We start from the raw sequence: 144,179 nt of genomic DNA, 5'->3' as shown, positions 1-144,179 counted from the left end.
CACTTGTGGATTCAGATCCTGTGGAGACTCCTGATTAATGATTGAGAGCAGCTTGGGGGGGGTCCCCTCCTGGCTAATCAGGGTGACGGCATAAGAGAAGGTGTGGATCCGCTAAATTGGGTCATTCTGATTCTCTACACCACTTTGTCAGCCCGAAACTCTGGACGGTTGAGATTTGCTTTACTGTCTTTTGTTCTTTCTGGTTGAGGAAAATTGTGTGCGTTTGGCAGCCTGGTTGTGTGACTATTTAAAAAAAAGTCACCTCTCAATTAAGCGACCTGAATCAAGGCTGTGCTTTGTGCACGAGACGAGCAAAAGCAGGATTCTTTTGTTTATCTTCCTTGAACCCCTTTAAACCCAAGTCCCTTTGTACACATTTCAGTTTTTCCATTCTGTCTCATTTGGGAAACGTCAGTGGGTCAAGGGAAGAAATATATTTGTTTCATTATCAGACAAAGAGGCTTTGTGAGATTTGTGATTCCCAGTAAATGTTTTTAAATGTGCCCTGACCGTTTCAAAAAAGTAATAGTTTGAAACATTCATAATAAATTCGACTTAGTTTGGTTCTCTAGAAGTCTGCAACAGGTCCCCTTCAGAGCCCTTGTGGACTGGATACATTGTGGGTGCGGACTGCCCTCAAGACTCGCGGACTTCCTGCGAACGTGCCCACAAAGTCTGCTAGTGCGGTGAAGTCTGGACACATGGATGCAGCCATGGTTTTTCAGCAGCCTTCAGTTTGTACAGAAAGTCACTCAATCACTTATATCTCTGGTTTATTAGACCCTTATATCAGTTGGCACGCAGGCTTCTATTGTCGTTAATTATGACACCATAGCCTATTAAAATGCTACACAGGCGATTTATTCCAATCATCACGAGGATCCTTTTTAAAAGCCAGAAGTCAATTCTTTGCTGTTTGTGCATTCATTTGTTTTCTTTTACAGTCAGTGTTTTTTTAATAGACATCAGGCTGACTTGCGGTCTAGAAACACGACATCCATTTATTTTAATTAACACCCATTATCTCTGGTCAGCTGGCACCTTACCTGGCAACCTAAATAAGCCATGAGTCATTCACCGTGCCTCCGCTGTAGAGCTGGCTGATGGCAGCCATGTGTTGCTCCAACGGAGAAAGATATGCAGATAAAGCCGTTGCTGTTATCTTTAGACTCATCCGACTATCTGAAATCACACAAGAATCCCAAACATCCATAAAAGCAAACACTCTACAACACAAAAAACACAGCAAAGCATTTCCCCCCCTCCTGAGTGAATTACTCAGATGTGTCCTGGCAATCCCTCATTTTGTTAATCAGTGCTCGCCAGATGATGGTTGTCTTGCCGCTTCATCTATCCGCTTGTTTTTATTTCAATTTAAAGTGACATGTTTGTTTCCATCCTTATCTGCCGGGCCGTTCTTTAGCGTCTACCTCACCATTATGTCAATGACGTTATCAGTCCGCCCACAGAATTGCAGATATGAAGATTAACGGCCGCTGATTGTGTAAAGATTTTTTCTGCTATCATTATTAGCCGGTTCTCCTGTAAACAATCTGACTGTGATCATTTAGATGGAAAGCCTCTGGCGGCCGTGAGTGTAATAATGTGATATTTATTGCAAAAAGTAAATTAGAGCTGTGTGTCTGTACAGAGCAAACATTGATTTGACGAAAAGCACTTCAGGTGTTTTTGGAGTTGCTTTTTTGAGAATCCGTTTTTACTGTAGTCCCATAACTGAGAATGACAGACAAGATTAAAGTCAACGCCTGTGAGAAATATCTGAGATCACAGCTCGCCGTGTCTCCAGAGGAGGGAAGGTCCATTGTCAGTGAAACGTCCAGCGTAGAGGAAAAACTGAGGTCAGGCAACCCGAGGATGGAAGGAAGGAAGAAAGGAAGGAAGAGATCAGCTGGCAGGAGCAGAAAGATAAATGGCTGTGGTTTGGGAGGAAAGAATGGAAATCTCCTCGACATTTTAAATACCAGGCATGCTCGGAAGGAACCGTGAAGTGCAGCGCTGTGTAACATCTGGGCCGACGGAGTACTAAAGTTCAGGAATTAAAGTGGAGAAGCTTCCAACACAAGACGACAATGGTGCAGAAGACTAACAGGGTCAAAACTCATCCTATCAAATAAGAAGCTGAAACACAAACTTCTGATCTGATGTACATTAGATCTTTGATTTGGACACAAAAGCCATGTTTGAATTGTAATTCAAGGTCAGACATTGACCTGATGTTTGTTTCTGTTGAGGACGAGCTGGTATTGTCATATCCAAACTTTGCAGCTTGCTGCATTATTGACCTACAGGTGTTTAGTGTAGCATCTTACACTACGCCCAGAGGAAAAATGTGCTGCTCAGAAGTCTTTTATTTGCTTTATCCAAAATCATCTTTTTTTTTTGGAGATAGCTGAATTTTGACATTTTTCTTACTAATTTAATGTAAGAAATGATCCATCCAAGTTTGAGAATAACGGTACGAACACAAGAAAAGCACATTTCTATTAAATGCACTCACTGCCTTCTTCAAATGTTCACTTTTACAGTGAATCACTCTGAGGTCGTGCAAGTGAGTGTTTGTCTTTCTACAAAGTGCTTTCAAGTGCTGGTTAGAAAAATATGGTTATTAACTGAGGTATGAGTCTTTTAACGCATGAGTCACGGTCAGGAGCAACTCTCTTTTGCAAGTAAGCTGCAGGAGAATTGCCAGTGGCAAAAGCAGAATTATTATTTCTTTTCTTTATATGGGTTACAAAACCTCAAAACTGACAAACCCCACTCCTTCCGGCATCTCTACAAAGCAGTCAACAGCGTACTGTCAGCGTTTTAGAGAATGAAAGTCAGCCGATCAGTTGGGTAGCGCGGTTCTTGAGCTCTTTGTAGTGTACACTGGACTCCACATCTTCCCCCTCAATGCACAGTGATGTGGTAAATAATGGACAACGGTAAGCGTCAATACTGACTGCCCAAGGCTGGTTCGGAGCAGCAGGGGGTCTCAGGCTGGCAGGAGGCTTTAAATCAGAGAGCAGTGTAGACTCCAGCTCCAATGTGCTGCTGATTCTGCTTTGTGGTTGTGATAAAAAGCCTCCAGCCCGTCCAACAGCACCCAGGAAGATACAGAACAGAACTGACAACAGTGATGTGAGCGGGGTAAGATTTTCCTTCCCTGAACCTGTTCACCAACTTCACTGAATCACTCATCACTCGCCTGCATGCTGCACTGTGGGCTTTTCCTTTCAGTCAGCTGTAACACCTGGAACAAGAGGGTAATCAGGAGGTTATTCAAGTCATTTGGTGCTTTGTTTTTTTTTTTTTATTGTGCATTTTATTACTTCGTTGCTAGTTTTTGTACGGTTGAGTCTTGCCTGTCTTCTATTATTGATGCTTGATGTTAGTAGTTTGATTTGTATCTCATGAAGAAATTCATGTATTTTGTACTATCATATGCCCACTGAGGGAGTTCACTTTCCGTTAAACCAGATCTTACCGCGACCTCTGTGAGCCAATTGTGGTGTCAGAGTTTAAAAAATGTTCCTTTTTCTGCTGCTGTCAGCTGTCGTTTCAGTGTCAGACCCCACTCACCTCTGGCTTTTCATCACAACCAGTCTTCCCAGTTGGTCCTCCCAGTGATCCCATTATAAGTCCCGCTCCACATCTCATCCATCCAGATTTTCAGCATCAATCTTTTCCCTTCATCACCACCACCACTCGTGTCTGGACTCTATCGGGAGATATTCCTGTACAGCTCACAGCATCACTACCTCCTTTTTAAAATATGACGTCATGGTGAGGGTCTAATCACCAAAGATGTTTCACTTCAAGATTCATTTTCTGGGCCTCCCATTCATTTTAATAAGGGTAATGTGTTTGGGCTGTCGCGGCGTGGACCACAGGAGGTGCTGAAAAAACTGGAACACTCGACTTTTGGGGAAACGCAACCCGACATCACGCTGTGGTGGCCGAACGCGTAAGCTGGCGATCAGACTGGCTTCATGAATCTCCGAAAACATGCACCTAACTGGTCCTGGACCGGCACGCTGGTAGCAGAGCAACATAGCAGCTTCTGCTTTTGGCAAACTTATCGGCAAACAACGGTATTTGTTGTGTATCCACTTGTGTTCGTTGGACCTGCTGTTGGTCCGGACCATGGCCTGAGGGACGTGACACATGCGTAATTTTGGTTCGGACCAAACAAAGCTGGAGTCAAAGGGCCCTAAAATTCTACTATATTTTCCTGTATATGAAAGTAGAAAATGCTAGAACACAACGTACACAACCACTAGGTATTTTTTCGAGGGTTGCTTTTTTGGATTGCATAACGCATTGCATCAGCGGCCCCTATAATCGCGTCCACCCCCTTAATTTTTGTGCTGACATGTACACAGGTGTATGCAGCGTCCTTGCATGCCTATCAGCTGATGCTGACAGAAGTATAAACAGTTTGCTTTATGACCCAAGAATTTGACAGATGTTTTCCAATTGCAAGACAAGGCAAGCTTCATTGAGCTTATCAGGAAAGCGTGGGGGAAAGTCCCCCGTTGCATGGTTACACTCCTGGCTCGGCATCAGTATGGATGTAGTCTGCGAGCTGGTGACAAGGGAAATTGCCGGTAAACAAACAAACCGAATCTTCGCCTGATAACACATGAAAGAGAGGGGGCCCTGGCTGTGTGTGTGTGTGTGTGTGTGTGTGTGTGTGTGTGTGTGTGTGTGGGCAGACAGTATGTGTTCATACCTCTCTGCACTGCGGTTTGCTTCCTTATCTCCCATCGGCACATGAGAGGATCCCCGGCGAGCAGCCGTCCCTTTGAAATCCTCCCAGCATGTTTGTTTATGTCAAGCACTCGCGTGTTTCAGGGATTACATCTTTTCTTTTCCTTTCCTGAATTCCCCTTCTCGTTCGCCTCAGAGGAATTCGGCAATGACTCCCCTCCGCCTCCTGAGACACGCACACAAACGCACACATTTACTTTGGCCCTGTGGCGAGGGATTATCTGAGGTTATTAGGACAATTTTGTGCATTACAATAAACGTGGTTTGGCATTGAAAACAGCACGCAACATGATAAAACATAATCGAGATAATTCATTAAACTAGAATAAAATCTGAGTGTTGATATCCAGTGAGATGACTCCAAACTACTTCCTCTCCCTTGCCAGTAAACAACATGTCTAATATTTGTTGCACTGCAGCTTCTTTCCACTCTTTCAATCACCCTTTGGACTAAATGGTCAGGCTAATTAGGTCTTCAGAGAATACTGTTGTCAGACCAGTCAGACTTGTCACTAGAAAGGAACCCAGAGAGACCATTAGAGCCTCGATTGATGTCCACTAGACAATTGCTGCAAGGGTTGTTCATTTTAGACTAAATGAACCCCGGTAGCTATTCTAGCTATAAGACAGAATGCTCCAATCACTGCTGCTTCATATCATATTTATTACTGGTCTGCGAGTTCCCTCATGGCCAAGCAACCCGGGGTCCAACATATACAGCTAATTTGCATCAGCAAATGCATTTTGAAGGAAACGTGATGCAAACCGGATTACAGTTTTTCATCAGCATGATGAGAAAACAACTACATTAAAAATATCTTCAAACCCTGAGATGTTAAAGCAAAATGTTCATGTTGAAAGTATTTGCAATAGATTACTGTTAATATATTTAATGTTTTCATCTTCACCTGGCAACTACAATAGGTGAGTTACAGCCATGCTAGCCGCTCTGTGAGGCTTTACTCTGCATTTTTGGCTAAATGCTAATGCCTACATACTAAAATGCTGATGTTTAGGGAAGGTACCATGTTCACCATCTTAGTTTAGCTTGTTAGTATGCAAACATTTGCTAATTGGCACCAAAGGTATATCGACCATGACATGACCCATTTGTTTGTGGACTACCGCTGTGAAACCTCGAGTTTGGCATTAAACGGTGGTCACCATCTTAGTTCTTTTGGACTCAGAAGTGACCTCTATTTAGGACAAGTGCATCATCTGGGAAACATAAATATCTGTACTAAATTTCATACGAGTCCATCTGATCTTTGAGATATTCCAGTTTGAACCAAAGCACTGGACCAACTTCAACCTCCTCCCTATGACTTGTGAGTTGTATAGGGATATAACACTTCCTACACTTAAATAGATGCCAGTGAAAGTAATCCAGGACCTAATTATGTTTCCTCCAAAAAGAATTTGGCAAAGCAAATTAGTGGGATAGAAACATATGTTTTCGGAGATAGGCTGCCCGAAGGGATGGACAGAAACATATTGCAAGAATACTGCAGCTCGGTCACTAATGACAACTTCTAATGTGACTTTTTTTCTTTTTTTTACATAATGCAGTCATCTCAGAAAAGTCTGCCCAGGTCCAACAAGCTGGTCTGGGCAGAAATTAAACTGTTAAGACAAGTATGCAGAGTAAATGCACACAAATGTGTCCCTCCGACTCGAAACACAGCCTTATGTCTTAGTTTGCTAATGGATCTGTGAAATTATCAACATTTAGGAACAACCTTGATCACACGGTGAAATCTCTCCCCTGCCTGTCATTACCGGGGTCATGAATATGCATGACGAATACATTATATCAGAAGACACGAAACCGGCTGACTTCAATATAACGTGCTTTTCAGGGAGCGGACCTTCGGCTCGAACAGAGGCGGTTTACATCATCATGTAAACACACACTTATCTGCTAAGTAATTGCTAGTTTCTGATTCAACAAAGACAGGTGCACATCAGCACAAACACCTCTCCTCACATTGAGCCTCGTAAATATTTCACACGGTGACGGTATCAAAATTTCCCTCGATGTCACGAGGAAAGAATGTCACTGAAAAGTCAAGTCTCAACATGCGCATGCTGTCAAATTCCTCCTCTGAAGCAGGACATGCTGGAGACAGTCAGGGTTATATCAGAGTTAGCCCGGGCTTGAACCCTTTTTAATGAAAACAGTCAGATATTATTGATATGATATTCAACAGACTCTGTTTATCCAATGAGCTGCTCTGCTAATGACTCACTGTGAGTCATGCAGCATATGGTCATACTGTAGAGGTGACGTTTGGGAGGTCTGAAGTCCCTACTACACTGTGAAATAATTCCTTCTCTGCCTGCTGTTAGACAGGGTTATTATCCATGATGTAAGGTGATGAATGCTCGATGAAGACATATCAAATGGATCAACATTTAGAAAACAAACTTTCCTGCTGACTCTGTGCTGCAGAAAGTGAGTGAGAGTCCTCATCGATGGCATGCGTTTTCTTTTCCTCTCTGCAGCACACGGACTGAACTATCTTTCAGAATAACAGCAATAACAATGATTTATATTGTTTGATCTTGAAAGCATATATCAACAGCAGATATTATCTTGGAAATTCAGAGAATGGTAATAGGTTTGTTTCATTTTATGAACCAAGATCAGGCCATGTTGAGAGCATCTTCTCTTCCCATCATTTTACTCATTATCTAATCGATCACTGGAGACTTCAAGTCTGTTTTTTTTTTCTTCAATTTTATTCGCATGACTACAATAACTGAATGTTGGGCTCTGAGCCATAATAACAGAGATGATCTACATTCGGTACCGTACCTGAATGCATCCATGCGGCCACTCAGATGAAGCACTGAAGCTAACGATAACGTGCTGCTAACATTACGCCTCCTGTGTCAACACGTGAGATTGAATGTGATAAATTGAATGTTTGTCTTTTAAGTTTGACATGGTGGCTTGCAAGCAAACTTACAAAATTGCAATAGGCCTTGACTGAGTAAAGTATGTTACAGCCCTCATCACTGTCAAGTTTCTACCTGAACATTCATCATCTTGATAAACCGTCTTCTTGGGAAATCCTCAAGTAACATCCAACCCACAGTGTCGAAGCAGCAGAAGAATTTAATAAGTAAAGTAAACTTATCCGATTGTTAAATAATTGTGTTACTGCTGTAAGTTAAGTAAATCGTTATTTTGTATAGTGTATATTATAGGGGTTAGACAGCTTGGCCAGTGGACGTTTGTTGTGCACATGCTCTATGGGCCCCACAATATGAAGGATGCAGTAATTCTATGAGCGGGAAGTTGAGCGTCTTCTGGCTTCATGGACCAACGAGTGTCTCTCGTATGTTTACAGTTCTCATCACAGGTTCATGGCCGACATGCACGCCTTCCAGATCTTAAGAAAAGTACTCAACTGGTGGATCAATCCATTGGTTGATTCCAACACTGGACTGGAAAAAGACATTTAAACGTTGTGCTCAAAATCTGTTTCAGTATTTTTCAATTTCAGTCTTTTTTTCATGCAGAGAGGCATGTTTTCCACACATCAGAGGCGAAAGCTAACAGCTGGTTAGCTTAAAGCACAAAGACTGGTATGAAGAGAAACAGTTAGCCTGACTCTGTCTGATGGTGACAAAACCCACCAACCTGTCCGTCGTTTTAGAGGAGGTGATGTGTCGGACGAGTTCTTGGCTATGAGTTACAACCACAGAGACTCCAGGAAGATACTAGTCACATCCTTCCGTACAAATTTAATTTTTAACTTATATTTCAAAGACACGTTTCTACTTTCAGGATAAGTAAGGCCGATATACAAAACTAGCAAATAAGTTTTGAATGTGCACACATGATTTGTCTTCCTCTGAAGCGATCAAAAGTAAATATTTCATTTCTTTCTTCTCTTGACATTAAGTATGAGCTGTAGTGCTTCCAGCGTCTTTCTGTCCTTTTCTTTCTTTCTTTAATTCAGCAGAATTAGAAGTAGAGGCTTCTGTAATGGCCCCCTGGAGGCATGAAATTATGAGAGTCAGAGAGAGCAAGGTAATTACCATCAAGACTTTGGGCCTCAACCAAAAGCACATTACCCACTTCAAACGCTGAGAGAGAAATGCAAACACAGGACTAAGATACAGCTACTTCACTGCTGAACTGAACCCTCTGACCACTTTTTTTTTATTTTTATCATACCTGGGGGCTGTGTTTATGGGGCAACACTGTTTAAAGAGCTATTCTATTTCTGTTGAAAGACTCATCGCTGCTTCCTTTTTAATATATTGCAATTATTTTTTTTAACCTGCTCATGAAAAATGTTCTATGTAGGCAAAAAACTGTACTGTATGCGGTGTTACGACAAAAAAGCAGTCAAGTTATTGTCATTCTTGGTTTTTTCATTAATGGCATCGACATCAAGAAGAAACTTGCGCTCATGATTGCAACACATCAGTGGTTTTGGCCTCAAAACAAGAAGTGAGTCAACATTAGTAGCTTTCTTTCAAAGAGTTTCCCCAGATTCCTCTGTAACGTTACATAATTCAGTGTATACTCAGCAAAGCTCATCAATGTAATGACACAACTTTACACTGTTGTGTTGGTGGTGCATTTGAGCAAGGCATTGGACCCCAAAACTGCTCTTGGTGCGCCCAATGGGGCAGCCCCCTCGTGCACAGGTCCTGTTTTCGCATTTGTGTGTATTTCAGGCCTCTGTTTCAATCTGTTATTTCTTTTCCGTACAAACTGAATTTCTCAATTTCTCCTTTTCTTCTTCGTCTTCTTCTGCTTCATGTTATTTGTATGCAGATTAAATTGACTGGGCTGGCTCTCCAGTCTGTGCACCCTGAGGGCAAACATGGCATCTCTATTTATTTGCAAAACACACTTTTTCTCTTCTTGTGCACACAAAGCGAATTCTCTTCCCACTGTATCTGAAGCATACTTGCAAAGTTAAGAATGGAAAAACTAATGGTGTCCTCCATCTTTCCCTCTGACTGTTTAATGGTTTATGTATTTTGTTTTTATTAGTTTTTCTTCAACTATCTCAGCGACTCATTTGTACACTTCACAGTCAGCATTGATTCTGTGATGCAACCATCAGGCTCTCACCAATCAATAGTTCTTAAGAAGGCATCAACTAGATGCAGTATATATGGAGATGATCTCACAGAGCTCCCTGCTGTACTGTAGGCTACAACTGGCTCCGACTCCCAGCACAGGCAGCAAGAAAAAATCCATAAACAATACAAACATGCCCACGAATGATTATGCGAAGACTACTCAATCCTGACCCCAAAGGTAACTATTAAAAATGAAATAGTGCTTTGCTACTCTTAGTAAAACTGCTTTCACAAGGGAGCAGTGACTGTAGTAGTAAATAAAATGGTGGTGGGCGCCTGGAGAATACACACTGTGGTTATTAGTTTGTTTCCCAGACTGTCTGTGAACGAAGACACTTCCTCCCTTTACTCCCTCACCAATAACTGCAGGTCTCTGTGCGCGCTGAGAAGCTCATTACTGTGCTGAGCTGCCTCTAAATTTGAATAAATGTAAATACGGCACTGTGAAGCCTGCAAATGGTCAAAACGAGCAAAGCTACTCAGCCAAGTGAAGGGAAAAATCTGCATTATAAGCACTAAAAAGCCTCTAAAAATGATGTGTAAAATTCACATAAATGGCTGATGTGTTGTTAATTATGAATAATGAAGCGGTCATACCCATGAGCACCTCCTTTATATTACACTCAATGAAAACTAGCTTTTATTACAGTTGGAGGCAGAGTCTCTCCTCTGTCTCGTTTCCTCTCTCAGGGGTTTAGAGCCGTTCTGCTTCGAAGATTTAATTTTCACAAGCATGAAATTGGACCTCTGTCCGGCCTTACTTGCTGCAGCGGCGTGTCTTGACCTAGAGTTTTAGTCGGTGAGCCCAGCAAGAACAGAAATGTGAGCCAGGGTCACCCAGCACGGTATAAACAACACTGAGCAGCCCCAGAGTGCTCCTAAAGGGGCAGCCAAGTGACCCCAGTAAACCCAGCGGCTGCTTATTGGGATATTGATCTGTTTCTAATATACTTTATTTAAGATCTAGATGGAAAATTCTTTTCCAGCGTCCGTGCTGAAGCGTATTTGAACAGAGGTTATAGGAAGATGCAATTACAGAAATGCACCAATTGGAATAATTGTGCTCCTGATTGTTGGAGCTTTTAAGGAACCTATTGTACATATTGTTACATTCCACCTTGTTGATTGCTTAACTGCAGTACTATCATATGAGAAACAAGCGCCTGTATCATCATCATCATCTGTATCATCATGTTTATGTCACAAAAATATCTGTATTCGGATCATAGTCTGTATAAAACATCCCACACCTGTTGATATGCTGCACCCCTGGCTGTTTGGCTGAAATGGGCCGTCTTGGACCTGGGGAAGAAAGGCATGGTCAGTCTCTGCTGTCTGGATCCAGATCCACGACCTGAATACTTCCTGTCAGAAAGGTTAATATCTTCCGAAGCATGCAGTTCAGCTAGTCTATCCCTCCGACTCCAGGCTAATCCAAAAACAGTTGGACCTTGGGTGGGTTAGGGTCTCATTTGCTTCATTTTCTGCATTCAGTAGTTGTTTTTTTTTACTGCCATTTATAGTCCTCATATATCTAAGTTTAGATACCAAGAAAATAACGCAGTATTTGAACCATGTACATGAATTAAAACATGATTTTGTATTTTAAACTCCACTTTCGAAATAGAGGGAAAAAAGTTAGTTGAACAGCTTTTATGTATTCAGTTTACACTGTTATGGTCTCTTCTGGATATTAAAAGTTGGAAATGGAACAAGATATTCATGGAAATACACAAGTCAGATTAATTGGGCCATTTCATGATAATGGGAGGAAGCCATTAACTGTCTGATTTAAAAGAAACACAAAAAAAAAAACAATCTATTGAGGACATAACGGGTCATTGGGTCATTTTGCTAAATTCTTTCAAAATGGAGTTGCATGTGCAGTGTGAGGAGATGGAGATGTAAATCAAAGTAGAGTTCAAGAGTTTATCACAAAATAATAATAAAACGATTAACTACTGGGTGTGAGGTAGTGGTGTTACTATTACATTTGGCTGTTCATATGTGTTCACAGCACATTATCTGTGCATATCTGAATAACGTCATATTGATTTATTACTTCTGGAGCGAACTTGAAAGAGTGTTACACAACCTAGAGATTTATAGCAGCATGAATCAGTGCATCAGGTACAGCACTTGTCTAAAGAAGAAATGTTTCTTTGAATTTCTGCGGAAACTTGGATAAAGATTTCCACTGACTGGCATTGATAGTCAAGGTGACACGAAGGTTTTATTTTATAGACATCAATGTGAAAGGCAAGAAAAACATTTGAAAGCAGTGAGGACAGATGGATCAGCACGCAGCAAAGGCAGCTGCCAAATGAAGGAAGAAAATTGAGAGGCGATAGTGGCTTCTTTTACGAACTGCACCATGTATATTTTATTTGGACCTTTTTGTTCGTGTATTATATTTGAGTGTTATATGGTGAGAACTGCTTTGACAAACCGGTCTTAATATCGTGACCGGCCTCATTCCGAGGTCATCAAATACTCATCTCATACAGACACAAAAAGTTACCTTAAGCACTGTGTGAGATGCACCTGGCTTCCAACTAACTCCAACATAAACCCATCCGCTGCAATTTTAGATGCTCAGAGCCAGTCAATAGGGAAAGCGACAAAGTCTGTGTAGAGGGGAGGTCAGGCGGAAAGACTTTAGCCCAGAAGATGGCTGCTTGTGAAACCAAAAATCGACACCGACTTATTTTAACTTGCATTGATACGTAACATACTCCACTTATGTCCCATACCTAACTTGTGGCATAATGTTGGTTAACGTAATGTAACGAGATTTAACATAAGACGTACTGCAACGAGAGGAGACTTGCATATGGACACTTTGCGTAAGGAGACTTTTTCTAAACCTAATGGACTTGTTTTAGTGCCTAAACTTAACCAAATTGCAAGAGTTTTATATAATAATAATAATAATAATAATAATAATAATAATAATAATAATAATAATAATAATAATAAAAACTTTATTTATATAGCACTTTTTTTGTTTTCAAATAAATAATAAATATAGCAACTTCTGCTAAAAAGATACCAATTTCAGGCTTGAATGCACAACTTCAGAGTTGGCTTAACAGATACAGATAAAGATAATGGTGTTCACGCTCATCCTTCATAATTTAAATCACAAACTTGGCATATCTCATAGTCCCTTAATATCAAGACCACGCTGATTTATTCTTCCATTAATTTAAGTAACCTTTTGGCCATCATTGAGCTTGGCTGTGATAATGTAATTTGCGGAGAATTCCAGTAAAATAACTCGTATGCATCTCAATAATTGAAGGCACTAAGCCCTTAGAGGTTTTAGCTAAATTATAGTGTTTTATTTGCAAAATACACTCCCATAAGTTGGTATCGGTCTCAAAACAAAATAAATTGCTTTTGCTGAACACAGCGATTAAACATTTTAAAACTCCTCGCTAGTTCTCAAAGTAATTGGCCTGAGGGAGCGAGGACTCTTTGTTTTAATAAAGTAATGCTCCTCCTGAATAATTTGTACAGATGGGAGTTTTGCTTTTCATTAATAAAAGTCTGGCTGTATTGCTGCTGGACATTTCATATTAGAAAAGTTTGTAATACTAGGAGGCAAGTGTTTTTACTTCAATTTTCAAATCTCATTCCTATTTCCCCTTTAATAAACGGTTTCGGCTGTTTCAATCACTTCCACCGCTGTGAGTCAAGATGTGGTGAGCATGCTAAGAGAAAATCATTCAAGAAAAGGCTGCGGAAAAGTAGTTGGACATATGTGTGGGGAGATAATTTATTTGTCCGCTGTCACACCACATTTATAAGAACATGAAAGTAGGAAATGACAGGTCCTCAACTCATTTCCATGGTGCTTTCGCGAAGATTATGAACTGAGACGGACAGATTTTCTGATTTATCTTTTGAAAACACTTCACTGGCACAGCACGACATTCAGCTGAAGAGAGCGTATTCAGGTCTTTCCCCTCAAGTAATACGAAAAGTGTCAATCAAAAAGTGAAACGGCAGCTAATGGAGTTACGCGCAGGTTGTTTTCCTGAGGATCCTATGATTCATGGAACAAAAAAGTGCAAACACTTGTATGTCTGGACAGAATTAGCGTATATGGATACTGTGGGGATAAAGCCAAACCCTATGTTTGTTTCTGTTAGCGCACACTGGTTCCATATGGGGATGTTCGTGATGCTTTTAAATTATGTTGAGGAAAAATGGGCTCAAATTCCTCCACCGGTAATCTCACAGTAATAAACAGCTGCTAGCGGTGACCTGTGCTGCTTGGGGGGTCAGAGAGAGATCCTTGATTTTTTTTTTTTGCCTTTTCCACTTTCAGTTCCCACCCAGCGTAGAGCAACGTGTCCACATGTGTGAGCATTAAGCTTATCTGTACCTCCTACAGCTACTGTGGTGGGAAAAAGTGATGACATTGGAGTGATTACATGTGGATAAAATGACATCATAATATGTGCTTTTTATTATGTTTTTGTCTCTCTTTGTGTTGTGAGGGATTATTTTCTTCCAGTGAGCGTGAGGTGATTGACAGCAAACAGAGCGTAACGTATTTGCGTGCAGTGATATGAAAACAGTTCAGGTACAATGAAATGACAAAAACCGAAATAGAAAACCCAATTATGGTTCTGTGTTTATTGTGAGGGATTATCTCGCTCTGTGGATGTTGTTTTTCTTTACTGTACAGCGGCAACCCATAAGCCATGTCCACACTAATGCGGATAAGGGTTCTGCCCACACTCCAGGGCCTTCAGATGGATTTCTTAAAGTTCAACATCCACATGAAAATGCCAAAAGCCTTCTCCTTCCTCTTCTACTCCTTCTTCTTTGTGTTCCAACAACATTGTACATTGGCCTAGGATTGCAGCCAGCCTCGGGCTAGCTCTGTGATCTCTTATTTTCTGTTTTAATAAAGCTGAACACAACCCAATCACCGGTATATGTTGAATATGAGGTTCAATATTCAGTTTTATGTTGTGACACCAGTTTCTGGTCTGGTTAGGGACAGGCACACAAACCATACCTAAATGATTGAATAGGTTAATAGCCAGTGGCTCCCAAACATCTTGTAAAAATATTCAGTGGTTTCATGCTTACAAATGTTTAAACACAGACTCTAACAGTGGTCTCTGGCTTCCCAGCCTTCTCGCCCAGCTCTTAAACCACCCCCCTGACTTGGAAGTCATCAAAACGTGTCGACTTACATTCACTTTACATTCGTATGAGCTGTGTTTGAGACGTACAAATTTAACGTTTCTCTGTTTTGCAGAAACGTACAATGCCAACATTTCATTCTGAAGCCTGGGCTGGAACATAAATGCCGTCACTGACACAATATTGTGCTTGTGTTTTCAAAACGCCTCCACAAGCATTAAATAATCATTTGAGTGAGGGTCGTAAACGCTTCCTGCTAACCGAGGCTAACCGTAACTCTGCACCAAGCGCCTCGATCGATAAATGTGCTGTCGTCTGACAGCATGGACATAAAGATATGATAGAAAATTGGGTTTTTAATGTCGCTGCTACAGCCACACTGTCTGCGAAGATTGGCAATCATAAGTCAGTGTTTTCAAAAATGCAACACCGGTTTGTGAGACCAGCAATTTCAAATTGATTCTTGGAGTATCATCAAAAAGCTTCCTCTTCACGGATGGAAAATGCCTGCTTTGTTGGCCTGAAAGATCAAAATGAAGAGAGAGAACATGTGCTTTTTAAATATACCCCAGACAATTGGCACAAATGTATAAAAACACGGGTATTATGGTTTTAATCATGATCCTCAGCGTTCAAACACAGACTCGTGATCCTGTTGTAATCACAAAGATGTTAAAAACAAAGTAGTTGAAGCACGTAGGTCAACATAAGCCTCGTGACTAGTTATTATAGTAATTAAATAGGTGCTCAACCTTATTTACACTATGCATTTAGTTTATTCCTTATTGCAGCACCCTGCAATTTACTCCCTCATTAGAAAACACATCCAGCTCCGAGCTAATTCCCTCCCTGAGTAGCAGAGAGTAAGATGCACAGCGGCAGAGAGCGGAGAGATTGAGACTCTTGTTCGTATGTTGCATATTGAGTCATAAAATGCAGCTTGGCATTTGCAATTCAAACACAATGATGCCTCCCCTGGTTTATTTCTAAATCAATACTTCCTTTCAGCAGCGCTTTTTGCTGACGAGTCAGAGGGCTGATCGCGCCGAACCACAGCATCAGATGATGATAAATATCATGACGGATACATATCTGTGCATCTACCTGATTAGCATAAGCGTTTATTCCTTTTTTTACTAATAACATTCATTGACATCATTTCCCCCTCAGTTACTGGAGGAAAGAGAGTGTTTGTTCCCATGGCAACAGCAGCTTAAACATCAGCTCTTCTTGGTGGTCAGATGATGAGAGTTTTCATCATTCCAGCACAGACACTCCCCTGTTTACATCGGGCAAACGTCACACAACACGTCTGAAGTAATGACAGGGGAGGCCACTCTGCTCCCTTTATGGGCTGCAGCAACAGGCCCGTAACACAGAGCGGCATTAAATGGAACATGAAAATACTTTTTTATGGTTTCCTGGCACAAAGCAGAAAATGCCTGACTAGTTGGACTGACCGCATCGCAGCTTGAATGAGTTACAGAAAATGAACAAAAGACGAAGGAGCATTGCTGACGGTTGGTTCTGTATATGTTTCTGTAATTTAAAAAAACGAGCTGGCGCTACCTGACAACACAGCAAACCCAAGACAAAATGCAGGACAACAAGTACAGGTGTGGAGACAGAGCATCGAGGGATGCATTAGAGATCTGATCACACAGACCACATTCGGAGGTGGTCTTGGCCCGATTGACCACATTCTTTAAGCCGTGTGTGTCCCGGGCCACACTGAAGGACCGCCTGCTCAAGTGACGTCCTCCATGAAACAGCACGAAAAAGCCACAACAGGCAGAGTGGATTACACACTGTCTGGTTTTCATGTGGTTCACTGTAATGTCAATTATGTGTTTAGGGTCTCTTAACCTGCAGATGTTAGCAGCAGATGTTTGTGAACACACTGTCCGTTTTAAACCGATCAAACCACTGAGCTAGTAACCACAACATCCCAGACTCCCTCAACAGATTGCATCATTCTAGGAGTTATCTTAGCAGAAACTTTAAGTGGCTGTTTCTAAATCATTCATGCTGTCCTGTTAATATGACACTTTTTACAAAGACAGAAACAACTTAATGTATTGTATTTAATGTCGGATTGTCGCTGTACTAGCCTGTCTGCTTCTGTGTCTAAAATGTTTCTTACCTGCCAACATTAAGCAGCTGTTTGAACACAGTTTCAATTGATTTCACCATTCACCACTAAATTTATAAAGGTAGAAGACGTTTTATCGACAGTAAACCTGTCAAATTTAAGGAGTAACCAATAAAGACAACTTCTTTGACGCCCCTTCGTTGGGACGGCTGTAGCTCAGGCGGTAGAGCGGGTCGTCTAGTAATTGCAAGGTCGCTGGCTTGTATCCCAGCTCCCCCCAGCCGCATGTCCTTGAGCAAGATACTAAACTCCAAGTTGCTCCTGATGAGCAGTTGGCACCTTGCATGGCCAAGGTGCCAACTGCCATCAGTGTATGAATGTGTGTGTGAATGGGTGAACGTGACAAGTGTTGTAAAGCGCTTTGAGCTGTCGGTAGACTGGAGAAGCGCTTTAGAAATGCAAGTCCATTTCAAAGTCCCCAGACTCCCTCAAAAAAAGGCAGACTTTATACATGAAAATACTTTGTTCTTTGTGTGAAAAACATTGTGTACATGTGTCCCAGTGATGTACATATTTATTTGAGTATAGAGCAGGAAATGTTAATGCCTTGTGATCAGATCACTCAGGAGGGATGTTATTATCAGATCTGAATTGTGTGAATGTGGAAGACAGACTGTCAGAAACTGATGCAAAATGTAGGGAAGAGGTGTCAAACCCCACAAGTCTGAGACATTCCTGAGGACCCAAGTGTGAGAGTGTGTGTCTGTGTGTGTTTGCATGTTTATACACATGTTGTTACAAGTGTCTTTGACTGTTTGTGTTGAGTGAATCTCTTCTATTGAGTTTACCCCTGTCTCTGTTGTGGCATCCTGGGTTGTGTTTGTCTGTGTGTGATGGGAAGAGACAGAAGAAGAGAGTGAATGCAGTGTGTTGTGTTTGTGGGTTCGATGGAGGCGTTGAACCACCCAGGGCTAATGGCGACACAGCTGCAGCAATCTACCCAAACACCTCTCAGGAATTCTCAGGGTGGATTACGAGGAAGGATGAAAGAAGAGGAGAACAACACCATCGAAAGCAGCGGGGGTGATATATTCCTGACTTCCTCAGCAATTTTGTACAAAAGTGCTGGCTTTGTGTTCACTTCATTTTCAGTCGCGCTGCAAGTCTGCGGTGTTTGTACCTCTGTCTGTGCTGGATCATTATCATGTGCCTCTAACTCGTTTCAGGATGAAGTTAAGGAATTCAGAACCATGATGTGATATTTAGCCGGGCTGTGTTAAACCAGCACAAAGTGGTTCCCGTAACAGCTACGAGAGGGTGTGTTTGATTGAACAAAACAGGTGGTATGTCCGGACAAATGTTCAAAAATAAGATCTTTTGAAAATGTTGTCTATAGTGCACAAAAAAGAAACATGGCTATATATGCCCATATCATAAAAACAGATATTTATTTTAGGCTTATCAATTATTTTCGAATGTAAAGCTGGGCTGAAATGTTTAAAAAATACTTTTCTTGACCCTTAACTCTTGGGAAGGCCAACATTCAGAGAAAAATCCTTTTTAGTGAACTTAATCTAAAAGGTTAGTTTAATAAAAGTTAAGTAAGTGATTGCTTCCTTGCTCGTAGTATGGTGGTATCAATCTTTTTAACATTTTTACAAAACCTTACATTTTGATTTAGACATTTGTGTTTGTGGAAAAATTAAACAAACGAGACAAAAGACAGGAACTTTGGAGTGAGGCTTACTGTTTCCCCCTGTTTCTTCTTAACTTAAGCTAATAGCCTCCTGGATCTATAGCTGCAGTCTTAATGCAAAATCAATCATCTGACCCAACTCTCGGCATGATGGCGAATCCAAGCTTCCTAAATGTGTCTAAACTATTCTTTTACCCTAACTTTATTAGACTCTGCCTCCTTGTTTTTGGATTTTTCCCCATTTTACCATCAGCAACACAGAAGCACAGCCAAAAGCACGTATGATAACACAACATAATATATTAGTACAAGAATTAAAAAACAAAAACACAACAGATTAATATAAAAAACGTGTAAAAAGGAGTAAATGCTGACATCATGGCCAAATAGAATAACAATAAAGACGAGATACATTTGGGGAAATGAGCAAACTAGAACAGAACAAACAAAAAGGTAACCTCATATATACAATGATATTCAGAAGTAATAATAGATAATATTATACATGATATTGGAAATATTGCACCTTGTGCACATCGATGGTCTCAGTCGCCGGCTGACGGTGCTCTGATACGACTCTAGTGTGGCATGCAGGGAATGAATGGCAGTTTCCTCAGCATCTCGTTCTGATTTCAGAGTGAAAACCAAGTCTCACACCAGGTGTTACGAATCCTTGACTCAAACTCAGTCAGTGTATCTCACAAATAAAACACATTTTTCCATACATGTGTGTGTCTGTGCATAGTAGTGAGGGACTGACTGCAATAATCATGTGGCATTCCTCCTCTAACCCCATATTGGCTGCTGGAAGTTTATTATTCACCAAATGTACCACTTGAAGGTAAAATATAGCCACAGGTATATTTGTGGCTGATCAATGATGGATTACTGTGTGTGTGCACGTTGTTGGGATAGTGTGCAAGCGAATAAGAGACGGAGACTTTTACACCAAGCTGTAGACGGACAAAATTGTGCATATAGAATTAATTTGAGGTCAGTCCTGAACATGACAATGTACTGCAAGATCTGTGATGTCACTTCCTCTGTGGTCAGCTAGTGAAAGGGTCCCTCATGGGTCAGCTTTGTGCTGGGAAACGCAGGTCTTCAGTGTAGAAAAGGGCATTATGTCTGCTCTCCTGCTCGGTAAAACTGTTTACTGGATTTGTAGCGAAACCAGCTCCCACTCTCATTTGTCCTCATTTATTTAGTTTTATTTTCCAATCACATAATTGATTGATTTAAGAACAATTCCCACTGCCCGGGCTACCTCCCAGGCAGCTGCTGTGCCGCAGGCTTCACTAATGAATGTAATTTAAGCGTTATAGAGGATGGGGTTTCATATTGGTGATGGATGGTGGTGTTTGGAGTCCTATTTTGTGTTACGCTGGAGGTGTATTAATCATTATTAAAGACGGCTTAAATGGTTTCCCTATATGCCCAGGTGATTTAGACTCTGGGCTGGACAGTGTGCGTAACACTGAGGGACCTGCTGCTGCTGGTTTTCATAATGAAGCACTCACTCAACCTGCTGCCAAGAGACTGCAAGGTCACGATAAGCTGTTATAGTCAGGCTGACGCAGTTTACGGGCACACTGAAGGGCAAACACAAGTGTGTGCACGGCTATAAGCACATGCAAAATACCTATGACAACACCATGATAATGCACAATCACACAGTGGTCAGTAACATGAATAACACAATGATTATTTATATTTGGGAAATACAGAGTTTGAAAAGCATAGACTGTTCAATAAATTGTGGACAGGGCTACTGTGATATTACCCATTGGTTTGTGGACTGCCATTTTGAACCCTCAAGTTCATTAAGGGCATTATGGCCGTCGCCATCTTGTGTTTTTGGAGCCAGAAGTGACCATATTTAGATGTGAGGGTGGAGCTGAGGACGGTATTCTGATTTGATCTGAGGAAACGCCGTGGTTGGACCATAATTTACAAAATGAACCTCATGCTGGATTCAAGAATACATGAAACAAGCAACTGAGACAATAAACTCATTAGGAAACTGATTCCTGAGGTAATGAATCAAGTGAGAAGTAGGGTCATTTTCTCATAAGCTTACATACAAATGGGCTTGAGTCCAGTTGAGTCGCCCCCCTGCTGGCCATTACAAAAAACACAGGTGTGAGGCATTTCCACATTTTCAGATCCGGAAGCTCTGTCCACTTATTATACTGTTTATATTTCAGAGGAGCCTCCAGCCAATCACACTCCAGGAAGCTACTGCCAAGAAATAGTCTGGCACATAACTCATTGTGAAATATCTCATTGTCTTTGGTGTTTGTATGGTTTTAACAAATAATATATAACATGGTTGGTGAGCTACAGATGTGCTGGTAGGTGGATTTTGTTACCCTTAGCCTTTTCCTCCTGTTAAGCAAAGCTAACCATCTGCTGGCGGACTTCTCATAACTTTTTTAAACTCAAGTTTATTTACTTAGTGTTACGCAACAAAAACTCTCGGTTAATGTGGGGACGTTCTTGTGATTAGGTTAAAAAGAAACCAATGCTGACTGCTAGGAAACAAGAGGTGAGCAGCAGCTCACTTGTCTTTCCAGAGTGCCTTGAAAGCTGATATACTCAATATTTGTTATCATAGCATTAGCAATGTATCAAATGATGATGTGAGAGCAATATGATGAACATACAGAGAATAATTACCCAGCTTACTACAGCGTAATGGAGCTTTATAGCACCTCCAAAGTACCTTTTATAAAGAACAACTTTATTATGGGTATGTTTGTTTCACTCTCACTACTCTCATAGCTTCATTTAAGGCTGCAGCAGTTCTCAGGAAACCTGCTGTACTCAGCATGAAACAGCAGATAAAGAAAGTTAGCGACTAGCATGGGAATACAGTGGAGCATTTAGCAGCTAAAGAGCCAGATGTTTTCCTCATTTCATTACATGCTAATGTTTCTTTGCATGTACTGAATGTGAGAATAAGGAACTATTTGCAAACAAGTTCTCCGCTGATGATATGCCGTTGTGTTCACAGCAATTTACCAATCATGGTAAGTAAATATTTACCAGTTTGGCCAATAAAATTGTTTGTCATTGTGAATTCTTGTGGATTTAAGTATTGTTGAGAAACCAAGTTGGATATAAGAGCTCTCAGGAAAATCTGAGTTTCTGAGGTAACTGTGGTCACCTCAACCTGACATGAATGTCTGCCAATTTCCAGACGTACTGTTTTTAAGTATCTAATCTGTATTCCCATTTCGATCGGACCTCTGAATCCATTTCCTTCCATCTAAAATGAATAAGGCACACTGTGATGTTCCAGCACCGGATGCAGTCAGTGTTAACGAGGGTCTCAGCCCCGTGACCTCCAAGGTCACAGAGGAGTGCTTGTACGTGCAACAGCTATTTTTCAGTCTCCCCTCTTGCCCCGTTGCTAAGCAGTCACAGGCTGTTTCCATCCATGGCGCTGGGACTCTTTGTTTATCAGGAAATGTAATTCATTTGAGGAGGCAGACGGTGGTCCGATGTGTGGGGGCGAGGCAGCTTAGTGGGCCTGATGGATGGAGGGCCACAGGGACGCTGACAGGGTGGCACTATGAACAGATAAAACCTCCAAAGGTCTCATATGGAGATCCGATTTATAAGAACTCTCACTCGATTATTTCCATTTTTACAGTTTTTCAAGTTGAGCGGTGAGAGATTTTAACCTCACACTGATTTCATGTTCATAAATTCAGTATAAGTCTACAAAAATACAAATCACTGTGTTGTGGCTGTTCTGCTCAACACTCGCACCATGTTTACAAGAGAGCATCCACTTAGCTCTCTTTGTTTGCTTTCAGAGAACAGTTTTCTGTGTGGTGAATGAGCTGCAGTGCACTAAGAGGGAAATAATGAAGGAGGCACACTGAGCAGTGAACACAAGGTACACTTGGCAGCGTTAATGTATTTTAAATCCCGTCTCTTCTCCCTCAATGCATTAATCATCCACTCTATGATGTTTTTTTGAATCAGCTTCTTACCTTCCTGATGGGATCCAACATGAAATCACTTTTCTACAGTTTTGTTTACTTCACATTTCACTCTTTTTCCCCCTTTTCGCTGTCTTGCTCCTGTCAGAAGGTTTGAAGTGGACTTTGTTGGGAACAGGCGATGTTACATACTTAATCCACCAGCACAGTCCAAATTAAACAGATTCATTTAGTTTCTTTGTGTTAAAATCTTAATAGAAAATACCTGAAAGTGTTTTTCTACTTGTATTGCTTATTGAGCCATCATTATTTAAAGTTATAGAGACATTTTCAGGGGTTGTAAATGATTTAGTTTTTTGTGTGACTTGATGGCCGGCTATTTACTACTGTGAAAAGTGGCTCCCATCTTCACTGCAGCATGAAGCAGCCTGCTGTTACAGCCTGGGCCTATTTTCAAATGAATAGTCACAGGATAGATAGATATGAGGAACCCCACGATCTGAGTTACAATATCCATTTTGGACCTCTCTCATTATGTTTCCATCGGTTCCTGGAAAAAGTTTTTGTGGTGGAAAATGGCCGTAAGGCTGCAGGTTATACTCTCAAAGGTCAGAGCATGAAAGAACAACAAACTAGGACTTGTAAACAGGAAGTAGTAGATGTTATCGCAGCTACAGCGTGTGTTGTCCTGACTTTAATGATACAGCATCACTGTTTGTCTGATCTGGCTTGCAAAGCTAATTACAGATTTCAGGCAGCTTAATTGTGTAGAATTATGTTTGTAATGTGTTTTTTTTATATTTATCTTTAACACTTTATTACTTTGCAAATACTTAGTTACTAAAGTACAGATACCTTTTAAAAATCTACTTTTATAACAAATATCTGTACTTTCTACTCCTTTCATTTTCATTCATTGCTGCTCGGGACGCTTTACCAACCCAAAATGTGGCTGTTTGACGTCCTGGGAATGAGACTCAACAATCAACTATTGTGGTGCATTCAGGAACAGTTCGGACAAATCCTACTGATTCTACCTTTTCAGTTTAATAGTCATTGAATTATATCAACAAGATGTGAGGTTCAGTTAGCTTTGCACAGAAACGGCCGGTAGAAATGTCCTTCTGGGGGGCACTTTTTAATTTTATACTTTGCACAAGTATCTGTACCTTCTACTTGAGAAGAGAAAGTGTGTGTTTTTGCCGCCTCGTCTTTGCAACGCTTAACAACACACAGGTGGCATCAGTCTGCAGTCACCTACAGTCTAATTATGCAAATGTTAGTTTTACTGTGTCTGCTGATACGATCACAGTATTGGAAATTGATTACAGATACAAATCTGGTGCCAAACTACAATTTGAAGTGTATAGCTAATGGATATAGCTAATCATCAACCTTGGGAAACTTTAATCATTGCCTTCAATTAATTTCAAACCTTGGAATCTGTCTCTTTTTTTCTTTCTTCCGTGGTATATATCTCTGTGAAATCAAAAAAATCAAATGATATTTTGGAGAGGTGCTGCAGTGTTTTTTTTTTTTTTTTGGCATTTCAAACCAAAACCCATACGGCTCCTTGCGAGAGGACAGATTGATGGCGCCTTTCAAGTCGAGGTAATTACATTTTTTGCACCATTCTCTCACTTAGCATTAACGACAGAGGAAGTCGCTGATGTGTCTGTTGATTGGGTTCAAATCAAACAGTCTTTCATGACGCTTCTAGCTGTGTTTGGGTCCACCGCTTGTATCTGCGTGAATAAAATTGTGCGCCTCATTGACTTGAGGGAAGCTAATAAAGTGACACTCTGTGTGAATGCTCACTTTGAAGATGCCACTATCTTCTTATTATGGGAACTGCCTCACTTTCTCTGTGTGTGTTACGCCCCGTCTGCACATGTGTGACTGTATGTGACTATATGTGCCATCTGTGACTTTGAGAACATTGTTCAGAGAGTGTGTGACGGCTTTGTGCGTGCGTCTCTGTAATCCTCATGACAAAAATATGCACAATACATTAAAACAACTGCAATCTGCGCATGTAGCATGTCAAGAACAAACAATACTGACTTAACTCCAGCATAATATCCTCAGACTTAAGTTTATATGACTCATACATGTTTTTTATTAGCTATAACCATGATCTGTCTTTAACCTTAACCAAAGAGTTATTGCTGCCACTTTGATAAGTCATACTGTGTGAATTAATTTTGAAATTCTGAGTAAATATACTCACTGTGCGGTGCTCCTTTGTTCGGTGAGATGTTAATACCTCTGAGTAAAAATAGCTCCTGGTCCCTGAGGCCTTGCCCTCAGGGTTTGAGTGGGAAGGTTTCTCCAGCGCATGTATTTATTCATCTTATACCTGCCAAACAGAGAAGGTGACCTGCCCCACTGAACCAACCTCGGCGAAGACAAAGAAAGCGATAAAGAAAGATGAACAAAGCAGGGCGCGGCTTGAAGGTCACTCGGAACCGGCAGACTCTGGACTTCAGCTCTGAAAGAAAGGTCATCGTTTTTCTCTGTGTATCTGAGCTCCCTAATCTGTGGGTCTCACCCCGCCGCTCTGCTCTCGCCTTTTCTGAATGACAATCCATTCCCACTCCTCTCTGCCGTGTTATAAGAAGCTCAACCTCTGACCCCGGATTTCACAAGTTCACCTGACACCAGAGCCAGTGGCCACCGGTGTGGAGAATACTTTCATTCATCCATATTTCATGAGAGATTTTTAAAGTATGAAATAAGCTCAGAGAATGATTCATTCGGTGATGCAGCTTCGACTACCGGCAGGTTTGACTGAGTCACCCAGCGAGAGCTGACAGATCTTGGTGACATCATCATGGGCTGACCTGACCTTTCAAACTCTACTGTATCTGCTTCACTTTCTTGCAGTCTCACTGGGAACGGTTGACGTTGCTCTGTTAATAATTCAGCAGCAAATAATAACCATATTGCAGCAAATTACCTCACTGCACCATCCAGCCTTATTACTGGAATCCTGATAATGAAGTCATGGGTTAGATCACGAGAGCGTGACTGTAAATAAAAAAAACATTACATCACCAATTAAAGGGCTTGCAGTTATACACATTTTCCATATAAATGTGTTTGACTGGCTTCTGGCACGTAGAGTAAACACGACAGCTGCAACACTTTGCATCAAAGTTAGCTCGTTTGATGCGATCGCAAACTGGATTTCTAAGCATGAAAACTGGATTCCTTCAAAGCCGTAAATGTAGCTGGCTGGGAGAATTTATATATGTTATTCCAGTGGAGCTTAATTCGGGCAGTTTCATAGCACTCATTTTGAAATCCATCCCTTGTGTGAACCGCACACGAGCTGTTTTATTAGCGAACCGCAGTGACAAGCGTGATAAATAAAAGGAACCACACTGCGGCAGCCAATCGCATGTGGAACAACCTTCAGGAGAAAATGAGAGGATCATTTCTCGGTGCTGTATTAGACCTCTGGCCAGATGGCAGAATGGAGTTGTCAGGAGCCGATTCAAAAGTAGAATTAAATAGATAAATCTCTCGTCTCTGCCATTACGGAGAGTCTCAGATGCTCCGAGCTGTGCCACGGAGGTCGATAATAGCTTGAACTACTGTCGCGGCACCTCTGCTTCTGTAGTGATAGCTGTCTCTTTGAGAGCCACGGCTGTAGATTTTCGTAAAAAAGCATCATCTCGTCCATTTAACCTCCCCTCTGCTGAACGTAGCATAAATGCACAGGCTCTACTTTCTCTCTCAGAAGGGATTATAATACCAAAAAAAATAAATAATAAGATTTCACAAAAGCCCAAAGCAAACGCACATCCTCCCTGCCTTTTCTGTCCATCCTTGTAGCTACAGCGCAGACATGTGTGGGTGGTTATTGTTGTTTGATGGAGCTAATTTGAATTTGTGGCTGCTGTGCATTTATGGGATTTTTCTCCAAACAATAACATTTGTTTGTGCCGGAGCCAGCGTGACTTTTGTTGCAGTCACACTGACAGGTGACTGTTTTTAATTTTCATTTCACAGCAGAAAATGAACATTCAAGCTCTGACAATAACAGAACCTGCTTCTGCTGAATGCCCACTAATTATCTGCTCTACCTCGCCTTCTGTAATTACACTTCTTTGCTTTTGTGTGGCGTTCGAGAGGCTGCCGAGCCGCTGCATCTGGTAGGGTGTAACATTTTGCAGTAGCCTATTGTACTCTCCTGGTTTTAATACATGTGAGGAATCTAACGGCATTGTTTGTTCAAATTCTGTTGAACAGTGCGATGACCTTGTTGTTCAGGTGATTACTTTGTGAAGCACTGTTTTGTACTTGTTGCCTCCTTCCTGAGTCACATCTTTTATACTTTTATGAGGTAAATTGAAAAGTAGAAAAGCAGAGCACACTCTCCTGGACTGCTTATATTTGCTGTTTTGATGCAATTTACTGAATAAAACTGCCAATATCTGTGACTCAGAGCCTCAAAATATCTGAAATGCAGAAACATAAACATCTTATGTAAATGAAACATTTCATTTCAAGCTTGTTTCTTTTTGGCTGTACTTTCATTCCTGCTCACCACGTAGATATCAGACAACCATCACTTTGTCACTTCCAGCTGTCGAGTCGATCGACAGTATATTCATTGATTTGCATTGCTGCAGTGTTATACATGCATGGAGACTACCTCTCTGAGGGGCACTATAGGCAGACCCGGCGGTTGAAGCGTATTGGTGTGTGGCATTACATTTTCACTAATGTACCATTAGTAGCTACAGAGTTTTTGGACCGAGTGCAATCTTTTTTTAAAACACTGTCCTTCCACTCATCCCTGAACTTTTTCATCAAGTCCTCATCAGTCTGGCCCAAACTGAAACATGAGCCTTCAGCACTGCCCGTTTCCTCTCTGATGACCAAGGCCCAGCAGTTTTTTTTTAAAGAAACGTCTAATATCCATTATTATTACATAAGTCTGACTTCAGGGTTCAGGGGGCGCCGATTTAGGCACCAAAACTACTTGGTTAGGTTTAGGAAAAACCCTAACCCAACATAAATCACTGTTAGAGGGCTCATACCCGGCTCATGCAGTAAAAGAGAATATACTTCATCTAATCCGGACAGAGAATCCCACAAAGAGGTGGTCCTGTCTGAGAGCAGGTTCCTCCTTTCTTACCTGCAGTGGCGCAACAGGGTAAGCTACCACTTCCAGCATTCCCGTTGACGGCTTATACAACCATAAACCCTTGAAGAAAAGCAGCCTGCTCGCCCGACAGCTTTGACTTTCCTTACAGAGAAAGTTAGAGCACCCAAGTGTACCATCCAGTTTCTTCTGCAAAACTTCTCCCGAGAGCCATCTTTCTGCAGGACTTAATACGAAAGCCTTGTGTTTTATTCAACAGTCAGGTGTATATTGTTGCAAACTTACAGAAGGAAAAAACAGCATTACAGTAAACCACTGAGAGCCGTCGTGTTATTTGATATAGAGTTAAAGCCCTCATGCGCTCTTCTCAAGAGCAGTGTTTTACCCGATCAGTTGCAGATCAGCGGAGCTCCGGTGAGCTTAGTGCGACGGCGTTACACAGAACAAATCCAGCTCGCCGTGTATTGACTCCGAACCTCAAACTTGTTTTAGTGTGGATTTAAATTCAGATTGTGTTCGCTTCGACACAAAACAAAAGGCATCCTTTGAAAGATAAGCCTACGGTATACTCTATGGGTTTGAGTGTGTATGTGTGTCATCAGTGTGTGCTGATTTGCACATGAGTATGCAGCTGCAGTCACATGTTTCAGCTTTGAAAAGGCTAAATGAGTAAGCGGCGCCTTTCAGAGCGAGGCAGCCAGGGATTTCATTGACCTTTGACCCCGTAGCAGGGAGTGTGTGTTGCAGTTAATGTATTACACGGCGTTCACCTGGAGAGGAGGCTTGTCAGTGACGATGCCTCACTCGTTTGGGGTTTAAAACGAGCGTGACAGTGAAATATCGAAAGCTTCACATTAATTTCCCACAGTGTACATTAATGCATACGCAAACAAGATAAAGACCCTCTCTGGCAAGCACATACACACACAATCACACACACTCAGATTGAAGGTTATCCAAGGACTGGAAGCTATCTGATGCTGTGCTGTGATTTTTCTAACCTCCTTGTTGATTTACAGCAGCTGAAGTGGGCACAAACGCTCCGCCGCGAAAGCAGCGCGATAAACTTATGACCATATCTCATCTTGTCGCCAGGGCTCGGCAAATGAAATGGATTTATCTCTAAATCAGTGACTTATACTTCTAATGCATCATTGTATCCAGCTGAGGCCAAAGTATCTCCATCTCATCACTCATACATTTATGCAACCTCTCCCGAAGGGCAATGATGTGAGAGGAAAGCTGCAGGATGCAGTGACAAGATTAGTCTCTTTGGTCTCAACTTTTTTCAAGGAGTTGTTCGACATTTTTGAGATGCACTTTTTCTCCCTCTTGTTGGGAGGATGCCTAGCTAGCTTGGCTCACTTGTAATGTAGCTTAAAGGACATCTTTTCTGGGAAAATCCAAACAATGTGACGTTTCTGTGTGCTCCCAAGTGCCTTGCCTCAACACTTGGCGGACTTCATTTTAAGCTAACGTCAGCTAATGCAAACAAACATCCAGTACCCACAACAAAGTCCAAAGCTAATATACTGCAAAGCATAATTGTGATACTGTGGTTTCAGCAGGCTGTGTAGGCTAACATTAGCTTGATAGCTAACACATAGGTATTGCAGGCTAGATAACGTAGCAAAATACTATCTTGAGTGGAAAATATCAGCTAATACTTGCTGTTAGGCTTATTTTTGATAGTCATGTGAGCCAGGCTAGCTGTTTCTGCCCTATTTACTGTCTTTATGCTAAGCGAATTGACTCTTAAAATAGAGTCCGCTAATGCAAACAAACATCTGGCACCCACCACAATACAAGACTAGCCTGACACATAGGCTAGTCCAAAGCTAACATACTGTAAAGCATGTGAAATATATTATATTGTGATTTTAGCAGGCTAATGCTAGCACACATTGATTGCTAAAAAGGAAGAATTGCTAGCAAGCTAATATAGCAAACAATCTTAAGTGGATTTATAACATTAGCTAATATAAAGGCGCTGTAAGGCAAGTCGATTTCCCTCCTTACTTCCTGTCTTTATGCTAAGCTAAGCTAATTGACTCTTGGCTCTAGTTCCTGTGTTGCCATCAATCTTCATCTAAAATTCAGCCACAAAACTACATATTCTGTACAACTATTCCTTAAATGTTCTTCAAGGCCTAATTGAAAATCTATACACAGATGGCATGAAGAGAAAATAGAAATTAGAAGTTTGATGTTTCACTGTTTCAACAAAGGAAGGCAGGTAGCCAAACTTTGCTTTAACTGAGATTAGTTTCCCAAACTGTGTTCCCTTCACTACTTTCAGCAGCGTAAGAAAAGATAGAAATTCCGAAATATGAAACCATTCGTCTTTGTCCACATCGATCCCGACTTTTTTTTATCTTCATAAATCTATAATAGAGTTTTTTTCTCAAACAAAAAAACACTCCCCAAAGAAAATCCCAGAATAAACAGACCACTTTTTAGCATACAGCAGATTTCTAGCAACCAATCTGAATTGCTTGCAATCAAGACCGCGACTGCAGCAGATGGAGAAGGATGGGTGATGGGAGGTTACGAAGAAGAGAGAGGGGCCTTTTTCTACGTGGGTGCATGTGTGACAGCTCTAACCCCCTGGAGGGAGAGGTTTGTTTCTGCAGGACTAAATTGGCTGTCAGAGCTGCCACAGACGACCCCTCACAAGCGGCCCTCTCATATTTCTCCTGTAATATGAACTGGAGGAGAGAGAGTAAGAGAGAAGGGAAAAAAATGCAATTACCACCCTCTTTTCGTATGTCATCTCTGTCATGTATGAAGGCAAAAACACAGAGCAGCTCTTGTTCTAATGACTCCCCCCCCAAAAAACTAATTTTCCACTTTCACAACAGACACAGGTGTGCAGGATCCTATTACCCTGAACCACACAGAGATTGTCAAAAACCGCTGGACATTATATGCTATTACTCTTCATTCTCCCTCCGTTTTAATAAAACCTCTTCGATATACTGACTCGCCTGAGGCCGCAGAGCTCGAATTACATCACGTCTCTCTTGTCCACTGGCTTTTTGTATTTCTCTCGGCAGTAATAGTCTTTCACTCGGCTTAAAAAGGAGTTCAACAAAGGCGAAGCGTACTCCCCTGACATCCTCATTAAAATCATTTAGCCCGATTTAAAGCGACAGAAACGTTCTATAGACACGAACAGGCCATCAGATGTTAAATATAACTCTTTCTTTTAATGCACAGTAACATAATGTGAGCTGTTAGAGTAAAGCTCTAGGGCCTGTAAACGGCTGATCCCTGCAAAAATGAAGAAGCTGAATAGCATCTGACTTTCATAAAGGATGAATCTTCGTGAAAATTACATGAAAAACACAATGAAACATAGGCTATAACCTGACAGCTAAATTATAACAATGTGTCTGAAATCAAATTATGGACAAAGCTCTGAAAAATAACTCCCAAGTTGTGGTAAAAAGGGACCTTTTTAATGTCCTGCAACCAAAAGCCTTGTTTCCAACCAAGTTCTTTCGGTGTAGTACCCTTAATTAATGTACCTGAACCCTAGATGTGCTTTTCGTTTCCACTGCAGACACTACTCTACACTTTTCAAGCAGTTGAGGAACCACAAACTTCACCAGTAATAACTCATGGTCAGTCTCCTTGTAGCAGTGAAAGTCTCGTCCGATGATGACTCTGAAATGTTCAGTATATCTGCTTTGATTTCACGATCCTGTATGAATCGCTTTGGATAAGAGCGTCTGCTAAATGCTTGAATGCGAGGTAGATTGACAGCCGCCCACAGTGACAGACTGCCGTCTCCGCCCCTTTACGGCCCAGATTTTCTCATTAAATTCACCGCTATGACACGGCGGAGGTGATCGATGGCACCGCTCTCTCGTTCTCGTGTGCCCCTGACATGATTTATCATGCAACCTACCCCCATCTCCCTCCATCTCCATCTCCATCTCCATCAGAACACTTCTACCACCTCGAGTGTGGAGAGCAGAGGTAGGTCACAACGTGTAAATAAAAATGAATGACGCAAATCTTATTTTAAAAAGTTTTGGGTAAACGTCTTCAGAGGGTTGAAAGGTCACGGCTGAGGACATTCCCAGACATGACGCCCCCTTTGCAGTGAGTCACTCTTGTGTTTCTCTCTGACATTATGACTCCACTCTCAGAAAGACATTCCCACCAGCAGATAGATCACAGGCAACGCTCTCGCCCACAGATTAAATAGGAGGGTCTTTCTTCTACTGCTTTTCCTTCTCCCTCGACACAGGAGGAGGTGATTCACCAGCCCAGGGGAGGTCGCACAGGAGCTGATGACTTGTATGACACATGAACTTCTCACACTGTCATTACCCATGATCCATCATCAGCACCCAGCTCTCTAATAGCAGCAGTGTTGATGAGTGACCAACAGATGAATCACAATTAAACACTTCTCCCCTCTCCTCTGTCGCCACCCCGCCGCAGCTATATCACCGAGGTTATCAGTGCCAGACAGCCCGGCGTGTAAATTAAACGTAGACAGATACAGGAGCTGTCAGTCACCCCCCGATCAGAGCGAGTGCATCCATCTGTGTCTCTCCACCTCCAAGCCAACGGAGGCACCAAGGACGTGCAGCAGCCCATCACCGTTTCGGGAATAGTTCCCATTTCACCACCTCCTCTCCTCCTCTACTGTATGATTATCATGTTCTTCATGAATAAATTTGGTTTCCCACCGCACCACTGTGCTGCATTCTTCTGTCCTGGGTAAAGACAAAAAAGCAGCCGTTATTAGGGGGATGCAGGAATGCAGAGCACACACACACGCATGTTCTTCCGCACTGCAAAACAACTGTCTGTTTGCTGTTTTTCTTAACAAGCTCAAACAGCTGAAATATGTAATGTGTGCCAGGTGGGGATGTACACAACACACACTGAGAGGCACAACTGCTATTGGATTTCCATACCTTCTTTTTGGTCTAATGAAATGCAGATGCCCTTTGTGCTCCAGACAACACGGCTCGTCTCTGCTCTCTAGCATGCAATCACAGGATTACCATGTGCTGCATGGTGATGCCGGTGCATAGCTGGGTCGTCTGGGTTGAAGGAGTTCAGAGGAAACATTCGACACAAATCAGAACTAATGCATAACTCATTTAACACAATTCATAGCTCTGAGAAAGACATTTATATCTTTTGTTTCAGGCAATAACAAAAAAACATATATATTCCAATCCAAAGACACCCACGCACACCGTCACCCACCGGTTTGTGCTTTGAAGCCTTGAGTTTGCCATTATGGCCGCTGCCATCTTGTTTATTTTCAGCCCAGATGTGCCTGTGCCATCTAAATCTACTCTTATTCCTTTAAATCTTGAATTAATTGGATAAAATACAGAAATAGACAAACATCACGTGCACAAGCTGCCTTTACATTATGCAGTTGGAGGTCTGTGACCGAGCATTATGGCACAGATATCAAAACAAATCTCTCTGGACAAGTTTCTTAAGAGGCCATGCAGTAGTGATAAAATATAGTGAAGTACATATACTCAAGTATTGTACAGTTTTGAGGTATTTGTACTTAACTTGTGTATTTCCATTTTCTGGTACTCTATACTTCCACTCCACTCAGTCTGCAGGCAAATATTGCAAATTAACATGACCACTGCAGTTGCCACAACTCAAGGTTTGACATTTAATGAAAAAAATAAAGTCTCAGCTCGCCTCTGCCACCTTATTTCTTATTACCTGCCCTGCTACCGATGCAATGTATACAACTTTGACAAAACAGTAGAAAATAGTACTCTAAATACTGTTGCAATCAGATTTTAAAATAAAGAGTAGAGGAACATTTAGGGTTAATCTGAAAATCACTTTTTGTTTTGGCTCTTGCACACCTTATACCCCACAGGCCAACCAAAATAGCTATGTTATTGGCCAGAAGTGAGAATATTTGGACAAAAGGGTGGAGCTTCAGAGGCTATCCTGATTGGTTACGACTGAGAACCTGAGCACACGCCGAGGTTGCCACTTGTCGATCACAAAGTAGCGACGCCCTAAATTTACAAAATGAACATCATGCTGTGTTGAAGAAGACTAGAAACTAGTGATTGAGACCATAAAGTTATTAGGAAACTGTTTTCTGAGATAATAAACCAAGTGAGAATTGGGGTCATTTTCTCATAAGCTTACATACAATTGGTTTTCTTTAGGAACCAGTGGAGTCTCCACCTGGTGGCCATCAGAAACAATACAGTTGTGAGGCACGTTCAGTTCCATGTTTTATTCAGTCAGTGAGAATTTTTTTTGTAATATGGGTGAACCACTCTAATAAAATGAAGCTCAAACAGCCTGAGGTAAGTCATCCGTGACCAATTGTGTGTCCATTTGTTATTAAATGAGACTCAGCAAGAAGAGCTTTAACAGCCTTTAACTTCAAAGTTTCTTTCGGGGTGTTTTAAGGGCATCCAGTGAGTGTTAAATGCTTTTCCCTCATTAAATGCCACCAAGTTGAGCGTATACATGAGTCACGCCGGGAGGGTTTTTTACATCATGTGGTAGCTTACAGCGTGTCGGTCCTCCTCGTGGTAAACATGTATTTAGACTCTGAGCTCATTGCCATTAAATTCATTACAACGGCTACCACTGGAAAAAAACATTTTTTACTGTTTCACACATTTTTTAAACAGTCAGATTAATTAACCAAAGAGAGTCTATAGCGAGATCTTTGACCTTTTGTCACACGCCTCTCGTCAGCAAAAACAAGGCCTAACGGGACTCCTCCGCTGATCTTTCTGCCACTAATTGGGCTCCTGAAACCGCCGCTGGCCTGGTAATTGTGGCGTTGTCTGAATTTCCACTTCACTGCTTTACCCTTCTGCAATTAAAATTCATACGAGGCTCAGGGGTTAATAGTGTGTCATGGCTCTATGTGAGAGTGTACGTGAGGAGAGGCTTGGGCTTTTCTTTCTCATTATCCCGGTTTACACCTGTTTGTGGTGAAGGCAGTGCGTTCAGATCCCATCCAACAGGACCCGCTGACCACTTATAATGGAGCGAACCATGTAAATAGCTTAAAGTTCACCTCCTCTTTGGTCTTTTTACTGTAAATAATTGATAGTGAGTTTATGTGTTATGTAAGCAGAGCTTAAATCAAACATAATATTATAGAAAATGAACATTTGTCATACATGGCCGGCTACCTGATGTGCTTGTTTACTTGATTATTAGGAATCTCACCTGTGGAAGGTATAACACCATTTCTTCTAGATATAATATGCAACATTTCCACATTAAAAATGATGAGAGCTTTGTTATACATTTTATTTTTGAGTTGTATTAACATTAACTTAAAACTTACATGATCCCAAAGGTTTCCAACAACTTTCCAACCTGGATTTAGTCACTTGTCATTATAGCTTCAGATGATACGTCAGAGAGTGAGGAAGGAAGTCGGCGAACGTGACTGATGTAAAGTGTTTTCTGCCCTTGGTTTCTTGCATTCGTTGCCTGCCTTTTGGACTCAGCGTGGTCATTAAAGCTAGGCTTTTTTGTTTCTGCAACCCGCCTGACTTGAATCTTGCATTTGGACCTTTTTTTAACTTTTAACTGTCTCTCCAGAAACACGACAGCATCGGTCGGCTTAAGGCAAAAAAAAGTCTGAAGGAGAAAGAATGAGAAGTGGAACCAAAAACTCCTGTTTCTACCAACAGTCAGTGATTCCTTTTAACCTTGGAAGATTAGTTTGGAGGACTTGTTTTTCACATTAATTATACTCTCCTAACCAGCGGTTAGTCGAAAGCCAAACTTTTCATTGTTTCCCCAGCTATGCGGTGTAGAGAGTCTAAATGTTTTAATCTGGAGAGGAAATGGAGAAAATATGAAAACAAATAAAACATTCGACATGTTGACCGCTGAATCATCTCACAATGTTCTCCTCTTACCTCCTAAAGGTTTGTTTCTTTTTCCAATACTTTAAATAAGCAGCCTAACATATCAAGTCTGACAAGGCCGTGCAGAGGCTGGCAGTCCTGACCTAGTCTCAGTTTACACTTTTCAGAACATGAGATTTTATTGTAGCAAATGATTCAAGATAGCATTCAACACCCACATCTTGCTGTCTCTCTCTTTACCTGCTAACGATTACTGGCTACACTCCCAGAGAGACACCCACTGTTTGTCTGCAGGGACGCTGGGAAAGATTCTCACAGTTCTCGGGTCATTCCAGTATCTCTCAGATCCCTCTGAGCTGTTCTTCTTCTTCTTCCTCTGAAGCCAAACTCTCAGGTTGACTGTTTATTTTGGCATCCCACTTGTTTGGAAATAAAGCCAAGCATTGTGCACTCTGCTTTTTTCTTTCATTCACTATATTCCTCTGTTTTTTTCACTGTTGCAGGGTATAGTAGGTATTTGCCAGTGTCTGTTTCACAGCCCTGTAACACGGCGTTTTGTTTTGATTAAAGACAAAGTATTTGATCAGATCGCTTCAGGCACTTACAGAGTTGGCCTCACACGTTCAAAAAAGAAAAGGAACATTGTGTGCTTGTGTTTTTAATGCTGGTTCCCACCCAAGATCATTAATCTACTAAACTAAAACATTCACTGTGAGGTGCCTCGCTGCACAAGTTTCCTTTCACTGTGTATCTTAATCACTGCAGGTCATTAATATACTGTTAGACCGCTGCAGAAGTTGTCTAACCATTTATAAATTCTGCAACTTCTAGACTCAGTTTGGTTGCGTTAGGCAAGAAAACTTCTCGGTGGCTAAAGAAAACATTTAGGTTATGTTCTGCATGCGTGTAACTTTACCACGTTAGTACGTTAAAATAACTCTGCTGGCTCGGCGTCAAACTCTACACAAACAATGGTCTCCTGTGCTTGTTTAATCAGACCATCCACCTTGAAAGCCTCCCTATGAGGGCTCTGTCGCTCTTTGTAGTACTTCATCGTCCTTTGCAGCCGTAATAATCACTACGTCCACTAGAGGTCGCTGCCAAACATTAGCCTAAATATGGGTCGTTATAAGCTGCATTCACAAGAGCCCTGTATGGCCATTTTTCTGAAGAGGACACAGGACATTAGCTACAATGCCATACGATTTGCAATGTAGCTCAGTAGCTTAGCTAGCAGAAGAAAAACCCCTTTCACACCTGCTAACATCTGGCTTTTGTCTTCAATGTGAAAGGGTACAATCTGCATTTAATCCCATGTGAAATGACTCTGCAGTAGTCGCGGGTAGGTAGATATTTTATCAGCTTCAGATCTGATCAGCTGTGATGGAAACACAACAGCTGGGACACACTAATATTCTCCCTTTTTTCAGGAGGGATGTTATGACGTGTTTGAAGACAGGACGTTAGTTTGTTAATACTTGAACATCATGTAGTGTATGCTGAGTTTGAAAGAAAGACTCGTGAAAAACCCGTCAAATCCAGAATGTTATTGATTACGATTTTTTAAAACAAGTTTGGATGTAGTCTGATGAGGTATATGATCAGCTGTTTTTAGGCTTTTGTCTTCAGTGGCAAAGGGTACAATAAGCATGACTCTGCAGTAGTCATGGATATCTACTGTCACAAGCTCAAGACAAGACGAGCTAATTGCCCCTTCGCTGCCATGATGCTATGACACAGGTTGAAGTTTAAGAAGCCGGCGCGTAAATAGTTTTTCATCCATCTCTGTATAAGGAGTGCTTGCACATCATTCAGTTCACATTGAGTTTTAAAGCGAGACCAGAGGAAGAGATTGCTTTTTCCTTTTTTTTTACGTTGGTGATGTTAAATGAGACACACCAGAAGATAAAACAGAGAGACAAACTCATCTACTGGCTATGGGAAAAGAAGTCAATCACCTGTCTTAAGCAGATTTTACCCCATCTAAAAAAACACTATATGCATTGTAGAGAGATAAATCAGTATATGTAAGGGTTAAAAAAGAGAACTAAACAAATATGTTGGTTAAAAAACCATAAAAATCACTTTCAATAACCCTCTGAACCACTGTTGCTAGCTCACTGATCTATAAACGCATTAAAAAAAATCAGTTTCCGCGCTATAAAGCTTTAAAATGTGTTTTTAATTTAACAGAAATAACATTTGATTATTGCCTCGCAGCGCAACACTGCTACATCAATCATTTCTGTAGCAGTGCGAACAACAAACAAGCACGGAGCCTCAGTAGTTCAACCGAGGGGAGGGGAAAGCTAATACAGAGAGAGACTGTGATTTTAAAGCAATTGTTCTGTGATTGAAGTACTCCCCAGCCCCAGGCTATCAAATAAAGTCTGATCCCTCTTCCTCTATACCCTCCAAAATCTTTTAATGAGTCCAAATCCTTTTAACTCGAGCCCTAACTGCCGGAGTTATGGATATAACTGTGTATGTGTCTGTCAGTGTGTGTGTGTGTGTGTGTGTGTGTGAGGACGAGCTCGGAGCATTTTTCTTTTCCCTCTGTCAGGGTGGAAAAGGGAAGAGCAGCATTTTCCTCTGGAGGAGAAATCACATCAAAGACATCAAAAGGCTGAAAACACGAAGCGTCAATATCAGGCCCAATGAGTATCATCTCACAAGACCGACCGGAGTCCGGGAACCACGGCTCGCGTAACCCAAATACACTGCCTTAAAGATTATTAGAGCTGAACTGCCGCTGAACTATAAATAAAAAAATTTAAAAAGTCCAATAGATTGCACCTGACAAGACTGTGAGCTTTTTACTTAGAAATCGAGCTGGACTGGAATTTAAAACTATGACCACGCTGAGACCGTGATATAAAATCTTAAATGAGTTTTAGAGTTTTAGTGTTTCCAGGCCGGTGATCCTCGTTAATAACGGGCAATTTAACTCCACCGCAACGGGGGAATTGAGTGGCAACAACTTGAAAAAAACAATTTATCCACAGGAGGAAGTGTCAGGAAATTAATTCAAAAACACATGCTAGTAAAAAAAATCAGTGCTAGTATATCACAAGGAAATGTGTTTTACAGAGGAAATGCTACGAAGCAGAGTTGTTTATCATTCAGAAGAAACTCCACAGTGCAAGCGGATGTTCTGATGGAAATATTTTCTGTTACTGATATTAAAAAAGTGTAGTAATACTGATAAAGAACAGTAAAGGTTGATACATACATGCAAAAACCACCAGAGTGTACAAAGTATATACACCTAAATGCACATCAGGTAATTTCTGCCGTACACGTAGTCTGATGATAATCTGATAAGCTGTTGTCTTCTCTGTTAGCGATGAAAATCTATCGGACGTGACTCAGACAAAAATTGTCACAGGCAAGGTGATGTATTAAAGTGAAATTCACGTTTGCAGACTTCTTACCTCACTCTCTAGTGTATCATCGGATGTTTTCCCAGAAGTCAAGGGATCATGCGACCAAATGAAACCTACCTTGAACAAAACGTTACACATTATATCTTTAAATCAGGGCTGGGCGGCACGGCTTTAAAATAATATCACAATACTTTTAGGTTATATTTTAGGTTATGTATCTTGATTTTTTATTTTTTTTAAGGGCCTCAAAAGCACTTCATAAATGCTAGGATTGAGCGACAAAATCAAATAACACAATATTTTTGACCAAATACCTCAATATCGATACTGCAATAATATCAACACATATCAACACACTGAGATTTCTGATAAATAATCATCGGTAATGTGGATATAATGACCAAGTGGTTAAAGACAAACTATTAGAGCAAGGAGGTTCAGAAAACAATGTCCCTTTTACTGTAATGCAGCCTTTAAAACCAGGGGAAAACAACTCCTGTACCATATCGTGATATAACGGTATCGAAATCTCAGAAGGTATCTAGTCTAATATCACGATAACAATATATATTGTATATATATTTTGGTCCAGACTAAAATATCTCAACTAATTTGGATGGATCGCCATGAAACTTTGTAGCGACATCCATGTTTCCAAGAGAAAGTCTCCTTTCCTTTGAAACAATAATAATTTCACAACTACTGGATGGATTGGCGTGAAATTTGCTAAAGCTATTCAAGGTCCCCCGAGGATAAATCCCATTGCCTTTGACGACTCCCCTGACTCTTCTGCTCGTGTCATTAAGGGGTTTAATTTTTTGTTTTTAAATGAAATATAAAGACACAACTGCCATGACATAGACAGTCATGGTCTCAGAAGAGAGAGAGAAAAAATGTGTTTGTCCAATACTTTGGTTTATGACCAAACTCCTGCAAAACTAAAGACGTTCCCTTCAGCCTCAGCTGTACTTAGTGTGTACTGCAAATTAGCAATTGTTAGCATAGCAACACACTAACCTAAGATGGTGAGCATGATAAGAATTACCTGCAAATAATATCAATCAATCAGCCTTTTAATATCGGATTAGGAGTTTCTTTCTCCGTGGCTGTGTGAAACGCCCGACATGCTACAGGAAGTCGATCATTATTTTTCAGTCCAGCTTTCCAAAGTGTCTGAAACATGGCTTGTGTATCTTTTAATCCATGCGAGGAGAGCGAGAAAGGGCTCAGACCGAAAAGCCATTCGCTCGCTGTAAACACAGAGCGTGACATCATTCCACTTACTTTGCAATACAAACAATATGCAAGCTGTCTGTCTGTCGAGCTTCCTAAGCTTAAGTGACGTTATGTTGTCATCGAGTATCTAAATGAGAGGTGGTGATTTCTTTTGTTGCTCTCCATCCTCCAGTTCAGGATGAGTCAGTGTTTGATTAAACATTAATCGCTGAGAAGATGAAGGAGTCTGTTTACCTTGATCCCCTGTTATTAGTCCTTTTGTTTGGCTGATGTAACGCACTGCTAAAGGCGACACATGGTTGCATCTCACGCATGAGGCGCACACATAAGGTGTGTAGGCTTTAACTTGTGAGTTCTGGATGTGATTACAGCTCATAGGTTGAATACAATGCACAGTATGACTAATGATTAAAAAAATGAGCTCCACATAAATCTCCATTATTCTCTTCTGTGTCTTCTCAGCAGCATCAAACTGAGGATGAGTTTCTACAGCTAACTGGCGCATCTATGAACATGCACGATGACCCATTTGGGCCACTGGTGTCTAACCTGTTTAATCTGCTCTGGCCTAAATAGCCGGTGTACAGAGCATCATTAACTCCATCCCTTCTCAGCTGATCACAGAGCCGCCGTGCCTGCGACGAACAGCAAATGACCCCTGTAAAGCTATAATTGTCGCTTCGTTCTTTGTGCCCGGGCGGATGGAGGTGTGGACTGACCTTGTTTTCACCTGTTTTAATGACCGACTGTTCGTCTCTTAGGGCGAGCACGCTCTCTTTTAACTGCCGCCACCTCTGATGTGGGGAAGGACATTATCAAAGGGAAGCAGAGTGAAAGAAGGACATTAGAGAGCTCACAGTCCAATGAACAGAAAACGATACTCATTTAGAGACAGATGAAATACCAAGTGCACACTTGCATTCAGATGAGACAACACGAAGGACAACCTGGGCTTTATTTTTGTAGTGTTTGCGATCATTCCTCTTGGGTATAATAACCCTGCAACTAGCAAGTTATTTGCTGAAGTCTGGGAGCACAAATGCAGAGTTAAAGCATTAGACAGCGCAAGAAACATGAGCAGTCGGATGTTCACAGAGGTTTTAAGCACAAAAACAAAAAGTTGTTCACCAAACTGTGTGCTGTAAACATCCATCCCAGTTTACAGACTAACTTGCTGCAACATTAAGGGTTTGCTTACTTTTGATTTTACTTGCACTGTAAGTGACGTCGCCTTGTTTCCTCGAAATCTGGCTATTTAAAGATAAAATACTGAATACTTATGCAGTCACTTCTTTCATTATTTTGTAGAAATCTGTTTTCACTTTGACATTAAAGAGTTTTGTTTTCTATAATGACCATTATTCCATTCATAAAAGCAATAAAAGGGGAAAACATCCAAGGGGGTGAATACTTTTTATAGGCCCTGTATCTAAGGTCCGTCCTATTAACTGGAGTATTTACTCAAACGTTCAGATGTTGCCAGGGAAATAGAGCTATTGCTTGTGAAATACTTCATTGTTTGATCGCAATAAAGCATGAAAAGTAAACAAAAAATTAATGGTCTTTTTTTTGGCAAGTGACCAAAGTATGAGCAGGATAATACAGTCTGCACAAAGCCCAAAGGATACTAAAAGACTACACCCACCCCAGCCACAGTCTGTACACCCTGCTGCCATCTGATAAAAAGATACCTTAGTATCCACTGCAGTACCAGAAGACTATGGAGAAGCTCTTTTCCTCAGGCCGTGACACTCCTGAACTCATCCTCAACACTCCATTGTCTAAAATAGAGGTAGCTCAACTCAAGGACTCAATCATTATTTCGTTTTTTAAACCCTTGTTTCAAAAATGACAGTAAATATTCCTTGTACCTTTGTGTAGGTTAAGGGAACAATAAACAATAGGCCAATGTAATTTCTTTCTCTCAATCAAAACAAAACAAAAGACATTTCTTTTCTCTTAGGCAACCACCATTGCTGATGAAACCTGTCTGACGTAACTGAGGCAGAAATGTTCGAAGAAGAGGAAATGTTTAAACTTTTATACGCTTTACATTTGTCACGTTCGCCGACTTCCTTCCTCACTCTCTGACGTTTTCCTTGAAGTTCTAGCAACGGGCAAATAAATGAAACACGCCATTACCTTGAGTAAAATTACAGATTTCTTCAGTTCCCAACTCAATAAAATTATATATAACAATGGTTTTCACGCAGAAATGTAACATATTATGTTCTTTCTTTAACTGAGTCTACAGCTTAGAGCCCACTCAACACCCCTAACTATCCATTATCCATTACAACACTCCTTATACAGCCTCTCAACTCCCTCGCACGACACACGAACACCTGACAGTCCTCTATAATTTACAAGGACAAAGCAGGAAAATGAGGGTCCTATAGAGAAGCAGGTGGGTGGGTTGAACTAATGAGCGAGCCTATTGTTGAGGATTACCTCGCTGTCACGGTGCAGGATCACAGTGAACAGCTCATCCCTCTCACGAACACCGTGGCATGCGTGTCACACACTCCTCAAGTGCTGACAGGTACGGGCCCTCGGCGTGTATCGGTACGCCTGGAAAGACCGCCGGCCTCCTCCCCCGAGTGCAAAAACACTAAGACAAGCGGTTAAAGGAGGCATTTAAAGATGGCCGCACACAGTCAAGTCAATCTCTCTCCCTTTTGAAAGGCAGCTGATGCTCTAATGTTACCATTTTTCTTCACCACAAACAAGCTAACACACACACACATATATATTTACACATGCTGCTGTAAAGCTTTTGTGAAAACATCACAGGAACAACTGATGACAGAAAGTATAGAGCGGCGCTGACAGGGACGGCAGGCGGCGAACACTCTCCGACAGACGCAGCACGTCACGAAAGATGATACACCGTTTGTGGCAGCGAAGCCTCCAACAGGTGGTGTGACAGATGCTGCCACGCATTTATATAGTATCTTTAAACTTTTCTTCCTATTCCCTCAATTTAAAAAGACAAATCGTGAACGTCTCAAAAAGCATGTGGGCGAATCATAGCTGGAGAAATTTATGCAGATAGGCAAACAAGTATCGACGAGAGGAGGGAGAAAAGGATGGAAGAAGAAGAAGAAGAAGAAATGCAGTGTTGACAGGGATGAATATGAATCATTTTGTATTGATTTGTTTTCACCCTCCGGCAATATGAGGTGTTTGGAAGTCATGGATTATCGGTTCCGACCCCTTTTGACATACCCTGTCGATGATATTAATATTAAATATTTCTTCTCCAATAACAAGCAGGAGAAATGTCTGGCAACAACAAGAGAGAATAGAGATCTTTGTGTTTTGTCTCTTTCCACTGAGTCATATCATCTTCTACTTCCAACAACCCTGAGTCCAAAAAAAGTTGTGAAACGGAAATTAAAAACAGAATGCAGTCACTGCCAAACAAACTTCGACTGTCAACTGATAACAGTTTAAGGAAATGTAAGTAATATCCTTTTTATACAATCATGAGTTTCACAACGTGTGTCTCGCCTTTCATACCTGATCATGATACTATCACCTGTTAACAATGAACCTTTTCACCTGTGGAGTCGTCCGAACAGGTGTTTTTGGAGCCTTCCACAACTTTCTCAGTCTTTTGTCTCAACTTGTTTGAAACGTCTTGCTGGGATTAAATTCATAACAAGCATATACTTACAAAAATCAGTTAAGTAGATGAGGTTAAACATTAATTATATTGTCTTATTTCAAGTAAGTATATGTCAAAAAATTATTAGCAAATGGTCACCTTGTCTGTTTTATTCATGTTTTTTACGCAGGGTTTTACCTCAGTCTGGGGAAACTAGATTTAGATGTACCTCAGATGTGGCAGACATGTGTCCCATCAGTATTTCTGATTAATTTAAAATACTTATCACTGGTTAGATGATGAAGATATATGTGTGAAGTTGTTTAATTGGAGTTAAAGAGTGGAAATGGAGCTACACGCATATTTAAACACATACATAATGGGGAGATTACAGCTGAAAACCCCAGTGATTCAAAGTCACATCATTGCCCTTACTTTGTGGTAACCAGGCGATCACGCAGGCCTGAGTGAAATTAATTTGCAGCTTTTTAAATCAACATATGAGTTGTTAAACGTTCAATTCTGTGTTCACTGCTTGTTTCCACTTTTCCTAAAGGGCAAAAAAAAATTGCGTCATTGCACGTTTAACAGATATTTCCTTACTCGGAGATGTGATTGTGTTTTACAGTGTTTGTGTTTTGTCCGTTTCCATGTGATATCACCTTCTTTCAACTTCATCTGCAGTGACGCCTCCAACCTCAGCCTGGGAAAGTAGATTCAGACGCACATCAGAAATGTGCCCCGTCAGTATTTCTGTTAATATCTCAGATGATTATTGCCATCACACTTTGAGGTTGGATGATGGATGTAAGAAGTTACTTGGAGCTCAGTCTTGGGCCTAAATTAAATAAAAAACAAACTGATGACATTGCTGTATCACTTTTATATCCTGCAGGACTTATGTAGGCTGCTAGAAATCTGGAAAGCAGTCTCATAATAACAATGTTGGCAGGCCTTTTGAAGCTGCGCTTGCGTCACACGGAAGAAACATATTTGCCATTTTCCAGCTTGTAAAACCAACTTCCAGGTCGTAACTGGATGTTTTTCCCAGAGCTCTGGTATATCTGACTTGGCTTTATGTAATGAGGAAATGTCTGAAATGGCTTACATCCACCAAGGTAAATAAACCCCAATTAAAACATAATTTTTTTGGAGCTAATAAATTCTGTCTCTGGGCTTATTAACATTAATCTGCCTCTTCATGTGCAGACAAAGGGGAAAGCCAGCCAAAACGCTTTTGGCAGTTTATTGCAGGATCCAACTCGTAACATCATTTTAGGGCCAACTGTTAATGCAAAAAAATGTACTTAACTAACTCATCAGTAAAGAAATGACAGCTTTAATTACCCCAGGCAGAATGGAGTTTGTCTTTAAACGGCTTAACCTTTTTTTCTTTTGTAGCCTGAAACACTGCCGCATCTGAGCTGCGTGCCGTAGCTCCGAGGCTGCGACGCTGAAGCCGTCTAATGTGAGAGTGCTGTAATTAGCATTTATTTTGGGGTAAGCAGCGATGCACTTGGCTTTGACACAGCTGCAGGAGATGTGACGAGTGAGACCAATTAAAATCCGGGGTCAAAAGTAAAGATCAGAGGATGTGTCACTTAAAATGTCACTTCAAAAGTAACACAGCATTCCTTTGCAAAAGGGGGAGCGAAGGCTGCACAGACATGTTGGAGATGCTGTTGTTGTTAAATTAACCCTGAAATATTTAGCTCCACCAACAGAGAAAAAAGCCTGGCAAAGTATTGAAAGTCAAACATACAGCGAGTTGTTAGATTTTCTCCTCTGGCTGCAGTCTGTATAGATATCGAGTCCAGCCTGTCGCTATATTTCACCCCAAGAGAAATCTAATAACCAGTATATATGCTGTATATTGTTCAGGTTTCTCATAAAACGCGTTCCTCGCTGGGATAAGCTTTAATGGCTGTTATTTATATTTGGGCCGGGCAGGTTTATTCTGTGCGGCTACAAAAATCATTACACCTCCCCCTGGGAAAGGCTTCAGCAACGCATGTTTCACCCTGGCGGATGACTCAGCGATAATATGTTTCCCTTTTATCGGTTTTTCCTTATTGGTTACCTTCCACGGGGGTCATTAAAAAGCAACTAGGGGAGACGGACAGAGAGCACGTGCTGCAGCGGTGGTTTCTTCACTGTGTAATGAGGGAAGGGGCTACTTCTGATTATTGAATCTGAAGGAGGGAAACACTAAGGAGATATTAAGTATTTAACACTCCCAGCTCCCTGCAACTCAAAAATATGTCTCTTCTTCTTGTTCCTGCAGCTAAATGTTTGAGTTTCACTGTGCAGAATGCTGAATGTGCAGGTTTTTTTTTTTTCATGCTCCTCTGCTGAACGTGAAAAGTTTCCCTGTGCTCACTGAAAATCAGGCAGGCTTACAAGCACGATTTGTGACATCACAAGTACTTTGAAAGCCGAATCCTGATCCAATATTAGCACATAGAAAGTGTGACATGAAAATTCTTAGATTCAGGAGAGCAGGAGCAGCACAGTCACCTGGATATGACCAGTTATTTGTACCAGACATACGAGATTAGTGGACTTTCACATCGGGTGGTGGAGGGGATGGTTGCAACGAAGCAACAAGGCTGACGAATGGGTGACTGCAGATCGAGTCCGTGGGGACATCTCCAGGTGTTTTTGTGACAACCAAAAGCGGGTGTCTTTCACAGGAAGTTGGACTATCTCTCGCCGTTTTTTGAGGCGACCAAGACCGGGTGTTTTGCGAGGGAAGTCGCACCATCTCCAGCTGTTTCTCTGGTGTCCAAAACCGGGTATTTTAAGCCAAACCGTGATACTTTCTAAATGCTTTTTGTGCCAAAAGCTAAGCAGAGCATAAGCACAGCGTTGTGACGAGGGAGAAATAGAAAAATTTAACCTAAACAGATGTAAAGTTGCAACATAAAGAAACATTTACTTTGAACTTATCTTCTTGGGTTGGTAGGAGACGTCTCCTGTGAGGTGGTTGAACTTTTGAAAATGACATCTGCTTATTCATAGATTCAGACATTTAATTTTTAGGACTTGAACAAGATAAGAGAACATTTTTGTGGAAAACCATATCAGAAATACATTATAAGTCAAAGTATAGTGTTTCATATAGAAAAAATGTTGAAAGGGGATCTTTAACTTTATACTTTTAGCTAGAAAAAGTGATCTTTATCAATAACCTGTCCTGACTTTGTGAAGTTATCAGGAAATGAGAAGCCTTTGTAAAGTTATCAGGAAATGAAAAGCCTTTGTAATGTTATCAGGCGGTGATATCAGAGACTGCCCGCTGAGCTGGAAATACCCCAGATGGCTGATTGGCATTTACATCAGAGTACAAGCATGTGTAAAAACACCTGTCAGACACAAAACAGACAGGTATTTGCAGAGAATCAGCTCCATGACATGCATACAAAAAGCTCGCTTTCTAGTAAAAATCCTCTCTTCCCGTCTCTTTCGACACCTCTCTGTCGCCTCTCTTTGTCCAACACAATCACTCCCTCCTCAAACAGCTGTTTGGCGCCTTTGACGGGTTTCTTTTAACCAGAATTCAAAAAGAGGCATAAAGCACAAGAGCATTTTGATTATATATGCAACTATATGGCCCGTAACATCGTGGCAAACGCTGCTGCTCATTGAAGCATACAGTGTTTCAAAACTCATTAGGTGTGAGGGAGTGCACCTCAGCAGGGACGTGCACAGACATTGTGAGGGGCTGTTGCTCAATCTTCCACACAAAGGCAACTTAAATCATTTGGATGCTGCGTGTTACGTGACGGAAGGCATCGCTTTGCGTCATGCTTTTTGTTTTTTTACGGCTCTGGGTCGCCCCACCTCTGTGTCCCTCGGTGGCATTAAAAAGTAATAAAAGTTTTGGTGACACGGTACACAGGTCTGACTTTAGCAATTACGGGCTGCTCGCATTAACGCAACCAGAACTGAATACAGAATAACACAATTATTTTATTTTTTTCCTCCAGAGCTCAGCCACAGAAAGCTAATGGGCTGTTGATCGGGGGAAACGTGCACGTCCTCGCACTGCGAGCTCGAGAAGAGCTGACGGAAGAGAGTGTGTTCTTTATTTTAGGTATAATTGATCCTTGAAGGGCAAATAGAGGTAGAAAAAGAGTCAAACAGCGGTCTGGCCACATCTCTACATGCTCTTTAGTGTAAAAGATCAGACAAAGAAACGGAAAGGAAGGAAAAATGATGAAAATCAAAGTAAAATATATGAGAAAAAATATATATATTAGCTAAAAAGATTAAAGTTATAGTATGGTTGCAGTGCAAAAGTAGCCCTTAACTCAGCGAAGCAGTGGTAAACAGAAACTATTGATTTAGCAGAGGTTAGATTTAGTTTAGTCCAGATTTGTGCTGCAGAGAAACTAAACGACTGCTTCAGTTTATTCTGTTTTAATCCTTGAAAAGAAAAGCAGTCCCAGATGACCGGAGAGGCCCGGTGGGTTCATACCACTGAAGTGGATCAGAGAGGTATTTTTGACCTTACTGCAAAATCATCCTTGAAGAAAAAAATGGGATGGAAAATGTATAATGTTTGTGTACATATTCCACTGAATCAGGTGGAGAAGTCAGATTGCTGCTGAGGCCTTGAAACACATTGTTACAGAAATCCAGCTGACCAATATGAATTCATTGTAACGCTTTCCTTTTAATTGTCACTATATCTAAAGGGTTAGCCTTGTGAAATTCTATATTTCTGTTAGTGTACCCAAATCCTTTGAATAGACTAAAACCTAAAGACAGCCTTGGTCTGTCTTCAGTGTGGCTTATTGATGCGATTTCAATAGTTTCTGAACAACACTGGAGCTCTGTGGTAGAGAGGAACGAGATGTCGAGTTCTGCTTACACAGACGATAATTAACAATGAGTTAACGAAGCAATTACACTTAAAGAAGAGAGAAACTTGAATTCAGGCAGCGTACGGTTGTATTTTCCTTTTTAGTATAGAAAATGGGTGTAAAAATATCTCTTTCCTTGACATTTTGTGAGCTGTGGGTTTATTTGGTTACTTATTAGATTAAGTAGCTAACTTGCCGCTTTAGCATCTCCAAGCTGGAACTACCGGGACTACCAGACAAAGTACTCATACTAGTATAAGTAGTAGGAGACAGGATGGGCAGGGTCTTTGGCATAACATCAACACTTTTGTGTCTTCACACTCTGTCGATACTGTTTTTGAAAGTTTTAAACAAAAACTCTGGTCATATTTTACAAACATCCCCTTTTTAAGGTGACAGTGGAGTACATTTTAAAACACTTTGTCTCGGGATACTAACCACTCAGTGAAACTGATGTTAAATTGGATCGTCGCCCGCACAACTGCGATCACAGAGTTTGTTTCCCATGATTTGAGGTAGAAAGGAGTGAACAGAGGATGTCCAATAACTGACCCCTGAGGAACTCCACTAGAATATGTTACCGAAAAGTTTCTATCTTGTTAACCCCAACCCAGAATGATTCATGTTAAGTCAGTTCAAAGTAGGTGCACTGGTACTATAAAAAATAAACCTGTAGATGGATACGAGGGTGATCCAAATAAAAAAGAAAAATATGCATCTGCCTCTACATGTTAATAAGAACCTTTCATCCAGCCCTCATTCACTCTAACCTCATTCATTAGACTGCAGTGTGGAGGGCCTGATTAAGTATTAGGTCTAATCAAGTCTGAGTGAAATTATTAAAATGAATACACATTAGTATACACGGTAATTAAGACGTGAATTACACTGGATTTCTCTGTAAATGACCTTTTTTATACAGCAACATTTAATAAGCTACAAATAAAAGGACTGACATGGAATGAAGGGGGCGTTCACAAGCAGCACCGCTGTGAAATAATAAGGTGCACATTGTGGGGAAGAGCAGGGACCCTGTCGATCTCAGGCATCTGCTCTGATGTGTAAAAAAGGGAAGCGCGACAGAGACTCAGGTGGAGCATATGAAATAATGCTGTCAGGGAAAAGCCTGGGAGCTCCAGCTGAGGTGTCTGTTTTTATTTTTAGCCTTTAGAGACGGGCTGTCACTGGTGGGAAACCCTATAACCATTAAAGTGCATCAAGACATTTTCCAGAGTGAAATGACCCGCAAGTTTTGGTGACTACCGCTGGCTGGTAATTGCTGCGCCACATATTGTGTTCATCCAATCCTGTTGTGCTCTTTGTGAGGTGCAGTCAGACAGGAAGCCATTGACATTCACGCACCTGGTGTACCACCTGTCACTGCTGGCAACTGAACAGGCAGCTCACTCCACACATCTGTTTGCGCTGTTGGAGACGCTTCACATTCGGACCGGGGCCATAAACCCGAGGTGAGCATTGTGTTTGTGTTTCAACCAGTTTTGTGGTTTTTATTGCGCCGACACCTTCACTGAGCCTCATTTAATAGCCTCAAGAAAAACACAGCCACCGTTTCAAGTTCAATAAAAGTCGTTTTTATCAAGACGGCACACAGGAGGAGGAACTGAACGAAAAAACACACCTGTTCATGTATGTACAATACAACCCTTCAACAAAGCACTGAAAAACATTACAACTCTTGGTACTGTAATAAATAAATAAAAGGCACAAACATATATACATGGTGCTAAAATCACAAAAAATACTGCCACTGCCTTGTTGTCCCGTGAGGAAACTACAACAGTATTTAAACCAATTCAGCTTTTATAGTGTCTGTAAAAAAAAAACATCAAGAGACACCTAAAGCGTTGGCACAGGGAGCTCTTTACACAAATAAATGCCCATGAGAGACAGTATGTAATTATGCCACATGAATATTCAAGTGTAATAGTTTTACAAGAGCAAGAAAGTATTAATAAGGCAACTTCATATCGTTCTGGGTGCTTGTGAAGATTATTTCAGAACAATATCTTCCACTTCTTACAGCTTGAATGAAGTAAAGATGGGCGAAAAAGAGAGTCTACAGCCTGGATGTATTATAAGATCTGGATACCGGTTTACTCTGAGGTTCATTTGACCCACAGAATATGTGCAGTAGTGTTTCTCCCGTTTGCCTCGCTCACAAGTTCCCGCCTAAACTTTTAAGTTGTGATGACATCACAGATTTTAAAATCGCTTTTCTCGGCTTGAGGGAAGTTTTAAGACTTTGAAACACTCCATGGATCAAAAATTCCGAATTGAAAGACGGCGAAACTGAAAGCGAGGCTGAGCATTGCATTACAACATTCATGGTCTACAGCTATGCTAGTGGCTAGCGGGCCTTTTCCACTGACAACCGTGCCGCACTGATTTGCGTTTGCCATTGCCAGTTTTTACCCCGTCGAGTTCAGCCACATCACGCCACAGCACGTGTTGAGATACTCAACTCATGTCCGTGCAGGAAACCAAAGAGACATTTTCGAAGCCTCGGTGTGTTCAGCTCGCCGTAATTTTGTAGCTTCTGCGCTGTGAAAAGTTTCTCTCCAGCATCCCTGTTTGTACTTTCAGACGTCGGCTGAACTGTTTCACTGTGTGCACTTTCAGCTGTTTCAGGATTTGTGCTAACATTTCCTGATTTTGCTGCTTTAGAGTAAAAGCTTTTAAATAACTGAACAATGGGGACTTTTATTATGAAGAATTTAAAGGAAATTGAATCTGTTTACCGCTAAAGAAGTGGAACTTTGTCAGCATCTATTCTTCGTTCGTCCTGCAGAGAGAATATTTACAGCCGCTTTCGTTGACCACTACTCAAGTGCCATCAAGAAAAACATGCTATATTATAGATAGAGAAAAATAAACGATGGCCACAGGCAGTCTGAAAAACATGGTGCTGACGCTGTCGCACCTCATCTTTCAATCCTGATGTTTTGTGCTTCACGTTGTGCTCGGCTTGTACATAAACAGAGCCTGTCTGATGAATGAATGAGGGGCAGTTTACTGCGACGCAATCACTCGCTAGAGAGATGCAGCCCGATGTTTTCGCTGATATTAGGCTCACGCTTTTTCTCCTTTTGTGGTAAATTTAATAAATAGAGCGCTCCGGGGACAAGATATGTGGAACCTGAGAAAGGAAGGCAGCGTGGGAGGGACAGTGAAGAGGAAAAGAGAGGGGGAAATGTTTATCTGCGGGGACCCAGTCGATAGAAACAGAAAATATAGAGACATCGAGCGCCCAGTGGAGCCTCGAGCTAAGGTGCATGACACATCTGAGATTGAGTCTCAGTTTCTTTATCTGTCTCTCTCTAAACTATACACTTTACAAAAAACAGACCGCAAAAACAATCTTCAAAATATAAAAACATGCATGACACAAGACTGTGAAAGAGAGAAATGCTTTCTGAAGCCACCCCAGGTCGAATCCTGATGCTTCATGAACGTCTTTATCTTTTTTTTTTTCTCCAAGTGCTGGGTCGGCTTTTTAGAGTCTGAAATTTATCAACATTCAGAGGTACACGATGGTTTCCTCGCCGCCCTCCTCCCCTCCGCTGTCCGTCTCCAAGGAAACCAGAGCGCTGAGGTCCAGCTGGGGGTCACTGGGATGCGGGAGCACCGGATAAGGGTCAGCTCCGCTTGCTGTCGACGGCCAGGTTTCCCCGATGTAGCTGTGACTGTTTTGATCTGAGTGGGCACACACACAAAAAAAATACCACATTTATTCGTGCAGTCTGAGGAGAAGAAATGCAGCTCTAGATACACTTACCGACTAAAACTGAGGAGACTTCATCATTTACTAATCACTGCTAAATAATCACCAGGATGGGACATGCAGCCACTTGTTTAATGAGCTCAGTCTAATTGTTTAGCCCACTCATCTAATCACTAACTGCATATAGATCAACCACAGCTGCTGCAGCTCAGCCCGCTGCAACCCGAGCACGAGACTGAGGATGACAACAACAAAAAAAGATTTCCACGCTATCCGTCATAGCCACTCTACTCAGAGGTGTCACTTTTATCATTATCTTCGTCAACGCGATCGATCGTCATGGTCGGGATTCGATGACATCCGCCTCCTCACACTTTACGGTTAACAAGGAGAGATGAGGAAATGAGGAAGGATGAAGAAAAAACTCAACTTTCACCCAGATAACATGGGCTCAGACCTGTGAGCTGGCAGACAAACGACCTGCTGGAGTGTTTTTGAGGATCAAGAACATTATTAGTCAGTTAAAGAAGATCCAAAGGAGAGTGTGTGTGTTTGTGCTTCCATTCTTACATTTGTGTGCTGTACGGTTGGTGCTGTCTAGCATTAGGGCAGGTGTGCTGTCATGGTAACAGATGGCGTGAACTATAAATTGCCTCATTGTGTCCCTGTAGGAAAGTGTCTCTGTTTGATTAATTATATAAGAGTCTGTTAGAGTGGCTCTGTTAGCCACCATATAGGCCCAGCCTCTGATAGATGAGACATCAGTGTGCAGTCAGACGACACAAACACTCCATCTCTGTCTCAGAGCGTTATCCATGAAGCAATACCATTTTTTTTAGCGTTATTAAAATGTTACAACAAAGACGGAACATGTATTCTGTTGTAAAGACGGCAACAAAGCGTGATTTATTAAGACTGTAGGACGTTAGAAGAGAGACTGAATACAGGTGTTATTTTCTGTCTCAAGCATTAAAATAGTAATGCACTTTATTCTATTTCATCTACTGTTCAGTCGAGTTCCCCACTCGGTTTTGTCTGATTTGTGGGAATATTAAAATCATGAAGATGTGACAGTTGTCAGGGTCTGTGCCGAACAAACATGTTTTCTTACGTCTGGAAAACAGGATTTCAAGGCCAGGGTGTCTCTGCAGCATTTTTACCTTGTGATCTGGATATTGCACTTGGCCATTTCTGCAATTTCAACATTATCTTGATTAATCGTGCAGCCTTAGTTTCACGTGTCTTGGAACGTCCACAAACTGAATTTCACTGACAAATGCTGATGTCATATGAAAGAAAAGCCAGTCAGACTATTTGTTACTAGGAGATGAATTGGTTTTGGTGTCAGTGTGATGATCCTTAAAATATTTGTGTTTTAATATCTCAGTCTGGCACGGTCACCCAACTGTGGCAAACAGAAACCAGTCTGTTCGGGAAAAATGTAGGCCACCAGGATCAATGGATGCTATGTAAATACCGCTCAATACAGGAAAGGTTTGGTCTGTGACACCTGCGCTCTGAATTTGAATAAATCCCTCTGGACAAGACTATAAAACATGGCTGGCAAACAAAAATATACACAGGGGATTCTTTGTGCTCGATAGATTATTTGTAATTCACTGTGCTTATTATCTTTATTTTGTGTCTTTTCTACGATTATTAAATTTCTGCTCTGGTGCAACAAAAAAGGTTTTTGTTATCATTCTACACTTATCCAGTCATAATCTCAATGTTGAGCGATCATTAGTATAATTTAGTCTTTACTGTGCAGGCCGACGCTTTTGTTAAAAGTCACAGATCAGGTTTGTGCATCATGCAACATACTAGGTGGTGAATTAATCTGCATACTGTAAAGAGTACCATCTCTTTTCTTGTTCTTTCTCACGACACTCTCTTTCACAGCCTTTGTATGAAAAGGTGAGCAACAAAAAAACCCGATGCGACTCATCAGATGAGTCGTCGTTTCAGAAAATTCCATCCAACTGGTTCCCCGAGATTACATTGTGCAGGAACAATTTATGGAAATCCACTGAACGAAAAAAAAAAGGGGTGTGTGTCTGTATGTGCGTGCGTGAGTGCATGAGAAGAAACCTTGAGGATGAGAAGTGAGATCATAGTTTGATCCATGTGACTGACGGAACAATGCTGAATTTGCATTTCAAAGAGATTCCTTTTCTTTGCACACGAAGACAAAAAAGAGATACCAGGTTTCCTGCACATACCAGGCAGCGAGTGATCCGGTATGAGGTCGTAAAGGAGGTCTTAAAACCTGAGATTGCACATAAAACACTGAAATGACTCCATATAGCAATTTTAAACGTAATGAGAAACTATGTGAATATTGAGGAACATTTTTCAGTGTCAGGGCTTGTGAGGTAGAGTGAGCTCCACCTCCTCCTGTCTACATGTAGAAGTGTTCTTGGGCGAGAGGCCGGGTTGAATCCGAAGTCTCTTATTTTGATATTTCCTTCCTTGGTCCACCATCTTGTCGGCCATCCCAAAGTTTACACGAGAGCAGCCTTCACTAAGGACTTGCAGCTGAAGGCCACCCACGACGAAGAAATAAGAAATGCTTCAGAGAAAAGGACGTCTCATTACTCTTAAAACACTCCTCATTCCTCATTTCCCCTCTCTTCACGTGGTTTTCTTGCAAGGAAAAGAACCAAGTGAAAAATGAAAATTCAGTCATTATCTAACCAACTTCATGCCATTGGAAAATCACAACACATTTCTGGAGCTTCACAGCAAAACAGTTTTGCAGCGCGCCTGCCGTAATCCATCCAGAGTAGATTTGAAAAGAAAATATTTACATCCTTGATGTCGAGCTCGTGCAGACGGGGTGCGTGACTTTCCATCGTCATGCCAAGCTAACTGTCTCCTAGCTGTAATTTACAGATACAAGTGTATGTCTCTCAATAACCAAGCTAGCTGTCTCCCCTTGTTTCCAGTCTTAAGCTAGGCTAACTTTCTCCTGGCTGTAACTTCATATTTACTTTCAGATATAAGTGTGCTTGCGCTTTTAGCTTAGCAGCTACAGTGAAGATTTCAGCTTAGAAAAGGGTATAAGTAATGTCTTTTCAAATTTTAATTTTGGGCTTCCAGAGACATGGATTATGTCCCCATCTACTTCAGTTGTTTAGGAGAATGCTGCACACTTTTTCTTTCCATCGGCAGTAGTGAGTAGAACATGATTCAATTTTCATTTTTGGGTGAACATAGCCTTTAACCCATACTTCCTCCCTCTTTGGATAGTTTCCTGTGTCTATCCATGTATCCTTGATGGAGGGATTAAGACTTAAGGAAAACACGCAAGTGAGGGAAACTCGGATGCAATTTTAGAAAATCCCCGTTTCCTCCCCAGCTACTGGGATTGCACAAGCCAGTGTGTTCCAAATGGCCGGTCCCAAGCCCAGATAAATGTTGCATCAGGAGGGATATCCAGCGTAAAAAGCCTCTAAAATATGCGGATCACAAATCCATGCAAGGTTGAGTGAGGGTTTGCCAGCGAGATAGAGACGGATGATCCGCTGTAGCGACCCCTAATGGGGAGCAGCTGAAAGAAGAGGAGGAAACGCAGGCCCTCGCGGGATCAACTGAGGAGTGCATTGTGGATTAGATGTCAACTGAAACACACCCCGCTTTGTAGACATGTATACACCCCGGGCTTGTTAACAAGTGACTCAGGTTTCACCGGGGCTCGCGTGTGCTCAATAATGAGGAAAGGTTAATAAGCTGATCAATGTGGAAGAGATTGTGCTGCCGTCTGTAGCAGGTAAACAATACCAGAAACTCATCTGAGGGACAGGACACGTGTAACCTGTAATTTTCTCCCGCCTGCCACAAATATGACAATGAACTGGTGCGAGAATGGATTAGGAATGGGGATGGGCGATCGTGAGAATGTAGCTGACACCTCGCGAGTGAAACTTAGATTAATACGTGTCCGCATCTCTCATTTCCCTCCTCGCACCCCTCCCCCACCCCTCCGCCTGATGCGATGACAAGTCATGCTGTAATGAGTTTTATAAAGATTTTTTCAGATCGATGTCCCAATCAGTCAGCCATCGCCTGTGAACTGTGATTCACATGCCGTTGTCTGCCCTGCCAGTCGATAGATAGAGGAACCATTGATTTTCTTTTCCTGTGGCAGGTGAGGCTGGCCGCCGGTGCAGGTGTGGGGTGGGGGTGGGGGTGGGGGGGGGGGGGGGTTTCTTTGTCAGGAGACACTGATTAACTGAGAGGAAGGACGGACAAGGCCTTACCAGGGATACAGCCTTGAGAGCACTGTGTGTGTGTGTGTGTGTGGAGTACGCGGAGGGTTTGTTTACGTTCTCACAGGAAGCGGATTTTTCATTTTACGCTGAGCAGCAGAGACGGGATGATAACGGCGCACTACTGTCCAATACGAGAGGCACTTGAGCTGTGTAATAACAAGCGATTAGCACTGAGACACAGGATATTAAACATAACCACTAATGAAAATCAGTAATTGAGCTACTTTATGCATTCATTAGTGATTTTTCCCTTAACAGATGGTACCTGATAGCAAAAAAAAAAAATAGTTAAAAAAAAATGTTTTTTCCTCATTAATATGCAAATCACTTTTGGTTTTCATTGCTTCTATGTAGCTGTAGTCTCTAACTTTAATTGCTGCAAAAGTTATTGTCTTTACAAAAATGTGTCAACACTAGAGCTGCAACAATTAGTTAATTGATGATAATTGTTTATTTCAAAGAAAAACACCAAATATTTTCTGTAACTCTGGCCTCGTGTGTGAGGATTTGCTAATTACCTCCACCAAGGAGGTTATGTTTTCATGGTTGGTTGGTTTGTTGGTTTGTCTGCAGGATTACACAAAAACTACAGATCAGATGCGGATCTGGATAAAGGCATAAAGGTCGCAAGATAGGGTGTTTTCAACATTTTCGTTAATTTCTAAGGGAATAAAGCATGGATCTTGATGAAAAGGTGGTATCTATGAGCGAGTACAATTTGATGCAGATTCTAAATGTAGTTATCTTAAATTATGGCTAAGCAGATACGGGTGGTTAAATCATTCTTCAGGACACTGCAACAGGCGACTTATCGAGAGTATAATCAGCAGATTAACTGGTAATACAATAATCATAAATTACAGCTTTAGACAGACGAACACACACATTCATTTATCTGAAATACCATGTATCAAATCTGAGTCCTCATGCTAAAACATGAACTTGTTGGTAATACTCACCACTGGGCGTGTGCTGCAGCTCCAGCCTCCCTGCAGGGCTGTAGAGGTAACCTGTCCCCATCACCCACCCCTGGGCGTCTGACTGAGGACCATGGGGAGTCTTAGCGACGGGGGTCTGTCTGCTGTTGGATCTTGCCAGCAGGGTGTTGAGACAATTGTGCGCGCTGGGGTCATTCTTTTTGTGGTGGACGTGACGGTTGTTGACGCTGGTGCCGGCGAGCGCAGCCTCATTCACAAACACGGAGCCGTTACCAGCGTGGTCCGTGGACTGAGTCGGTGCCGAGTCCTGAGGGAGGGAAAGCAAATGTCACTGTCAAGGATAAAAATCACACTGTAAATAGTTCAACGTTGACTTTACTTTAAAAAAAAAAAGAGTCAGGAAATTGATTACAATTAAAGTAGACTAATAATTTTAAGTTGTTAAAGTTTTTCAGCTCGTACAAATAAATAAATGTCATAGTCTATTTTACTTGGTCATTTTGAGATAATTGGATTTCTCGATGTTTAAATGTTACAGACTCTCTCCTCCTCCCTAATTTCGTATTTTGAGAATAATTAATTTGCCAAAAAAGAGACAAAATACACAACAAATAAAGTTAAAGATGCATTTGATTGCTGATAACAGCCCTAGTTCCCATTATAAAATATTCACAGTGTGTTCTGTGTATTGTCCTGAGTAATGTAGAGGCCATTTCTGAAAAACAACCACTTCGCTGTAATGTTTTCAATTCTTTGAGCTCCACAACACAATGTATTTGTAGGTAAAACTCTATGGAAATGTGTGCCCATGTAAAATAAATGTTCTGTTGTTTGGGTGGAGTGACCCTTCAATGTACGGTGGAAGCTCTCAGTGCTGCAGCTCTAAATACCCCCTCTCTCCTGCCCCATCTTCACTTCAACATGGCCTCCTTTCCTCTGCTGAGCCGAGGCAACACAGCTAATTAGAGACGACCTGAGAGCTGGTGTGTGTGTGTCATTCGATCGGTCTCTGACCCTGTGAACCGCTGCCTCTGGCTAAAGCATTAGCATGGGAACATTAGGACCGCCGCTGCCTCCGCACGCCTCTGTCAGCCCGCTGCTGTTAATGCAGCCTCCACGCCGACTAAAATAGATGAATGGAAATAAATAAAGTCCACAAAGAGCCAGGACAGCCTCATCACGTCTGGCCTGTAAAAAGCCCAAGGTGGTGTGTAAATTAACGAGGGAGAGAGGGAATATTGTAACATGAGTCTGCTCATTTGTCTGTCCATTCGAGTGCTCCCTGTGTGCGTCTTTTGAACATTCGCACCTGCTGAACTGAGCAGCCGAAGCCGTGCCCAGCAGAGGTTCACAGAGATGTATGCGCTATCTTAGTTTCACCACTGCTGCTTGTGAATGTGAGGTACATTGAGTCTTAAAGGGCACGGAGAACAGTGCAGCCTTTATCCTCCGTGCTTTCCAGCTGCGGGGGACATTTCACTGTAGTGCTTTTCAAACAAAGTGTCGATAATTTAAGTCCCTTTCGGACACGATTGATTGGTTTCTCGGGCCGCGTGCCTCTGGTTTTAATTATTTTGTCGGAGCTTTTATTTGCAACGGTTTAATTATCATCAATCATGAAGATGTTTATTGGTGAGTGGAGCTGCCGGAGCACTAAGACAAATGATGCTGAAATTGCTCTCATTATCGTAGGTTGTACATCAAGAGGGGATTGAGCTGCTCTGTGTAAATGAGTCAACCGGCGTAACTCAGGCTGAGAAAAGCTCCTTTATTAAGCCAAGAAATACTCCATAAACACTTCATTTTTACCTCACACTCGTGTCAGGGTCAAGAGATTTAGTCAGAGGGGGATTACTGAGCCAGAAACGTCTCAGATTACACAGGAGTTAAAGTTGTGTGTCTCCCCTACCTGCTGCCCATCTAGAGGGATGACCATGTGTGGGATCACAGTGGGCAGACTCCTCTGCCGGCCGTGCCTCCAGGTCTCCAGCAGCTTCTGCTGGTTCTCCAGCCGCTCGCGCTCCTTCTCCACGTTCCTCTGGCCCTCCCTGAGCCGCTCCAGGCCCTGCTGGTACTCCTCCAGCTGCTCGTCTAACTCTTCCCTGTCACGCCTGAGCCTCTCCGCCTCCAGGTGGCACTGCCTCTCCCTCTCCTCCAGCCTGCTCTCCTGCTCCCCCTGCTGGCTCTCCCTGGCCTGGCACTCCCTCTCCCAGCGCTCCTTCTCCTGGCGGAGTCGCTCCTGGAGCCGCTGAGCCGCCACCACCTCCTCCTTCCGCTTTTCCAGGTTACGCTGCTTCTCCTGTTCCTGCAGGGTGCTGCCCCGGATGCTCGGAAGGTGCGGTCGCTGGGCGCGGGGGGACGGACGGCCGCTCTCTTGGAGGAGGAGCCTCTGGACCTCGTAGCAGCTGTCCTGGATGGTCACCGCCGCCTGGCATAGAACAAAACCACTTTAACCACAAGGGCATCCTCACAACATGCAGTCGGAGGAGGTGATTTGAATCGCAAAATGAGACGGAAATGATGCGTGTAGGCAACAGCATTTCTTTACAAGGTGAAATGATGCCACTGCCACAGGCAGAAGTGCAGGTTTCAGGTTCATGTACAACAACTTTGAATATGAAAATATCATTGTGATCAAAGCATAAAACTCACACAGGTGAGGTCATGCAAATACACACATATGTTCTCCCTGCAGGAATTTACATTTTATACCAAAGACTGAGCCGTGTGTGTGTGTACGCAGTGAAACAAAAGACCCTCATATGTCTCTCAGCAGAAAAAAGACCCGTGGGATTCTCACTCATGTCGCTTCCTTTGGTTTCAAACACTGCAGACTCGGTGCTGTGTATGCAGAAGCTGGAGTGTGCAGGTATACTAAAGCCTTACATGGCATATGTGCATGTTCCCAGAGAGAGGAAGAGGTTTGTTTGTTTGCTGAAATGCTGATCGGATTGCAGTACAGACGAGGTCGGTGAGGAGGATAAAAAGAAGCTTCATAAAATAATCAGGGGTGGAAGTAACTAATTACAACTACTCACATTACAGTATTTTTTCTATCTGTAACTTAGTCATACTTAAGTATGCATTGCACCACGTAATCTACTTAGTTACTTTTAAAATCATAATTGATCACTGAGCACGATTAGATATCGATATCTTAACCTTTCATTTGCATTTTTGTAGCCAATAAGCACACAGAACCATCTTGTGTAATAGCATTTCTATTGTATTCTATCTTATTTGAGTATATTTTTATATCAATACATTTTTCTTTTAGTCAGTTCCTATCTTGGGTTGCTACTTTTTGTAATTCTTTGCACACTGTTTGCTCCATTGTGCTGCTGTGTCAAATTTAGTTTCTCCTACGGGGGATCAACGAAGGTACACATCATCTTGTCTCATCTTAAGGCCAATGAAAACCTGACATACGGACAGAAAAATACAAAACTCTGCGGCAGGCTGTACTCGTCCTTGAGCACAGATTTTCAGTGCTCTTTCCACCATTCATAAAAAGGCACTCACCTGCAGACTGTAGAGTAACTGGGTCAGGCTTTGGACACTTTGAGCAACCTGTTAGTGGACAGAATCACACACGACATGCAGATAAACAACCTTGTTTTGTTTTTAAAGCATGATTTTGAGCATTTCTTGTAAATACCCTGCTACAGTTTGAGTTGAGTTACAGTTTACAATCTACTCATAGGGAAGTCAAAATAGTTCCCCTGAAGCTGCATTCATGCAACATTTGCGCCCCCTTGAGGCCACATGCTGCGCTACCGCACTGTTTGGGCTTAAATGATCACATTGCAGTCTATATAAGAAAAGTATACCCTCTTATCAGAGTCATTTACCTCACAGGTCACAAAAAGCTGCAAACGGTAGCACAACTGTGGCAAGGTAATTGGAATATGTCTCCATATCCATTTTTAATGGCGCAATACCATCGGGAGCTAAATGGACCTCTTCCTTTATTATGAGCTTATCAATGATTCATCACATTAAGACTGAAATGTAATTCTAATAGGCTGCACTGAATTATTAAAACAACTGTTGGCAATCTTGAGCCACACATCTGTGAAGAAATGGAAAGAGGCGAGGTGCAAATGCAGCCTGTGAGAGGCTGTAATGACCAATAATACCTCCGCAATACCGCTGTACCTCCACCATCACCACCACAGTAATGGCAAAGACATTACATCATGTTGCTGCATCAATATTTAACTCAAAAACACCTATTAATTCACAGCCTTTATTTATATCATAGGGCCATGAAGCTAAATAGATTCTATATACCAGAAACGTGCTGTACCTTGAAGTCGATGTCATTCGTGTCCGGTTTTTGAGATGGAGTCGGGGACTCGAGCACAAAGGCATCATTCCAACTTCCCTCCGCAGCTTCAGGGGTTTCAGGTGAGGTCTCAGAGTCTGAGGGGGGCTGTAATGGTGTAGAAGGGCTGAGAGGAAACACAGAGTCTGTGTCCGAGTCCGAGCTCTGACTGGATGGAGAACAGGCCTTGGACAACAGCGTGACTTTAAGGTTCTCAGCTGGAAAATAAACAAAAAAAAAAAGACATGTGAAACTGAGTGTGATGGTCAAATAAAATAAGAGTGGGAATTCTGTTCTGGACGAACATAAAATAATATTTTGTGACATCCTTTCAGGGACAAAACAAATACTGGAGGCAGTGTGGTGAAAAATGGCTGACCATTTTCATATTTTCTGGTCATGGTCCCTTTTCTTTCTTATTTTATTGAGATTGCTGAAGAGATAATGAAAATATTAGGAATATAAGTTGATTGTTCTTTTGTCACCATATACCTTAAAAAATCCCAAATAAATTTAAACCACAGATTAAATATGTCCTTGAAACACTTGTGACTGGACGAATGTCACTGATGTAAATCTGTAATGACTGCAGGAAAAAACTGACCTTTATTAAGATAGCTACATGAACTGTAGGTAACACTTTCTAATATTATATTTCTCATTATAAATGTTAAACTGGGATTTAAAGTAAAGTGTTGACATGATTTATTCAGTTTTATGCATAAAATCTGATTTAAATTTTTTAAATTTCTTTCTCACAAAACTCTGTATGACTGTGTTTGTTCGTGCAGTGTGCAGTACATGTCTCACCCTCTTGCAGAGCTGCAGCCAGCAACACGGTCGCCTGGGGCAGCTCCTCTGAGTGCGGCTGGACGAGCAGTCGCGGTTCGACCGGAGAGCCGTCCGGCCGCCCACTCAGAGCCGAGAGCTCCGCGTAGACATGCAGCTTCTCCTCCAGGCTGGAGCAGATCTGCTGGTCCCGGCTCAGCAGACTCTCTGATACACAAGTTCACCGGGTTCACACATTATGTAAATTGTTAACTCTGAACAAAGAAACACATATTCAAGACTGTGAAGGAAAGAACAACAAATAAATGACGTCACAGGTTGTGAATACCTTGGAGCTTGTGGATCTTCTGAATGCGAGCCTCAGCAGCTCGTTTCTCCTCTTCAGACTCACTTGTGTATTCCTCTTCTTCCTCGGGACAGCTGAGCAGAGAAAACAGTAAAATATCCTCCTCCTCCTCCTCAATTTATACACTCATATATGTTTATATATACAGACTTGTACACACCTCTCTACGGCCTCTCTAATAAGCCTCATCCAGGTGTTTCGCTCCTCTTTGGATGATGTGTGAACCTCGTACATTTCTGGCCCGGCGGCTGACGCGCTGATAAGAAACATCCCTCTCTCCTCGTTTGCTACTTCTCGCACTATTAACTTCTGCAGGGCGATGACTGGAGGCTTCTGATCCTGAAGAGCATTAAAAAGTGTGAAGGAATAATATATAACATGATGTGATAACGGCCCAGGATAAAACAGAACAGTTAATAAGGTGTAACATCTGCTGATTGCTGTTGCAGAACAAGACTAAATATAACTGTGATAAATGTATGCGTACCACAGTTGCAAATGTATATTTCTGGTCTTTTTCTTGCAGGAAGATGAGTGTATCTGTGAGAAGGAGCGCCAGCACGTCTATGGAAGTGAGGAAAAACAAGAAAACATGTTAAAATGATGCGATAATAACATATAGATTGAAAAAAAACATATAAATCGTCCTCACCTTTCAGTCGTCCGGTGGCAGTCTTCCACAGCAGCAGGCCCTGGTGTTTGAGCGTCTGTCCCGGCCCCATCATGTCCTGCTTGCGGAAGGTGTGGCCGTTCTTCAGCTTGGCTGAGCTGCGGTTCTCTATGCGGTTCCACACTTCCTGTAACCTCTGCTGTCGCTCGTATTCGCTGACGCTCAGGTCCACTGCCGCGATCACCTCTCGAATCTGAGCCAGAGCTTTGGAGACGTCGGCGTGCTCCTCTGTTTCCTCTGAGGAGTCAGGAAGGAGACGATATCTTGAGTTAATTGGAAATTTTTCAGCTGAGATACTTTCTGAGATACCGTGCTGTGTCGACCTAAATGTAAGGAACATGGGTGTGCTCTTTCACACCAACCTCACTTTTTGAGAAACAGACTAACGAGGTCACCCAGTTATGTTATCTGAGGAATACTGCTCAGATATGATGAATGCTGAGTTTTAATGACACTCAGAAGTCATTTGTGCTTTTATTTTTTTATGGTTGGACTACTGCAATGGTCTGTTAACAGGTATAAATCAGAAATCATTAAAAGACTTGATCAAATTGTGCAAAATGCAGCAACAATACCTCTAAAAAAAAACGAGAAAAGAGAACACATCACTCCAGTTCTAATGACCTGCACTGGCTGCCCATTTGTTTTCGGATAAATTTTAAGATTTAAATTATCAGCTGTAAAGTTCTTCATGGTCCGGCCCAAGAATATTGGCTGGGAAGATAATTGAGGGGTAAAAAGCTTATAATACAATAGGTGTTTGGCCCGTGACCCAACTTTAATTTTCCGCTCTGGCCATCCAAGGGAAACAGTTTGGCCACCCGTGAGCTGGATCTTTCCTGCACATTTTGTTACACTACAAACGTTTTCTTACATAATCCCAAAAAGTTTCCAACTATGTTCGAGCCTGAACAAATACGCGATTTAACTGCATGTTTCATTTAGTAGCCTGTCGCTATGATTCATTTTATGAGTCAGAAAGAGAGGAAGGACGTCAGCGAACGTGAACAAATATAACATGAATAAAACTTTGAAACTTTACCTCGTCTGTGAACTTTTCTTATGTCTTGCACTGCTCAATGTGAAGTCCTAATTTACCTGTTTATTAATCACCCATTGTTTCAAGCCTGCCTGCTTATTCATCATTACTGTGTTTATTGTTGTGTTTTACGTTTTTTTGTCTGTTATTGATAGGTGCCATACAGATAAACTTTGTCACCATCATTATTATTATTACTACGGCCATGTGAGGGTGTAGCCAGCAGAGGGCAGCAGAGGACTGACCCTGAGTGTATTGCAGGATCCTCTCCAGCAGCACGGGGTACTTTGTAATCCTTTGGGTCACCAGCAAGATGCACTCTGGGATCTCCCTCCGTCTCACCAGAGAATTATTACCTTGTTGCTTGAAAAAGAAACATCAAGAGTTATTGAAGAGTTCGTTCTAGTTTGGTTGACAGCAGGATACATGTATAAAAGGGATGCTCAGGTTAAGTACCTTAATGAAGGTCTGAAATCTCTTGTTGTGCTGCTGGAGCTCTTTGAAAAAGCTGACCGCTTCGTTGTGATGACTGCAGAAATCTCCGTACACCTGCTTCATTTTTTCTTTATTCTCATCTGAAAACTGCAGAGAAGCACACACACATACAGTGATTCACACCCTCACTGGTCTCCATATATTACAGCTGAGTGAAAAGTAGTCCCAGCAGGCCAGCAGCTAACCTGTTGGAGCAAGACGTCTCCTATTCGCTGGATGAGGTAGTTCCTGTGTCCCTGTGGCCGGGCCGAACCGTGTCGCCGCTCCTTCATGGCGGCAAAGAAGGCGTGGTGGAAGAGAAGCAGCTGGTCCAGACAGGGGAAGACCCGCTCCACCGCTTCCGTGTCCAGCTGCACCTCCTCCTTCATACCTCGCCGGAAAACCTCGGCCATGATGTGAAGCGTCTGGAGGTGGTGGAGCTCAGTCTGCATCAGCTCTGCGTCAGAGGTTCAAACATGCAGCGTCACAAAAACATAAATCTCTTGTGTTACTCAACCAGAGCAATTTTCTGACAGTTATATGTGTGGTGACACTGGCAGAAAGTGACACATTCCAGTGGTTTTCTTTCCCAACTCTGACATCTGCTTACCATAGATTACATCCTGCCGCTTGACAGCTCGTTTGTCCTGCTTCTTGCAGAACTTGTGCTCGACTGTCAGACTCCACGACTCGGCCTCGTAATCCACAGCGTCAGCCGACATGTCGCTGTGGATAAACGCATCCACGCAGTCTATAGAGAGGGAGAGAGGTTTTATTAATGCGTGTTCATAACATTTACTGGGAAGAGACTTCGCAGTTTACGTCTTTATCCCTGAAGCTAATTATATAGAGAGAAATTAGACTCAATACTGGTGACGAATGTGTTTCATGATTCACACATAAAAACAAGAGTCACAGATGTGTATGATGATTTGTGACTTTTTGCATTTTTCCAGTCTACAAGCAAATTTCAACACATTTTACAAACACCTGGCTTCAATAAATGTCAGTATTCTACATATGTATTTCTAACTTCAAGTTAAAATCTATTAACATTTGCATTTCAAAGCTTCCTGTTCATATAAATACATAAAATCAACTGTGTTACATTCGTGTGTAATCTTTTGAGACTCTTTATACAACCTTCCATCCACAAATACATGTTGAACTTAAAGCTGCTACATTTGTATGTTTTGTTTATCCTGGCTGCCCCTTTTCACAATGATGATGATGATGATGATGATGATGACCACCAGACTAACAGAGCAGCTTCCTCCCTCAGGATGTGAGATTCCTCAATTTATTCTCAGCCCTTCATAAAAATAGTTTTAATTTTATGACTTGTGTAACCTGTTTCAGAACCAGTTAAAAGTTCCTTGTGGTACATTTAAGTGCTGGTGATAAAATCAGATGGCCATTTTTTTCCCACTGCAAGAAAAACTTACTTTGAATATTTCCAGTGTAACGTGGCTTTAATTCTAACACACTAAGTACTTAGTAAAAGTACTTAGGGAGACTGTGATGCATTCTCAGCAGCTTGGTTGCATTTTTTTGCTTTTGTTCCTGTTATCTGATGATTTTCTGAGCTGCGCTGGTTGCAAAAGGATCTTGTGCCTGGCTAAATTAGTGAGCATTGTCCCTCAGCAGGAAACACTTCGATATCAGGATGCATGAGGAAATGAAATCCATGTAAATAACTGAAAATGAGCCTTATTCATCTCCTACCTTCTCCAAAGGACGAGTCAGCTGAGGTGGATGACACCGGAGTCGGCAATAGCTCTTCTGATCGGCAGTTCACCTTCGAGACATCAGACTCCGTCTCTGAACTCTCACTGAGTCGACTGTTACCCAGAGAAGAACATGGATAGACATCATTACCCCCATTTTTTCTTTCTACAAATGTCCCCACATCTTAATATGTGATTTATAAAGTCTGTATGACCTGTCACTGTTGGGGGAACTCCCAGAGAGAGGGCACGACTGTGTCGCAGTGTCTTTCCTCTCCTTGGGGGCCATGACAGGTAGAGAGGCAGAGCTGGGGACGACACACTGAGGAGCAGGACTGTCTCTCACTGTGAAGTCTTTGCAAGAAGCAAAGAGAATTAATAATAATCATCACCAGTGAAGCCACAATGCAACAGGATGTTTCACACACAACACGGTTAAAAGACGTCGAGGCGTCGACCCCTCGTGCTGTAAACTCACTCTGTGGGAGGGATGCTGTCCTGTTCTTCACCATGGTGACCGCATACTTATCCTGAAGTTTCTAAGTAATACAAATGAGAGAGGCTGGTTACAGAATATATACAAGTGACACAAGGACAGGCTCCAGTAGAATTAAGTGGTTCAAGCGAAGGTCGTCACAATAACAGAATTTTTACCTTCGGTACAATACTAGTATAAAAAAAGATAAGAAAAACGTTCGTAGACACACAAAATATGATTTTTTTCCCCTGTTTCTTTTTTTATTAACAACCTTCACACATATCAAATGTCTTATGTTGAAAAAAAAAAATCTGATTATTGATCTTTTTTTTTCTTCAGTCCTAACAGAGAGTATTTGTTTTTGAATATGTATCCAAAAAGTGACAAAAAATTAATCAATACTTTTGACAACCTCAGTTGAAACCATTGTTTCCCCAATATTTAAAGAGAATACTCACTTTCAAACATGGCGGCAGAGATTCCTTACAGCCCTTATGGACGATAGCAGTGCAACCTGGGAAACAAAGAAATTTTTTTAAGTTTATGAACAGTACGCAAAGTAAAAGTACTTATACTACTAAGTAAAAGTACAAGTCAGTATAGCAGGAATTATCATTACTGCATTGATGTAAAAACAGGATTTTACTGCTGTTGTTGGTTCAGGTTGAGTTATAAAAATAATTATTTTCAGCATGGATTAATTTGTTGATTATTTTCTCCATTAAGTGATTGATTTGTAAAAATTTGAGAAGTAGTAAGAAATGTCAAATACTAAAACTAACATTAGCTACTGTTGCTCTCTGTTAGCGAAGCGGAGAGAGGCATTGAGATGAGTCACCCGAGAACGTGCATAAAGTCACATCCTTTGGACTGTCGCAGAAAATCTGACCCGAGTCCTTCACAGAAAAATTCCACAGTCAGTAAAAAAAAGGAATGAAAACGTGTAAATTGCTACAAATTGTTACACAACGCTTCTTTAAAAGTCAAAAATCTGACAGATAAATGTAGTGGTAGAAAGCACAATAGCTCCATTTGATATGATATAGCCTAGTGGAAAAGACAACACACATTTGTACAGCACATTACTTTAGTAATTCTACTTAGTTACATTCCACCACTGGAGTATTACTTACTGGAGCAGTGCAGCAGGTCCTTTCCAGATGCCGGTTTGTTACACACCATACACACGGTGGGGCCTAAACAGGCGCCCGTGTTAAACCGATGTCCATTCAGCTGCCTATCCTTGCCGTCTCTGTCCTTCCCCTTCCCCTTTGAAAACCAGGCCAGAGACATGGATGTAAACAAAGAGGCCATACAGACAGACAGACAGAAAACGTGACCGGCAACTACAGCTCAAGACGTCTGAGCCAAGCAGGCCTCAATTCATGTGTTCTGAGGATCTTTGTCAAGTTTCTATTAGCAGAGTAAACTCCCAGGTGTAAATAAATATGAGCCTGGAAGGAATCCCCCCGCCTTTATCTTTCCAGACCGCAAGAAAAAGTCCACCGACGAGGAAATGGAGCGTAGCATAAACAACAGATGCAGGTCGGGGAGGGCTACACAACAGAGGATTAATCATTAAGAGGAAAGAGGCTGGACACCATGTTTGGTCTGTCACTCTGACCTTGAGTCATTCCCAGAAACATTTCCTGCTTGTGTCTCCCACAGAGCAGGAAGACAAAGTCACACATTCTGTAACTGAGTCTGGACCTGTGGATACCGGCCTGTACTTTATTTACCACCATCAATACTTCGATCAGCATAAAGAGTCAATTTAAATTTAGATTTGTGCACTGTTTGTGGTTTACCTTGGTCTTGTTGCGTGTACTGGACATCCTGCTCTTGAGAAAACTGAAGGTGCGAATGACTTTGTACTTTTCTGACTCCACCTTCGTCGGGATGTTGTACTTATCCAGCTCCTCCTCTTCAATTCTGAAGGGAAATTAAAACACTATCAGCGCAATTTGTCGCCTTCCGGTCGTGTTTTTATAACTTAAAAGAAAAGAAAAAAATCATTGTTAGTTTGCAGACGTGTTACGCCATCTTGATCTTATGTTTGCTGAGTCTACAGGACAACGGAAGCAAATACGACAGGCAGAGGGTCCAATGTACAGCTGAATTCTTATATGCTTACAGAACACGAGCATATAACGGGTTCACGACCTGGGCTGTTAGTTCAAACTGTACAAGTTCATCCAGAAATATAATAAATAGATGTTGGGGAAAGCAACGTAAACACAATTCTGTTGACAGAAAAAATACTTTGTTAGTCACTAAATGAGGCGTAACAGCTTTGAGTTCATTCTCTGCAACTCTGAGCTGTAAAAGTAAATTAAAATTAGTAGAGTAAAGGTTGGATACATGCAACATGACAATGACTTTCAGTGCATATTGTTATTAAAAGACAATAACAACTTAATCTTTGTTCTCCTGTTAGAGAAGGAGAGGAGACAAAGAGAGTAGGAAGAGGAGAGGAGGCAAGGAGAGTATAGGAAACAAGGAAAGGATAGGAGGGGGAATAAAGAGAGGAAAGGAGGTTAGGAAAGGAGAGAGAAGAGGAGACTAGATGAGTGAAAGAGGGGAGAGGAGGCGAGGCGAGGGCAGTAGAGGCAAGGAGAGTAATAGAAACAAGGAAAGGAGACGTGGTTAGGAAAGGAGATGAAATGAGACAAGATGAAGAAAGGCAAGGAGAGTAAAGGAAACAAGGAAAGGAGAAGAGGAGTAAGAAGCAGAAGAAGAGGAGAGGAGACGTAATGGCACAAGGAGAGGAGGCAAGGAGGGCAGAGCAAACAAGGAAAGGAGAAGAGGGGGCACAAGAAAAGGTGATGAGAGCAGATGAGAGGAAATTAAAACAAGGAGAAGAAAGGAGTCAAAACACGGAGAGGAGATGAGACCGCACAAGACAAAAGGGAGGAAAACAATAAGGAGCTTGTAGTTGTTGTTGGACGTGCTGTAAGTTTCCATTAAGGTTAGTGTCTTTCAGATTTGAAGTGGATGGTTAAGGATGCTAGAAACAGTCGAATGGGGCTCGACCCCCTCCACATACTCTTTGAGGAACTCAGACAGGGTGAGATGTTGGAGGGACTCTGCCAGCTCCATGCTGCCCTCGTCATCAGCTGACTGGGCTCGCTTACGGAACCTAATCTCCCTGCAGAGGACAGCGCACACACACGGACACACACGGACACACACTGATGTTTTAATACTGACACGAAGCCAAAAAGACCCGTCGGGTTGATCACTAGGACGCAATAGGAAGTAATAATGTTCGCCGTTTGCCTTCCACACTTTCTTTTATCCCTGATTCTGTCCACTAGGGGGAGCTACTGAAGTGCGGCAGGTCAATTAGGATATTTATACATGAATTGGCAGAGGAAGTTCTGTATCAGTTGGCATCAGTCTGCTGCTGATTAGAAAAGGAAGAGGGAGGGATGTCCTTTTTTTGAATCAGTGCCCCTCTCAGAGCAGACAGAGGCCAAATACGGCAACACTGTCAGGTTTTGTGATTGTTTAACACACGACTCACTCTTTCAAAACCCAAATCATAATCTGCAAGGAGCAAGATGACACTGTCGGCCACTGATGATAAACAGAGCGAAGGCAATGTGCATTACTAAAGCAGAGCTGGGAGTATCTCAGGGTCACACTGATATCTGTGCGTCACTAGAAATAAAAAACAGAAAGGATAAAAACACCAATAACGCACAGAAAAACCAGCTCTTCTTCACAAGGACAGAAGAGTTCCCGGCTGTCACCAGGCAACCCAGTCATCATGGTTACCCACATATGTTGCTTGAGATTATGTATCTGACTAAATGTACTCTCATTTTAATGAAGAGTTAATGAGGAAGGCTGAGTCATTTCATAGAAGGGCATCTGGAATACAGCGAAATCCAAACAAGACTCAAATGAGTTGAAAGTGAAGCATAAATACCTTTTTTCATGGGACTGCTCTGATATACTGGAGGCTCTTTGCTCTGTGACAGAAAGAACGAAGAGAGAGATCTTAAAGTAATAGTTCAAGAACCCAAAAATGGTCAGGAAAAGCACTTTGTTGCATCAAATACCCATTAAAAAAATGTATTAAATCAGGCAGCAGAGCAAATCGCATTCAATATGACTGGCAACAAAATTGAGTGAATATTACATATTTACATACAGTATATCTCATGTAATACATAAAAAAAAAGACATTCAGGTTTCATTTACATGCGAGAGGTTGCATCTGACTCACACCTCCATTGTTGTGCAAAGTAACAGAGATGATCCGCAGGTACGTAACCAAGACAGCACGACACATAGAAAGCTGAAGCACAGACGGGCACAAAGCGCTGACCACCAAGAGACACACACAGACATACATACAAGCATATGCCAAGGTGATTAGTTTCATGATTTTAGCTGCTAAATAACCTTGACCGCCCGCACAAACACACATACATCATAGAAGCGCCGACACTGACAGCGGCATGCTGGGTCTATGCTGGGTCTCTTAGCGCAGTGTGACGGCTGCAGGTGTCCGGTACTTACTACCAGGGTGGAGCAGAGACAGAGATTTAGACAGAGAGAGGGCCTGAAGGAGAGATCGGCTGTGGTTGACACTGTGGAGCACGGCATCTACGGGGCACAGTGGACAGAGTGGCTGCTCACACATCAGCTACAGTCACCACGTACAGTCAACTCCGGACTGAGAGCTCTCTCATCACTTTTTCATGCAGGGGTGTGGGCTCATTGTGAATATTTTTGACGAAAGCAAAACTAAAAATACTGTTAAAGGAATAGTGTGACATTTTGGGAAATGCACTTATTTCTTGCATCATGTATCATGACAACCTTAAGGTGAGGACAAAACTCCAGGATGTCACTTCTACCAGCCAAGAAGCAGAGTGCCACATAACCCCTTGTCAAACCATAACTTAGTTAGTTAGCTTGTAGTTGGTTTTGTCACCTCTTGACAGAGCTAGGCTAGCTGTTTCCCCCTGTTTCCAGCCTTCATGCTAAGCTAAGCTAACCCTCCTCTCGCTGTAGCTTCAAGAGGGTGGAATTGATCTTTGCGTCTAAGTCTGGCCAACAAACAAAAAGGATAATTTCCCAAAAATGAGTAACTATAGCTGTAAACATTTAGTGGGAGTTGACTGCACTTTATATTAGTACGTGAAAAAATCAGCTTTTGCACCAACCGCTCCATCAGTGCCACCCAAACGAGTGATGTTAGTTAGCTCATGGAAACATTGTTAGTTATGCGTGACTAAAAACTACGTGAGGGAGTAAAAAGTCTCAGTGTTACTGACCGGGGCTGATCTCTGAAGTGTGGTTGTCCCGGGTGAAACGAGCTGGACGCAAACTGATTTTGGAGGAAGAGTAGGAATACGAACGCAGTCGGATCCCCTGGTCACCCAACTCCTAGACAAGGACAACAAAAATAATTGAAAACAGGAACATAAGCCTTCTTGTGGCATAAAAAGTGATGTGTGCAAGCCTGGGATGGTGTTTTTACTTTCACGGTGGGTTCACATGCTGAGGCAGATTGGCTGCGAGTGCAAGGAAGGTCAGGGGAGGGACAAACGGTTTCCATTTTGTCTTCACTTTTGTCGACATCTGACGAGAGAGGGGAAAGCAGAGACTTTGGCTCAATGCTGTCCTCTTCACTGTCCACTTCCAAAGCCACTAGACTGGGACGAGAGCAACAAAAGACAAGTTAAATACAGAGACGCAACCGGCATTGCCTTCTGATTGTAGAAAACATAAAGACATGTAATACCTGAGGTCGCAGGTGTCCATGGGCGGACTTTCTCTCTGATTGGTCGAATCAGAGGAGGCAGGACAGGTCAGCCTGGCGAGAGCCTGGTCAGCGGGGGAGATTTGGGGAGAGAAGAATACAGAGGGAGGGTCGAAATCTTCTGAATATGGTGGAGGAGTGTCAGTGGCTAGCAGGAGAGCTTCTGAGTCCACAGCGTCCCATAACCTGCCGTCTGTCCCCGTGCTGTCTCCGGTCACTCCACTGACGCTATACTTGATGTCACCATCTTCCACCTAAGATAAAAAAAAAAACAATCAGGGTGTCTACAGCTATCAGACACTTGAACTGATTGCATTTGGAGGCCCTTTCAAGATAAGCATATACGAATTTTAAGACATTAAAAGAAGAATAAATGAAATCTGAGAACCTTTTTGTCGCAATCAAGACCTCACAAATTCAAATTTAAGATGATTTAATGACTAAATTATCTACTCATCCTCTTGTCGATGGAAAGTCGGGTGAAGCTTCATCGTCCACAAACCATTTCTGGAGCTTCACAGCAAAACAGTGGTGCAGCGTTCTCCCAAACAACTGAATAAGATGAGGACTTGCTTTAAAAAGTAAAGCAAGACCTCATAATAACCCAAAAAAAAGAAAAACGTAAAATGGCTCCTTTCATCTCGTCTGGCATAATCCAAGTCTCCAGAAGCTTGAAGCTCCCAAATAGAAATGTTTTGTTGACTTTGAAACTTAACCCGACTTTCCATTGGCATGCGTTTGAGTAGATAATGACTGAATTTATATTTTCAGGTGAACTGCTCCTTTAAGGTCTAATATACATAAAACTGAATTTAAGACTTTTCAAGGACCTGCAGACAGCTTGACAAAAGCCAAAAAGAAAAGATTCAGTAATAACTCTGGGGTTTAAAAACAGGATGATTTATGACCTGTGTCTGATCGCTGCTGTTGATCATGGAGAGCGGAGAGTCTGCAGCACTCTGGATGATCTGGTTCTGGACTCCACTGGACCGCATGGGATGCCCATTTACTGTCATAAAAAATACAGCACAATCTCTCAGTATGGCTTCGGTGTAGTTTATAATAATTCAAACAGACTGCTTTTCTTTGTCTCCTACTGTCAACTACTCCACAGTTTTGTACTCTAAAAGATGTCTACCAGGAATTTGTTTTTATTCCACCGGATGATTTACCGTCTCAGAACACGGTGAGGAGCCACGTTTTATTACCATTAATCATCCTAACATCAGCCAGATACTTAAATGTCCGGTCGAATACAGAGCAGCGTGAGATAACCAGATACCAGACAACATTTTTCTCTGTCTGACACCGGACAACAAAAACACACTAACAACCGTTTAATAAAGAAAACACAGCCAGAACCGAGAGAACAAACACATCACATCAGATTGGTGAATAATATTTCCTTCGGTTGTGATAAGCCCTCTGTTTTCCTTCATTTCTTAGTCGACCACGGTGCCATAATTCATTGATCTTTCATCATTTGAATGTCAAGGCTTAGACTAAAGACAGGAAAATGTGATGAGAAACGTACTCCCTGTGTGACCTTTAAAGGTTTGTTTTCATAGAAAGCTCCACATATCAGCCTTACCAGCAGGTCGTCTGTCCGCTGGAAAATAAGCAGTTTATTGACTATTGTTGAGTCATGCTCTCTTTTATTTGCCTAACATTATTTTTGTACACCATCTCTATGTGACACTGATAAATAGAATAAAAGGAACACGATTTTCACACCTGGATTAGGTTTGAACCCTTTAACTTTGGCTAACTAGCTAACTAAGTTTAGCCACACTAGCTTACATAAAGTGTAACTGTCTTATTTCATGATGTTATTTCAAAGTGTATACATCTATATTAAAGAGCATGTTTAATGCTGTCATATCTCATTAAAACAACACTTTTACCAACTTAAGGTTAAAGAAGAGACCAAAGAGTAAAGAAATATGACAACTGAGGAAGTTACTGTAAACAAACATTGTGATTCGGTCTATCACGTCTTAAATTGTAAAGTAACTCGTAACTATATATTACACATGTATAGTGCCATTAAAAAGTACAATATTTAACTCTGAAATGTAGTAAAGCAGAAATGCAAAGCAGCATAAAGTAAAGTAAAAACACCTAAAAATATTACTTCAGTACTGCGCCTGAGTAGAGTAAATGTGTGCAGTATATTAACAGTTATTCTGTAGACTATGTACCACTGCAGACATGGCTGGTGGAGGGTATATCTGCTGTAACAATGTGGAAAAGTACCTCCCCTGATGAGGAGCCATTTTCATAGCTCTCTGTGCTCTTCCACTCAGACTTTGATGTCTGGACCAGCCATGCCTGCACTAATGTAAGGGAAATCCTGGGCATCACAGAGGCATTTCCTCTCTGCTGCTCTCACACAGAGAAGCCATTAGCACAGAGCTCAAACATACCAGGCAGACTTCTTATATATATAAATATATTCATCTTGTTTTCGCTATGTGTCTCTGTCCTCCTGCTTTGATCGCCCGAATCAAACCGTCTGTGTTTGCAGCTTTGCACACAGATACTAAAAAATCTGCTTTCCGTTTAAAACTGGTGACAGATTAAAGCAGCACCAGGCTCAGCTGGTAGACTAATTGTCACGTCGGCTCGCTCCAACAATAACCGACACGTGCTGATTTATGTCGGTGACACCAGAGAAACCCTTTTACGATCATTTCAACAGATCTGGAAAAAACAATAACTCTGGATGACAACTTTGTACCACAGTGGCCTCGAGTCGCTCTCCTCACGACCAAAATATTTAGCTGAACAGTAAGTTTGAGCAACACAGAACAATCTGCAGTCTGTTTAACATTGGGATTAATGCCCTTGTGTTGTCACTCAGAGCTACTTCATGAAGACTTATTACCATACACACACTTCTGTTTACGGGCTCCACTCAGCAGCAGAGTTTACAACAAACCGCTCCTCCTTCCACAACAAAAACACAGGAAATTAGCTTTCACAGTATCCGTGGCAACACCTGAAACACTTGTGCATCCTCCTGAAAGTTTTTTACAAGCCAGGGAGTGTTTGTGCCAGCTCCGCTTATATAATCCTGTGTGCACGTGTGTGGTTAAAGAGAAATCAAGCTTAATGCATGTGGCTGACCTAAAATGTCAGCTTTTCTACAACATTTGAGCTTGTGAACATCCTCCCCTCTCGATTCCAGCACAGAGCTGCACTGTCCAGGGGGGGAGTCGGGGGAGGGGATGGCAGGGCGACAGGCCAGCTCAGACAGAGTTTGAGTAGGACAAGTCTGACCCCATTCCTGTCTTTGTCCTGGTGACAGGGCAGATTCCTGGACTCTCAGACTGCGTCATGAGTGGAAGCCGACGGGTAAAAGACCGCAACCTGCACCGCCCGGAGACAGGCTGCAGGAGGATAATACATCTATTTAATGAAAGCAAACTGCTCATCCACCTCGAACAGAAGTCTGAGAACTAAATGTATTGATTTCCTCTGATGTGATTCAAAACAGAGCTCTGCGGTATTGTGCCAGCATCACAAGAGAAAAGATTCCAGTCATTATGCGATGTTCCCACACCCTGCTGTTCAGTACAGCCACAAATATGTTGTTGTGTTTTGTTTTTTTATGGATTGCTGCTACATCATTTAAGCCACATGGAGCTCCTTACTAATGCCAGTGCAAAATAAAAATGTGTAACCAGTAGTTTATGTTTACTCACACTAAGACTACTAAGACCGCAACCAATGATTATTTTCATTGTCGATTAATCTGTCCATTATTTTCCCGATTAATGGATTAGATTTTACTCAAAGCCCAAGATCACGTCCTCAAATGTCTTGTTTTTTCCACAACACAGTGATATTCAGTTTACCGTCATAGAGGAGGAAAGAAACCAAATAATAATGATAATGATAATCGATCATCGATCATCAGAATAAGGGGAAGACCAATAATCAGCCTGGCCAATAATTCAGGTCAATATTTAGCTTTTTTCCGATAATTGGTATTGTTGAGGTTTTTTTTGTCCAATTGCCAATGAAATACATGAATTCAAAAATGCACCACTGTGAATACACGTCAAAAGCATGGCTTTACCGAGGGAAATCTGGATACAGCGTCAGAGGCAGAGCCCCATTCGTTCCTATGAAAGCTGCTCAGTGGCGCATGAAACCAAAACACTCCCTGGGTCCAGAAATACCCGGATCGTCCGTGCTGTGGGGCCCATAGAGCGTGCGCACTAGAGACTTCCAACAGCCAGGACGGCTTACTTCCTGTTTCGCCCCCCATCTTACTTGAATAGAGATGATATGATTTAATCTCAGCTCTTCTGAACTTTCTGAATATTATCTGACCGAATGGCTCAAATCATGACAGTGACACAAGTCATTTCGCGGTTGTTGTGATGCTAAAAAAACATATTCACCGTTTTACAGCCTCGTCTTTCACAATTTAAGCTTATGGGAGAAAGTATTTTTGGGCCCCAGTGCATCACATGACGATGTGATTACAGGGTTTGGCCACTATGCAATATTGGTTTCAAAGCCTGGCGCTCTTCTTGAGGGCTTGGTCACAAGTAATAGCCCATCAACACTGAATAATCTGAATCTGAAAAGTAACTAGTAACTTAAGTTATCAAATAAATGCAGTGGAGTGGAAGTATAAAGTAGCAGAAAATGGCAATGAAAAGTAAAAGTACTTGAGTAAATAGTAGTCGGCATTTAATGTAATAACTCATGACTAATCTTTAATTGCTGAAGCTCTAAGTAACACCCTGCACCTCCTCTCAACAAGAGTCATGTTGATGAAATCAGGTCCGCTGAATATGACTCTACTACGCAGCAATGGAAGCCAGATGCTTGAGTCACTTAGTACAGAAACAATATTTCAGTCTGGAAAAGTTGCTATAGTGCTTGCCAAGCCAAAATGTCGAGCAAAATAAATAATTCCTTTATCTTGAATCCTCAAGGTAGATAAATAATCTGACAGTGACAGATCAAGTGAGAGGACTCACCAGATAACGAGGATGGGTACTCTTCTACATCATCGTCGTCATCCAAAGACAGAACGAGCTGTTCTTCAAAAACCTTCAAACAAACCCGACAAACACACACAGACGAGGCATGAATTCATGTGCTGTTTCCTTCAAAACTGCAGAAACACGTGAAGTTGCATGCAAGGACCCGGTAACAAACTTAAGAGGCAAATCTATAAACATTTACAGTCACACACAGACCCACATATGTAACTGTATATATACTCACATTGTCCACCAGCCTCTGCTCTTCCCCTCGGAGCTCCTTGCTAATGCCTGTGCAAAATAAAAATATTTAACCAGAAGTTGATGCATGACATACTCTCCTCCTCCTCCTCCTCCTCCTCCTCCTCCCAACAAGAAGTCAGGATCTCTGAATATGACCTGACTATCCAGGAATGGAAAACTGGCCAATGAGATGTTGTGCTCGTGCAAAGCAGCAGGTCCAGAGGAAGAGCACAAACTCCCCACTGTGAGGTTGTTATTTCGAGAGGATTAATGGACGGCTGCTGAAGACGGGACAGGGTTAAGGTCAATACTGAGGTACACTTCCTGCTTCCCTTTATGAGTCGATACTGCCATGTGCCATCTCCATGGTAACCAGAAACAGTGGCCCACAGGTTAAGTGGGAGCTACCAGCGCATGACAAGGAGAGACAGGCAGAAAAATAAAAGAGGCGGCTCTGTGTGTGCGTGTGGTTGCGTGCCAGTCTGAACAGCTCAGGAAAAAACACACTCTTTTCTCTGTACTCTCAGAAGAAAGAAGAAACACACATGAAGAGGAGAGTGCACCTTTTATGGTGTCTGTCGGGAGTGTTTTCTTAGTCTCTTTAGGTTGTAAGTGATGGATGTCGGACCATACAGATGTTTGCTCAAGTGGATCTGCGGCGGTTCGTTTTCCACTCGCATACCGCCGCACGCAGGCAGACGGACAGCAAATAAATGCTGTTTGTGCATGTAGAGACCAAGTGATGGTAATACACGGGCTTCAACTAATGATTATTTTTATTATTGAGTAATCTGTTGATCATAACGTGTGACAAAAGAGCAGAAACAAAGGCCAGCACCAATTTCCCAGAGTCAGAGATGACGTCTTGCCTGATTTGTTTGTACAACACCTGTTTCAGCCTCTTAACATCGGCTCCCCGGTTCTTTAAGGATTGATTTTACAAACTTATTGATTACTTTTAAGGCTCTTCGTGGCTTGGCTCCAGATTATATTTCAGACCCTTTAATCCCTTATGAAATTTTGCGTAGTTTGAGATCCTCGGCCAGTGGTCTTCTGTCAGTTCGAGGTGGTTTTTAATGTCCTGTTTATAATCCAAGTCTTACATTTTTCTTGTATTTGAGCATTCATTTTGGCATTTTATTCCATTTTTCCAAGCACTTGCTCTGATAAGTGCTCTAAAAATTATTTTGTCTGACAGAACAACAGTCTAGACTCCAAATATATTCAATTACGACTGACGTTAAACAGAGAAAATCATAATTGAGAAGCTGCATCATAGATTCACTAAAAGATTTATCAATTATCCAGATTTGTATTCATTTGTTTTCTGGATGGACTAATAATTTAAGCACAGGACACGACTACACGTATGAGTCTTTATGTGCTTATGTCACTGAGTGTGTGTGTGTGTGTGTGTGTGTGTGTGTTCATGTGTCTGGCTTTGTGCGTGATGTTTGTTTATTCGCAGCTCGTGTTACACAGCTGGTACATCCATGTGATAGCGAGCGGGCGGCACACGAGGGAGAACGCAGGTGATGTCTCGTGCTGGAGTGCCATGGGTAAACACATTTGTTTTCAAGTTGTATTTATTTACAATTAGTGTAATTGAATACTGTGCTGAAATCTAAAATCAGTATCTCTATCTGAAAAACATCTTGTGATGCATCCTTGCCTCACTGATAACCAAACCTCATTATCAGATGACTGGAAATAAGTCTAAAGGAAATAAATGGGCACATTTAATGTAAGAAGTCGCCTCACCTTCATCACGAGGGAGGAGTTCATCTTTTCCTCGCTTGTCTCCTTCACTATCAGCTTTGAGCACATTGATCTGGAACAAAAACAGCCAAGCAAAAATGATTTCATTATACAATTTTTTGGTAAAACTGTAAGTAACTTCTGTGATCAGATATTTCAAAACATCATGCAGCCTCATTCTGCAAGCTACTATCACTGCATCCTGACAAGAGCCTGACTGATACTCGATTTTTGTGGACGATGAGATATACACCGATGTTAGGGAGTAAAAGATTCTGATTTTGACATATCGGACTCTCCGCCACTCTGACAGTTTACACCGAACTAAATAAACTAATAAAAAAACTGCTGTCTCTGCTGTTTCTCTTCATAGATTTATCTCTGCTTCTCTCCTCTGCTGTCTGGATGTGCCGGGGTTTGACACAGTCAGAGGAACTTCATGGTGCATTCGGGAGCACGTCTTAAACTCTCAAATCCACATTGTCTCGTACGACAATGGATATATGCGCCAACAGGGACGTTATGGTGCGTTCAAGTGCACCTCATATAAAAATGTAAAGGACAGTTGTCAGATGGTGGATATGAAGAATCGTGACACCCCTAAGCGATACACATATAAAGTAAACTTCAATGGGAAGTCTATATTGTAAATTACCCCAAGCATCTTATTCTGCATTATAATCTCTAAATAAAATGTTTTCATATCAGTACCTCAACATACAGGCCCATACTGATATATATGTGATAGGCCGACCGATATATCGGTTAATCCTGACCTGTCTGTCCTCTTCATGCCCTCTGATATACAAGCTGTAATATCTGCAGCGTTGTGTTTACTCTCACCTGCTCCACTCTTATCAAAATGTCCGACTGCACGTTAAAGGCTGCGAGAGTCAACGGTTTACTGCCGTTTACTCAAGCCAGAACAAAACCTGTGCAAATGGCCTTATCTCCACAACAACAAACATTACATCAGGCACACAGACGCCTGGGGATATGTATCAGCCTATATCCTATATGATATGATATACTAGATGTGATAACAATATAGATTTCTCACCAGTTTGAGGATGCGGTTGTCTTCCAGTCTGTCTCGGAGGATCTTGATGCCGTCCTGAGGGCAGCTGCTGGGTGTATTCCGCATGGTCAGGGTCAAGGAGTCCTTCCCGGGACAAAACCTCAGCATGCTAGAGCTGTCGGACCACACGCACCACACACCTGGGACAGGGCCGGTAACAGGACCTGGAGGACTGATGAGGAGACAGGAAGAAGCACCTACAATCAGACTACAAATAATAGGAATCAGATTACAAATAATAGGAAGTGAGGTTGAAATAAAGTTAATTTGGTGAGAGAGGAGCCTCCCCTGTGTCATCTTCATTGGTCTTTTTATTGATATATTATATATGAGATATATTATAATAAACTTTTCTGCAAACAGATTAGGGGTAAATAAAAACGGAAATATTGCATGGATAGAGAAACCTGGGCATGACAAGACATGACATTAAATACATCAATCTGGACCCCTCGAAGAGAAAATTTAAAAGTCTTTTTTAACTTAAAACCCATACACTGTATCAGCAGGATAAATACAATAGGCCTAGAGAAATACACCTCATCCCTGAAGCCTGAACAAAACGAAACAAGACGACAAAAAGTATGTTGGAAAATCACCTAATAGTAGTTCATTTTATTATCTATTACAGCACCGCTTCTAAGAAGTTGGGAAAGTTGGCAAATCCTTATCAACCTATATTCAATCAAACACAGTGCAAAGACAAGATAATTAACATTCAAACTCGTAAACTTTATTGTTTTATGTCAATATACCCTCATTCTGAATTTGATGCCTGCAACACCTTGCAGAAAAGTTGTTTCCAGGGGCATGTTTACCACTGCGTTACATCACCTTCTCTTCTGACGAGTGTTTTGGAACTGAGGACGCTAATTGTTGCGGTTTTGAAAGTGAAGTGATTGAACACAAGCCCCCGACCCCCTGAATTCCGCGGAAAGGTGAAGAGTTTGCATGCCCGACTACTTAAAGCTCCTTTTATCTTCTGACAGCTGTCACGTTTTGAAATATGACTGCTAATCACACCTGAAGCAACTCAACTGCAGCGCAGTCTATAAACAGAGCCGACTTCTTTTTGCTGCTTGAGTAGATTTCTCTCGTTGTCTACAAAGAAATTATGTCAGCTGTGAGTCTCATATTTTCCTTTGCTTTTTAAAGTGGATTTTTGTAAGTTTGTGTTATATTTTTCCAGCGAAAACAGTGTGTGCATGTACGGTTTTCGGAAGAAGTGGTGGGCCTCCCTGAGCTGATAATAATGTCATGACTAAGGCCCCTTGAAGGCCCCTTGAAGCAGCTGCAGAGGACGTATTATCTGATCGTTACTTTATGTGTGCACTATGAGTTACAATGGCATTCACACAAATAAGAGAGACAACAGATCGTATCCTTACGCTGCCAGCACTCTGAACATGTCGTGTTGTCCGTCCTTCTGAGCCAGCTGGAGCGGTGTGTCTCCCTCCTGATTGGGTAAGGTCAGCGCCCTCTGGCCTCTCGGTTGGTGGATCAAGAAACGGCAGAGATGGACCAAACCCAGCCGGACGGCGAGGTGAAGGAGGGTTTCTTTAGGCTGAAGCTCCACAGCTAGAGAAAGAGAGCAAAGAATGAAGATGGGATGATGTGCAAGCAGAGACAAACTATATGTACCGTAGATTTACAACATGAAGTTAATGGAGGAGTCAGGTTGAATTACAATAGATTTTCAGCAGGCTTTTGCACAACCAAAGTAAGTTTCAGGTTATTAAGAAACAATATTACAATTGCCTAGTTTGTAAACCAGAGTGTCTTGCGATAACTAAAGTAGCTTAGTAGCTTAGCTTGTTTACTAGTTTGATAGCATAACTTAGAGAGGCAGAATCTCATAACTGCAAGTTTGATAAATGGCAATTAAACGATAAAAAGATCGTAATTCATGTACAACAACTTCCTTAAATAATGTCAATAAGCAGTAATGAGGCGGTTATGGGGGAACACTCTTCGTTAACAGTCTAGTAGTTAAAAAAACATGGTCAAGCAGAATAAGGCATTAGTAAGTGCTTTATAATGACTAATTAAGAGCCAGTACGCTACTAATATGCATGCCAATAAGCAACTAGTTAATGCATCTTGGTCACAATTCTCTGACTTGTGTAAAGTAAACCTTTCCATCAAATCAAAGTATTGGACACCTGCTCTCTCAACTGTGTACAGACGTACAGATCATCTGCTGCATACTGTATGTACGGAATGTGAGACAGAAGCAAACGGTGCAGATGAAGGAATGAAGGACTCTGGGTCGCATGAGGTCTGCAGTATATCAATGATATTACTACCTAGAAAAACTGGATGCTTCACCGAGCCAACACCTGCTCTAAAACAGTTGCTGCCTTTTGCCTCGTGTGCAGCGGAGCATAAGGGAGCATAAACAGTAAGTATGGGGGCGTACGATAAACTGTGACTGTGAATGATGCTTTTTGATGCAGCAGCACATGGTGGCACCAGCCTGGCCTGAATACTCCACATACACCCTTGTTGTTTTGTAAGCACAGGATGAAAGAGAGGACCAGAGGTACTTTATCTCTAGGCCTCCGCTGTAAGTGTGGGTGAGAGCCGAAGGTTGCCATGGCTCTATCTTTCGAACCCAGAAACAATGTGGAGAAGAATTCAACTCCTACTTTCTCTTTTTCCCTCCAATTTGTCGCCGGAGCAGCCCGTCACTTCCACAATGGCGCCGTTAATTGTGACCCAGTTTCGACCGGCTGAGAGAGGAGTGAATGCTGAACATGCTCTTCATGCAAAGTTCAACAAACAAGAATGTCATTGTCGAAAAGGCCGGTAAATAGTGCACTGAGCGACCACGGGCCGACACCTACTTTGCATTTGCACCTCGCCCATGTTTTGCATGGATGTTTGCTTTTTATAAACAAATCATGTACGCACAGACGCCTGAAAGGGACGTGTATTTTTTATGCATCTAGTGATTCTCTAGTCTCATTTCTTTTTTCTTCCTAAGCTAAATAAAAAACAGTCTGGTGCTGTAAGGAGGCAATAAACTATCTGCACCAACTATACTTTCCCATACTAGGGCCTGTGATCTATCAAATGTCTTTCAATGTAATTGAAAATACGCCTATGTTCAAAATATAGTTATACTTTAGCATGCTTTAAGCGTTTCAAACTAATTTCCTAATAATAAAGAGAGACGTCATTGCTTTGAAATAATGAAACACCATTAATAAAATCTGAGGCCGGACGCCAAAAACAACCCTGACACAGCTGCAGTGTGAAGGAGTGGGAGCGCAGTGCAGAGAGGAGGATTGTGGGAGTTGATTTAATAGACACAGAGGTCTGCAAGACAACTCTAATCTGACTGAGGAGGAATAATGGCAGTAATTGCTCCCTCTTTGGAGCACACCGGCCTCTGCCCGGCTGGCTGGCTGGTCCTGCACATCATGTGATGAAAGAGTTGGTCTGTGCAGTCAGATCTCATGTCGGGGTTGAAACCTGCTGAACACCAGAACACCGCTGCAATGATATTAACCCGAAAGACTAATATTGTTTGTTTGGGAAAGGGTCAGTTTTATTGGTTACTTTCGTTATGTGTAGGCTATCCAGTATTTACTGTGCACACAACAAAGTGTGTAATAAGCCAACTACCTCAGAACAATTTATATCAACAACTGCCGGCCGAGCTGTTTGATTTATTTTGATTACAATTATTTGAAAAATTAGGAATGCAATAGGCCTAATTAAATTACCCTTCTTCATTGCTAGCTAACATTAGCTTGCTAAATAATGTTACAGTAGTCATAGATTAACTGTAGCAGTAGCTAGCTAGCTTAGAAGCTAACAGCACGATAAACGTCCTGATAAATGTTTATTAAACATAAATAAAAAAGTTAAATTAAATAAATATTGCATCAAATAAAATGTTTGTGTGAAAATCTGGTAATTAGATGAACTGTTGCAATAACTAAGAAGCCTAGCTTAGTAGTTTAGCAACCTTAGTATCTTGATAGCATAACTCAGAGAGATTGATTTTAAAAGTGCAATATCTTCATATTAGATCATGTGATGATAATAGATACTTTCCATAATGCTTTTTTTTAAATCAGGTCGTTAGTTTGAGCAAAATCTTTGAGGGGGTGACAGGCACTTGTTACAGGTTTGCTGCAGTTGCGAGACGTCACCTCGGCCCTACTCCGGAGCAGGTCCATCGCCAGTGTGGCTCAGTGTGGCTTGGCTCAACTCGGCGCAGTAAAACTTATGATGTAAGAGCAAATCAGCACGGCCGAAAGTGCTCGTGGAAAAACGGCATACTGGTCATTTTTGGCCCACTTGTAGAGGCGAGAAGGCCAGGTTGGAATGAGTCTATTAATCTTAGGGTCGAAAACTTCAACATCAACCTGCCTTTCTAGAAATTGTGTCTCCTTTAGGACCCGATCAGACAGATCTCAGTTTTTACACTCAGAGGCGCCTTTTTTCCAGTTTTCTCACACCTCATGTTTTTAGAGCGCCTCATTCAACTTGCACTCTGAGCTCCTGAACCAGCTGGTGGTACCAGTGATTTCTCCTGAAAAACATGCCTCTTACTGCATAAACTGCATTCTGTCTGGCCAGGCTCTTACTCTGGATAATCAGACCCAAGTATGATCAGTTAACTAGTTTCTACTGAAGAAACAGGCTGGAGATCTCAAACCCTGAGCAAATAAGACTAAAACTGTGACTAGATGACACCATTAGGGACATTTCCAGGATGTAACATAACAGCAACAACAGCAAAAAAAATCTAAAAAAAGTAGGACAAAAAAATTCTCAGGAAGCTGAAGTGTCGTACTTTTAAGAGTTTTCCTCATATCTGCTGAGCAGAGGGGAATCCCTGATATTTGACCTCCATGGTTTTCTATGATCCAGGAAGTAGTGGAGCACAAACTAGGACGTGAGTGTGCCAGAAAGCATCAATGTCAGGCAGGACTGGAGTGTAGACAAAATGACCTCTGCCAAATAAAAACCTACAAGACCGCAGCTTGTTCGTTGCACTCTCACTTCCTATTTCATTACCTTCTCTAGGCTGACTCTCAGTGTTTTCCCACTGCTGAGGGTAATCCATGTTGGCCATAGCCAGTGTGATCTTCTCGTCCAGCTGCCTGAGACCAGCTTCGTCACCTGAACATTGTCTGAGCCGCACATCTTCCTCACTGCTGTCTAACCCTTCAGCAGAGAGCTCCTCGTCAGCTGCCCAAGTGGAAAACCTCTTCAGGACCTCTAGGTAGCTCTGAGGGCCGAGGTGGTCCCTGTTTGCACTCAGGTACTCTGCAGCCTCCTGGGCAACGTCCCTGAGGTATTCAAGACATGCTTCACCCTCGCATGGCTTGACTTGGTCTTCTGTGTAAATGTAGGATGTGACAGTGACACTTTCCACACGGGCATGACCTGTGGGAGACAGAGAAACTCATGATACAAGGCAGTGAGGCAATGAAAGGCAAAGAGAGATCCGAGTGTTGTTAGAGGTCGACGTACCGGGAACTGTGAAGCAGAGCGCCGTCCCGTCATCTCCTCTTTTTGCTGCAGTCACATGCGAAAGCGTAGAGCCTTGTACAACCACATAAAACTCGGCATCCTCAGGAGCTTCGGCTTGTAACCTTACATGGGCCTCCACCTGTCCCTGAAATAATAAGAAGAAAATGCCTTTACAACACAACCAAGATAAATATGCACTAAATTATTAAATTGGGTGCAGAGCCAGGCCTTCTGGAAGAATAAACACCCAAAGTCACATCGGATTCTGCTCTGATCAAGATTTATTTTTTAACAACCGCTACTGCTGATAAACATCTATCTGACGTGACTCAGCCACAAATGTTCACAGACGAGTTAATAGTCTGAAGTTTTTATTCAACCGCCTCCTTCCTCAACTCCTCTCCTGGAAGTTATAGCGACATGTGACCACATTAAATGTACCGTTACCTTGCAGAAGTGTTACCTATAATATCTTAAAGTGAAAGTAGCAAAGTGAAAATTACTAAGAGCCCTTGATATACAGCTTTCTCTAGAAGGAAACGTCCTTTGTTATCAAAGTGCTGACACATTCACGCTGGGCTCACAGCACTGATCGTACTGGATGGAAGGAACAAAAATGGGGCAGCGGGGAAGAAAAGAAAAAAGACACCAGCTCTTTCCTCCCAGTGGGGGTGAGCTGCACCCTACCGACCGTCTACTTCATCATCCACCTTCATAATGAGATTATTAATTTCTGTTACTTCACTGACCTTGTTTTTTTTTTCACTGACCTCATCTAAACCCTACTTATTCCCGCATCATCCCGAAGACACCCATAAATCCCATGACTGTCTACGATCCGCTGATGACATTGAGGGCGATTGTGCGTGAACGCAAACCCCAAACTGCAATTTACCGCATCCGATACGTCTCCGCAGCATTCAACCACTGATTGCAGGAATGTCAAAGCATTGGGTTAGCAGCACAACACGCTGGGAGAGTGAAAGTGGAGCCTCTTAGTCACTGACAAAACAAAGTAAATGTTTTTCTCCTCATTATCAATATAAATTACCCAAACACAAACCACAAGATTTACTTCCCCTCCCCAGTATTATTTTCCTCCGCAGACTGACCTCCACAAGAGGGGTTAGCTCAGAGTGTGTCTGTCACGTTCAAGAGGGATCACATACTTGGGAGTTTCATGCTTGTGCAATATCCTTATCTTGTGTTTTCTTGTGCTCAACTTATCTTTTGATTTATGGGGTCACCCTTAATCTATTCCTATTGTTAATACTTTTGTCTGAGGCATCCATCATGTTAAAAATGTATTTTTAGGGCCTCAGTTTAGCTTTACATGACCATTTCTTCTCAAGTCACCTAATGCTGCATGTTGTGGCTTCACCGTGCTGAGTCTGAGTCTTCACCACTGTAACGTTGCTCAATAACAAGGGACTGAAGCACACACAGTTGATAATTACAGTTAAGACTGCGAATGGATTAAATGTAATCTGCTTCATTATGTGTAAACAAGACTGTGAGTCTACTGTAAATCTACACAAGAAACTGTGAGCCTTTCTCTGCTGACATCAGCATGCTGACATGCTCACACAGCCAACGCCTCCGTGCTGATGTTTAGCGGGTATAATGTTTACCATGTGCACTATGGCCTCTAGTTAAGCGTGTTAACGTGCTGACATTAGCAGATAATTAGTACTATAGCCAGACTGATAAATACATAAGATATGATAAATTGACTTGTTGTCCACCTCAGAGGAAATTTGTTTTGCCCTGATGATGGCGCTAGACAAAAAAAATAAGGGCATCAGAAAACATATATAAATACTGGCCTATTTATTGTTCTAGCTGATTTATGAGGCTAGCTCTACTTATTACACTTAATCCTACAGGTTGGTGCCAAGTTTCATGACATTAATTGAAATATTTCACTGAAAACCTCAAATGTGAGCTTCATAGTGGTTGTATAAAAAGTCAGGAGATTACCAAGATACATCATCTGAGATCCATGAATGTAAATCCACCTGCGATGGAATGTAACTAAGTACATTTACTCAAGTCCTGTACCTAACAATTTTGAGGTACTTGTACTTTCCTTGAATATTTCCATTTTCTGGTACTTTATACTTCCACTCCACTACATTTGGGAGGCAAATATTTTACTTTTTACTCACTACGTTAATTTAATAACTTTAGTTACTAGTTACTTCTCAGATTACATGCTGTGTCAGAGCCAAATGAGTGCATAAAAAAAACAGATTCCAATGATTAGAAATGCTGAATATCAGATCTGATAACTGGCCAGACAGTACATGCATACATGTAAAATACATGTACTTTATTTGTACTTTTGATACTTACCTACATTCAATATCAAATACTTTAAGACTTTTACTCGAGTACTATTTGTATGGGTCAGTTTCACTTTTATCAAAGTAATATTTTAACACAATATCTTTACTTTTATTTACTCAAGTATGACTTTTAGGTACTTTGGGAGATTTTTCTCTAAATAAGTGAAAACTTTGACCTGCTGGTGTCTCTTAATGAAAACGTATTCAAACACCAGTCAGTACATCCTCTGGGGACCATGAATGTCTGAATTACAACCTGACAATCCATCCAGTTGTTGAGATTTTTCAGTCTGGAGTAATACACGACCTCACAAAGAAACCAATCACTGACAGGTTCAGCAAAAAGTCAACAATTCTGACTGAGCCCTCAAACTCATATCAGTCTCCTCTTTCTTTGCTTTGCCCCCGAGACTCTTGGAGCTTTCAAAAGTTGCTTCTTGAGTCCAGTCCAGAGTGTTTCATAGGTAAAAATGAGGTGACCTCTTGTGCTAGCATGCTGTTGGTTTTGACTGATAACAAGAGGTCTGACTCAGACATCAGCCAGTTTCTCAGCTTGTTGCGAGTTGCTAAGTGGCTTTAGCTGCTGTACCACTTAGTGAACACTTAACCGCTGTTACCGTTATCGCTGATTGTTTTTCCACCACACATACAGATAAGATGTGGTTTGTGCAGCCTTTCCTGTTTTCCTACAAGGATAGCTAGTCAGGAATAAAACATCTTGATATTTTCAAAGTAACCAAGACATTTTATTTATCTTTTGCAATGGAGCGACTGTTAACTGATATGTTTTGGACAAAGATCTACATTTTTTGTCTATATTAGCATCAAGTAGCTTTCTCTATTCTCTATCTTTGGTGTTTTGTTCTGTTAAAATTGCCCCTCAGCTATTAGACCTAAATGTCTTATTTTTAATATCTTCTGATGTTGTTTTCACTCCTTCAGGGAGGCTGCAGTTTCCACTTAATCCTCCCAACCTCAGATCATATTGGTTTACACAGGCACAATGTGATCAGACTGGATTTTTTATTTTTTTTATCCCATCTATATCTCCTTTGTCTTGGGGAGGAGGAAGGAGGATGGCTGGCTGGCTATGAGACGTCAGACCGATGTGATCTATGGCCTTTTCTCCATGGCATTATCACGACACAACCTGATCCGGTAACAATGAAATATTCAACACCTCGTGGTTTTACCTCATGCCTCCCATATGGGCAGGTTTCAGGTCAGGCATAATGTGTTAATTATTGAGCATAAACATAAGGAGCTTGGTATAAATCTAAAAGACAATCCTGCTGTGTGAATCGTGACATAATAAGAGGAAGGTATTAATATTTGTTTTAATTAGAACACCGAATCCAAGGATACACCGCTGACATTATTTTATAATCTCCTCGTGTTTTTGTCCATTCAGCTGGGAAAAACAACATCAGATCTGCTGCCTGTGGTCTCCAGGAAACCGGCAGTCATCAGCTTTAGAGCTCTTTGCAATGATCTCCTGAGTGCGACACGTAGGTGACGTCAGGGGAGCAAGATCACTGCCACTTCAACAACAAAAACAGCTCCAATAACAGTCAGTCTCCTCGGTGAGAAGACAGCCTGACGTCAGCGGGGATGGAGTATCTTTTTTAAATATTAACACGTTGAGAAACCGACACAAATGACATATCGTCTCATTAAGAAGAGAAGTGTTGAAATCCTCATATAAAATTACAAAAACGTCCCTATAAATCATTATAAATGAATGCGCTAGCTTTGATCAAAACCCAACAGAGAGCCGAGAAAAGCCGTATGTTTGGATCCTTCTACAACTTTCCACATGCTCAATCAATTTAATCTAAACAAGCTAATACGTCAAGAAAAGCCTTTTTCAAACTCGTAAGAGTGTTTTAAAGTGAAAATACTTTGAATATTGTCAAAGTCAAAATGTACCAAGGTGACGCGCAGGGCAGGTACGGTATATCGGAGCTGAAAGAAACTCAGCAGACCAGAATCTCATCGGAGTCTTGAGGGTGACAGCTAGAACTGTGCTGTAGGCCTTTTTCTCATACTCAGCTGACACACATACCTCTGATTTAATCTGCTGTGCAAATGAGACATTAATAACTAATCTACATGTCAGATAATGCTGTCAGTAACACTGGAGGGCTGCCACAAACATTTCATTTCAAAGGAAAAGGAGGAAACATACTCATTTTTACATAATAATAGCAAGAAGTGTCTGATTTATGTGTAAAATGTTGAGTGAAATCACTTCGACTCAGGGTGATATTCTAGTTCTGCGATACGGGAAAGCACATGTCTGTTTGTTCAAGCGAAGGACTTTTTTTTCTTTTCCTTTTACAATTGACTGGCTTATCAAACGTCAATAAACAACTGGCAGGGTGGGGTTTTTCTGTTGGTCGGACGTGTGAAAAGCTTGGCAAACACATTCACCGCAGCACTTCCAGGGAAAAAACCCATAAACCTTAACACAGAGATACTCACTGGCTAAAAGAGCACGGAGATAACTATCACTATCACATCATACTCGCACATGAACAAACATGGAACAACAGGGATACAGCTAATCTATCTCCGTTTATGAACATGACGCCGTGCTGAGTTGAGGTGACAGCTGCCATACAGACAGAAGACTGTCTACAGCCATTCAGGCATAGACGTGTATTAAGCAAAATGCTAACATCATGCTAACATGCTCACAATATGTTGATTAAGCAACATGTCATATTTACCATGATCATTATCTTTGTTTAGTGTGTTTGTTCTTGTGAATGTCAAAGATCTTGAAGGTTGAAAAGGTCAAAGTTCACACCAACAGAAGCTCCCACAGAAAACACTGCACTACGTCACCATGTCACACATTTGTATAATTAATGACTCGCCGCTAATTTGGCATGTAAGAAATGATTAAGCGCAGCTGCTCTGTTGTTGTTAGTGGTGCTGGCTCAGGCATGTACAAGTTGACCAATCAGAGGAGACTTGGTATTCAGGAGGAGGGGGTCTTAAAGAGACAGGAGCTGAAAACTGTTTCAGACAGAGGGGGAATACAGAGCTGCTGCACTGGACAGTCTGAGAAAACGGATGTGTTTACTGGGCACTAAAGCATGTAAACATATTCCAGTAATAACACAAAAGAAAATAAATAAAAATTTGCATGATATGTCCCCTTTAAAGCTGGGATTCTTAAGATCAACCGAGCCGATGTATGTAAGGCGGGCTGATAATCAGCATTTTCCGATTATCGGTATCAGTGATTTTTCTGTCGGATTGCCGACAGAATAAACTAATTCAAAAATGTGCTACTTTGGCAAAATCCTATGGCAATGTATCCGATGGTTGTTAAGATATCTTAGTCTGAACCAAAGCAGTGGACTGTCCAATAAGCTAAAAGGCCAGTGTTACCATCCCCAGAGCATTGCCACAAAGGATGGTTGAAAAATGAGAAACCTATTTGTTTTTTGTATATTTCTCTCTCACAGCATATTTGGACCTCTCACTTTTCTTCTCACCAACATGTTCCCACAGTGTTCTTGCAGGGGGATAAATTGTACAGACACATACACACCTGGTTGAACAAACTCCCTTTGACGTGAAATCCTGCACTGGAGCTCAATAAAACCTCGCCAAACACAGGAACTCCCGCACAATTCAATGCAACCATTTATCCATTGATCCTGCCTGACAGTACCTGCTATGGGCCTGACACTGTGTTGCATGTGTGGAGGTGCACCATAACACTTTTCTAAGGGTGTTACAATAACAGCCTTTATATGACAGCAGTGTGCCGCTGCTTGCCCGCACAAAGCCCGGCATTGAAATCTGGATCTCATTCAGCGAGTGAGAGTTGCTCCTGTTGAGCTGTGACCTTCGAGGGTGGAGACTCCACTTCCTCTTAATGGAGAGAGGTGTGTGTGCCAGTGGTAGAGCTCGTAATGATTCACATGCCTGGGTTTTTCAGACCGGTCCTCAATCAGCCTCTATGAGCGAGTGGAGGCTACGGTTTTGGGAGCCCTCCCCCCACCACCCCCCTCTGAAACTGGTGACACAGCAAAACAAGCAGACACTCTGCTTACCAGAAATCTGGCAACGCTTCAGTGATTGGCCCACCCAGGCTTCCACACACACGGGAGAATAGGGGTGAGAGAGAACAGAAGGAAAGAGAGAGAGGTGGAGGATACAGAGGAAAGGGAAGACAGATGGAAGAAATGAAAGTAGTTGAGAGAAAGTGAGCTCTAATATGTCGAAAAAACAATAATTCAAACACGCAACATGCTTCCAGAAAATGCGTATTTATCAAATTCATACACTGGTCTCATTCTGGCTCTTGTCATTTGGTGAGCAGGCTCTGTAAGGCCCCGGCTTCCCCAGAGACTGAAACCCTCCTGGCTTGAGTTTCACCTGCGACACAAGGCTTGCCAGTCAACCAATGCACAGAGGGAGAGCCGGGACCAAGAGAGAGAAAGAAAAAGGGGATGGCTGGAGGGAAAGACTAGAGTGCTCTAATTCTGGTGAGAATTGGGTCTAAAAGTGGGAGAAAAAATCTCCAGATAGACCGTTCTGTGAGACCACACACACATCACACACTCACAGACTGGAGGAAAAACATACAGGCACTTACATATAGAGGCACCTCTCTTCTGTTCACCTCCATTTTCTCTCCATCCACCAGAATCCTGCAGAGAAAATAGTCATATAACTACAATTTCAGGATAATAAAACCAAAAACGTTCAACCTTTTCAATTACAAAACAATACAGTATTGTGTTTTACCACATAGTTCATAATTGTTCATAAAGTCTCAAACAGTTTGCTCGAAAATGTTGAAAATTTGTTGTGTCTCAAGTGATATTTGATGATTTTTAAACAGTGAATTCAACAAAACCTGAGGTCACTTCCTGGTGAAATGTAATATGTTTATGCTAACAGCCTTCAGGTGACTGAGATATAGCTTTCTGTACAGAGGAAGCTGCAATAACTACGGCACAGTGTCCAGTGGTTGGGGCAGGATGCAGCAGTGGAAGAGACGGTAACTGTATCATCAACACACACCCGATCTGCTGTGACTTCACTCTCAGCTGTGAATAGTGCATGACTTCAAAGCTGAACAGTGGTGTCTGTCAGCTCTGCAGGTTGTCCAGACGATCATTTGCATGAGCTGGTGCCACTCAGACAAGCTGTGACTGTTTTCATTCTGTGGCTCAGAGGGAAATAAGCACACATCTTTCCACTCAAAGGTCCCAACTACTGTAAGAGTGCAGATAACAATTAGATTTATTGTCGACTGATCTCATGATAGTTTTCTCTACTGATCAATTAATCATTTGGTGCACATCACACATCCTAGCCCAAATGAACAGTCTTAAAATGTGTTGTGTTGACCAGCAGTCCACAAAAATACATAGGGCAGAAGATCAACAGAGTAACTGTTGTTCATTATACCCATTGTTGTATCTATCTTAGGATGTAGCTACCAGCTGCTGTTGGCTAGGTAGCTAAGTTAGCCTTGCAGCTAGTGGCCCTGTTAGCTGCCTGGACCACGACCCTAGAGGAGTCACCGCAGGCAACTGGGCTCAGCAGCGTCCCAGACTGATTTCAGATATCAGCTTGAACCTAACCTCACCTCTCCACACATGGGAGAAAAATAATTAAACGATGAATCAGTTATCAAAGACATTATTCAGCTCTGATCCCATTATTCTACACAAAACTAATTATTCTACAAGCAAAATAAAACATCCAATGATTTTTTTCATGCTGGCTCTATCCTTTCTATCCGGTTACTCAGGGTGAAACCCCAGATTATTTTATATCTAAGAAAACAAAACTATAAAGTGACACAGCTGACGAACAGGATCAGGATCCAGTGTCTTAACAGCGTGTCCAGTCACGTTATACTGTAATACACCAACTGATGTCCTCTGGTTATATCTAACAATAATATCACTACCACGTTTGCGTGCTGTAAAATTGTTTCCAAAGGACATCTTATCAATAGAGGAGCACAATGCCACAGGCCTGGGCGTCCAGCTCTGTTTTTAATCCTGCTCTTATCAATAGGCCTACACTGTGGAGTGAAACTAGAGAAGGTTCACGTGTCATTTCGCAGGATAAACATTGTCCTCGGTCGGCAGGTTGCACCCCATTACAGCAACAAACATAAATATAGTGTGATGCTTGTGTTTATGCAAGGTTTGAAGACTAAATCTGAATCCACAAAGAAAGAATGATTCTTGATTTGAGTTTCTTAAGGTCAAAAGTGAAAAACAACTTGTGAATCATCTATGAGCAAACAACATCTGACCTGAATAAGGAAGCTGTGAGGACAAATATAGATGAGAGAATTGGTGTCAGTCATTGTCCTCAGCCTGACTTCAGCCTCTGACATGTTCAATGTGAATGAGAAACCTGAGCTGGCTCGTGGCCACGCACTCCAGAACAGAGCGTGAGAAAAGAGATTACACATAACAAGAGAACGCACGCTGTCACAAAGCATCTGGGAAGCTCGTTTTGACGTCTATGTATGCGATTCACATATTTTTGAAACATGGGCGAGTCGATCGAGTTGTCCTGGACATTTTTTCAGGTGATGCATGATTGAATAATTTAATTCGTCTCACATGACAAGCTGAAATGAAAAGGTGCGTTCCTGCTCTCAGATCTTTAGTACACTTTGACATGCGAGTTAAACTTATAATTTGGTACACGGAGATAAATTTGGCACTACAGAGTCACTTTTGAAACTCACACAGATACTACGATAAGCAACACACTCACTCAGCTGGCGTCATTTTGACTTCATGGCCTAAAAATGTTTCTTTCAGATACTACTACTACAATCATAGTCATACTAACACAAATACACAGATATTACATAGAAATACGGTTTGAAACAATAAACTACAGCCACCTTTACTTATATTTATATAAGTACTGTACTTAACTACAATTAAGTGGTATTTGTACTTTATTTCAATATTTCCATTTTCCGCTACTAAAACTATCAACAGAATGTGAAGAAATAAAAGTTTGATGTTGTGATGTTGATGTATTATTTTGTAGAGATATCTACTGAAGTTAGCATGCTAACCAGCTAGCCCCGGCCTGTCCCAGTCCAAGTGGTGTAAACATCGACACTACCCCAGTGCTCCGAGTTCTGGTTTGGGACTGCTAGCTGCACAGCTAACTGAGCTAACTGGCTAACAGCAGCTACACATAGCAGCAATTAGCAACAGGTGGCCAATTCTAACATATTGCACCTCTAATTAACTTAATCAACTGAATTAATTTATTGCAATTGGATTAGAAAAACACTGATTACTGATCACAACTAATTTTGATACTTCAAAATACTTATAATATGTAAGAACTGGCCACCTGTTGAATTCGTACTCAAGACAAACAGGGGGAAGCACATCACCAGAGTAACTGCTAACTGCTGCTAAATGTAGCTGCCGTTAGCTAGTTAGCTCGGTTAGCCATTCATCTAGCGGTCACGTGATGCACTGTGGCCCAAAAATGTTTTTCCAATAAGCTAACATTGTGAAAGAAGCGTCTGTAAAACGGTGGATACATTTTTTTGAGCGACACAACCCCCGCGAAATGACTCCGCCATCATAGTTTGAGCCATTCGGTCCAATAACATTTGGAAAGTCTCGAAGAGCCACACGATTAAATCATTTTATCCCCATTCAAGTTAGCTGGGCGCTAAACTGGAAATTAGTGTGTCCAGTAATAAAACGTCCTTGGTTTACACCACTAACACAGCAGTTTTAGACTGGGACGGGGCTGGTGCTAACTGGTTAGCATGCTAACTTCAGTATATATCCTTGCAACACAATACAGAGACATCATTACAAACAAAAACGTTGCTTCTTCACAGTCTGTTGATAGTTTTACTTAATTTTGTTAATGTTTTCAACTAAAATTCTTACATATTGTACCTTTAAAGGACGTATTTGTACAAAAAGTTAGATTTTTGAGTCTCACCTGAACGCGTCTGGGTATCCCAACTCTTCAAAAACTCTTTGGGTTTGCAAATGGGACCTTTAAGTGCATTTAATATCAGATACTTTAAGAAACAAAGTTAAAAAAAAATAATAACACCTTTACTTTTACTCAAGTATTACTTATGGGTACTTTTCACTACACTGTGGGGGGGGGGAATAAAACCTCGCTGCTGTCACTGGATGGACTGGTCTCTCCTCACACAAGGAAATGAAAACATTATCACTATTCAAACATTTAATACTGCAGGAACAATAAATGACCTCTACTGCCGTTCACCGGGAAGTGAAACTCCTGCAGGCAAATACAGTCCGTAAACGCACCAGAACAAAAAAAGAGAGCGTGAGGGTTTGAATCGTCTTTTTTTTTTTTTTACCTGTGAACGCATCACTTGATCGTCTATAAATCAATAAAACGACATATTCAAAAAGTCAAAGTGAGCATTTTGGCGATAACATTAGCCCACAGTGTTGTTTTCCTCTCGCTTTCATTAAAATAGATCAAGTTTTCAGCCGCAGATGAATAAACTTGCCATTACCTGCTGTCTCCTCTCAGTGCTCGCTCCGATCCGCTGTGAGCTCAAAACGCACGACTCGTTATCTCTCTGAATAAAAGTTGATCTGTCGCTTCTTCCCGCTTAATAAGCACAAAGACTTTTCACACCCTTATCCCGCATTACTCCTGTGTGTTTTTTTGTCTGAGCTTCATCCGTGTCTGAGCTCGGTTTGTGTGCAGGTGTCGTCAGAGTTGTGTCTCCTCTCTGCAGCAGCAGTCTGCTCCTCTGGTCCAGCCCCCCTCACACTGCCTCTCACCGGGGCTGCAGGGCTGGAGCCTCTCAGGGGAAGCAGGGACACTCACAGGATAGTATATGTGCTTATATTATTATCCCTATACTTTTAAAATCCTATATGGAGTGAGTTTACAGTGAGATTGCATGCTTTATATGCTGTGCTTTATGCTGTTGTGTAGCCTTTACATCAGGGTCAGCTGTAAGTTCAGTTTCCTCCAATCAGAGACAAGTTGGAGTGATGTCACTGTGACTTTGGGCCAGTTGAACTCAGGGCTGCAGCCAGGATTTTTGAACTACTGAGGTCATGCCCCACAACAACCCCACTGAGAAAATTTTGAAGACTATAATATAAATCTCTCATTTCTGACTGGACCGATAATCATTAAGGAAATAAAATCAGTGCCAGCAAAAAGATGAAAAAGAATTGAGTCATACTGGCTTCACTTCACTGGCTCCCTGTACGCTTTAGGATTGATTTCAGGATTTTATTGTTCACCTAGTTGCTTTTGTTTGTCCCCAGATCAAGTTGAGCCCCGAAAATCTGCAAGGAGTTGCCTCGACATGTTAGGCTGGCCTCTACACTGCCTGTTTTTAAATCCCATCTCAAAACACATTTTTATTCATCGGCTTTTGATTCAGTAGGAGGGTTACCTTTCTTGTTAGCAGTCTTTGTGTTTTTTTGTGTTGTGTTTGTTGTTTTAAATGTGCTTTATACATACATTTGGATTGGAAAAGTAACAAATATGGCCAATTTAGACTTAAATTTATTAAACTTAATTCTTTGCTTAAAACGCTTTATAATAACACCATGAATAAATAGTAAATGTATTAGATTATTAGATTTATTTAAGTAATTTCACTGTTAAGAGACAATGAAATGGTTCATAAATCAATTGTAAAGGTTAAAAACATCTCTAATGGCTGTCCAAATTATGTTTATAAATGAACTACACAGTATTTATTAACCAGTATTATGAACATCAATTGCAACTTTCAATGAACACTTGCTAATAAATAGTTTATAAAGCATATCATTGCTTGTTCACAGTGAAATAACTATCAACGAAAGTTTAATTAACTATAAATTTGCCTTTTTTATGATATATGCTTGTTTATTTTAAGATATTAAGATATCAAAGACCGAAGACATGACCTCAGTGTCCTCAATCGTCGCAGCGGCCCTGGTTATATCGTATATTGACTCTGCTTGTACACAATAAAGTGACTAAGTAGGCTATATTTACTATACTTATACTTACTTAAAAGGTAAAGTATCATATACACCTATTTTTTTCCACTTTCTTCACTGTACATAAGAGTTGTGTTTACTTCTGACTTATGTTTCACATTATTATTATCTCTGAGTCACACATTTCCTGAGTCAAAAACCCTGAAAGGTCTGTGGTGGAACTGGTACTCAGAGATGTGACTCACACTGTTAGTGGAAGTGGTTATATTACAGTTTAAATACAATATGCTATTACAAAGCAAAAGTCCTGCATTAAAAATACTACTTTCACCTTCTTAAATGTACATAAGAGTTCTGTTTACTTGTGCACATCTTTCTTTAGCTGTGTTGTCTTTATTTTTTAGCTGTATGTCTATTTCTATCTTCTGTTGGATGCCTGAAATAACGTCTGTGGTTACCGCAGGCTCAAGATATTCACACAATCTACTCTCTACTCTCTATTCTACACGTAATCTAATGTCTCACAATTTAATTATAAAGCATGCACGTGTCTTAAAAACGACGGTTGCTAACAAGTGGCTAAATGAGACTACAGAGGTTGCCGGGGTCATTAAATGTCATCGTGCTGAACACGGAGACTCATCTCCTCACTAGTCCGTCTTTACAGGCCGACCTCTACTTCTTCTAACTCTAACTTTACTTGTTCATTGATCAGTTTACAGAAAACGTGTATTTGTTGTGTAGTAAGAAATTAGAAGTGTATATGAATACATACATTTAGCAACAATTAACATGGCAGAGAGTTGCTATATCCAAGTATATAGTTGGAACATTTTATTATTAAACTCAAGGGGTGATTGTGCTTAATAAAGACTTTACTCTTCATACTCTAAGTTTATTTTGTTGATAATACGTCTGCCCTTTCACTTGGCTTAAGTAGAATTTTTAATGCTTATAATAGAGTAATATATTTAAACTATGACATAACCACTTCCACTTAAGTCACATCACCGAGTACCATTTCCACCACTGACTTTTTGGTGTTTCTGACTAAGGTAATGTCTCACTCACAGATAATAATAGTATGAAACATTAGTCAGAAGTGTGTTCAGAGGTATGTGCTGTTCTTAACTGTGTGTACAGTAGGTGTTATTATTATCTCATGTCTGTTTATGCTGTCGAAGTATTTGTCACAGTCAACATACAGATGAAGTCTCTTCTTGTCCAACAATTTACAGTAGCATTTTCATATACGAGGAAACTCTAAGAGACATGTTTTCAAAATGGCCACACTCTTAGCAGCAGAGGCTGTGATCCTGACTTTAATCTGTTGAATGGGTCGAGCTTAAAAAATGCCGAACCCTACATGTAACTCTAAAAGGTTCATTTCATTAGGTCTGTTTTTTTCTGAATGTCCATGTCACGTTATAATTAGTGGACTGCCCTTTAAATGTTTGGAGCTAGCAGTCTGTTTTATGTGTACAGTGATATTGGCACATTGATACATTGAACACATAACTATATTTTTTATTGTCTGCTCTGTTGACCTTGTTTTCCTTTGCATATGTTTGTAAAGCACTTTGGTCTTCTAATGTGCTATAAAAACACATTTGACATTTTGCCCTTACAAATCAATTAAATTATAAGCAATAAAACACAATCAGATACACACACCATCCCTCAATCAGTTCACTACACTCGTGGGTTTTGCTTTGACAGCCTTACTTGGCCTGGTTTGACCAGTCACTCGTGGTGGTGGTTATTGTTAGCTGATGTTAGCAACATTTAAGCTCAATGACTTAATGACTCTTCTCTGCTTGAGCTAAACTATGTTTAGCATGTATTATTATTAAACAGGCGCACTTTAACTGTACAATCATAGAGCTAGCGGGCCTGCTGATTGTATCATTATAACATAGATGTAATCGTGATGCTAAGCGTTGACATTCAGCAGCAGCTCACTTTGAAGTATTAAAGGTGCACTATGTAGAAAGATCTTCATTGACAGATTTTTTGGGCCAAATAAACAAACTTTCATGTTTCACTTTCATGACAGAATAAACAAACTGACCTTAACGGACAACATAGTTTCTTACTGTATTACTTTGTTTATATGTGGCGGACCCTGCCACCTTTCCAGCTTCAATCAGTGATCTTTGGACCTTATTTTCCTCTGAGAACAGCTTGTTTAATCAGTTATGGAAAAGTAAATATATCTGAGTTTGTATTATTACCTCATTAATATTGTAAATATTCAAATTCTGAGTTTGAATTTCTTCTCCAAAACTACACAGTGCCCCTTTAATTAGATCCATGACTCATTATGTCATTAGATCAGTTTATCTGGGATTTTTTTGTAACCTATAATATAAATCATTTCTTTTTCTTATCATAACTGATCCATTACTAGTTGGACTTTTTAATTCAAACAAGGAAGTGAAGAATCGAGAATAAATGACATGTGTATTGAGGGAGGAAAAAACAGCAGCACTGTTTCCTATCAGTGTTCAATTTGCATGAAACACTTCCTAATGCTCTGCTGTTGGATAGAGATCTTTCAGGCCTCAGTTGGACCATAAACACACACAGAAGACACACAGACATATGACAGGAAGCCAGAGGAAGACTTTCCCACCCTTCCTGCTCCCACACTTATTCCACTGACTGATAATGAGCAGCAGATTAAATGTCTGAAATGAGGTCACAGCTGACAGTCTGCAACAATGCAGTCTTAAGTTAAACACAATCAGCAGTCTGAGTTAATTTAGACTTTCTCGCGGACAGTTTTGTCTTGCGTAATTGGGGAGATTAGAGGATTATAGACCATTTGGAGAGGGAACAGAGCCTATCATATGTACCGCACTGCACTTCAGCTCCTGTTTAACTTTGGCGACATCTCCTGGCAAAAGGTATGAGACAATAAAAAGTGAATGAACTGACAATGCTGCCATCTTGTGGAGGTCAACAAACAGCACATCATCTTGCATCTCACACTTGTTTCTCTAAATAAATTTTACAATGCACCACAAAGTTGTCTTGTTTTTAATGCATGGGATCCAGATGTCCTGTAGATCATCCACAGGTGCACGTGATCTTGATCTTGACCCTTGACCCTGACAGATCACGATCCCTTGACCTCCTCGTCACAGACTCCAACAAACAATCAGACAGCAGCAACGGCACAAAAAGAGACCTCAGCACTTTCATCCCTGCCTCTCTCTGCAGTGCCTGGTGGTGTGAACCCAGCACAGCTGCCGTCAGACTGTTTCAATCCGGCCTTTTTTGCTGAAAAGAAATTCCACACACAGTCCAAGAATAACAGCTTACGACTCGCTGTGTGGTAATTTTTACATGAACAAACTGAGCCGCGAAAAGCTCCTCCTGACCTCTGGAACACACCAATCATAGAAATTCAGGCCTTAAGTTGAGATTGAGGGATTTGAATTTTGCAACACACGCCCCTCATTCAAAGCAATGTTTTAAATTCTTTCTTTGTTCTCTTTGTTCTTGCGTTGAATGAAGGTTTAATTCCCACAAAATGCCCAATTTCCTGTGTTTTCCCTCCCTGTGAGTGTCTTTTACGGTAAAACAGTAAATAAAAAAGGACATGAAAAGTCATTTAAACTTTTTATTTAGGAATAATAAGGGTTGTAAATACTCCAATCCATTTGAAAATCACCACCTTGCACCTTTCAGGCCCCAGAGTGTCACATCAAAACAAGTAGGCCCACATGTGAGGCACTGTGGACCACTCACCTCCCCACCTCCCAATTCACAGCAATTAAACAGAAAGAAGGCTAATGCCATGTTTATACCTTTCAATAGAGGGATTTGAGCAATTCTGAGAAAATAGTTGCCGTAACCTCTAAATCAGATTAATACGTTGGAACCTTGAGCAAAGAAAATAAGCACTGCTGGAGCGAATTTGTAATTCCCCGTCATTAATGTGGTAAAGTGATCTAATACAATATTAAACAAGCTCAAACTCTTTCTGCTTTGCTGAACTTTTCTCATGTAAGCCCCTTCCTGAGGGTACAGTGTCGTTATTTGATTATTATTCAGAGCATCTGCTCATCAGTGGTCAGTAATCATTTTTTCACAGCCATTAGTTGGATTTAAAGACATTGAAGGCATCACGACATGCCAGATAATACTGGATCGGAGCCTGTAATGATGTCAGTTACTGATGTACGTAATATTTCTTTGTACTGAATCTTCCTTTTTTGTTTTATACTGAATCTGTTTCTTTGGTTCCTTTTCATTTGAGTCTGTTTTATCCTTTCCTGAAGCATACCTGCGATTCCATGTTCAACACTGGCTGCAGGAAACTTTGTCCTTCAACACAAATGATAATCTTTCTCTTGTTTGGCTGTAAAAAGTACCCAAAAGTCAGATATTTAGCAATTTTCTGATTATCAGAAGCAGTGTTTGTTTTTTGTTTTTAATCTGACCGCCATTAAAACTAACTAAAGTTATCAAATAAAGGTAGTGGACGAACATTTGCCTCCAAAATTCAAAGGCAAGGCAAGGCAAGGCAAGGCAAGGCAAGGCATCTTTATTTATATAGCGCATTTCATACCAAGGCAACTCAATGTGCTTTACATAAAGACAAAACATAAAAAACAAAAAAAAGGAAGCATAAGACAGAATAAAAACAAACAAAACACTGAAAACAGAGTTAAAAGCAAGAGCAAATAAAAGTAAAATAAAAGAAAATAGATAAAGTTTTAAGTTCTCAGGAGTGAGTATAAAGTAGCAGAAAATGAAAATAATCAAGTAGAAGAACTTAAGCACAGTAGTTGGATAAATGTACTTAATTACATGCCATCACTGGTAGAAACTGCATGCAGTCATCGATCCATGCTTAAACTTAGACTGATAAACCAAAGATTGTAAACTAGGAGCAGTTTTGAGTGATGTTTTCTCTCTCTTTAAATAACTTGGCTCGTGATGGGAATCGACTCTGGTTGTTTACAAATGTATTATGGTTTTGTTTCATATGTGTACTCCACACCAGGATGTAATGTTCAAGAGTAAATAAAAAATCTGAATCTGAATCTGTGCTGTATAGGAGTTGATTTGTCTTTTAAAAAAGTGGCCCTATGAGCATAATCTGACTGCATCTTTGAATCTAAGATTCAGGGAAAATGGACGCCCCAATGTGAATGTAGGAACTTGAACTTTTCATTCAACAATCAGATTATTGTTTGTTACGACACAATAGCAACAACAACAGCAATTAGATCGGTTTCACTTGGTAATTATTTGAAGATCAGTTTAGATTACGAATATCCTTAGACCTACTTAACAGGGCTATTTGGCTCGATATGAGTAATGGCTTCTATGTAATTAATGGCCTGTGAATTAAATTTGTAAATCACATACAGGCTAAAACATGCAGTGTAAATGTGTTAACATGGTTACATTGAAGATCTAACCCTTTATTGCGCTCTGGGTGAAGTGCAGCTGGTGCGTATTGACGCATCAGCTGCTGCAGGAGTCATCATCCATCATCTGTCTCTCACCCGCTGTTGCGCTTCAGTCACAGAGAAAGGTGACGTTTGACTGAGGTGACATTCAGACAGTTCAAATCTTAGATACCTGATCAACTAAAAAAGTCTTCATTGAAACAGCAAAACCTGCTGAAAAATGGCTTCTAACGGACCCCCTGTGGTGGAGCACCTGCTGACCAGAGTCAGACGGTGGATCATTTATTTTGCAGGTAAGAAACCTTTTGATGTCATACATTTTTAATATTCAAGAAACTATAAGTACTGCAATTAGCATCTTATTAACGTAAACTTTCGATTGTTCAGATAGAAAGTATTTTATTTGTCCTTGTAAAACACAGTTTAAGTGATAACCGACCTTTTCCCGATGTAAATAGATTGTACTGAAATGTCTCAGCACTGGTGAAGAATGTGTCAACAATTTAATGATTGGAAAACAATTTTTATTTGTTCTTTTATTTATAAATTTCCGAATTTGTCTCGAAAATTTAGTTTAAAAATGGCAACTGGGCCATTTTTCGGATGAAAAGGCAAACTAAAATATTTTTTGCAACTTTTCTGCGCAAACATCAGGATGCAGAACGTGCGTAAACAACCCAAGGCCTGTTCATGTATGGATAAGCTCCTTGTGATTGCTGCAGTTTAGTTTGAAGAGAAACTACACACTAAATTATTATTATTATTTTCACTGTACGGAATTTGAATCACACAAGACTTTTATTTTGAAAGTTACTTACAGAGATGAAACCCCTTCTAATCAGGTTCAGCTGAATGTTTCAAGATAAATGACTATTCCCACTCTTAAATACAATATGTGTGATGAATCCTATCAAAATTTAACTCGCCCATCATCAAGGCTGGTAATAACCTTGATCTTGAAACCAGGCAAACCATCTACAGAGTGTTCCTCACTTAGACCAATAAGCCTAATTGGATCTGACACAAAAATACTTTGCAAAGCCCTAGCAACAGGCCCCGGGTCATGGGCAGGTCCCAGGGGGCCAAGCCATTCAGCATTTCTGCCCTCCCAAGAGAAATCAGCATTACTATTGTTATCAGCTATCCTGTAACATTGGCGTATGGAATGTCATGTTTTTATTGCGGGATGAATGTCTGAAAAATATTGTGTCTGTGTCTGATCTGATCAAAGTTGACCCTCTGCAGGTGATCCACTGGGCTGGTTTTAACGTCAGCTTCTTGAGATTTTTGCACATTTGTTTTTAAGGTCCCATATTTTTACATCCTTTAATGTTCAACACACATAAATACATTTTGTTTCTCATACTGACCATTGCTGCAGCACCTCTATTCACTCTCTTCCTGAGTGCTCAGTTTTAGCTCCTGTCTCTGATGTCCCTCCAGATTTACATTGCATGTAAATGCATGAACCTGTGGATTCTTGTCCGTACCTGGTAGCAGCTAATGCGAATTTGTGCTTATTTTCTTCCCCAGAAGCCTCGTTTTGGCCTTTGACTAATGAACGTCCTGATGCTGAAAGGCGTCATGATGACCCAGTTCCCCCTGATGACCATAATGAGGAAGAAATTGGTGTTGACGTGAATCGGCTTCAGGAGGCTCAGGTTGACCCTCTTGAAGGTAATAGAGAAGGTGAGGGGGAAGAAATTGCCAGAAATCCCTCCCCTCCTCTCCAGCAGCTCCCGCCACCACACTATGGGATGGAGTGGCCACAACAACTTCATGCTTTTCCTTTTCCTGTTTACTACCCTGCTCCCTATCCTGTGCCCTATACTGTCCCTCATGCATTCCCCTTTGCTTATCCTTATGGTTTCCCTCATGCTTTTCCTTTTGCAGATCCTTTTGCTTTTCCTTATGCTGTTCCTGCTTTCCCTCATGCTGCTGCTGCGGTCCCTCATGCTTTTCCTTTTGCTGATCATTATGCTTTCCCTTATGCTGCTCCTGCTTTTCCTGGTGTTCACCCAGATCCTGTTCCTTACGCTGATCCTGGTGGTGCTCTTGAAAACCTGATTGCCATGTACTGGCAAGAGCAACCTGAGGAGGACGAGTTCTACGATGTCTTTGAACTTGAGGACGAGGATGGCATTGAGATCCCTCAACCTGATGTTGTCGGCGGCGGTTTTGTTGAGAACATTGGGCCACTCTCCCCTGAAGGTTCTCTTGACGAGTTCAGTTTTAGTGGCTTGTTTTCCTCTTTCACAGGGACCCCTGAATCACCCTCAACTTCTCGCATCAGCTGCTCCTCAAGGAGATGCAGGGAGGAGAGCGACGGGGAGGAGGCTGCTGCTAAGAGGCCAAGGTGGTCTGATGAGAGCGACTCAGATTGACTGGACAGTGGCTGGGCTGACAATTCTCCTGAATGAGCTTCTGACATGTAAAGAAAGTGACTTAGGCTTTATATAAAGACAGAGAATGTATGTGAATGTGTTTACTAGTTACAGTACCTAGCATGTAGTAGTTTACACATATGGTATAATATATTCAATAATTCAAGTTTATCTTACTGACCATTATTTCTCTTTTTTCCCACTCTTATATTTTTCCATCACCTGAGCCACTGGACTAAAAGGTAAGTATGAGCTTCTGATTTGTCAAAAAAGTCACACAAATATAAATAATGATTGCGAAGTATGTTCATGGAGTATGAAGAATGTGCATGTACAAACCTTATTATGCATTAACCCATCTATATAATTTCTGTTTATGTGAGTAGGACATACTAGGAAATACAAACTTCATCTCATTAGTTTCAATTTTATTATACAACACAAGATTGTATAACTCAACTAGAGGTGTAGTCCCTTTATGCTACTGGAAGTCATGAAAACAAAACTATTTTCATGGTGGAGTGTGGAGGATGAATTCAGTAGTCTCACAGGAGAACATTTCATTAAAACATGTAGTTCAGTTTTCATTGTAATTCAAATCCATGAGTTTTGTGTCCAGATTAAATAAAGAACCACTTTCATCTTCAGTGATACTGTGTTCTGTGAAGTCCTTTACCATCAGTGATGTTGAAGTAACATGAAGTTTCTTGAAAAGTGATTTTTGAACATTTGATTTTAGCAGTTTTTCTTAACGTTTTTGACACACAGCCAATATTAAACATCAGCACATCATCTATTTATAACTTTAAGATCAGAAAAGCTTGTTGCACTTCCCATTTTATTCAGCTTTCCACACTTTTTAAATGAAATATTAAGACCACAGTTTACCATGTGCATTACTCTGTCTTTAAAGAGTGCGGCAACATCTAAGATTGGTAAACATGGGTCAGGATAGAAGCGACCATTTGTTTAAAGGTCTTTCTGAACATTACATTTAAAAGATACAGTCCCATAGTTGGTCCCATAGTGTCTGAAAACTCAAAATTCATCCCCCCTGAGGGACGGGAAATCTAATTATGTCCTTTGTGTTCGTGGGGAAATGAAAACTGAATGATGAATGCATCAATTCTAAGGGCTTCAATGGCCCAATACCTATATTGGAACTGTAATAGCTTACAACAAGCTGTCTTTGCCTAAGAATAATTGGATAAAGACTGTTATTTTACCTGCAAAGGACTGCCAAATTATCTTGCTGTGTGAATTATGGGCTCAGTTCTGACCTCAGGCTTCTTTTTCAGTTCTTCTTGAGCACTTACAGCACTTTATTCCATCTGTCATTCTGTAAAGACGCTTCAGGTTTCATTGGAAAATAATTTGTGTGGGAATTACTGTTTTTCATTGGAATCGATTTGGGGGGGATTGGATTCCCTGCACCATTAAAAAAGCAAACGTGTGTGTTGCCTGACTCATCGACATCTCTTTTCTTTGGAAAATAGCCCTGAATGTTGAAGATTGCCTCATTACGTCAGTGAAAATATCAAGAACACCTTATGTGAGCACTCTGATGAACTATTTTGAAGTTCTAGCATTTCACTGATGTGTTACAGAAATGCAAATTACTACATATAAAATGAATTATTTGTTTTTTAAGTTACTATTGATATTCTATATCATTATGCTATTTTGATGATCACATCATGGCTTCAGCTGTCACCATTTCATGTCTGTTTAAAGTGAATTATTTCTGCTAACATCGCTGCTAATCTTGATGGGTAATAATAGTGTGTTAAACCTACGGTGACATCAACATCATACATCTGGCAACTGGTTGTATGAGATATTTTATCAGCGTTTAGGAATTAAGTTAATCTGTCCAGCTGGTGGGCCCGGAACTAAAAAGAGGGAGGCTAATAGCGGACGGACCACGTTGTAGAGGCGAACACTTGCGCATGCGTACATCTGTCAAAACACCGCTGGAATAGCGGTAGCTGCACGAGGATATTCAAGTAAAACAATGCCTTTTCGAGTAAGAAATGTCTTTATTTTTATGTAATAGCCTTTTTTTGACGTCCAAGCTTAATGTGTTTCCATGTTCATATATGTTTGTCACGGTTAGAGAGTGTGACTAGCGAGGTTACGATAACAATAGCTAGCATGCTAACTGGTAGCTAACAGACAGTTGTGAGACATTTAAAGACTGTGTTAGCGTCGTCAGCTAAAGCAAGCTAACGTTAACGCTTAAAGTAACGCCAATTGAAACACAACACCGATTTGTGTTTTCAATACAATTTATCTCCGCATTTCAGGCGTGCAGTAGCCTCAGTTCAACCTCAGTGTGACGGTTCAAGTGTGTAAGCAGAAGATGGACAGTGTTGCAATGTCAACCTCGGATGGGACATCCGAGTGTCCCCTGGGCTCTGAGGACATGGAGGGGATCTGTGTAATGCCGGATTTGGGTGCCATCAAGACTGAGCAGTCGACAGGAGATGACCCAGGCACCCAAAATGTGGCCATGGGCATCAAATTCATCCTGCCCAACCGCTTTGACATGAATGTGTGCTCAAGATTTGTCAAGTCGCTGAACGAGGAGGACAGCAAGAACATCCAGGACCAGGTCAACTCTGATCTGGAGGTGGCTTCTGTTTTATTTAAAGGTCAGAACCCGGTTAATATGGCTCTAGAGTTACAGTAACTCTAAATGGCTTTGGCATTTTACATTTGGTTATGTTGTTATAATGTTGTCACTAACAAAATGGTTTTCTCTCTTTCAGCTGAGTGCAATATCCAGACTTCACCTTCTCCTGGGATACAAGTGCGTCACGTTTACACGCCTTCCACCACCAAACATTTCTCCCCCATCAAACAGTCCACCACGCTCACCAATAAGCACCGTGGCAATGAAGTCTCCTCCACACCTCTTTTGGTGCATTGTAAGTACCACAGTTGTTCTGACTTCATTTATTACAGTGTTTCTAACAGGAATCAACATTTTAATCAATATATCCATGTTTTTTTCCTCTCAGCTTTGTCCATTCATCAGCTTGCAGCCCAGGGTGAGATGGTGTTTCTGGCCAGCAGGATTGAACAAGGTAGGCAGCCAATACAGGTCGTCCAACAGGTACAATAGCCGTATAATAATAACCACAGGTGTTTAGGGCTGCAGCCAACACATTATTTTATCACAGGTTAATTGGAAATTGAGTCATTATCTACTCACCCCCATGGTGATGGAAAGCTGGATGAAGTTTTGTAGTTCTCAAAACATTTCTGGAGCTTCACAGCAAAACAGCGTGGTATCATTCTCCTTAGCAACTGAAGTAGATGGGGACTTTAGCTGATGCTATCAGCTTAGCAGCTACAGTGAAGAGTTCAGCTTCAAAATGGTCAAAATTTATTTAAAAAGAAATTTGGGATCTCAGGGCTTCTGGAGACTTAGACTATACAGGGTGAGCTGTATGGAGCCATTTGATGTTGTTTTGTTTGCTTGTTTTTATACATTTTAAAACAAGTCCCCATCTACTTCAGTTGTTTAGGAGAATGCTCCAACGCTGTTTTGCTTTGAAGCTCCAGAAATGTTTTTTGGACTACGAAACTACACCCGACCTTCCATCGATATGGGGATGAGTAGATAATAATTTAATTTCAATTTTTGGGTGAACTTTTCCTTTAATCTGCTCTTGATTAATCAATTTAATAATTCGGCAAAAAATATAGCCAAATGACCACCTCAATTTCAAGGGAACTTCTTCAAATGTCTTCTTTTGTCAGACCAACAATCCAGAAACCAAAGATAAAGAGTTTGCTGCTATGCAAGACAAAGAAAATCAGCATATCTTCATAATTAAGAAGCAAATGTTGGACGTTTTATCTTAAAAAAATGACTCAAATTATTATTTGATTATCATAATAGTTCTAATCAGCTAATCATTTCAGCTCTACTGCTCTTATAATTTGATATAAATCACATGCTAAGCTAAAAAATGATACTTCATATATAGTATAACAAGAGTAATATAATGTTATTATATAATAACTGTCTGATAGTGTTTTCAAACACCCAGAGAACATTATGAAGACATACACTAATAAACAATAAGAGAAAAAGGATCTTTATTGCATTGTAGATATTACAGAAGTTCATGAGTCTCGCCCACTGTCAGCTACAATCCTGCAAGGTTTAAGTGGATATAGATGATGGATGGTGATGAAAATATATGTAATGATTATAATGTTTTATAATCCGATATATATAAATATATAAAAAGTTATATATCATTCTTATAGAAACTGTGATCAATCTCCAAGATGAGGAAGGCTTCACCCCCCTGATGTGGGCAGCTGCACATGGACAAATCGCTGTCGTCGAGTTTCTGCTCCAAAATGTAAGGAAAACTGAACTTGGTGTATAATTAGTCTCTACTGGTTTCATTATTTTAGGGCATGACCTTTTAATCTACTCTCTGGTTGTCATTCTGTATCATTCTTCACTGTAGGGTGCTGACCCCAACCTCCTGGCCAAAGGGAGGGAAAGTGCATTGTCCTTGGCCTGCAGTAAGGGATACACTGACATTGTGAAGATGCTCATCGACTGTGGTGTTGATGTGAATGAATATGACTGGGTAAGAATACTAAACGTTTATCACACGTTCACACAGAACTTGTTAAGTGAAAATACAACAAAAAAAATTAGATGGGGAAGATTCTGTGCAGGTGGTTTATTGTTGTTGTTGATATCATGAAGTCCTGTGGAGGCGTCAGTCTGTGTGGCGGCCTGTTGTGATGTTCCTCATGTGGGTTTCAGAACGGAGGAGCCCCTCTGCTGTATGCTGTCCATGGGAATCATGTACGCTGTGTGGAAATCTTGTTAGGTGAGGACACATTTTTATATCGGGGTCATTTTATTTTTTATTTGCACACACATATGGTTAGATAAAATCAGATGATGGAAAAAACAGTAACAGTTGTATACATTATTAATTACATTACATAATTTGGAAAAATACAACAAGTGCTGAATATCAACATAAAACACACAAACAGAAAGATTTAGAATACATAAGAAAACAATACAAAGAAAAAGAAAAAAAATTATACACACGTACAAGAAAACATTGGACTTCATGAAGTACATGTGTTGACAGTTTTCTTTTAAAAATTTGTAAAGACTACGAGCTCTTAACATGTCTTTGGCATATCATAGCACATATCTGATGAATATTTATGTCATACACTGAAAGAATGTTTTCTGAAAAGGGCGGCAGATGCCTCACAAGAGTTTGAGGAAGTTGTCAATCTTACAAAACATTTCTGCAGTAAATACAGTTTATGTAGATGAGAGCGGTGTGTTTGCCCAAACAATATTACCATAACTCAACTGGGGATAGATCATGGAATATATCCACCCATGCCAAAAAATTTTTTTTAAGAATAAACATAGCATTTTTTGTGTTTATGAAATGTGTCCAGCATAAACCTGTAAAATAATAAAGTTTTGGTATCTTTGTATGTCCTTCAGAAAGTGGCGCTGACCCTACTATTGAGTCAGATTCTGGATTCAATGCAATGGACATGGCCGTGGCTATGGGCCACCGGAATGGTACGTGTAAAATGAGCACATACTTTGAGCTGAAAATCATGAAGGTACACAGGTTTAGAAACAGATGATTTTAATTGATTGATTGGTGAATGATATCAAACAGTGTACATGTCTAAAATTACTATATTTCTACTCTACTTGAATCATGTACAACCGTCACTTTTTGGCTTCAACCAGCCGTTTATTCTGACATTCATATCAGGCGTCTTACAGCCAACTTCACAGTGTTTGTACCTGAACGGATTCATATTAGGTGTCTCATAGGTAACGTGGTAGTAATAAGCTGCTAACTGTTGATTAGCAACTTACCCCACAGAGATGTCCTTTGAAGCTACATTCAAGCTAGTAAAATCATGGATAAAAACATTTGATATTGAATTCGGAAGCCCTCTTGAACGTACCACCTGTAGAAAAAAAACACTTACCAACAAAAGCAAACTTTTTAAAGCATTTTAGCAGAATTTATTACAAATCAAAATGCTTTCTGCACACATAAGTTTGGCTTATTAAGTGTCAGGATCCCAGTTTTCCTCTTCTTCCTGCTGATGCTTATTGCCCGTATCCACTCTTGTCTTTTAAGGCTGAGCAGATTACAAAAACTTAGTTCTGGGTTCTTGAACCTGTTGATAGTGCATCCCACCACAGAGCAGATTTTAGGCATGTTTCTGTTCTTTACATGGATGGAAATGACAAAAAAAGGTACCATCAGGCAACACAGAGACAGTGGAGAGTGATGAATTGTTTCCCCTTCTACTCACTCAGAAATGACACGCAGCTCTGGTCAATAAATTGCTGTATTTATTTCTGTTTAGTTCAACAGGTGATGGAGGCACACTTACTGAAGTTACTGATGGGAATCAGAGAATGAACTGTGACACTTGAGGAAAACAAATACCGAAGGCACACCGCTGGGCTCTGGACAATCATGTAGCTCGCCCAGGCTATCACCCAACAGGGATATTTAGTCCCATTAAGTGACATTTCAACAGCATTGCATCATATCTCATCAACATCACGTTGTTGGAATGATGCACATGAAGGTTCGTACTGTGTGAATTTTCAATTTTAACCCTCTTTCAAACTGTTTTACTCTGCACTTTTTTCACTTTGAATGTGGAGCAGCAAATCGGATCTAGACGCGCTGATTCTGAAAGAACAGAAATGTCAAGTTGAGTTCTTCACTACAACCCAGCATGCATTGCACTCCACCTGTAGTCAGCTGCCAAACGTGCAGTGCAGTGTAGATAGTGATAGATTTAGCTTTAACTAAGCATGGAGTTTTCTTTTGAATCTTTTAATATTGTATATTGAATTACAAGCCGTCATTGGCTGTTGGATCATTTGTCCCATTATGGCAAATGTTTTTCAAACCATCATAATAAGACATTTTTAAGAGTAAGTGTATTAATGTAATACGTTGAATTGCCTCACATGGTACAGACTGTGCTTTTATGACGCTGCCAAGCTGTTTGTTGATCCTGAAGATCTTTGTGTTGCTTGTTGAGTTTATTTATTTGAGTATTTTTAAAATTGTGTTGTGATAAAATTCTCATATTGATGTAAATCCGTTTTGTTTTCTCTGTATTGTGATACTAATGTGCTTTGGCCTCACACCTCATTTTAATGTCCCACAATGTTATTGTGGTGCTGTTTGCCACTGTATAAGGGTGCTCGTGTTTTATACCAGTCAAACTGTTAAGTGGTGTATCACAAAATAACTTGTAATGACCTCAGTGTCAGACTTCATTCTGTACAGATATTTATCTGAATGCAAGTCAAAAAGGTCAAATTACTGTTTATAGTCACTGAAATGAAGCTGTTATTTAATTAAAAGATCTTTTTAAACTTCATTCAACAGAGTCACAGTGATGGGGAGAATACACACTTGTTTAATAGCTGTTGGGGACTGTAGCTTATGAGCTAAGAATCTTATAATAACTTGTCCTTTAACAACTGGAAAATTTAGGCTCAGTGCTTCATTGACAATTGTGCATAAACATTTATTCAATACTGAATAAATAATACATTTAAACAGTAATCATGAATATAGCCATAATTGTAACCATGAAATAGTCAAATCTTTTTAAAAATTGTATTCATCCTGCATTTTTACACAATTACTCTCTAACATTTCATTTTTATTCCAAAAATTGTAATTTTTCCAAAGTTGAAACAGCAGCTGTAAATGCAGTGAAAATGACCTGCAATGAGTTAATTTGGGTTCAAAAGCATGATGCAAAAACATTTAACCATTTGTTCTAACAAGACTGAGTCCATAGCTATGCGAGCAGTTCAAAGGTACTGAGTTATTATGAGCTAATTTCTAACATAAGCATGCCAACATGCTCTCATTGACAATGCTAGCATGCTGATGCTAATATTAATATTTTAGCGTGTTAGCAAGCTAACATTTGTTAATTAGTGTATGAAACAATAAGTACAGACAACTGGCCAAATACCTGCAAAACTAGTCTTTAGTTTTGCAGGTATTTGCTTAAAACTGAAGTAATGGACAAAGTGAATGTTAGACCAGGTGATTAAAAATCAGATGACCACCAAAGTTTTCACAAACCCTCCAGAGGACATGAATGTTTCATGGCAATCCATAGTTGAGGCGTCACACAAAAATCCACCAATGTCAACCTCACGGAGGCACTGGAGGAAAAGTCAGGGGATCACCTCAGTCTGCAGGAAACAGTAATTTTTTTTTCCAGCAAAAGCTTTATTTTTCAGAAGAATCATGTGTTTCAGGACACTTTTTTTCAGGAGAAATGTTTTTTTCAGGATTTTTTTTTCTTTTCAGGAGAATCATTTGTGACACAAAGTGAGAAAAAAAATGTTGGAAAGTTTGGGGTTTTTTTCAGAAGAAAAGAAAATCATGGAGAATTTTTTTTTCCCAGCAAAAGCTTTATTTTTCAGAAGAATCGTGCATTTCAGGACATTTTTTTTCAGGAAAGTTTTTTTTTCTGGAGAAAAAAAATCTGGAAAGAATGTATTTTCAGGAAAAAAAATGTTCAGAAGAAAAAACTTTTCAGGAGATTTTTTTTCTTTTCAGGAAAATCATTTGACACAAAGTGGGAAAAAAATTGAGGAGAAAAAAAATGTTAAAAAGTTTCTTTTTTTCAGAAGAAAAGAAAATCATGGAGAAAATTTTTTTTCCCAGCAAAAGCTTTATTTTTCAGAAGAATCATGTGTTTCAGGACATTTTTTTCTTCTGGAGAAAAAAAAATCTGGAAAGTATTTATTTCCAGGAAAAAAAATGTTAAGAAAAAAAAAACTCCTTTTCAGGAAAAGAAAAACAACTTTGTTATAACTAACGATATTATCACGACATCTTTAGATAATTAAAAAAAGTCAAGTCCATCCAACTTTGTTCACTGTGTGTTTTGTCTCTTCTTTTGCAAATGAATTACACTCAAAATGTGTCGGGAGGTGGAGTGAAAGTCTGTAACCATAACTGTCCAAAAAGAACGATTACACTCAAAGAATTTATCCGTTTTAGTGTCAACCAACACAAGGAGGGATAACCACCACCTACTATGACAAAGCGAGATTGGAAAGAAACGGAAATTAAATAAGAGGATGTATTTTCATCGATATCGTTACATTTAATCGTATCGTGAATCTACACCATTATACTGTACCTGAAAAAATGTATGTTGCAGGTAAGATCGATATATTAACACCCTGGTTTTCCTTATTTCAGATCTAGGTTGAATGAAATGCTCTTTTAACTGAGGTGTACCGTAACGTAAACAGTCCGGTCAAAGATCAACTGCACACTTGAGCACACTAACCAATTTAAAGAAGGGCAGCTACAGAACTTCAGCTGTGGAAATACTGTGGAATAAGTACTGAAAGCACTAGAGGGAAGAAGAAAGACAGAAATCTGGGCTTTGTATTGACAGTAGCAAAGGTTTATTTCCAGATATGGTGGTTTGAGCGAGGCCACAAAGAGTTAAGGTTCAGTAACATGGAGGAAACAGATGTACAGCAGGAGCCTTAAAACACCACATTTTACACAACCTCTCACTCTAACTGGACAAACAGACCACAGAGCACAACAAGCATGTGGAGGGTCTGATGGAGAAGAAGAGGAAGTGGAATGAGTGCTAAAATACCGTACGCTTAAATACTGCTACCCCCCGTTTTTAATACTTTAGAGTACTATCCTACAAAATTACTCAAAAATAATTCACTTAAGAGTATGCAAGTACTGTGTTCAAGTGTTGCAAATTTTACAGAATGCTCACAGCCAAAAGTTGACAGATTATCCATCTTCTCAGGTACTTCACTGAACTTTCCACCTCTCGAAATAGCCAGAAAAACATCTTGTGCCCCACATGGTCCTGTCAAGTTTTGACACTCCACGGAGTCCCTTTTTCCTCTAGTTAGCCTCATCCTTGGATGCTTCATCAAAGTTCTCCACCAGATCTGAAACAACAAAAGATTCAGTGGTAAATTGATGGAGTCAGGGAGGGAAAAAGGCTCTCAGAGGTGCCAGATCACAATTCAGGAAAAGTGTGTTTATGTGAAACATGATTATAGGTGTAACGCGATCCCCAATTCTTCGCTCATCTTTGTGCTCCACATCTGAGGCCCCTCACAACTACTGAAAGCAGCTGTAAAAATTATGTTGTAAAGCATCAAAAAGTTGGCTTCAATTACTCCATGAAATGTGAGAAATCTGCCTTCTCCGAGTTTTGGCTCCAAAGGTCAAAGGTTAAACTGGAAACAATCCAAAAGGTCTGAATAAACATGTTCCTTCAGCGAGAGAACAAAAAGGAAACTTAACTCCAATAACAACATGATGGCAGTGGCTGTTAACCCTGTGCCATCAGGCTTCGAGCGCTCCTATAGCTGACTGCATGTGTAATCGTTTGTTACATTAGTGAGAACCGAGGCTACGGGCAGAGAAGTGCTGGGAAAAGCTGAGATTGTTTTAATGGCAACCTCATGTGTTTGGTCCGTTTTGCTCACAAAGAAAAGCAAACTGGATCTGAAGATCTTATAAACAATGAGCATGAGATTCAAACACAAAGCCCTGCGTTGCACCATCACGTAGAGTCATTGATGAATCCCCTTCGTATGACCCCTTTTTCACAGGCCAAAAGAAAACAAACCTGCCGTGATTGTTTAACAGAAAGAAAGGGTTTAAAGTTGCCCATTAAAGGACAAGTTTAAAGGAGTATTTCCAAATAACACTGCAGAGACACACTAAAGAAATCTGTGTTTCTGAAAGGTGGAAGTGTAGCGCAAAATTGGACAATTAAGCCTCGTCCACACGGATACGGATATTACAATTGTTCTGACCAATACCTTTATCATAAATGCCTGCGATGCTGCCTAAAATGCTGGATCTGTCTTGAGAGACGTCTGATCCACTGCTATACAATTTACATATCAGAAACAGGAGCCTACTTCTTCCCGGCAGCGTCCCGTACACATGTATGAAGCTTTGAGATTTCTCCTGAACAAGTAGCCAATATCCAAAAATGGTGAGCAACGTGTGTAACCGCAAGCACATCCATAACACAGCATCCATACAGGGTTAGTAGTATACAGCTGCTGAAAAATAATAATATATATTGTATTCATTAAATTCACTGGTATCAGATTGGTGCTCAATATCTGTGGATACTCAAAGTTTGGGTATCAGAATCCGAAAGGAAAAAGATGGTTCTTCTTCTCTCAAGGATATTTTGTAAGACAAACATGTTTATCCATGTGGACTCAGGAAACAATAACATCATCGCCTCAACCCGTGCATGCCCACTGTTGTTTCGTGTAATGAGCGTGCACCTGGAACAACAACAACAACAGACAGACCGGTTTGTTTATGTTTGTTTAGCACCAGTGCGAGTTCTTTGGTAGCTTTGCTCGCTCTGATTACAGGTTTACAACATAACCTGGTGGTTTTCTACAGTTTCGGATCACTTTACTCAGAGTGGAAACAGACAACGTTTCCCCTTTGTTGGCACCACCGTCAAAAAGACAGAAATCACTTTCGGTTTTCCTCAAAGTAGCACCTACCAACAACACCGCACCAAACCTGATTTCATGATTTCATATAGACTACGATGGAGACATGAATACAGATAAAGATGCTGCCAGCCCGACTGGATTACCAGTTAGCCTTCCGTTTCCGAGGAGATTTTGTGCCCAGTGGCAGACAACCTAGCACAGTGGAAGCGAGGTTTATAGGGAACTGATCTAAACTGCTGATGGTGTTTGGTGTGTCGCTGATGTAGACCTTATTGGCACCTACCGGCCTGGCATGCCTGTTTGAGCATTTAAAATTGTCTTTGTGTGTACAGAGATATTTTTAAAAATGTGTGCACTCACCTGGAACGTCATCGTCTTCCTCTTCTACTGTTGCAATCGGTGCTTTTCCATCTGCAGCTGTAACAACAGAAAAGATCTGTGAGAAACTTGAAGAGTACTTTATTTTAGATCATATCTGAGGGGCAAGACTAATCTCTTTAAACAAGTTTTTTAAAGAGTAAACTTTAAGCACTTTTCCCATCCTATAAAAGTCGATCTTTCTACAAGTTGTGCAAGTGTGCCTTCCTTTCTGTGGCTTCTCTCCAATGGATTTTTTTTTTCATTTTTTGTCAGCCCAGCCAGGTGTCATTAAAATAAAGCCTGACATGTTGCTTAAGCGATGACAAAATCCACCTGTTCTCTAGCAGCTGATGTGCAGGTTTACCTTCGATGTGCATGCAAACACATTGTGGGAAGGTTCAGAGGACACACATGCCTTCATGACACCAGATTTATTTCGGATTCGGAGCAGAACAGACAAAATGTCATCTTTTATTATTTCGGTGCCAGTGTCAATTAATCCAGATCCTCTACGTCTGGTGTGAGACGTCAGCAAATGAGTATGACAGCTGGATTGTTTCATTGTGTTTGAGTGATTGTGAAGGTAAAACAATGGATTTGGTTGAAAATTAAGCATATTCCTAACCTAGAAACGTTTTTTCGTACGAACCCTGACATTATAACCTTATTCAACAATAACTTCACTGACCCTGCTTGGGCAGTGCCTCTGCGAGTCTCCTGAGGCTCGTCAGACTGTCGGCTCCCAGCTGGTTCAGGATGCCCGGCAGCATCTCGGTCAGCTGCTTGGTCTCGGCGTGGCCAGTGATGGTGAAGGTGTTGGCTGCGAGGGAGGCCTGCACTTTGGGATTGTTGAAGTGGATGACTGTCCCTTGATTTGTAAACATGTTAACCTGTTAACAGAACAAAGTTTTACACCATTAACAACAAAACAACAGGCAGTACTGACACAGACTCACTTAAGATCACAGTGAGACACAACAGAGATGAAAGGTTACGCCTACCTCCTCAATACCAGAAATATTGTTGACACCGAGTTTCTTTAAGGAGAACTGGAGCTTCTTGTCATCTGCAGTTGCTGTTCTGTGTACAACCTTCTTCTTTCTGCGAGCACTGCCCTATAGGGACATCAACACAGACACACTTTATTAACCACCAGTTCTTAATCATCTATAAGAGCATCATCCTCTGTATACAACATCATTTGTAGGCTGGATGCGACACACTGTTGCCTAAAATGACTGCTGCTATGCAACACAAACTAGAGATCAAATTGCCATCTAGACAAACAGTATGTCAGGTAATCTCTCTTCAGTTGGTGTAATTTTCTCTCCATCTATTTTAGTGTGGTAAATTATGTTGCAACTGGTTTCACTTTGATTGCCAGGGTATTTGATGGGTAATAGTTTTGACAACCTGGTGCTGAACCCTGAAAACTAAGCTGTGGTACAGCGTTCAAAAATAGCAGAGCAGGTTGTGTGTTTTGCAGAGAACAAGCATTTCATGTAATGAGTGAAAAAAGCAATTATTTTTTCACTTACCTTGCCGCCGATGCGGACTTGTGCCTGTAGTTTAGCTAGTTTTTCTTGATTCATTGTTTCTTTCATCTTTAAAAAAAAAAAAAAGATTATGTCAGCGCCACCAGCAAAGTTGATCTCAACAACAACTGTTCAACACATTTTGGCTTTTTAGCAGTGAACTCATGTAAAACCACAAGATTTAACATTTAACAAATATTTCAAACTTTTGACAACAGGAACATAAAAGACTAAAAATGACAGTCAAGGCAGAAAAACGTGTTTAAAAAAAAAGTCATGTTGCAGCAAGCAGGCACCAAGACACAAAACATACCATGCAACACACTGAAGATCTTTGTTGTCTGACATCAAATAAAAAAAATGTTTATCATGTACATTATTTTCTTTTAATGTTCTGTGTTAATGTTCCCCAGCATCTTATCATAGTTTTTTTTATAGTAACTGAAGATTATTTTAATTGTTTGGTCGATTAAATGTCAGAAAATGGGGAAAAATGTTAATCAGTGTTTCCTAAATCCCAAGATGACGTCCCCAAATGTTTCACATTTAAGAAGCTGCAATCAACGAATTTTCACTTTTGTCATTAAATTACTAAAAGTGATTAGTCAATTATAAAAACAGTTTTAAGTTAACACCTGACAACTAATCCATTTATTGCTGCAGCTCTAATGTGATCAACTTTAACAAGCCTGTGCAGAGCTGCTGCAGTAACTGCAATATGTAAAGCTAAACAAATTCATGAATTGATAAGCCAGATGATGAACAATACAGCATGTAAAGGACATTGTAAAGATAAAACACATGGTAGCATGATGATAAAATCAGGTGACGGATCTATGGCCTTTACCATGACTGTGTCTCTGATCCCAAACCTGTGTGACAACATGAATTTTGGTAATGCAATCACACCTGTTTGGTGCAGCTGCAATGTGACATGCTGTCAATTGCATTTTCCCCTTAAAAAAGACGATTCTTGCAGAACAGGTTGTTTCGTTTTTGGTATTTCCAGCAGGAGAAAGCCTGAGGTGATCCACCATCACCACTGCTTCTTTATTACTAAGAAATGTTGTGTGCTTTTCCCTTTTTTTGAAAGATTATGCACATGTGCACGCGTTTCCTTAGCAGTCAATAGATCAAATGTTAAAAATAACCATAAAATAATCCATCTCTAACATCAGGATATACATGTTTACATCAAGGAATACACTGTCTGCAGGTAACATGGCTACTGCCTCACAAAAGCGTACACATCCCGATGATAAACAAGGTGTAAACAAGTGACGAGCTGTTAGGAAAATGCTGCTTCATCGACACACACATGTAAACACACACAGGCGGGGAGCAGAGGCGTTGGTGTGGGTGTGGTGATCGGCGATTATGATATTTTCAAAGCGGTAAAAAGACTTTAAAAAGCCCAGTGAGGAGCTGTCAGTGCCACAGCCAAGTGCGCTGAGTTAGGTTCATTAGCTACAGAGAGCTAGCTAACAGTTTAGCTTATTTGTTATCTGTGTTGTGGTCACAAGCGAAGGCGGCCAGATAAGAGATAAGAGACTACACAAAATAAGACAAAAGGTAACGCCATGTGGATTCAAGCTAACATTTGCTGACTAACTCAGCCAACCGCTGTGCCGAAACAAGGTGTGGTTTTAGCTTTTTGTGCAACAACTTGTTCGGCTAACTTTAGCTAGCTTGTTAGCTAGCCGTGGACGGCCTGTCACTCACAGCCTCTCACACAGCCACACAGCGCCCCGAGTCACGTTAGCGTCAAACCGCGGCGGATTTCAGCCGCCCGGTGAGAAAAGGCTTTCGTTTACCTCTTGCCGTCGGATCGAGGGGAAACAGTGCAGGGAAGAAGGTATTTAAAGCTCCTCACTGACCTGTAAACTAACAGCAGACACATGCGGGGAGCAAGATGGAAGCGAGAGAGGAGGCAGGAAGTGACGTACGTGCCAAAAGGCGGAATGGACCTATGGGTGTTTGTGCCCTGAGCTTAGCCTCGCAGGCAACACTTTCTCTGTTAGCTCTTTATATTATTCTATATTGTTGTCATTATCAGTCTTTAATAAATATATAAACACAAAATAAAAATAAAAAATACAAAGGGAAATTTAGTAATCAATTATTTACTGGAGCCTGACCGATCGATCGATTTCTTGGGCCGATACCGATACCGATATTGAGGAGTAAAAGACATGGATATCAATATATTGGCTGATATGTGCACACTGGTTAGATTTGAGGGGTAAACTGGGACAAAGATATATGCTGGAGGCAGGATATTTTATCAATTTGCCATCTCAGAGTACAGTTTTTGCACACCTGAGGATCGACAGGTACGTATTTTATCATCTAAAATGACATCAACATTAGACTTCACAGGGATAATAATTATAGATTACCCCAAGCATTTTTTTCAGCATTATAATCTCGAAACAAAAACTTTTCACATGTCAGACAACATATACCCCGGTTGCGTTATATGTGTGATATGCCAATATCGGCTGATAATATTTCAATGCAGGCTTCATTATACAGTATACTCCATGAAAAGGTGGGGGTGTATCAGCTCCCAGCTGTCATTATTAGGCTATATAGGAGTGTTTTGTAATGGTCAACCAATAATAATTCAATCAATCTGATTAGACATCTTACTCACATCTCCAGGAGTGAACGTCTTACTATGCAGCACAAGCAGGTGCACAAAACAAACAGGACAAGGATGAGGTTCTCTTCAGGGTCATTTGCAATCTATAGGATTTCAAGCAGGAGGTGTCCATAAAGGAGAAATACCTGAGAGCTGAAGTAGATCAGCTGATGGGTTAGGGATGGAATAAACTCTCGCCTCAGGGGAAGTTAATCCAAAATCATACGACTGAGGAGTCTTTCAGCTAACTTGTTTATTGTCTGCTGATGCAGCACAGGAGGCTCAGGCAGTTGTTAGGCAGCTGTGGACGAAGACCAGTACCATGCTGAGGGAGCTGATGAGGCTAAATTTATAGTTTAACCTGCAGTGTTTTTGCATGATGGCAATGCCTAATTACCAGAGACAATTTTTTTAATGAGTTTTAAGTTTTAAGGTGCGCTTTGTAGTTTTGTGAAGAGACATTTTAATCAGTTTTTCATTAAGTGATTGATTTTCATGCCTAAACAAACTGTTTTTGTTTTCATGATGAATAAACTGAATAAACAAACTGACCTTAAAGGACAACACAGTTTCATGCTGTTTTACTTTGCTTATATGCTTATTCTATATCAGATTTCAAGTTTTAAAATGCTCTAAAACAACAGTATGGTCCTTTAATATGAAAAACGTGGTGTGACTATGTATCTTTTTGTGTAAATAACTATTTAAACCGTGTCTATGATATTCAGATGTGCACGTGGTAACTCTCCTCACCTCTCCTCACCGGCACGTGATCCCTTCACCTCTGATCGTTCAGTCTGAGCTCGTCTGTTTGCAGCAGACAGAGTGAAGAAGTTTTTGGCTGTGCTGCACTTGTTGAGTCACACAGCAGGCCATGATATCAGTTTGCGAACTCTCTTTGAAAATTCACCTCGAATCATCTTTAATCCGGCGGATCAGCCTTCTGTGAAGTTTCAGAGCACTCCAAGAATTATTCTGAGGCTACAGTATGTGCTGTCTTTTAATATGTGTGTGAGTGAGCTTTTAATCTCAGCCAGCTTTGACTGTGTGTCCTTCAGGGAGCAGGTTTCAAGGAGTCCAGCTTTTTGGAAACAGCAGAGAGCTGTAGAAGCACAAGACTTGGGTCCTTTACCTTAAACTCCACCTGTCTTGTGACCATATTGCACTCTGGTCTAGTGAGGGAACTGTTCATTTGGGAAACTAATGAAGATTTATTTCTGAACATGAAAATAAAGAAATCTAGACAACCTAGTAAGAAGCATTTTCTCATGACATAAATGATATGACAACATCAGCAAGACAAAATGTAAAACCAAGTTAACATACAGATGTTTCACGAATTAAAATATAAATAAAAGGTATGCTAGGTGCATGCAACCTGAGTTATTTTCACAAAAATAATGTGTAAAAAAACCTACAAAATAATGAATAAATGAGGTAAGCTACATTAATAATAAAAATAATGACATTTTTCTTTCTGTCAGGCACCTGCACGCTCCTCATATACCTTACAGGGCACTGAAACATGTCCAAACAATAAATATATAAACAAACACGACAAATAAACCCATTTTCTACGAGGTGTGACCATAAATCTTTAGGGAACGTGCCTATAACTACAAGAGGCATAACAGGAAACATACAGGAAATAACACTAATATTCATTAATAGATAGGAAGTATAATATACAAATAATAATGATGTAGTTGCAATTTTAAACTCATGTTTGCACCCTCATGATGATCACATGCTTTCCCCCCGTAGACCCCGAGGCTGCATCAGGAGCCTTTGGTGCAGTTTAAGGAACTTTTAGAAAATGTTTGTCTTCGTCTCCAAGTTAACGTCCTTTAACGTCCCTCATGTGGAAATCAAGAGAGTGAATTCATATCTAAATTAATGAACGCCCCTAAAAAAGTTCAATTCTCTACCTCACAGTGATTAAAAGAAAGGAGAAGCATCGCCTCCTCTGATTGCTACAGTCTTTTGTATTTCCTTTCCTTTGATGCGTTTACCCCGTAGACCCCGAGGACGTATCAGGAGCCTTTGGTGCAGTTTAAGAAACTTTTTAAGGGTTTTAGAAAATGTTTTCTTGTCTTCGTCTCCAAGTAAATGTCCTTTAACGTCCCTCATTTTGAAATCAAGAGTGTGAATTCATATCTAAATTAATGAATGCCCCTAAAAAAAGTTCTCTTTTCTACCTCACAGTGTAGTAATCAGAGGAGGGGATGCTTCTACTTTCTTTTAATCAGTCTTTTTTTGTATTTCCTCTCCTTTGATGGTCACATACTTTTCTCCTGTAGATCAGGAGCCTTTGGTGCAGTTTAAGGAACTTTTTAAGAGTTTTAGAAAATGTCTTCTTGTCTTCGTCTCCTAGTAAATGTCCTTTAACGTCCCTCATGTGGAAATCAAGAGTTTGAATTCATATCTAAATGAATGAAGCCCCTAAAAAAGTTCAATTAGTGACTTAAAATCAGTGACTGATTACTACAGCCTTCCTTTCCTGTCACAATTAGAATATTTAGGTGACACATTTCTTATTAAGCAACTCCGAGTTTCAACATTTTCAGGAAAACTTATGAAGATATTGAGACCAGACCAAAAAATATGTGCAAAAATACAAACATGCAACATGTTTTGAGCACTTTATGTGTATTTCTAAGTATTCACATTTAGATTTGATGCAATAAAAACAACTTTAATTAACAAAAAACAAATGAATGGCTTTATTTTTTATCTCCCCTCTCCACTCAGTGTCTTTTACTGTGTCTGGCCTTTATCCTGCATGTGATCCACATTAATCACATGCCCCCACAGACCCCTCACTGCTCTCTCTCCCTCTGTTTCTGCCTGGTTTTGGTGACACTCGGGGTTTTTTTGTGTCGGAGCAGGAGGCAGGCAGGGATTGCGTTCAAACAGCTAAGTGCTTTCTTGGTACCCCGTGGCACGGAAACACCATCGGATCGCAGAGGAGGGAATTTAGAAACACTTTAGAGGTGGTTTACCACACATGCGACTGCTGCTCTCGTAAGTGTCGCCTCGAAGAGAATAAAAAATAAAAAAAAAGGCCTGGTGTTCATTCATTTAATTCATTTAATGCTTCTTTTTTTAATTATAGTGTCACAGCCAACACATTCAAGTGTCTTAAATCTTGATCTGGCTTTACAATATTCAGTTTAAATGTAAATAAAATGACTGATAACTACATAAAACTAAATGTTTAATGTTTTCACCATATGGGTAATAAAAAAGGGACTAAAGGATAGGAGGCACCTCAACTTCCTTAAATGACTTTTATTTGTTGAATCCATGATGGATTAGTTTAGTCTGCTGTCACTCCTGCAGGAAAAACAGGCCCACAGCACACTTTAGATCATCGCACAGCCAATACAGGCTCGTTATTGATTACTGAGGTAATAGCCTATCAGTCAGGTCATTGGCTAAATCGATTAAAATAGCATCAGTCTGTGCATGAACGACTCCTGCCCCCTCTTAGCCTGACTGCATTTTATTTTGAAAAACCGATAATTAAAAAAACATTATAAGGCAAAGATAACTTTCTTTGTCAAAGTTTTATTTCATTTTATCAAATTAAATGTGGTCCACAAATTAAAAACAAATAATTAAAGTGAAGTATTTACATTTTATTGTGTTTTTTAATTTATTATATGGTGATGAGCAGACTACTCTGTCATTTTAAAATTCAAAGTGGCAGAAGTTATTAATAATAAATGAAAAACAGCTCTCAATAGGTTTATTACATTCATTAAAATGTGAATATCTACCAGCAGCCACTGACAGTCTCACTCAGCAGCATCTCAATACCAGGCCCAAATCATTGTTCTGTATCTGAAATCAACAAACACATCCATGTTTTATCAGCTTCAGGCTGGTGGCTGCTGCTCATTCACACCCTGATAACAATCAGTGGAAAAATAATTTACAAGAAATACTTTGTGTTTTTCCCATCAGACCTTATTCATTAAGTTTCCAACAGCTCAGTGACGTTTATTAACCTGTGCGTAAAAATAACTTATTATTTATAAAGGCCATGTACAGGTTAGAGCTTCATGCTGGAGTGATACTCTACACCAAACTCTGTAGTAAAAATGGGTAATTTAAGGGAATTTAGTGCTATAGCTCTGGTTGTGACACATCCAGCATGCAGGAGTTTGTATCTGTGTTTTAAATGTGAGGCAAGTTCACCGCCAGATGGCGCTGGTCAAATAGAAACCTCTGAAAAGTTAGTGAGGGGCCACACAGAGTACATCTGTAACTTTGACATAAAAATCATAATAAACCAGAATTAAAGTTTTTATTAGAAGCTTAAAAAGGTGTTTGAGGCCAGGTGCATTCATGAAAGTTGGTTTTATTTATGGAGCAATAAAAAAACAAAATAAAAAAATTAAAACGAGCAGTAAAGTGCACAAAAAGTTTCCGGAAAGTTGTTTTTTTACTTTGATGATTTCACTAATCTCAACACAGAGTGATTTTTTAGGGTGAATTTTCTTGTTTTGTTTGTTTTGTTTTTAACTACAATATTTATGAGCATGTCCGCTTTAGTCCCTGACAGGAGATGGAAACCAGGAACGAAATCATAACCAACCAAACACATCAGTGACAGACACGTGTGGAGGCAAAGCTGAACGGCAGAGAGAATAAAATCACAATAAAACACAATATTCATAATTTATTACCTCACCGTCACTCATGTTGACTGATTAACAGGCTAATGACTTCACAGCCTGAAGCGCCATAATAACAATAATAATAATAATAATAATAATAATTATTATTATTATTTTTATTAGTGTTATAAAATAATAAAATTAATGAATGAACACGTGTTTTACTTTTAATTTAAATATAATATATATTATGTATTATCATACTTTCTGAGAGGCCTACACACACACTTTTCTTTTATTCTGAAAATTTTTTGAGATTTTTTTTTAAAACACAAAAGAGTGAAATTTATGATATTACCTCCTTGCTCAAAAAAATATATATAAACAATAAAATAAAGAAATACAATAAAATTAACAGAGCCATCTCCCCACACACACCACCACCTCCACCTCCACCACCACACACACACGGCACCGTGCTCCAGACGCACGGCAGTCAGAGGCCTTATATGTGGGGCTTGCATGCTCTGCGTGACCCGTGACTGATTCGAGTTAACAGCTGACTCTTTTCCATTACAAATGGCTCGCGGATAATCTAGATAACTACCGGATCACGCAAACATGAGCTGCCTGGATATGGTGCACCAGTGTCGGGCACTACACTGCAGAAGCCCACTCAAACATCACAGGTATTTATTTTTTAATTTGCCATTATTTTATATTTTTATGCACAAAAAACAAACAAAACATTTAATTCTGAGTATTTTTTTCCCCCTGCATCTTTACAAATATTAAAAATTAAAGACGCACATGCGCTCTCCTGCCGCCTCACACTCGTAACTAAGCTTAAATAAATAAAACGGTTGTCAAAATATCCGCTTCGATCCCACACCAGCAATTAGACTTTCCTAAAGATGTTTTTTTTTTTTCTTCCAACTTCTATTTTTTGCGCAAAAAACACCGGGCTGGAATAAAAAGCTTGAGATCAGTGCGGACTGCAGGCCACCATGAATGACCACTAAAAAGGATGTAGGCCACACCAAACTTTTTTTTTTTTTCTTTAAACCACTCACAGTTAATTTTCAAAGACCCTTTTTTTTGTTGTTGTTATTTAATTTTTTCTCTCTCTTCTCATTCGCCTCGGTGACGTCTCCTGCCCATGTGACCAGGGCGGCGGTATAAACACCGAGGCAAGGTCCGCCCCCTCCGTGAGTCAAGGTTTGGACCTTTTGCAGGTTTCCCGGCACATTTCTCAGCCTGGCATCGACGGGGCCGCTCGTCAGTGGGGCGATTTAAAACGATCGCCCTGCAAACATATGGAAATAGCGAGAAAACAGGGGGACATCTCTCTCTCGGCGACACGTGCTCCTCTCCTCTCCCCCCTCCTCGTAGGAGTTGTTGAAGAGGGAGGGCAGGGCAGCCTGCGCGTCTCATCGTCTTCCTCATCTGGCGTCGGGAGGGCACAGCCGTGTGTGTGAGCCATGACTCTGAGCTCAGAGATGTCGGATGCCTCCATCCTTTCGGAAGAGACCGACATAGACGTGGTCGGGGAAGGGGAGGATGGGGACAACCAGACGCGCTCCTACGTGGACGAGGTGGCACAGATGCACGACGGCATCCTCCTGGACGGCTCTCCTCCTCCGTGCCTGGACAGCTCCACCTCCTCGAGGGATGCCTACAAGCCGGCGGGCAAGAACACCCTGGTGAAGCCCCCTTACTCCTACATCGCCTTAATCACCATGGCCATCCTGCAGAGTCCCAAGAAGAGGCTCACCCTCAGCGAGATCTGCGACTTCATCAGCAACCGCTTCCCGTACTACAGGGAGAAGTTCCCGGCCTGGCAGAACTCCATCCGGCACAACTTATCCCTCAATGACTGCTTCGTGAAGATACCGAGGGAGCCCGGGAACCCTGGGAAGGGCAACTACTGGACCTTGGACCCGGAGTCTGCTGATATGTTTGACAACGGGAGCTTTCTGAGGCGGAGGAAACGCTTCAAGCGGCAGCAGGCGCAGGACCTGCTGCGGGAACACAACAGCTTTATCCCCGCCGCCGCTGCGTACGGCTACGGACCGTACGGCTGCGGAGGATACGGCATCCAGCTCCAGTCCTACCACACACACTCTGCACTTTTTGCTTTCCAGCAGCAGCAGCAGCAGCAACAGCAGCAACAGCACTCCAGGCATTCACACTCACACACGGGAACCATTATCCCCGCGCCGTCTTTGATGCCCACCACCACGGACTTAGCCCGGAGTAGGTTTTACCCGCAGCTCAGCTCCAGTCTGGGCTCAGCCAGCGTGCAGGCTGCAGCCCCGGCGCAGAAGTCCAGCTCTCCGGTGCAGCGGTCCCCCTTCTCCATAGAGAGTATCATCGGAGGGTCACTGAGCCCCTCCAGGACTTCTCCGGTCGTTGTCCCGGTCCTACCGTCCTCTCTGGGGCCTGCAGCGGCCGGCCAGCCGCAGAGCGTCCACCCCGGAGCTGCTTTACACCCGGTTGAAAACTTTCCCAACAGAGCTGTCTCCGGCTCCAGCGGCTGTTAAATGACTCAGAACTTTTTCTCAAGAAACTTTTTTAAAAAACAAAAGAGACAAAAAACGCCCCTCTTTGAAGGTAGGATTATTTTTGTATGTTTGTTTGATAGCACGCAGCTGAATGACGGACATAAACACTATCTGTGCCTAATATTCATGCTGTTTTTTTCTTTAAAAAAAGATATATTTATGTTCATTTCTTTCAGTGAGAATCAGACTTTTTTTTTTTTTTGGACCACCAACTTTTCCTTGTATTTTCCCATAATTCGTTCCCAGTCACTGTTTAGGGCGTCTCAGGATATAACGACTTAATGGACAGGTTATAAATGATCACATGTTTAATAATAATAATAATAATAATGAAAAAAAATAGGCTAATAATGTATTTGTGTCAAACACATCCATGTTTTTTTTTATTAGTTTGGCAAATCAAAACTTTTTTTTAAAACAGTTTTGATTTGAACTTTGTATTAAAACAACACAGAGAGCGAAGTCATACATTTATAATAATAATATGCAGTGTGTGTTTATTTCAGTAATAAAAAAAAACATTGTACATTTTTTTTTTTTTTTGGGCAAGTATTGTGTAATTGAGGTGTGATATTTTTACACGGTTTTGTTTTTTCAACCAGAATAAATTTCGTTTTGCAGAAAAAAAGAAGAAAAAAAAAGGAAATGTTTGGAAATAAATTTATTAAATAAATAACAGGAGCCTCCTGGGCCTTTACTGCCACCTCGGGGTTCACACTGAGGAGGGGAACATGCTGGATAATGTCGCCAAAAACTTAAAAATGCAAAGTGTTGGTAACTTTTATGGGTCTTAAGTCACATCCATCCAAACAGGCTACAGGTTGAAAGGTGTGTGGTTTTGGTTAGAGGTGAAAAAGGAGACAAAAAAGAGGAACTTTACGCATCCTGTGATCAAATAGTATTCAGATGGTACCCACTCTCTTGTTATCAGTGTTGGAACATGCGCACATGAGTCCTGCGTGTCCACCTGACCTCTCTCACACTCATCCTCGTAATTACGGTGAGCGGACAGGAGGGTGTCAGCGGGGTGACACCGGGGGTATTCCTGCCTGCTTCAGGTCGCTGATTACACCGGTGCTGCTGTCAGACAGCTGGCCCAAACGCTCCTCGTCCGATATTTCATTATGTGCTCTTATGTGACGGGGTTTTTTTTTTTTATTATTGCGCACAGGAAAATGAGATGTTGTGGTGCGTGGCGCCACAGGGTGGGACAGAGATGTGGAGGAGGTTAAAATCACCTTCATCCACTCAGCGTTTTTTTTTTTTAGTGTTTACTCACCTTTAATTCTGGCCTTTTGTTGCCCCACATTGGAAGCAGCGTGACATTTGTGATATGCAAGCAGCCGGTGGCACAGAAGGCCGAGTGGAGTGCAGCTTTTTACGCATAAACACAGAGAAATGAGCAGATAATTAGACCCTGTGAGGAGCTAAAGTAAGACCTCTACTTAATATTTGTCAAACTTCTTCCTTTCAGCCCCTGTGTTTGCGTGTGCCAGACCCCCCTTCCCCTTTAATTCTTCATGAGCTCTGCATGTATGTATGTATGTAGGCGAGCCCCCTCGTACTGTACAGCCGCGCTGCTTCCGTGACTGGATGTGTGCGCCCGGCCGGCTGCGTGTGTCTGCCTCCCCTGATTCAAAGCAACGTGTGTGTGTGCGCGCGTCTCTGTGTGTATGTGTGTAGTAGATGGCTAAATTGGTGCAGCGCTTAGAGCCAGTTCACTAGGCCACGGGAGGACAGCTATTGCGTGATGATGTAACACGCAATGAGAGACAGACAGGCGCACGCACGCACACACACACGCTGAAGAGAAAGAGGGAGAGTAGCAGGAGGGAAGGAGGTCAGTTGTACTGTATGGGCTTGTTTACAAATAGAGAAGGTTAAACAGGGGAAAGGCGAGAATAATTCATCCAATAAGACGCGTTATAATAAAGGCTGGACTGTCAAAATAAGAGTCCTGCAGGGGTTTAACATTGTGCGTAATGTATTGTGTTTTTATGGCACCAGTCTGGGTATACACTGCAGTTTGACACACTAAATATTGAGTATTAAGCTTCTTATATTATTTAATATTGAAGACTTTCCCAAACGCTTTAGTGTTTTATCCGGTTTGGAGTGAGAACGTGTTGGTTTCATCTCCAATATCTGTCCATATGGTGCGTTTACGGCCCTGTGATATTCTGTAGGGGATCCTCTGTGGGGAAAAACTCAACCTAGAGTTAATCCAGCCGTCTTTATAACCTATATTATCTGTGCGTAATTGCTGATTTGGTCAAATATTCGTTGGGGGTCGATGATGCTGACATCTAGGCTACTACGCACGCGTCCAAACGTATAGGCCAGACTATCCCGGGCTCTAAATAATTTACAAACCTCATTTGCGAGACAGTGTTTTCATTCATACCAAGCGTCCAAAACATCACGATGGGGTGAAGAATGGAGGTGTTTGAAATAGTCAAGCTCGCTTCTTTATGACTCTCAGGCTTCGTCTGTGTGATAATGTGTTTTATGTGGACGTGGTAATCTGCCATTTTGACCAGTCGCTCTTTAACAAAAAAAAAAAAGATGCAGCTCAAGATACTTCCTGGTTTGATTCACGTTTTAAAAAAAGACGCAATACAGAAATATAAAAATAGAATAAACGCATGCGCAATTGGCGATCGGTGACGGATCTATCTATCTATCTATCTATGGTATAGGCTGAAAGCTTTGGTGCACTAGTTGAGATGATTATTAAAGTGGTGTAGTGCAGTTAAAGGGTAAAAACACATTTCCGGGGTGCTCCAGCAGTTGACCCGTCTCATAGCCTGAATAACAAACGTATAAATCTCGAACTTAAAGGTGCAGTATGCAGTTTTGTGAGAGACATTTTAATCTGAAGAAACACAATTTGCCGTTTTACTGTTTTTATTTGCAGGACCCTTCACACAGCGCTCTGGGGACCTCACCCCCCTCTGAGGGCAGCTTGTTTATTCACTTATCTATCAAATAAATATTTCTGAGTTTCAATTTATTTTCCAAAACTACGTAGTGCACCTTTAACAGCATGTTTCTCTGATTTTCTTCCAGAGAAAAAGTCGCCCTATACTCAGTTATTTATCACTTAAATAACATTATTTATTTCATTATTATTACTATAAATACTTAGTAGTAATATTAAGTATCATTCAAACCTACAAAGCGGTCTAAAATAGAATTAATAGATGATTAAATAGACTGATCCGACAATGTGGTGCCTCACAAATAAAGAATTGTGAAAGTAATCAGGTGCTGATGTCTTTGAATTCACCCAGATGAAACCAGACGAGTGCAAATCTCTAAACCTCATACTGAAACGTCCGTCCTGATCAAGTAACTCATAACTCGCTTCATTAGCTGTTTTGTCATGGGCAGCAGTATATTAGGTAGTCCTGCAGTTTGGAAAAGAAAAGGGGTCTTTTCATGAACATGTCATGGATCATGTGGACATCAGCCTTCTTGAGCATGACTGAAGCTCAGTTAGCAGTTTATCCTGCTGGGTCACAGGTCATGAGGAGAGGGGATAAAGCACAACACTCAGCCCATAAAAGACACCGGGCTTTGGGTAAATGTGTCGGCGCGTTCGGGGCTGTGAGAATAATCTATATTTCAAAGGAAGTCGTAAAGACTTTGGCTACTTTAGTTTTAAACTCAGGGCCGGTAAACAGGTCATGCGGGCCACCTTCGGACGCCTAAATAAGTCTCATACTGACTTCATTGGCTTCACTTGACGAAGTAGCAGAAGTGTTTCTGTAAAGACAAAAAACTGGCAACAGCTACTGGGAATAAAGCTGATAGCTATACCAGCTGGACTTGGATAAATGGGGAAAAGAAGTTTCCAGGCTTAAAATGCGTTCAGCTATTAAATAAAACAGATGAAAAAAAAATGCACAATTGTTTTAAAATCAAAAAAAGGCTGTATATATATTTGTGGTTGTATTATACAAGTTATATTAACATCCATCTGTTCTTTTGATGAGCTTTTATTCTTGAATAAATAGCATCAACACAGCTTAAGTGCTTCAGCTTATTTGTGACCTCATGCGGCAAAGTGTAGGATTTTGTTTGAAAAAATTGTTTTTCCTGCATCGAGAAATATTTCAAGGTTCATAAAACCACTAAAAACGTCAACTTTTTTAACCCTTCACTTGTAAATAATAAATGCAAGTTGACCCGAACGATCACTGAAGCTGAAACAGTTTACCAAAACAGTGTAATAGTAATAAAAATGTTATGTTTCTGGCCTTATAAAGCCTCCATAAAATGTTCACTTATTCATAACCTCATGCAGGTGCATGAAATGTAGCTGGAAGTCCTCAGTGAGGTGAAACAAGCTGTTTATAATTATTGTTTTTCTCTCTGATAATAAAACTCAACATTACCATCATAATAGTCATTATTTATAGCACACGTCATACAAACTAACTCAATGTGTTTTCACCTCATTAAAAATAAAAAAGTGAATATTTACATTTTTAAAAAGTGTGAAACTTTTAAAACTGCAACAAAAACAATACAAAAGGGCAAATAATTAAGGAACGATAACTTACAAGAAATATACATTAAAATGTTCTAAATATAAGCACTTTAGACATAATGTGTAAGTTTTAAATATGCCCATAATTAGTATTTTTAGGCTGCCTACACATTATAATATGTCCGTATGGTCAGGAATGTCTTTTTATTCAGAGTTTCTCATATTTGATTCCAGTTAAAGACCAAAAAAAGAGTAAAATATAAAATTACAATTAAACTTTAAGTCAGTCTTATGCATTGTTAATAACTGATTTACAGAAACAATGTAAGCATGCCAGTGTTGGCCTTAAGACTGAATTTCAACCCTTGGACCAGCTTATAACAGACAATAATGTGTCTAAAACCTTTGAACATGTGTCGATGTGAACATATAAGAAAAAAGAGAGCAATTGTAAAAAAAAAAAAAAAAAAGAAGAAAGAAAGAAAGAAAAAGGGTGAGTACAAGGAATAAAATTTAAAAAAAAGAGTAAAAGAGTGAATACCTCCCAGGGAGGTGCAGAATCTCTCCATCTGCTATTCAGCGTATGGAACGAGCGCTACACTTATCCCCTCTCTCTAAAAGGAGCTCCGCTTTCCACCCCATTAAAAAGTTTGGGAACTAATGCCACCCCTGAATACTAGCCTAATTAGAGGCTGCTCACAACTGCAAGGACCTGCTACACAAGAGTGGCTTTGGGATGGATTCTGCTTTTCCCCTTTTGTAACGCCATCGTTTCTGCTCTCTTTTTTTTTTTGTTCTGACCCATTACATCTTTCTTTCTTTCTTTCTTTCTTTCTTTCTTTCTTTCTTTCTTTCTTTCTTTCTTTCTTTCTTTCTTTCCCATTCGTGGTTGAGCTCATGCACCGTCTTTACAGTGACGCTAATGTTTTTAGCTTAGCAGCTACAGAGAAGTTTTCACCTTAAAAAAGGGTGTAAATAAGGTCTTCTTAAGATTTGGGTTTGGGTTTTTTTCAGTTGTGTCCCCATCTACTTCAGTTGTTTAGGAAAATGCTGCAACAGTGTTTCAATGTGAAGCTCCAGAAATGTTTTGTGAATTACAAAACTTCGTCCGACCTGAGTAGATAGTGGCTGAATTTTCTTTTTTGGGTGAACTTGTCCTTTAAGATCTTTTCCTTAAGGGAAATTATGAATACCAGCTTTTCAAAGACACTTTGTTACAAGTAAAAGTCCTGTTTTCAAAATCTTACTTCAGTAAAAGTATGTAGGTAAGTCTCATCGAGAACATTTACTTAGATAAAAAGGACTTACTCTGCTGCCGGATCAGCTCTTTAGTTTTTACATTACTAAATATTATATTTTAACAGCAAAATTACTGATGCAACGACATGTACGATGAGTTTTAATGTTAAAGCTGGCTGTAATAAAGCAAAATGTATTCATTTTTATAATGTTTGGTGGTTTAATTTCTTGTGTAACATTATAGGGAGAAGTAGAAAAACATAACTAAAAGTCACACTTGAGTAAAAGTAAAGATATTGTGTTAGAATATTAAGAATATTAAGCTGAAGTGAAAGTTACCTACACCAATAGTACTTGAGTAAAAGTCCCAAAGTGTCCCTAAGGTGTCCTTCCTTCCTTCCTTCCTTCCTTCCTTTCTCACTTTCATTCTTTCTGTCACTTTTAAGCCCTTTCTGATCCACCCTTCAGAGACAGGCCGATGGTTCCTACAGATAAAGCAGTGATGAGCACAGGCACGGTTACAGTAACAGCTGTACAGATGTGCTGCTTGACAGAGGAATTAAAGCCCCTGGCTCGAGGCCACCTCGCTCCAGACAGGCCGGGGAGAAACACCGAGCTTTCACCACTCCATGAAGTGCAAGCTCATTGCACATAATTTATTTAGCTGAAGACTTTCGGGGGTGTTTTTATTTGTTCTACATCTTGCCTGTCTCACCTCAGTGTGAACTCGCAGATCCGGGATCTGCCACAGAGTTATGTTGCTGCGTTTTTCACTTTTTTAGCCCTGCACGTGTTTGCTTTGGCATGCTATCCGCTCATGCAAACAACTGGGGGCCCGTAGCTTATCCATCACGCTTGTGCAGAATGTGATGATAAAATAACAGGCGGCCTGAAACAAACCATTTGTTACAGCAGAATTTATTATTCTGTCCACTTGAAACAAAGTGCAGAGGTTACCTAGACATCTCCTACTTAGGTTACAACAATAAATAGAACAAAAAAAGTCCCACATCCTGGTGACTCCAAAGGCTCCTGACTCCAGCAGCAGCTGCGTGATGTCACCACAACATCCGCTGACCATTTGCATCCTCCGCATCATTAAGCATCATCGCGTTACTGTTCAGAAGAAGCCCTGCTTGCGACTACCAGCTTCAGGCTTGATTAGTTACATGCAACAACGCCTTTCGGTCATAAACACTTCATCGAGGCCCAGCAGCCCGTTCATCATCGTGACACCCGCAGGTAATGCACACCAGCGGCTGCAGCTGACACAAGGCAGAGCCCAAACATTTCCTCCGAGCGGGACCGGCTTCTAAACACAGACTGCCAGCCACCTATACAGCAAAACCAGGAAAACCAGGAGATGAGGAGCTCTCTGTGTGGGTGGGTGTGGGAGGGAAGGATATTAAAGGAAAAGTTCACCCAAAAATGAAAATTCAGTCATTATTTACTCACCCTCATGCTGATGGAAAAAGTTGGTTGAAGTTTTGTGGTCCACAGCATTCTCCTGAGCAACAGAAGGAGATGGGGACTTGTTTTAAAAAGCAAATAAAACTGAAAAAAAGGCTCCATAAGGCTTGTTTGGCATGATCCAAGTCTCCAGAAGCCCCAGATGCCATTTTGATTTGAAAAGATATTATGATTCATGGTCGAGCTCGTGCACAGACTTTAGACAGGGTGGAATGTTTTCAGCTGAGCAGCTACAGTGAAGTTTTCGCCTTAAAAAAAGGTTGTAAATAATGTCTTCTCAAATCAATTTGGGATCTCGAGGCTTCCAGAGACTTGGATTCTCTAGGCTAGCTGTATGGAGCCATTTTACTAATTTTTAAAGTTTTTTTCAAAGTAGTAAAACAAGGGCACCGGTATTTTTTAAAAATGCTTTTTTTTCCTCCTCCGGTTTAGAAAAAAAAAATCCTGTCCACACCAACTATATGAAAACGTAAAGGCAGGCTATCAAGTGCAAGTCAAAGCTACAGGTGGCGATATAACCTCTACTCCAAGGTCACATTGGCCAATTATTATTATTATTATTATTGTTATTGATGCAGTGACGTGTAAAATGCATATTAATATTGTAGCTTACTGCAACAGAACACATTTTATCCATCTTTTATACTGTTAAGTGGTTTGATTTAGCATATAACAATCCACTGAATTTCATGTTAAAATCTTTATCTGCATAGTAACTAGTGTCATCAAATAAATGAAGTGAAGTCAAATGTAAAATGTAGAAATAGAAAGTAGCATCAAATTAAAACACTCAAGTAAAGTACAAGTACCTCAAAATTGTACTCATGTACAGTACTTGAGCAAAAGCATTGTTGCAAAAAGTACTCAAAAGTCACATTCGAGTAAAAGTAAAGATATTGTGTTAAAATATCACTTTGGTAAAAATGAAAGTCACCCATAAGATGGTAGTTGAGTAAAAGTATCTGATAACCAATGTACTTAAATATGAAAAGTAATTTTGTGGCAATAAAAGCACAAGTTAAACTAAATTCTGTATATTTTTACATGTATGGATGTTACCCGAATAGTTGAGTATAAGATATTCAATGTATCAAAAGTTATTTATTGGCAATAAATGTACACATAAAAGTAAATCATGCATATATTTACATGCGGCTCAGATGCAGTAACTAGTAAGTAAAGTCATCAAATAAATGTGGTGGAGTAAAAAGTACAATATTTGCCTCCAAAATGTGGTGGAGTTGAAGAATAAATAGCAAGAAATGTGCCTAACAATTGTGCTTATGTAAAGTACTTAAGTAAATGTACTTAGTTACTTCCCACCACCGGTGTCTGGATGGCTGGAGGGTAAGTTCAAACTCTGTCTTCCTCTGGCAGCCTCCAGGTTTCAAACTTCAGTCTGCCTCCTCTGCGTTATGTCATCGATTTCTCAATGACGACGGCGCTGTCACTCAAAGGGAGAAAAAAAGAGAAAACGTCAACAGTGGAAGCCACCCATGTAGGCCCATTCACTCCTCACTTTTCCTTCCCTAAATTTCCTTCCCCTCTCCTCCTCCTCCTCCTGAAACATTCCCTTCTGTTTGTATATTTCTTTCCCTCCATCCTCCTCTTTCTCCAGCTCTCCGCCTCATTGACTCGACCACAAAGTGTCTACGGCAGATGATCTCTGAAAGGAGCGGGGAGACGGTTGAGCAATTTAAGTGGTCGGATCGAGCCACCCCGCCTCTTTCCCCGTGCGTCTCTGTGTCTTCGTTTGGAAGTTCGCCCCGGATCTGTCTCGATATTTGACATACGTGCTTCTTCTTACACAGCAACAGAACGACCCACAATTAGATCCAGAGATTTTAAGGATGCAACTCTCTGGATGCTGCCAAAATGTGAGCCACATGAAAGACTAAACCATGACCCTCTGCAACACATTAAGGATCTGAGCTTTGATTTCCCGATCACACGGCTGCATGGTTATGTATGACATTGTCGAGGTGAGGAAAATCCCTCAGAAAGGACACGCTCTTAAATTGTCTTTCCTGTGAGTCATTGTGCCTGGAAGAAGAACAGTTATTCGACGGGAAAAGAGCGACAGGAAGTAAAGTGAGTATCTGAGTGTCAATTTCCTCACATCTACTGTGTGCAAGTAGCTCACTGCCCCGTGCCCCCATGTTCGAAAAAGACCATCTTGGATGCCCGTATGGTCAATAAAACATGATAACATGCCCTACAAATAAAGGTACAAGTGGTGCCCTTTCTATTTTTTTGCCCCTGCCCCTCAAACATCCTGAGTCCGGCACTGCCTGCAGTCAATCTCACTTTAGAGGAATTTTCTGGAGATTGATGGACGTTTTTTTCCCCCAAACCCTTCTCCATCCTCTCTTTTTTCCCCCCACAGGTTTGACAAAATAACAAAAGAAAACATACACCTAGTGTGCAACAACAATGTTGACTCTCTCAAAGGGAGGAAAGAAACCGTAAAAACACTTTATATCCTCGCGAGGTCCTGCTGAAAGCCCCCTTTTGTCTGATAGAAAACATCTAACTGGCACCAAAGTGGAAGAGAGATGCTGTTCTATTTGATACTTCCTCCCAGGGCAGTAGGCACTTCCTGTTCCCCGTCACAACATTTTCAGGGGCCTCTATCAAAGTATAACTTCGGCGCAGGGGGTGTCCAGCCACCCCTGCTGCGCTTCAGGGTGGTCAAGCCCGCCAATTTCTGAGCGGATCTCTGTTGGATGTGTGAAGTGGCTCCGCTGGCAGGTAACTGGATACATATTCAGGGCGCAGCAGGGTGCTGAAATGTAGCCTAAACTCCAGTGTTTAGCACAGGCTACATTTACCAGCTGAATTTTAATACAATTCTCCTTCTAACACAAGCTAAATATACCCGATCAGGAACCCAAAAAGCTGCACTCCTACTCCGCTCACACGAATTGCAGCAGTTCACAGAGTGGTAAAGAGGTCCATCTTGTGTGTTTACTGAAGTTCCATAATCTGATCTCGCTTCACGTTGAAGCTAACAATCACTCTGGCTACAGGAGGGGGTTCACATGTTTTATCTCCGATGCTTAGAGTGGCTCACTTATGCTTCCATTTTTGCCCTCTCGTACACGGCAAAGCTGGAAAAGTGGCTTTTACACACCCACATACCCTCAGTGCACACACACTCTTAAATGTGAACACCAAGACTAATTACCTCCATCCAATAGTGGTAATTCAGTGAGATCATTATGCAAGCGGAGTTCTCCAAACAGCAAAATATCTGTTTTACCACGATTTCAGTGCTGCTACTCTGACTCAATGATACTGATGATGTGGCAGCAGTTGACTGTTACAAACGGTGTTATTTCATTTCATATTTACGGTGTTGACATTAAAGGGTTATAATCAATTCTGTGATGGATTTAGGACGAGGGTGGAGTCGTGGAGTCAACATTAGGGGGGACCAAACCTGCCTGCGGGGTCAGCTGACAGTGATGTGACCTGCGTAACACAAACATTACATCCTGGTTTTCTACTTTTTAAAAGGTTTGACGGTAATGAAACAGAGTGAGATGTTTGACAGTGATCATGCCGACGGTTTCTGCTGGGTTACGGCAACACCAGTTGGACAAACCACACGCAGAACAGTAGATGCAGCACATGGTAGGAGAAGTGGTAGTAATGATCATTAATTATATCAATTTCATAAGTTTAGTTATGATTATGATTAGATTTGCAAATGGTTATTTTGGAAGGCGATGCGTGGCACAGTAAATATTTTTAAACATCATTTTTTTAGATCAATATATTTGGGATTTGGGACAATTACGACCCTGGTTTAGGAGTTTAAACAACGTGAGGAGGAGTTCTGAAGGATGATTCAGATATTTTGAAATAAAATATCTTTAAATTTGATAGTTTTTTATGTAATCTATACTGTATATCACATCTTTTTGTTATTTATTGACATCTAATCCATGTTTTAACATGTGGAATATTCTTTGTCAAGTATTTGTGATATTTAACACATTTGTGAAATATTTAAGAATCACATGGCTTTATGTGAATTTATAGTTTTCATAACGTAACGTGAAAATCACACTTTTTTCTGCCATGTTTTTCCTTTTCCGTTTTCAAAAACCGCAATTACAGAGATAAGATTAAATGAATTGGTATAATTAAAAATGAAAATTGACATAATCAGAAAATCTTTTGATAGCCAGTTAGAAATTTCCAAAGAATGCTATAATTAATTTTCTAACTACTAGGCAGCCATTGTTTTCAGTTTATAACAAAATGGATTTAAAATTTATTAGAAACTTTACTTTCCAAGGAAACTCAGACATCCGAGATCTGCTTTTGAATGGCAACTTTATAATGCAAGAAACAATAATACTTATATGCGGGTGCACATATTGACCATTAACTTTTTGCTTGTATTAGTAGCATGTTGAACTATTTTTTGTCATTTTAAAGCACTTATTAATGCCTTAATCTGCATGGAAATCTTAACTAAGAGTTTATCCACAATAATCTCCTAATTACTGCTCATTGATAATGAGTCAGGACGTTTTTGCACATGAATTTCAACTCATTCTCCCTTAATCACACTATGTACGGCATTTTCTCATGTCACAAATCACAAAACTACACGTATTAATAGTGTCCAAAGTCTCACTAAAATAAGCCCCTCTCTCTCAGAATATGTTCCTCATCGGGGTCTTGCTCATTATTAATTCACTAGCAGCACCTGTGTGGGTTAATAAATGTCAAACTGCTTGTGAATTAGTTATGAGCGAGACCTCATGGTGATTCATGTACAACAACTTCTTTGTTTACTATCAACACGGACTAGTGAGGAGGTTATTGAAGGAAAACACTTCATTAACGGACTTATGGATGTAGATTACGGTCATGCAGAACGAGGCATCTATAGTGACTCAAAGAGCCAATATGCAACTTATATGAATGCCAATCAACTAGTTAATGGTGAATATGTGTAACCTAATATAAAGTGTGGCTGTGTTGTCTATGTGGGTGGTTTGGCACTGGGGAAATCTGGATTTGTGACTTCAGTATGTCTAAAAAAAACATGGGTATAGCCAACATGTAGCGTCTTAGTGTGTTCTGGTATCTCTTTATAATGAGAGTCAGCAGTGAAATGAAACATAAAGATAAAAAGTCAATAGGTCAGCTCTCCTTTCATGTGCAGTGTTTGGTCAGGTGTTTCCTCTGCGCTCTCTACTGTATTCTCCTTGTTTCCTTTCAATTAAGCAACCAAACACCAAAACGCCAAATGAATGACAACAACTCGAACCCTACCTATATATGGCATCTAAGACATTTTGACGTCTTCTCATCTTCCTTTAACAATATTTTCAGTCTGAACCTATGCAGTGCTTTGCTAATTGTGCTCCGCTGTCCTCGCAGCCTATGATAACAACATCTAAATTTGTTTTAAATGTCTGTATTTGTTGCTTCAGCCGAGGAAGTTTCTCAAACGATGCCCTGGACGGTCTTCAGTGGCTGTTTATTCTTTAGTGACTCATGTACGGTGCTGCTGTCCGTGCAGCCAACTCAAACACGATAGAATAATACATTTGGAAAGTTTCAACAGAGCGGGATTACAGAGTGGGTTCTTGTTTTTAAAGCAAAGATATTAGGTGCCGGATAAACTTATTGAGAAATCTGATAATGAGTGAGACAGCTTAAAGGAAATTAGCTTTGAAAGGAGCCTGGTCTATTTCCTGAAGTAACCCACCGCCATGTGTTCATTAATGAGAGAGGCTGCCCTGCTGTGAGTTAAAGGGATTGAGACACTTAAAACTACGTAAAATCACAAAAGAAACAACAAACCCACAATCCCAATTGAACGTCATGCAGACAGGATGCAGACGGTAGCAACAGCTCTGACAGCTGGGGCTCCTCTGCCTGCCTGCCTGCCTGCCTGTGCGCCTCGTTGTTTTTACAGTAGCTTAATTGATTCACTGGTCTCCTCTTCTTGATCTCTCCATCCTCTCCCGTCACTCTGCACTCAGGTGGAACGAGGCGGTAGGGGGTCCAGGGAGGACGTGGGTCTCGGTCCAGCATCAGCACATGTGCTACACAGATCAGTGTGTTTTTCATTTGTCTGCCCGTCACCAGAGGGGATTGGGTTACCGTGTGCCGATGAGGGAAGAGGGGTGAGCTGCAGTGCTGGTTGGATGGTGCTGGGATGTCACAGAGTGAACACATAAATCTGTGCATCTGAACGCTGGTCATTTGTTAGCTGAGGTACTTTTCCTCCCACATGGACCTCATATTTATCCAACTCTCCTCCTTCGTATTGCAACAGGGAATTTAACTTTTAAAAAAAAAAATACATTGCCTCTTACTTTCATTTGCTTCTAAATCAAATGCTATCCAGCTCAAGATCTTTACCACTAAAGGTGGTGGTGCTTGTACCCTTTTTGTCCACAGGGGCCGCCAGAATCAACAAAAATGGAGAGGTCCTTGTAGCAGCTTTAAATGCCACA

At 40.9% G+C, this 144,179-nt stretch overlaps 4 protein-coding genes across 5 annotated transcripts; 2 read left to right on the top strand and 2 right to left on the bottom strand.

Annotated features, from left to right (window-relative positions):
- Window positions 1-50,442: 50,442 nt before the first annotated feature.
- On the bottom strand, window positions 50,443-98,001 carry arhgef28a (Rho guanine nucleotide exchange factor (GEF) 28a). The gene is made up of 34 exons (XM_073477898.1): window positions 97,925-98,001; window positions 94,001-94,055; window positions 87,035-87,179; window positions 86,576-86,947; window positions 82,930-83,119; window positions 81,524-81,713; window positions 80,467-80,536; window positions 78,707-78,753; window positions 78,457-78,529; window positions 74,365-74,465; window positions 73,439-73,710; window positions 73,175-73,349; window positions 72,969-73,080; window positions 71,612-71,654; window positions 69,486-69,609; window positions 68,811-68,946; window positions 68,136-68,191; window positions 67,678-67,738; window positions 67,415-67,553; window positions 67,198-67,313; window positions 66,083-66,223; window positions 65,679-65,929; window positions 65,455-65,580; window positions 65,244-65,361; window positions 63,942-64,196; window positions 63,777-63,853; window positions 63,450-63,628; window positions 63,272-63,363; window positions 62,965-63,150; window positions 62,137-62,372; window positions 61,350-61,397; window positions 59,737-60,255; window positions 57,849-58,134; window positions 50,443-52,587 (listed from the first exon to the last, which is right to left on the bottom strand). The coding sequence occupies exons 2-34, from the start codon at window positions 94,031-94,033 to the stop codon at window positions 52,412-52,414; spliced, it is 5,145 nt and encodes a 1,714-aa protein (XP_073333999.1). The 5' UTR covers window positions 94,034-94,055; window positions 97,925-98,001; the 3' UTR covers window positions 50,443-52,411.
- Window positions 98,002-109,120: 11,119 nt separating this feature from the next.
- On the top strand, window positions 109,121-114,624 carry ankra2 (ankyrin repeat, family A (RFXANK-like), 2). The gene is made up of 9 exons (XM_073477988.1): window positions 109,121-109,204; window positions 109,485-109,832; window positions 109,950-110,108; window positions 110,202-110,267; window positions 111,463-111,560; window positions 111,672-111,797; window positions 111,980-112,046; window positions 112,694-112,774; window positions 113,587-114,624. The coding sequence occupies exons 2-9, from the start codon at window positions 109,541-109,543 to the stop codon at window positions 113,640-113,642; spliced, it is 945 nt and encodes a 314-aa protein (XP_073334089.1). The 5' UTR covers window positions 109,121-109,204; window positions 109,485-109,540; the 3' UTR covers window positions 113,643-114,624.
- Window positions 114,625-116,669: 2,045 nt separating this feature from the next.
- On the bottom strand, window positions 116,670-122,582 carry btf3 (basic transcription factor 3). Of its 2 annotated transcripts, none has more exons than XM_073477832.1 (6): window positions 122,469-122,582; window positions 120,658-120,723; window positions 120,121-120,234; window positions 119,808-120,009; window positions 119,120-119,176; window positions 116,670-117,208 (listed from the first exon to the last, which is right to left on the bottom strand). In XM_073477832.1, the coding sequence occupies exons 2-6, from the start codon at window positions 120,721-120,723 to the stop codon at window positions 117,162-117,164; spliced, it is 486 nt and encodes a 161-aa protein (XP_073333933.1). In that variant the 5' UTR covers window positions 122,469-122,582; the 3' UTR covers window positions 116,670-117,161. The 2 variants fall into 2 exon arrangements, with proteins under 2 accessions (XP_073333933.1, XP_073333932.1); XM_073477831.1 differs by having other exon boundaries at window positions 122,532-122,577.
- Window positions 122,583-129,176: 6,594 nt separating this feature from the next.
- foxd1 (forkhead box D1) lies at window positions 129,177-130,926 on the top strand. Its single transcript, XM_073478370.1, has one exon. The coding sequence runs from the start codon at window positions 129,405-129,407 to the stop codon at window positions 130,464-130,466; it is 1,062 nt and encodes a 353-aa protein (XP_073334471.1). The 5' UTR covers window positions 129,177-129,404; the 3' UTR covers window positions 130,467-130,926.
- Window positions 130,927-144,179: the final 13,253 nt, after the last annotated feature.

Source organism: Pagrus major, chromosome 12 (genome assembly GCF_040436345.1).
Source record: "Pagrus major chromosome 12, Pma_NU_1.0".
In the NCBI taxonomy this organism is placed as follows: domain Eukaryota; kingdom Metazoa; phylum Chordata; class Actinopteri; order Spariformes; family Sparidae; genus Pagrus; species Pagrus major.
Note: the sequence above shows the minus strand (reverse complement) of the source record. Positions and strands in the feature narration are given on the sequence as shown.

Coding starts and splice junctions, on each gene's coding strand:
- btf3 (XM_073477832.1), bottom strand. CDS start 120,723: ATGAAAGAAACAATGAATCAAGAAAAACTAGCTAAACTACAGGCACAA. Junction 120,010..120,120: donor ATATTTCTGGTATTGAGGAG/GTAGGCGTAACC, acceptor TTCTGTTAACAG/GTTAACATGTTTACAAATCA. Junction 119,177..119,807: donor AGAGGCACTGCCCAAGCAGG/GTCAGTGAAGTT, acceptor CTGTTGTTACAG/CTGCAGATGGAAAAGCACCG.
- ankra2 (XM_073477988.1), top strand. CDS start 109,541: ATGGACAGTGTTGCAATGTCAACCTCGGATGGGACATCCGAGTGTCCC. Junction 110,109..110,201: donor CACACCTCTTTTGGTGCATT/GTAAGTACCACA, acceptor TTTTCCTCTCAG/CTTTGTCCATTCATCAGCTT. Junction 112,775..113,586: donor GGCTATGGGCCACCGGAATG/GTACGTGTAAAA, acceptor ATTTCTGTTTAG/TTCAACAGGTGATGGAGGCA.
- foxd1 (XM_073478370.1), top strand. CDS start 129,405: ATGACTCTGAGCTCAGAGATGTCGGATGCCTCCATCCTTTCGGAAGAG.
- arhgef28a (XM_073477898.1), bottom strand. CDS start 94,033: ATGGAGGTGAACAGAAGAGAGGTGCCTCTATAT. Junction 73,350..73,438: donor ATGGACACCTGCGACCTCAG/GTATTACATGTC, acceptor CTCTCGTCCCAG/TCTAGTGGCTTTGGAAGTGG. Junction 65,581..65,678: donor GAGACGTCTTGCTCCAACAG/GTTAGCTGCTGG, acceptor GCTTCTCTGCAG/TTTTCAGATGAGAATAAAGA.